The sequence below is a fragment of the Pelecanus crispus genome, chromosome 2 (genome assembly GCF_030463565.1).
Source record: "Pelecanus crispus isolate bPelCri1 chromosome 2, bPelCri1.pri, whole genome shotgun sequence".
Classification (NCBI taxonomy): domain Eukaryota; kingdom Metazoa; phylum Chordata; class Aves; order Pelecaniformes; family Pelecanidae; genus Pelecanus; species Pelecanus crispus.
In genome coordinates this window covers 139,788,734-139,932,912 of record NC_134644.1, presented here as the reverse complement: position 1 = coordinate 139,932,912, position 144,179 = coordinate 139,788,734, and the positions used below count along the sequence as shown (strand labels likewise).

The following is a 144,179-nucleotide window of genomic DNA, read 5'->3' as shown; positions in this document are numbered from 1 at the left end:
AGAAATACAAATGGGTTCTGCCCCTCTATAGTTTGATGGCATTAGCGTGCACTGTGCACCAGTGTCCACTAGAGCCTTATACTCCTGTGGGTCTGACGTTCCAGGCCATCGAATCCACACAGTCCAGTAAACCCGGTTGTCCCTTTCCTCCACCTGGCTGGAGGCAGGGCCCCTCTAACACTGGTCACAGTATTCGCTGTTCACTTCCTGTAAATGTGAATCAAAAGTCCCCTGATCAAGGTCGGAAGTAAAATTAGCCCTCTTACTCTGTCTCGGGAACTGCTCACTGGAAACTGGAGCTGCAATCTTCCTGGGAGAACCGCCTTTCCTAATAGTTTTTCCTTGCAACTCACGCACCCGTGCCTCTAAGGTTGAGGTGGGTTTTCCATCCCACTTTCTCATGTCCTCTCCATAATCACGCAGGTAAAACCACAGGGTGCCCCGTGGTGTGTATCCTCTATATCCTCTCTCTTGAGCATAGGGACGTTGACTCCTAATGGCTGAGACACTGGTCCGTGCAGGTGGGGAGTAGGACAGATCCTCTCTGAGTTGTTGGAACTCTTGGCATATTTTTTCAGACAGTTTTTCCACAGCCGAGACACAGGCCCGTAGGGAGGAAGAGAGCTTTTCTTCGTAGTCCCGGAGTTGTCTAGCCACTTCATCCACCGTTGGTGCCTCGTCGTCTTTCCAGGCTAGTATTGCCAACGAGTTGGAATACGATGCTGGTGCGCTCCGTACCACCTTCCGCCACATGGATTGTGTGCACCTGACTTCATCTGGGTCTTTGGTTAACTGCTCATCATTCAGGTCACTGTAAATCACCTCCAGCACGCCTAATTCCCTCAGGTACTGGATACCCTTCTCTACGGTGGTCCATTTGCTTGGGCGGTATAAAACATCCTCCTTGAAGGGATACCTTTCCTTCACGCTTGACAGAAGTCGCCTCCAGAGGCTGAGCGGTTTTGCCCCTTTTCCAATTGCTTTGTCAATGCCCCCTTCCCTGGAAAGGGATCCCAGCTGCTTGGCTTCCCTACCCTCTAAATCCAGGCTACTGGCCCCGTTATCCCAGCATCGGAGCAGCCAGGTGATGATGTGCTCGCCTGGATGACGACCAAAATCTTTTCGCATATCTCGCAGCTCACTCAGGGATAGGGATCGGGTGGTCACCATCTCATTTATGGGTTCTTCCTCCTCTGGTTCTCGTGATGGCCCTGGTTCATCTTCATCCCTTACTAAACGAACTGATTTCCTTGTGTATTTTTTCTTCTGTATAGGGGCAACTGATACCGGCGCAGGTTGGTTCTCTGGTTTAGCCGCAGTGCCTGCCACTGGGGTTGGAGTGGCTGCAGTACCTGTGGTGGGTGTTGGAGTAGCCGCAGTGCCTGTGGTGGGTGTTGGAGTAGCTGCAGTGCTTGTGGCTGTGGTTGGAGTAGCCACAGTGCTCATGGCTGTGGTTGGAGTAGCCACAGTGCCTGTTGTTTTGTCATCAGATCCAGAGACCCTCTCTTTCCCTTGAGGGTACTGAATAGTGTTGAACAGGGCTCTATAAGCATGAGCCAGTCCCCAGCATGTTGCAATGAGTTGTGTCTCTTTGGAGTTGCCAGGGTGAGAACATACTTCTTCCAAATACTTTACTAGTTCTTCAGGATTCTGCACTTGTTCAGGGGTGAAGTTCCAAAACACTGGAGGTCCCCACTGCCCTAGGTACTTGCGCATACGATCCCACACACCCTGCCACTCATAACTCTCCAGCCTTGGGGCAGATCTCTGGATGATATTCTTAAATTGCTTACTAACCTTTGTCAAAACCAAAACAATATTCCCAAGAAGTATCAATAGAAGTATCTTAACTGCCCAGGGATGTTCAAAATACTGAAAACTTTCTGTAATGAGGGAGGAAGCATTATAGAATAAGGTAATGAAGGTGCCATTCTGTAGTTCCTCCACAACAGACGTCTCCGAGGGAAAGGTATAATTGCTAACTCTCTCCATGAGGTGGTACCCGAAGTACAGTAATGACTTGTGTATAAAACCCAGATACAAAACCATGCTCAAGGTCAGGATTTTGATAAGGAACCTCCCAATCAAAACATCCTTAATCACTACAGAGCATAGCGCAATGCACAGACCAACACCCAGCTTTAACATGCACAGCCAAGAAAAGAACATGGTACAGATCAGATGAACTAATATCATGACCGGCAACTGTTAACAGACTCCTTAATACACTCTAGTTAATCTGTTCTTATCTCAAACCCTTCGTGCCCCACGTTGGGCGCCAAAAAGGACTGTCGTGGTTTAGTCCCAGCCAGCAACTCAGTACCACGCAGCCGCTCGCTCACTCCCCCTACCCCGATGGGATGGGGGAGAGAATCGGAGGAGTAAGAGTGAGAAACACTCCTGGGTTGAGATAAGAATAGTTTAATAATTAAAATAAAATAAAGTAAAATAATAATAACAACAATATAATAATAATAACAGTAATAATAATATACAAAGCAAGTGATGCACAATGCAATTGCTCACCACCCGACAACCGATACCCAGACAGTTCCCGAGCAGCGGTCGCTGCTCCCCGGCCAACCCCCCCCAGTTTATATACTGAGCATGACGTCATATGGTATGGAATAGCCCTTTGGTCAGTTTGGATCAACTATTCTGGCTGTGCCCCCTCCCAGTTTCTTGTGCGCCTGGCAGAGCATGGGAAGCTGAAAAAGTCCTTGACTAGCATAAGCAGTACTCAGCAACAACTAAAAACATCAGCATGTTATCAACATTCTTCTCCTACTAAATCCAAAACACAGCACTATGCCTGCTGCTAGGAAGAAAATTAACTCTATCCCAGCCGAAACCAGGACACAGCTGCTGTCTGAATACCTGATTAATCAGACTGTTAAATGATTCTACAGTCTGAAAAGAGCTCTTGGAAAATCCTGTCTCTGATGAAAGGTTAAGATAAGGTGATGCCTTGACACTAGAGTCAGCTGGCCATACCAATTCAGTTTTACTAGTGGAAATCTGGGCTAACTTCATGGAGTTTTGTAAAGTTACACTTGCATAACCAAGAGCCACTGGCTGCCTGCCTATGAGTTAGGGGGCACATCATAAGAGGCAAAGCACTCTAATTTTATCAGTCACTGGCATCATAAACCATGGGCTTCAACTGATACCAAAGACTAGCTTAAAATTGCACTTTAGTAACAGAAACAAATAGTAAATACTGAGAATTCTCTCTCCTTTGCCAATGTTAATGATGAATTTGGTTTTTATCTACAGGTGATGATATTATGATGGGGGTTCATTAAAGAACTCATATTCAGCTTTCTCCAATCCAAATGCTTCTTAAAGGTTGGTCTCAAAATAGTTCTCAAAGCCTCTGTCTCCTGAGGATCTCTCAGCAGGTATCTTCTTTATGTACCAGGTCTCAGGTCCTTACTGTTCCTGGAATGGAATTTGCAGTTCTGTGATTAGTAGCCCAAATTTACATTATTTTATATATCAATTAAGTTTAATCAGTAGGTCTTGATACAAAAGTGTGTTGTGTTGGTTGACAGTCGGCTGAACATGAGCCAGCAGTGTGCCCAGGTGGCCAAGAAGGCCAACAGCATCCTGGCTTGTATCAGGAATAGCGTGGCCAGCAGGACTACGGAAGTGATTGTCCCCCTGTACTCGGCACTGGTGAGGCCGCACCTGGAATACTGTGTCCAGTTTTGGGCCCCTCACTACAAGAAAGACATTGAGGTGCTGGAGCATGTCCAGAGAAGGGCAACGAAGCTGGTGAAGGGTCTGGAGCACAGGCCTTATGAGGAGCGGCTGAGGGAACTGGGGTTGTTTAGCCTGGAGAAGAGGAGGCTGAGGGGAGACCTTATCGCTCTCTACAACTGCCTGAAAGGAGGTTGTAGTGAGGTGGGTGTTGGTGTCTTCTCCCATGTAGTTAGCGATAGGACAAGAGGAAATGGGCTCAAGCTGCGCCAGGGGAGGTTTAGGTTGGATATTAGGAAAAATTTCTTCATGGAAAGGGTAGTCAAGCATTGGAACAGGCTGCCCAGAGAGGTGGTGGAGTCACCATCCCTGGAAGTGTTCAAAAAACGGGTAGATGTGGCACTTCGGGACATGGTTTAATCTAGTCTACCCTTGATTGGTTTAGAGTGGACTTGGTAGTGTAGGTTAATGGTTGGACCGGATGATCTTAAAGGTCTTTTCCAACCTAAAAGATTCTATGATTCTATGACTCTAAAAAACCTGCAGCTCGGTCTTTTGGCTGTGTGCCTGCATACAGGCATACAGAAGGACAGAAATACTTGTTTGAAGTTTTTTTCAGGATTCGAAGTGGCTGTCAATAGATGTTGAAACATTTTTTCACTGCTTTTTTCCTTACAAGTGTGAAAGGCATTCAAATAAAGCCAGCAAGTGGGAGATTCAAAACAAACAAAAAGACACAGTTTTTACACATAATGTATAAGTTATGAAACTCCCTGACACAGGATAGTGACTGCTGAAAGTACATACAGGTTTAAGAAGACACTGACAAGTACGTTGAAAAGAAACATGGGGAGGGGCAGGTATTAAGCACACAGAAACCATTTCTACCTCAGGAAGTCCCTGTACCACAAACCACTGTCAGCTGGGACTTTTCTCAGAGCAATTGTCATTGTATGTTTCCTCTAACCTTATCTTCTTTCCTAGGCATTTGCTTTAGGCCATTGTTCAAGACAAGAGGGCAACCTAATACAGACTCTCTTCCTCCCCAAGACTTACCAGGTCAGTAGATCATCTGTATCTTAGAGGTACCCTCTAAGCCCCACCTCTTTTCAGTTTCTGGGCTTTTCTTTCCTTAGAAGGAGTGAAGTGGGAGGTCAAGCCCTGGTTCTGCCTTGGTTGTGTGACTCTGTTTAAATGTTTACCAAGATATGGCTTATCTCTGACTATTCTTCTCTTCTTGTTTGCTTTTCTTACAGCCCAGTGTTTAACTAAACAAATAGCCCAACAGACATCCCAACCGTCATGTGAACATAATGTATTCATTAACCATTTATAGCAGCTCCTCATCCATCACTGTGGATATTAGAGCTTGACCTGGACATGGAAACCATTGTCTTTAAGGACAAGCATCTGTTTGGTTTAATGTTCGTTCAACTGAGTTAGCTTGAAGTGATTATGAGCACAGCTGTGTTTATTAAAATGTGGAAGAATATAATCTAAAACACACTCCAAATACGTAGATTCAGGTCTTCATTTTTAACAAGAAGTGCAATTCACTCCTGAAACAGGCTAACAAAGGAAGTAAGGGACTGCCTGTTTCCTGGAAAATTTATGCCAAGGTAGACAGGTATGGTTTACTCAAACATGTTATTCGGGTCGATCCAAGTGTGACTTGGAGAAAAGTGATGAAGGGGGTAAGAAAATTTATACTTTGTGTTATACTACAGGTGATGTTAGAATGACCCTTTCTGGCCTATGAAAGTTGCCCTGATTTCAAAGTTATGTTCTAGTGGTGCATTCATCCCTCTAGTGATCACACATTAAACATGATGACTTGGATCATCCATAAAACTTGACAAGACTTCCACCAGATTACATAAATTGGTAAAACCAAATGTGAAATAAGAGAGAAGATATGATTGTCTTCCTCTAGATTTCCATTTTGCTTTTATTTATCTCCTTCACAGTTCTTTTTATCTCCTGTTAAATAACTGCTATGATAATAGATTAATCATTTATAAAGTAGTGTCTGGTCTACCTCTTATACATGACTCCGAAGATTTTTCTTTTTCAGCTCCCCTAATGATGTTTTAAAATAATTTCCAGTGATTTGACATTTACTTGCCCTTCAGTTCTTGATTCAAACACTTCAGTGTTTATGCATTTTCAAGCACCAGCTGTAACCATACTTGATCTCAGAAATAATACGTCTTATAATAGATATATTTTTTACAACAAAATCCCCCTTCATTACCTGTCAAGTTTAATAAAATAAATGCAATGCTGGACATAATTCCTTGTGTAATGACGGGGGGTTTCCAACTGTTTATATTTTCCCTGCATTGTGGAGTTGTCTGTAATTGCTGTTGCAAATGCAGTTTTGAAACCCTTACAATGAAAAGCCACATTTTCTGATTTTTACCGTAAGTGATTGTGCAGATGCAACACTCTTCAATACTTGCTCTTAAATTTTTGCATGAGGAGGCAGATCATCCTCCCTCGGCAAAGGGAGTGCTCCAGGTATAGCAGAACTAGAACTAACACTACACTGGGTTGGGAGGGCCCAGGGACACAACTCCATAACCCAGGGGCTGGTGTCATCCAGGCACCCAGGACTGAGGGGAAGAGGCAAGTCATGCACCAACTAGCAGAAAAAATTGAAGAGTAAGAGTTAAAAATCACAAGGGGTAAAAAACCTTTCATCTCTAGATTCTACAGGGAAGTACTGAGTCTTTTCTTACCCTCTTTGCTTACCTTTTCTTTCCCATGCATGTTTCAAATCCAGCTTACATTGATAAGGTGCATGGAAGGTCATACAATTGGCAATTCTTTGGCTGGTGGATGAATTAATCTCAAAGGATTGTCTATATAGCAGTTCACAGAATTAATAGTTCAGCTTCAGGAAAACAGGAGTACTGTGGTTTACCATTTAGAATAGGAGGAAGCTTGTTACTGAACAGAGAATAAAATATTTTTCTACTCCTGCTGTAAACTGCTGAGGTCAAGTCAAAGACTTCAGTCCTTGCTGCTGTCATGGCAGAACCTTTTATAAACTCTGAATTCACCTTCAAATACAGGTGACTACTTTTGGTTGGATTTTCTTCACTGGATTTTTTAACGCAAAAACTAAAAAAACAACTACCTCCACGTCTCTCTTTCCTGCCTCATAGTAAAGCATTACGTATAGACTGCAAATATTCTCAGGTAACTTTCATCCTTGTTACAATTTGTATACCCCACTCCAAAATGTATAACTCCCTCAAGAAGAAGTAATAGATCACAATAACTATTTTATATCCACCAGAATTTCAGAAGCCAAATCTTTGCTGGGTATAGTACATAAATAGACAAAAGGTGCTGTAGGCTTCCCTCATGCTCCACCATTACAATAGTTCAGATTTGTCACATAGCTACTGTAGGAGGTCTCTGAACCTACAGGACTGAGACAGAACCCATTTGGCATGTCTCACTTTCAGACTTTTCCTACTGTTTAGCTGTCAGAGAGCAAAACTAGTATGATCCAGAGTTTTCCTGGTCAATGATAAAGAAGTTTTAATATGCTATTCATCCCTTTCAATGGTATTTCCATTCTCAAAACATGAGAGATCATCTAGGGATAACTATAAGCAACAGTTGTATTTGGGTTAAATGGTAGGACAGTTCCATGTCTTCGGAGAAGCCATTTCTCTGTAACTACTCTCTAAGTCAATGGTGTAATTGCAGGAAAGTTTTAGCATGCTACTTTTCACTCTTGCAATACGGTCTGTACCACCAGGATGCTTTTAAACTTATTTTGGAAGGCCCAAAGCAAAACAATTCTCTCAAGCAAAGGAAGATTTGGGTGTTGTCATGGAAGTTTTCACAGCTAGTGCAAATCAGCAGCAACCTATAGGCAGTAATAAATAGTGTATCATGGAAATAAAGGCATAGATTGGTATTTAATAGCAGGTTATGAGATTTAATTATATATCACTAAAAGGAAATATTATCTTTCCTTTTGAAGAGAAGGATTACATGTATGGTTACAGTTCTAGAAACTGAAAAGGAAATAAAATTAAGATATTTATTAAAGCACAGTATCCAAAGGAATCCCAAACCAAGACTATTTTCTTTCTTCCTACTGTTAAATATATCATATATTTTTCTGAAACAGTGAAAATATAAATATTCCACATACTCCATAGCTGAAAATACTTAATTAGAAATGGCTTTAGTGCAATCTGATTCAATGACAGATATTCCAAAACATTCATACATTGAAGAAGATATTTACATTTACTCCGTAATGTTGTACAGCTAATAAATATGGTTTATTTCTATATTTTATTTAATCTTACATATTTTATTTAATAAATTAAACATAAATTAATTCAGAACATTGTGTTTGTTTCGTTATATATCATACATATCTGTTATTATATAATTATCATAAAATATATTCACATTTTATTAAATTTATTATTATCAGTATAATTAAATTCATATTGTTTATGACACAAAAGTAATGGTAAAGCTATGAAGGATAAAACATACAATAGAATAAATTGACACACCACATCTGGAAAGAAATCATGTGAAAACTTATCAAGCACAGTGTATAGTGTGGGTGGGCAAAGGAACCCAGATTTGACAGAGGGAAAGTACATACCCAGGGCCAGATACTCAGCTGGAGTAAACTAGCAGAGCTACATTGAAGGCAGTGGACCCACCACTGACTGCATTGCCTCCCAGGTTGTGCAAGGTGAGCATCGAATTAAATCGGGCTGAGCTAGAGTCCAGCAAATTAAATTACTGCAAAGACTCTTGAAGGATGAGCACTCAAAGAGTAAAGGTGAAGAAAGAAATGGAGGTTGGGGAGGAGGAGGAAGCAAGAAAATCACCTAGGGAGAATGAAGAAAAGTTGAGTACCAAATAACTCAAAAGAAAAAAGGAAAAAAAGTCATGGGAAGCATGAGGACAGACATACAGGAATACAGGGGAGCAACACACAGAGTCATGCTCTGTGAGATTGGGAATGCCACCCTGCATCCACTGAACTCAGCTGAATTTGGAGCCTATTCAGCATCTAGCAGGAATATTTAGCATTTTCAAGAATTATACAACTGTCAAAGAAACGGAAAGGGTAACTCGAGATAAACGTGGAGAGTCTGGATCAAAGAGATTAAATAATAAAGAAGCAAATAAATTATAGTGGGAAAGAAGGGAGAAAGAGACAACAGGTTGAAGAGAGAGGAAGAAAATTATAGCTAGAAAAACGATAACCAGAAAACATTAAGGGGGGGGGGGGGGGGTGTATGCATATATACATATATATACACATAAAATATATAATTTTGTGGTGAAAAATGAAAAAAAAAAAAAAAGGAATGTAGGGAGGCAAGCTACACAAAATAGGAGAGAAAACCAGGGTGAAGCAAAGTGCTGGTGAGGAAAAAAAGGAAATGCATAAAGTTGGGTGGAGGCCTGGAGGAAAGCCAGAGCTGCAAAAGAAGAGAATGAGAATGGAAATTTAAAGAAGAGTTAGCACAATAAAGTAAAATTAGAGACAGAAGCATAGGGTAGATCAGTGAAAACATTCATTTACTTCAGACATGAAGCTGTGCTCTGTAGATTTGTCACTCTGAAAATATTTTTTAGGGAGAAGCATTCTTCCTCTGTACAGCCAAGCGGGGGAAAAGTTTGGCACAGCAAAAGAAGTGGAGTAGCACTGTCTAATTTGCTATTCATCCATACACTTAGCAGTGATAACAGTTTTCTGACCTCCAGCTCCTTGCCAGTCATCTCTCTTCTTGTGAGTCTGACCTATATTTTTTAACCCACTGCAATAAATTCAATCCTGACCACAGCTTGTAGGCATGTATATTGACACATTGTGGTTTGATTTGCTTGCTTGAAAGGCAGCATTTCTCATCCGTTGGCCTAAATCGTGCTCTCCACCGAAGTGAGCAACTCAACATTTTGCGCCATGGCTAGTTCCACTGTCCGTGCACACCACACCAGGCCAGTGGAGACTGGGACACGGTGATCTTCAACTGGGGTGTCACTGGAGCTGCAGTGCCACCGGGTGCAGGGGACATGCACACCAGAGTCACCGGGCACAGCGTCTGCCGGGCTGTGGAAACAGAAAGCCCCCGGCCAGAGAGAAAGGCAGCTATGGCCACCTCCTGTAGAGTTCTGTTGTGCTGATGGCAGTCCCTCAGGGGTGTCCCTGCCCCTGCATGGGTGGCCGACAGCCGCAGCCCCTCAGGCTGTCCCTGCCCTGGTGTGGGTCACCCATAGCCACAGTCCCTCAGAGGTGTACATGTCCCCCTTAGCAACACTCAACCCTGTTTCTTAAATACATCTGCTGAGAGACCCCATGGACTCCTCCAACTGCCCAAAGTTCTGGCGCGCTCTGGGGTGCTCACGCCAGCGCCAGCGCCATTGGGAACAGGCTGTGGCCAGCACAGGGTGGTCCGTGGCCTCCTCCTGCTCCCGTCACCCCTACAGCCTCCTGCTGCCCACACCCAGCTACTCATGGCCAGCGCAGCACCTGTCAAATGGCAAAATGGAAGAGCAAAAGAAAAATCACGCTTTTCTCAAGGGAGGGATCAAGCAAAGGGACACAAGCCGGAGCGGACTCGCGAGCCAGCGCTCCCCGTTCTCCCATGGTCACCCAGCCCCTGCTGTGTTTTCGGAGGGGCTCTCCAAGTCCCCTGAGCAGCTCAGGCTTATTCAGTGATCCCAGCTGACACCCCACAGCCTCAGGAGGGGTTGCTATGAGAACTTGTTAATGTTTTTTGCTAATCTGGAAACCTAGTAATTAATTACATATTATTAGTATTTATTCTTAAACTAGGACAGAAACTGTTTTGTCATGGCTGATGTACAGTACTCTGAAGCTGCCAGTGTCACGTATGTCAACTACTTGGTGAGAGGGAAGTTTTTGAAAGTAGACACTGAAACGACAACTTTTATTTTAATAATTCAACACAGTTTTCTTCATGGTCAAGAATGTCTTTTTTGAATGATCACATTGTTGGGATAATTAAAACAATATAAAATAAGTGGCATGAATAAATGTGTTTTTCTAATGAAAATCAGCATTGGAGAAGGAATATTCTTTTGTGTCTGGGTTTCTGCATACAGCAAGGGTGTTTATAGCAGTACAGATGGCTTGTGATTTGACCTTAATTTAAGTTGCTGGCTGGATTGTACTCTGTATCAACGGGAATTATAATTTTAATACCAGTCCTGTGTTTAATTCCAAAACTGCTGGAGTTGTGTATTTGTTTACATATTTTGCTCTGAGATAAAATCTCAATGACAGTGAATAAACAGTGTCATGAAATCCCTATTTATTTATCAGTACTAACACAGCTCATTTCGACTGAACTGATTTTCCAAAAGGGTTTTCAAGGGTTTTGTGGGTTGGTTATATTTTGTTTTCTGTTGGGGTTTTTTTGCAAGCGTTTTAATTTTATTACCATGTTGCTGAAAATGCTAGCTTTGCACTAAATACTGCTCTCCCTTCTTGTGTCCTTCTGTGTAATAGAGTTTTACTTAGAAAATACACTTTTAAAGTTAGGGATCCAAATACTGATATTTGCTTATAACCTTACCTTTTGGGGAAATATTTATGGGGTAAGGCATCCTGTGGAAATTTTCTTTTTTCCTTCTGTAAAATACACCAGTTTAATAGTTTTACTCTACTATTTTGTTCTGCTATTTTTATAGACTGATTATTGCACATAGACATATTATGGGAGTATATAAAAGGAAGAAAGAAAACCTGCTTAAGCTGTAACTACATTACTGGTACAAGAACAATTGGGTATGACTGAGCTATGAAAGCTGGAAATAAGCTTAGGTTAGAAATTTTAACCATCAGAGAACTGAGGTTCTGCTCTAGCTTTGCAATAGATGACAGGGGGTCAAAAAGCCAAGCTTATTTTAAGACACAACCTGTCAGAGAAGTTTGACAAACAGAAGAGGTGTCTTGAAGGAGGAGGACGCATGATTTTAGGTGATGAATGAAATGGGTATTTTCCATGGTAGTAGTTTACAATTAAAAGCCTGACATGTTGTGAAAAGGGCCAGGACTATTCTGAGTATGAACCAGGAGGCTCTATCTTCCAGCACTTTGATCTTTGATCTCCGCACCCAAATGAGGAGTTGGGGGGGACCTAGAAAAGGACAGTTTAAACACACTGGTTCAAAGACTTGTGAAAAGGAGGGGGAAACAGAAGTTTCGGGGCAGACATGAAATGTAAGTTAAAGAACTGGAAAATCAGCAGAGAGTACCTGATAAAATGGTGCCTTAGTGTTAGTGATAAACTGGCTGTTAACTGTGTCTACTTGCACTTTGTCTTAGGTGAGGAAGGGAAACAGGCTTGGTGTAATTCTTGTAGTAATGGTAAGCAGGGAAACAGTGCTCTGAAACCAAGGATCTCTTTATAGATCTCCAAATCCAGAGGATCAAAAAGACTAGGCTTTTTGCAAATCAGCTGTAGCGCAAAGCTGAAAGAAGACTTCTCAGGTACCCCTTGAAGTAGCATAGCAGAACAAATTTAGGCAAGTTCTTAGGAAGTATTCTTTATTCCAGAAAGTGAAGCAACTAATAGGGTGCTCTCCTACACTTGGTTATAACTAACCATTAAATGGTGAGCATGCATTCCTGCAGAAGAGGAGTTCAAAAGAGCTGACAATTTCTTAAACAGTCTATGCTAAGGGTATCAACTATTGCAATGAGGAAGAAGAAAAAAATGTATCAAGATCTCTCTAGGCAGATTAAAAGCTCTCTAGTATCCTTAAAATACAAGGAAGCATCCAAATAAGGCCAAATTACTACCAGTATTAATTAGTAATTTAGGAATATAGGCCAAATTCAGAGAATAAAAGGTCTCTTGCTCTTGTGAGTTATGTCAAAGGTTATCAGAACGTAGTGTTAGCTGAAATATGAGGCAGAGACTATCATTCATCATTCTCTGCTGGGCTGCTTCTGTCACAGGCCTGGAGAAGGGATTTTCAGAAATCATACCTCCTCATCCTCTTTACACACACCGTATCAGTCAGACTCCAGAGACTAAAGGAAAAATAATTTGTCACATATAAAAACACTCTGTTTTAAACACGGCCATCAAGGTTCACATTCAAACAGAGGTACTACCATTTGGAAAACTATCTAGTGTTTTCTTAAAGCTACTTGAGCAGACAGAGTGGAGTCATTGCCACTTGAGAAAATTATGCAAATGTCTTACCCAAACACTGCTGACCATAAACCATGTACTTGTACTGAGCTCCTTTCGATGAAGCACAGTGGATACACTTCATCAGCAAAAATTCAAGTGTAGGCATGTAAACCCCATAAACATTTGGCATGGCTGGGCTAGAAAGGAAAATTCCACCATTTGCACTCATCTGAAATCTAGCTGTCTCCCATGTAGCACAGGGAAGAATAAGACAGTTGCTAAAACAATACATATAGGTACTTACTGGCCTTTTCTCCAGCTTGAGGAATGAGACAATTCGTGTTCCCAAACAGCTAACTAGGTCTTTTTTTTTTTTTTTAAATCTATCCTGTGTTCAATATTCCTTTGCAAGCACAGAAGTGAAAAGTCTTAATGTACATACTGCAGAAATAAGCCTTTGCACTTCTGTTGAGCTTTCCACCTGGTGACGTTCTGGAACAGTGGCAGCCTGGCTGAAAAACTATTACTAAGTATTTTAAAATATTTCTTCAGAAGTCTCATTGAACCTAATCCAGCCACTTCCATGAGTAAATTCAGTGAATAAGAGATTTACAATTGGTACCCAGTGAATTAGCTGGCAAAGGTTCAATCTAATTTTTAGATTGTCTGAATATGAGTCTCAAAAGATAAAACACAGAAAATGTTAGTGCAACCATAACAGAAAGAAAAGTTTCCACAAGTTTTTTAAAGTGAAACTTCTGCTTTTGGATAAATTGCCAATCCATCAGATTGATCACCATCACACCACCCTCTCTCAGATATGACCATTATATGCAATTGGTTTCAGGAATTTTATACGCGAAAATGACCTGTTCCTCAACCTTACACGTGTATGTTTCTCTCACATGAACCACATTATATGTAAGAATATGCACATCAATTGTGGGCCTGATTCAGAGTTCCTAACTGCCCACAGTCTTACTGAGTTAGGTGGGAGCTATAAGTTCTCAGCATCTTTGAGAATTAGACTGATATATTCTCACAGGCAGTCACGAAAAGACCATTGTGTTACAGATGAAGTATTCACGGTATTAAATGTATCTCCGTCATTTAAGGTCTGGAGAATTGGCATTCTCCTTTGCAGATTACTGCAAGAAACTTTCAGTTATATTTGTAAGTGATGGAATTGGAACACAAAGTGTTGAAGATAGGTAAAGTTAGAAATATGCGTGTATTTTCCTCGTGGAAAGCTAGGAAATACCAAAAGTATCTGTCATATCAATTACAGCTAATGCCAAGCAGCTATTATTACCAAGAACCATGCTTCAGAGCATATAACGCTTGATAAATTCCTTGCTTTCTTAAGCTCAGCAAGCAATTCCTTTAAATTAAACTGTTTTGGCAGGCAGAGTCAGTATGTGCAACTCCAAACGTCCTCGCACAAAGCACTGTAAATACAATTTGTGGCAGCACTGATATAATAGGCAACATTAAAATAGATAATTATTTCATGAAAAAATATAAGACTGCCTAAGGTTTTGCCCCTTATTCTTTTCTTAAAAGGACACCAGCTCCCTCCCAGTTTCTTTATTCCCACAGCTGGGAATCCACCAGCTCTGGTGAAATTGTTAAAATAAGAAATCATTGTGGGTATGTTTTTCTCATTTGTGACACTGGTTATTAACGCAATGCTATTGTAATGTTATAGTATTACTGTGTTAGTGAATATATCTCACTTACTTCTGTTAAGCACCTTCAGGCTGCCAAATACACAGCACTATAGAAGTACAACGTATAATCGTGACATAGTAACATTAGACAATGTCAGCCTCCTGCTCCAAAATCCAATTCTGTGGTTGAATGTCAACGAGATGCAACATTACACAAAGTGCCCACAGCCAGCAGGAGCCTGGGGAACTGCAGGTTATAGGGCAAACAGCCCAGATTAGAACCGGTCCTGTACAAACAAACAGAAGATGAAGGACTGCAGTGTAGCAGAACAAAACCACTTTTGAGGCAAGGTCCTGTGGTGAGATTAATTATAATACATGCAAAAACATAAAATTTGTTAATACCTAATAAATCATTAATGGCAGTAAGCAGGGAAATTACTTACTGCTATCTTGAATTAGTGTTTTAAACTGTGGCTGAAATACAGAGTATCTCATTAAACAGAATCATTATTGAATAAGTCAATGAACCATGTAATAATAATGCTTGTTTCCTTGCATGTTGAACCCCAACAAAGAGGTGCCCCGATAAGCTCTCACATGCAGTAACAAAGTCTCTACTCATTCATCAACAGACTACATCCTGTGATTGCATCTCCCTCACAACAGTATTACACACATTGCAGTGTAGCATTCTTATCAGGTGTGGATTTATTCTTTATTAGGGAAAAAAAAACCCCACAAACACAAAACAAACAAAGCATAAACCTTAGGGTTATCAGCCTGCTAATGTAACTTACCATTTCAAGTCCTCTTTCTGAATCTCCATTACTATCTTCCCCATTCCTTTTCTCTCCCATAAAATAATGATGCTGAAGTATGTCAGTGGGAAGTGTTACGCTAAAGCCTGTATTTCAGAACTAATTCTTGCTAAAGTAAGAGTTCTGCCTCTCTTTTACAGCCCTTCCTCCAGAGAAAGCTCTCTTGGTGCTCTTTTATGCAACATAGTCTTCTGTAAGAACTAGAAGACCTTTTACAGTTTGGAAGACCAAGGAAAGGTTTCCAGTCTTTCTTCAAGGCAGTTAGTCTGAGGAGAAGAGAGATCTTCAGACTTTAAATAATACCTCCCTGTTTACTTAGAGGTACATGAAGGAAACCATGGTTGATCTGACTGGCATCTTGTGTCTATTGCCCCTGCTCCGCCTTTGGGCTGCCATGAGAATTTCTAACATAAACTTACAACATTGGCTCTAAAATCGCGAGCGTCCTTTTTTTTCCTTCTGTCTGTAAGAGCAAGATAGGAATGCGCTTTTCTTCATAAATACATCTTCAAGCCATTCTCTCCACAAATACAAGCACAAGATATAAACTTTGCCCTGATTCCAGATCTCCATATGTAGGCCTTCTCCAAAGCATTATCCCTGGACTGACAACTGATACAGCCACTGGCAATACAGCCTGTGTGAACACCCAAGTATCCTCTCATTCCAAATTAGATAGAGATGTTAGGGACAAGTAAGGCATTTAGCTGTGCAACCAGCTTGAGGGATTTCTGAGTATAAGCATTGCCACTTCTCGTGTTGGGTTCGAAGCTTGGTTTGCTTCTCCTTCCACATGTCACACAAGGCTGGAGGACTGCAATGAACTTCTTTTGTTTGCCGCTGGACTTCTACCTCTGTGTGCTGCTACAGAAGTGGAACCGCAGTCTCAGCTGATGTTGCTGGTGTTGCTGTTCTGCCAGCCATTTTGGGAGTATTTGCATCTTCTCCTTTGCACAAAAGGATCCTGAGAATTTCTTATAATACACAAGATTGTGCAGAACTCTTATCCAGTATGATATTCCTAAGAAAATTAACTAAGCACTGTTATTTTTATTTTTTTAAAAATATATATATACACATAAAAGAGAAATCTGTTATCTTTTTATTTGCTGGAGCTTCCTTGTATCGTGGTCACAGTATTCTGTTAACAACAGAAAAATGAAGTCAGCTATAGCTTTTTGGTTCTCTTTCAAATCCAAAGAATAAAAAATTTATGATGCTGTTCTGGAATCAGTCCTGAACATACATTCTTGGACTTGTTTTAAAAGAATTCTTTATTCCATATTCCAAAATTTTTTATTCAGTATGTGCTGCCCATATTAAAAGCTTAAACAGCTTTTAAAAGCTTAAGCTCTGCATATATCCTTTGTTTCAGAAAGGTATTGCACAGCTTTCGTTGTCTCTGTAACAAATAGGTTGATTAAAACAAAACTTTTCAAGGCAAAGTCTTAAAATGTGATTCATGGCATAATGACTTCAAAATCAAATTCATATCCAATGTAGATGCACCACTAAATTCTTTGTAACAATGACTCATACCAGATCTGAATCTGGCTCTTTTGTTAGAAACTGAAATCTTGATACCTCCATTACTGCAACATCGGCCAATTTTGTTTCCTCTGTAACTTTCAGTGGCTTCTGCCTCTGCATTTTAGAGCTCTCTAAAATTCAGTACAATGGAAGGGTGCACAACTGCTTAAGGCACTAGACTTGGACAAAGAGCATCTGGCCTCATCTGGTACAGACTTCCTGTGAGCTCTTTGTCTTGGGAGCTATTTCTATTAAAAGATCTGAAAATCTAAGCAGTACGCCCTTCTACTTTTACTGCCTCTGGCTCTGGGGTGCAATCCAGACCTCTAGTTTTGTGCCTAGGCTTGTGACAAGGTGTCTGGGGAGAGTTACACAGCTCAAAGCATATACTTTCACAGTACCATTCTGAACAGCGTTCAACTTAAATATCTGTATTAGGAAGCTGGCTTCACCATGCATTCAGCAAAGACAGATACTCCTTCATAGCGTTTCCCTCCACTGATTTCAGTTAAACAGTTGAAGTGATATAGAATAAATACGTCCTGTGAACTGGCAGTCCAAAAGCTTCTCTCCACCTGCGGAAGATCCACGCAGAGCTGGAACAGCAGAAACGATGATGGAGCTTCTCTGGACGCTTTCTTCTCTGGTTGATTTGGGCTCTACAGCCTGGAACTCCCTCTCCTTCACCAAACCTAAGTATATGCACCTAAGTATATTCTTTCCAAGAGGTCAGCAGTTGCTAACTGCTGGCTTTTAAACATAGCTGGCTGAGGAGGCTGTGTGGCAGGCCCTGCTCTCTATACAGTTGCTGAGTGTCTGGCAGTCTTGGCCCTCCACGTGTTCAGGCCACCTTTTGTCAAAGGAAATACCTCTGAATTCTGCAAAGATGGACATGCTTTGAGCTCATAAAGAGGGAGCCTGACTCTGCAACCTACTGCGTAGGGCACGTATCTATGAGGGGCAAGTTTTTCTCTCTACTTCTGAGTTTTATCAACTTCAATACAAAAAGGGGGAGAAGGACTTCACCTTCTGTAAGGTGAATGCCTCGGCCAACAGGTGGCAGAACCAGTGGTCTCCTCACACCTGGTCTGGCCCCATGAATGCTCTATTTTCTGCTGCGTAGGGAAACACAGGCACCACTTGCTTCAACACTTGAAGTTAGGTAACCTTTCTGAAACAAGCCCTAAATGAGCAACTTTCAGGATGGCAATTGTTTCTCAACAGCTAAAGCTTTTTGTCCAGTCTAAATACAGTAGCATTCAGCTGCTGATCTGGATGATCAGCTAACAAGAAGCACCAAATACATTAATGTATATTCTCAAGTCCCTACATTCATGATGTTATCAATGTTATCAAATACTACTATAGTGCTAGCAAAGTAATAAGGACAGAGAGCAGCAGATGATGTTTCATGTAGAAACAGTGAAGGGCAACACATCCCCACACAAAAATACGCTGGTGACAGAAGCAGTCTGACTCATTCCCTCTCCGCGTGCTCCCTAGTTCTGCCTGAGAAGCAATTTCCTTTAGAAAAGCTGTTTCTCTTTGGTTCTTTAGTCATAGCCAAGCATGCAAAGAACCTCTGTCCTTTACTCACTTGCAGGCTGCTGGTGGGGACTATACCTGCCTTCACAGTAGGATTTAGACAATGTCTTCAGGATCTCAAAAACTGCATGTAATAAAGCACTGAGTTTGAGCCATAAAGGATGATTCTCATTGTGTTAATTTTAAATAAATCAACCAAATTTTCATCATTTTAGCTTTAGAGCTGGATTTTATAAAAATAAATAATACAGTAATACACATGATTGTCAATTAGCCATTTTTTAGCAGAAGAAATATGGAAGGGATAAATAGGCATATTATATAGAATATATATAAAGACAATATATATTAATGCATGAAGTAGATTAATATTGATTTATGCTATTATGTATTAGTTTACACAATACACTTTTATACAATTATTTATTAGTATTTTAAACTCTAGTAAAAATTAATGCTGATGTAAAGCTAAGATGGATATAGCTAGGACTTCAGCTCTGCAAATTCCAACAGATTCTTCCCACAACACTAAGCTTATCCACAGCTTAACTATTTTATGGTGCAGTATTTTTAACTTCACATTAAATAAAGTGCCATGATTGTAACTTAGAAAGAAAAAGAGAAATAAAAATGCCACTGAAGTACTGTATGAGTGAGTTAACAGTATTGTAAGAACTCTGGCTTCTGGAACTTCCTGAGTTTTGAGTGCCTGACTTTGTGACTTGGTACCGCACCAAAACTAAAAATTTCTTTTTAAAGGAGGGAAAAAAAGAACATATTTTGTTTGGGATTTTTCTACAGGCTTTTGACTTCCTTAGCACATCTTATAAATTGCCTAAGCACAACTTTACACCTCTTTGTCTAACATCAGCTAAACAGAGAGATAAACTTTATAAAGAGGCCTCAATAAATAACAATCTGTCATATGCCTTATTGCAGAGCACAGTGTGCTCCTGTTAGCTAGATCCACTACTTTTCACCTACCTTGTCTCTACTGCTATCTCTAATCCTCACAAATTAGGACATGCCAATCTGCTCTCCAAACCTTAGTAGCTCCTTGCGGTCATAAAATTAAGACTTAAGTAAAACATACCTTTAAAAATGTGATATACAAAGTGGACATATGGCTATGTGAATTTGGACAAGGTATTTATACTTGCTGTACTTACCTTCCCATTCACTCTTGCTCCTCTTGTCTGTTTAGACATAAGCTTTTCACAGCAAGGGCTCTGTGTATACTTCTGACTAATTCTAACATCAAGGCTACCTCAAACTTGGTCCATAGACCACAGATATCATAACCTCCTGAAACTCAAGCCCTACCAGCTGTCTACCTGATCCTAGCAGCTCTGCTGACTTTTGAAATACTGAGAGAAAATGCATGCAAGCCTCAAATACTGTTGTCTATTCCTCTGCTTAACAAGGAAGGAGGCCCAATGCAGACTGCTACCCTGCAAGATAAAAAAAAAAGCTTATGGCCAGATTAACACTTGTCAGGGCACACTGTTTGGTAACATTAAGGACAATGTCAGTGTGGACACAGCTTACATCTTTATCATGCACTTTACAGAAAGGAGCCCCAGCTTCTGCAGCTCAACAATGCAAGCCAAGAACCAGGGTCACACTCAGAAGGGAAGTGGGTACAGATTAATTGAAAACAGGAAAACTGCTTGCCCTTCCTCTTTAAATGGGCTTTTTACATTATTAAATGGTTTCTGTTGAGCCTCATGCATATACAGCTCAGACAGACAACCAAAGAAAACTATCCTTGTAACTGTTGTTTCCAGATACATGCAAGGCAATCTGCTGAGCACCTTTTAAACTGAAATATCAGAGGTGTCTTTCCTTGAATAGCACCAAACTCCTTACAGCAATGCTGTGTGATCCTCAGAAGTGCTTTGTTTTACTGATACAGAAGACATAAACCAGTCTAGAAAGTAATCTTAGAATGGATGTTTATTGTGCAGGTTCCACATACAAAGATACAATATGGAATGTATCTGATGTGTGATATGAGAGCAAACAGTAAATGAAAACCAGAAGATTGCTTGTGTATCCAATTAAATAGTATACAGAGGTACCGCAGCAAAGAAAATAAGCCAGGCTGAAAAGAAACTTTACAAGCACCACACAAAAGCTATCCTGCACGAAGAGCCATATACAGCATATGTGCTTCTAAATGTCATCCTATTTTGAGGAATTCAATCATGGATAAGCCTTTTGCTGCCACCTGTACAGAAATCAGTGTTGCACAGAGTACTTCGGGGCAGTGAAAATTAAGTAGGCTATCAAATAGTTGAACTAACAGACATGAATTAAACTCCAAGGGGAGTTTCAAAGGGATTCAAACTTTTCCACAGTAAAAATTTTATCCACGTTCATTCCTGAAGATGACAAGTTTAATTGTTGTTCAGTGACATTCATTTTAATATGAAATATTATTTCAATTTTGCCCTCTTATTTATCCAGTGTAGAAACTACACACAAGCATAAATGATAGGCACCAGAGAACCAGCCTGTAGCAGACCAAAGCAGTTGTTTCAAGAGCTCTTGCTAGACTGCTAGTCCAATAAGGATGCTCACATCCATCTTATGCCAAGATCACAAACATTTTGTTTGTGAAAACTAGTGTTCTGCACATCTCAGAGGCATGCCAAAGTGTAGCCCTGGAGGACCACTGACATCTGGTGGTCATTTCAGTCCTTCCCAACAGGACCTGCAGCTCCTGGCAGGCAACGAGTGCTAGCTGAAGCGCAGAGATCACTGAGGTTTGGGGGGAAGTAAAACTGCTTCATCAATAATTAGCCTGTATCACAGCCCGCAGGGCTGCTAGTGTGAACTAAACTGGCACACCTCTGGGAATATAAGCGTTCTTATCTAGAACTAACACATTTAAAAAAAAAAAAAAAGAGGAAGGAAAAAGTAAAATATAAATTAATCCTAAAGAAAGCTAAGTCATATATATTGAATTTTACCTTGACTTGATCAGATTACATTTTACAGATGGCCTGACAGAAATACATGCCAGGGAAGCATTAAGTTACTCTGTGTTTATTAACTTAGTGGAATTTGTTGGTTACAAGTAAATGCAGATGAACTGCAATATACAAACAAACTCAGTTAAAGCTGCCAGCACATTAATAGTATTGTTGGATTAAACTTACTCTAGAGATGATAAATCTTTTCTAAACAGAGTACATTTAATTCAACAAGTTCTCGAGAACAACTGGGTCATGAAATAGAATTATAAAACTGTCTTTTTGACAAATAAAAAAAAAAAGCATTGTTTCCTAGGTAAGATGTTTCTTATTACTGAAAAGGAGCAATGAGATTTAGTTCTTCTTTTGCTAGACAACTAGCACAATATTAAATTATAAACAGGAATATTCAACAATGTTATCCATTTTGATATCTGCTAGATGGTGAGACTGCCCAGACAGAAACTGCCTCAGTTCTCTCCAGCAAACTTGAGAGAGGATGTTCTCGATGCTCAAAAGCAATTGTGCAGAGAGACCACAGCCACCAGCACTGGATCTAAAACGTACTTAGGCCTGTTAGCGCTGGTTGTTGATAGGCAAACATTTAAAGCTACGTTTTGCTTGTTGCAGTTATCTACAACTTGTAAACAAAACTCTGAGGCTTTCAGACATTCATCACGAATACAAAAATCTTACTAAACTGTCATGAGAATTTTCTGCCCTTCGCAATTGCCTTCTTGCTGCACAATGACTCAAAGTCTACTTTCAGGTAAATGTGCATTTCTCATTGAAACAGGAGCTCAGTTCAAACTTAATAAAACCCTCAGCATCTGCTGAGTAGTGGGAAGTAATCGAAGTGTTTTTCTACACCTTTCCTACATGCTGCAAGAGTGCAGCTTTGCAAAAAATCCACAGTACAAATCATCCATCCCCAAACTGACCTGTATTTTTCACTTACCACCAATATGACACCTCTCCATAAGTAAACAGATCGCTAAATTACAGTTTCACCTTCAATCTAGGCTACCTAAGCAGATTGAAAGATAGCGAACTACTTTAAATTACTTTTACAAAATGCATTGCTGTGCACACCTTTTCTAGTTGGCTGTGACACATTGTGAGCAAACATTTCATAGAGGCACATGCAATTGCTAACATAGCCAAGTAGTGTGCAAAGAATAGCCAGTGCTCAGAGTGGAAACAAGAAAGGGTACATGGGACACTAATATGGAGACAACTGCATGAAGCCATCCCAATGAAAGCAGGAAATGTGCACCGAGATAGTTTGGTTTGACTCAGCCAGGGCTTGCAGCTGAGCTGAGTACCTGGCTGGGCCAAAGGCTACCCAAAAGGCTTTCAAAAGACAAGTGTCAGGTTTTTCACTCCCATTTGTATTTCAGCAGAAGTCTAGCATCTGTTGACCGCTGCTGCCTCTGGAGAATTTCGCTCGTGTGGCCCGCAAATCACTGATGTTCATATGTGTTTCTGTACTGCTGTATGAACATACAGTGACAGAATTCATTCCACAAGACTACTTTTTAACACATTCCTAAAGGTCCAACTGCAAATCAATAGACATTAATCAGTACAGAGACACTCTCTCCTGTACACAACAGGCACAGGGCCTATGTTCCACTTAAACCCTACTCCGAGCATTTAAAATACTACCTTTCAGTATTTCAACAATGCTGGTTTTTGCACAGTAATGCATTTCACCCACAGTGAAAAGCTGTCACATTGCTGCATATCTATTAAATAAAAGCATTATAATTAGGTCAGCTACTGGGTAAAGGAGACAATAACCACTTTAATAAAGCACTGTCACAGCGCTTGCAGGTCCTCGTCTGAAAGGAAAGTCTCTTATTTCCTTTGTTGTCCCCCCAACATATATTTTCTACAAATGTCTTGATATTGCCAATCCAATTATACAACAGCAGGAGACAATTACTGTGTGACAATGTTCTAATTCACAGATATAACCTTTCTTCTATGTTTCTGTTTTATTGGGGATATTTTCCTTGCGGGGGTAGAGATGCCCTCCACTCACCACCAGGGACAGATGGGTCTAAAAATAATTCTGCATGGTTCTAATTGATAACATCGTGTTGGCAAACCTCTTCCGAAGACACATGAAAGCAAGATAACCCATTCCCGCCAGCATGCTGACCAGCAGGGTGGTGCCAAGAACCCTGGGTGCCCTTTTCTTGGCCACACGAAACGCCGTTGGCAGAACGGCTGAGATTAATATATTGTTGACGTGTCCTAAAACTTTGTAAAATGCTTTTCTCTTCACGACACGCTCATAATAGGCTTCCAAGTTGGGCCGCTTTCCGTTTCCCCAGTTTCTTCTTGCTAATCCCAGAAACTTCAGGCGATGTAATGTTACAGCAAGTGATACATCTGCCAGACTGAAGAAATCACCACAGAGCCAAGGCTGATTTTCATCTTCTAAGCAGAGATAAAACATAAAGAATTAGGAGCTAATGGAATACAAGCACACATAGAAGCCTCCATGGGCTAACATTTAGTTTAGCACTATTTCAAAATGCTGTCTAATAAACACTGCCACCACTTCAGCTAAGATATGACTTTAATCAATGAACATTTTACTAATCCCTGTCCATTCTTCACACAATATTGTCAAGTCTTAGGCTCAGCAGCCTGGCCTACATTTGTTAAGGAAAAAAGAGCCACATTCCAGGTTCATAAATTATAACCCACAGTAAACACTTATCTTTCTCAACTACATTTCTCAAATCTGGATTAAATTAAACAGGAGTGGAAAGGAGGAAGGCTGTTTAGCTTTCACTGAAAAGCTACCACTTGCCTGAAGAATTTATCATCTTGTCTGTGTCACTCAGCTCTATGGCATTCACTCAAGAACCGTTAATTTGCTGGAGACTTTCAAGTCAAAAAGAAATGGATCAGATGACTGACTTGCACCAAACACACCAGCTCAGTGAGAAGACACAGTTTGTCCACCTGTCCTTCCTTTGTGCCTCCTAGAACCCAAACCATGGGGGTTTTACACTGAGAAGTTTGAGAAGCGATGGATATTCACACTGCCCACCATTAGTCAGGAGCACAGATGGAGACCCCAGGCTCCCTCTCCAAAGGAAAGGGGTGAATCTTGGTTGGCTCAGAGCCTGGGATGGCTCAGAGCAGGCACTGCCAGGCAGCATCACACCTCTAACTTCAGTGATCTGAACCACCACCACCTGAAAGGACTGACCTGTACTGACTACACCAAGAGCTTTTGAAACCCAGGATATGAAATGTGGTAGTTAGCATAGCTGCTAGCGTGAGTACTCTGCTCTAGCCTAGATCTCAAACAGGACTATGCCATTCCCTCCTCATTTGCAACCTTTTGCAGTCTTCCCACACAACAGGCACACAAAACTGCTGCCATGAACATCCAGCAGCACCTCTGTGGAAACACAGAAATTTTGCAATGTCCCTTTCAACTCATTTGCCACCAGAGGAAAGCAACAGTTTGGCACACTGCTGTTACCAGTCCATTTCAACTGGTTATGCAGGTCTGGAAGAAAGGCATCTGCAGAGAACAAGTGTACCCTATGTTGCTGAAAGGATACCTAGGGATTCATCCAGTGCATTAAGTAAGATGATGGAAAGGAAGACCAAAGAAGCTAGCCTTTATGAAAGAAAGATGCCTGCAGTGGCAGCAGCAGTAAGTGAATGAGGGATTTGAGCAGTAGCAAGAGAACCAGAAGCTCAGAGGTTGACCAGAACCTGGAGAAGCATTGTTCACAAACCTCAAAAATGTGAATACCTCAGACAAAATTCCGAGAGGCAAGTAACAGCCATATGTTTTCCTAAATCCTGTGGTCCTAGTGGTTTTCATAAGCTCATCAATATTGTATGAGTTGACTCCTTCAAAAGGCTATTTAGCACAGAAAGCAAAGGGTCTGCTGGAAATGGTGACAGTTTGCTGAACAAAATCCTACCATCCTTTATAAGTTAAAACATTTTCTGTGACTTTTGCTGTTGAGTCAGTAGAAAATTTAACCTAGATTTCCAATCACCGATTCAAATCTACTGTCTTGATAGTAACTGATAATTATTACAACAGCTATTTATAGAGCCAAAAGCAAAGAGTCATTGATTTGAGCAGATGCAGTCGATATTGACTGATGCTTCACGCAGCTCCCAGTGAAGTCAGAAGAAGGATTCCTATTAGCACCACTGGGAATTGGACCAGACTCTGAATAAGCAGAAGACTAATCCCATTTAAACAAAATTCAACATTCATTTGGGTGGACGGCGGGTAAACACCACTGCTTTCAAAGAGGGTGGGGGAGGAGGGCTGCTTAATGATTATCCAGATTGCTAATTCTACATATACCGCAAATATCAGCACAGTGTTTACACCAGATTGTGATAAACCTGTGTTAAACATTAAGGTTGTGATCATTATAGTGAACTGAGGCCTACAATTACAACATTAAGAATAACATTCTGTAGTTAAGGTTTTTCCTATTTTGTTGATAAAATACTGCAAAATTGTGCAGCTAATTATGCTATGCTGAAAATGTGATCAAGCACTCTTGTAAGGCAGTGAGAACTCACTGACAGCCGCAGAAAACTAAACTAGTATTTAAAACAGTATTGATCCCTTCTGTGTTGTTAGATCAGTATATTCTAAAAGTATCAAATCGGATACATTAAAACCAGTTCTATAATGGTGCTGTCAACAAGTTTAGTCAGTTTCCCCAAACATAAGCATCAACAGGATTTAGCGAGAATAATTCCTTACCTGGTGTTTCCTCATTTCGCCGCTGCAATTCAGTCTCAACCTGATCCAAAACTTTTTCCAGTTCATCCAGTATTTTCTTTAGGTATTTTATATTATCATGATCCAGTAGCTTAGACTAAACATATATGAGGGTTAGTGTTTTAATCATTGTACAGAGTTTACACTTTCATCAGAGAAACTTTTACTTAGATACTACAGTGCTTATTCATCAAATACAATTTTTTCCTCCACATAGTCAGCTGGATAGCATTTGGATACTGGTGACAATTCAGATAACAGAAGAACAACATTAGAAAAGCTAGGTACCAAGGTTTGCCTCACCCTGCAGGGTGCTCAAGAGCCCAACACCAGCACTGATGTGTACTGACCTTTGAAGTCAGTGGGACCAGCCCAATACTTCAGCACACACTTGAAGTGTGTAGCTGATCTCGGCGACAGACTGCTTCATGCCTTGTAGGGTTAAACCACTGCATGACATTACTGGTAATGACAGGTGAAACAAATGTTTACATCATGACAGAAATAATCTGACACTAACGAGCTCATAATAAAGGGGGGAGTACAAAGAGTTTTCTTACTTTAAGGCGCTTCTGTTTTGCTATATAGGCATCTTGAAGGTCTGGATTTTCTTCCGCAAGTTTCTTCAACTCTGATTCTGTGTTACTTATTTGGCCTGATACAAAAAACCAAAGGAATGACATTAGATATCCAAATGTACCCATAATGCAATCCACAAGAACTAATCAATAGTTTGTGTACAAATATCACACTGAAGAAATGGGAGGTGGTACTTCAGTGAAGCATCACGACCAAGTTGGGATTCAAAAACATCATGTTTTGGAAAACTTAACGGCTGCATAAATTGACCCCACCACACCTTCTGCTCATAGGTTTGCAATGAACTCTATAAAGTGGTGATCTGCCAGGCAAGATGAGGAATTCTTGTTAACATTTTTCTCTTACTTAGATAAAACCATTTTGCTGTCAAAAACTGTGCTTAATCCATGAAATTCTAATATAAATACCTTAGGTCTCTGATGTTTTTGTACCTCAGTTCCTGGGTTCCTAACATACTTTTCACACTATGAAAATGTAGATAGGCCTATATTGAGATTTTCTGTAGGTCACATGCATAATTCCACAGCAAAAGCCTAAATACCACTGAAATATGGAACTAAGGTGATTTCAGTATGCTAAAATGTGACACCAAAATCTGTGATCCCTTTTGGAAATGCTCATTAGGTCGTATATGGATGTCCTAGAAAAACTTTCATTACATGACTTAAGGAATAATGTGAAAAATTTAAGATAATTATGCTGATTTCTACTACATGTGTATAGCCTTTTCTCTCCATAAAATGGGGCTTTACTTGAAAATGCCATACGTACAGACCCAGAATACCAAAAGATAGTGAATAATAAGTTATCTTCTAAAAATAAATATTTCTAGTAATAAACTGAGAACAAAAGAATAATTATACGGCATGAATCACCTCTCACTTGTACTTGATAATTCACAGTAGTTCCAAGTAAGTCTTATAAATTAAACTGATAAAAAATTCTTGCTAGAGAATAATGAACTCACTGTTTTATATATTCTTTGTTTCAACCTGACATGACTGTGAGAGTCATCTTTCAACACAGCATATGAAGAAACTGAAGGATGTAATCACACAACTAAAATCTTACATATGCATTAATTACTTAATTGGATTTGGTATGCATAAACATAATACATAACTGGCTGGTGGTTTATTATATCTAGCACTCTGAAAAAGATCAGCTTTTCAAAGCTGAAAACTAAACCATCTGGGAGAAGTTTGAACAAGCAAAGGAATTGTTTAGGAACATCCACAAGCTATTCAAAAAAATGCCTCAAATCAAGAAAGCAGGCTATGCTTTAAGTATAAAAAGATAAGAAAACATTGCAATTTAGACAAGTAGTAATTTTAGCTCTACTAATACAAACGTGTGTGTGTAAACTGAAAACAATTTATACCAAATAGAAGCTAGAGGGGAAGAATACATGTGGTCAGCAGAACACAAGACAACATTGTAAAGTGAATCGTAATAAAAGCACTGACTATTACCATGTGAAAACAGAAAAACTATCAATAACGCCTATGAGTAAAGTACAATTGTTCAATAAACAGTCAGCATTCACATTTAGGGGGAAATAAAAACCAGACAGTACACTGATGTAAGAGAATAATTCATGTGACTTGAGTAAAAATGGAATGCTAATTACTTTTGTTGAAATTACCCATTCTAAAACTCTCCAGATACTTTTTATAAATAATTTATTTTTAAATAACCATTGATCATTGGACCAGCAACACTGACTTCTAATTACTTTTCAAGAAGTTTCCAGCAGACAGAAATAAAACTAATTCTGTGCTGCTGTTTTATAAAGGATAACTCATGCAACTATAAGGAAAACTAACTGCCCAACTTCACTTCTGACAACATAATAGCATGGCTAATAAGAGAATTGACTTGCCAAAAATTTTGAGGAGGAGGATAACAGAGTTTGTTGGAAACAGAACTTCTCAAATTAACATAGTATCACCTTTTATGATACTAAGAATTTGCTAATAGTATATTTGTATTACATTTCAAAGTCTCTGCAGTATTTTACTTTGTTCTACGGAGCATTCTAAAATATCATACAAAAAAATCAACATGATATAAAGCACTGACATTGACAAAACAAATCAGAGATCTCAGAACATAATTGTAAACAGAGAATCGTCATCCAGCCATGTTCTCAAGATTTGATCCTTCTCCTAGAACTATTTAGTTCTTCCATAATACTTAGAAGGAAACATAAAAGCATTAATTAAAGTTTTCCATGGTACAAAGACTAGAAAGGACATAAATCAAGAAAAAACTTGGCACTGATACCCCGTGGTCTGGACTGTTTGACAAACTGGGCCTAAGCAACTAATCCATGTTTCAACCCAGTCCAATGTAAAATATAAATTGAAGCAAAAGATACAGGCTGTGTTTCTTGGCAAGAGGGCTGTAAGTTTGCAAGCAGTTCTGAAAAGCTAGACTGAGGTCATGATCCATGACTAGCTGATCAAGGATTCCCAGTGCAGTTCTGTGGCTGACAGTAACGCTGGAGTTCTTGAACATACATACAGTGAAAAAAACCAAGAAAAAAGAATTAAATATTTATCTCCCTATCTGATACCAAAGCGAACAGAATCTCCTATCCAGTTCTGGCATCCAAACCCGGGGGGGAAGCTATGAGAACTGAAAGATTATTTGCTGAGGATTTTTCTGAATATCACTGATCGTTCTTTAAACTATTTCTGCAAACTACTGGATTTGAAACAGGAGTTCATTTCAGGAGGTTCGCTGTTATAAAGGGGACTGGGCAGCACAATCTACAGTTATTTCCTCTGCCCTTAACATATATTTTCATGGGAAACTTGTATGTATATAAAAGTCCATCAGGTAAAATACAAATCCCAAGGAAGTCAAAGGACATTTTACCATTGATTCTACCAGACCACCGGTTCTTCCTTTATCCTGATTCTATATTATTGCATTATTTGCACACAGGATTTTGGTTTAAATTGTGCTTTAACAATTTCCATTGGTCTGATGAACCCAAGCTGCTTACTTCTTCACACTTTTTTTTCCTCCCTACTCCCAGCACCAAGCTGACACCAGTACATTCCCCAGACAAAAAGGGCCTGATAATTCTCTTGTAATAATATTAGATAAACACACTCTGTTTCATTGGGGCTAATACACATTTGCACTACTTTGAGAGGAAAGCAATTGCTTTAAGAGGTAAACTCATTATGAGTTTACAATCACAAAAAAACGGGTTTCTTTCAGTGCAGTGGTTTGATGTGAGCTGTAATATCGAGCTGCTCCCTAGAAATTGCTTTATAAGCATGAACAGCAAGATCAGAAAATAAAATACTCACAGCTGTCACAGCTGCCGTTTTCTGTTACGCACAAGAAGCACATTTTCAATCACTAGGAAAATTAATTCCACAGACACCTCAAAAATGACACTTCCTCTTTCCCATTTTCAAATCACAACAGACTACAAAATCAATAAAAAGTATATGCGCAAATTATCAAGGACTGAAATTGGAAATCTGTGCTCGATATATTCTGCTTAAGGGCACAGAAGACACAAGATGAATGTAATGCAATACCCTAGTAACTGATAGGCATTCAGAGCTATACCAGTACATACTACGAATTCTGCTGGTAGCATAGGCTGGAATCATGGAGTCCACTGTTAACTCGGGGTGCAGGATGCAGCCATGCGTGTAGGCATCCATAGGCAAGGAGTCCAAAAGCTCTCTATAGTGTTGCACCCTTGGATAATACATGCTCCCTTCTTCTGGCATTAATCTTGGTACTTCCTCTGCAATACAAAGTTAAAAATAAAGTTAAGAAAAGAACAACCATGTAACTGATCAAAAGCAGTATTTCCAAAGTTACTTCAGTTATGTCCAACTGGCACAGATGACACAGCCGCAGTTAAGAAAGCTTCACTTGTTCCCCACCGTAACTCAACAGTGTCATCGCAGGTCAGAGAAATGTCTATACACATACTTCATTTTAAAATGTTTGAATAATTCCAATTCCTATGCAGCAGCCCCCATAAATACGTATTTAAGAGGCCTTTGAATCAGAAAAACAGATTCAGCATCTATTAGGAATGGGTGACCATGTCACACAACCCTTTTGCCCTCTCACAGAAGGGCACAACTGAGGTTCTAGCAAGTTGTTATGGCTGAAATATTACTACAGCAGCTGCAATGCTGTAAAAATTACGGTACAGGAATCCTACTCAAAGCATGATTAGAAGTATTCCTGCACACCACTGAGTTTTACCCTGTCCTCGATTTATGTTACCCCCTACCTGGGCCATGACTCCTCATTTGATGAAAATGCCAGCATTAGTACATATTATGTTCACCTAACAATGAAGTTTTCTTCATGCCTTGGAAATCATAGAGCTAAACCCCTGAAACACAAAATGCTGCCCCTTCACACCTAAAAAAATACAACTCTACATTTCCGTCAAAAATTGAGGTAGTCTGTTTTCTGGCAACACAGACACAAAGACTTTCAAAAGCTTGCATACGATCATTGAATTTTTTTCTTCCTATTTTTTTACCTCTTCACTCTATTTTGGCTCCACAAATAATTTACTCATTCTACTTCCTTTTTCCACCCAAGATTATTCTGGAATTAAGCATCTTTCTTTTTTTTCTTGCGGAGAAGCAGAACTTGCCCAACAACAGCAGTTGTGCAGCGCTCTGTTCAAGGCATTACTCTTTGCGGCAGTCGCGCCGCAGGGTTGGCACAGCGCGGTGCTGCCATTACTGACTTCTCCACCCTTCCTGAAGGGGTAAGGAGGCCGGGGGCAGGTTTTTACTTAGAGCTGCTTGTAAAGGTGCTGGAAGGCCTTCAGTTCGTTTTAAAGGAATGAGTTTTCACCCCGTACCACCAAACATTAGGAGAGCCCATTTACTTGTGAGACCAGAAACGTTTTGCGGTCCTGAACGAACCAACACGTAGCGATACGGAGCTGACCCCAACACTGCTGTACGCTACGGGTACGCGGGGAAGGATTTCACACCGAAACGCCTACGGGATTACCATCTACGAACGTTGCTTCAAGATAATCGATAATCTGCGTTGCCTCACAAATGATGTTTTCCCCATGGATCAGGACGGGCACTTCTCCAGAGGAATTCAAGCGCATGAACCACGGTTCGTTGTGCTCGCTCAGCGGCAGGTTCACATCGCGCTCTTCGCACTTCAGGGCTTTTTCGGCTATTGCCAAGCGCACCTGCAACGGCATCACGGGGGTTACCCCAGGGGAAGCGCTCTCCGGACAGCCCAGCCCGGCCCGCGGAGCCAGCTCGGCCCGGCACCCGCTCCCCACCCGGCCCCGCCGCGGGTGCAGGCCCCCCGCCACCCAGGCAGGGGCTGCCGGCACCGCCCCAACCCGCACCCCGGGAGCAGCCATCGCGGAGCCCGCAGCCCCGCCGGCCCCTACCTTCTGCGAGGAGAAGGACTGCGTCCAGTGGTACAGCACCAGCGGCGCCATGCCCGGCACCAGGGATGGGACACGGCACGGCACGGCGATGCTCTGCGCCGGGCGGGGCAGGCGGCCTGCGCGGGCGCGTAGCTGCGGCCGTGCCCGCCCCGCCTCGGCCTGCTCTTTGGAAATGTAAAGAAGGGGATGCTCCGAGGGGTGCGGGGGACACCCCGCTTCTTCCCGCCAGCCTGCCCCCGCGCTGCGCAGAGGACGGCCCTTCCTAAAGGGAAAGCGCCTGCAAAACCGTCTGCAGCATCCCCCAGGGCATGACGGATGCAGAAAGATGGATGCGCCGGTAAAAAGGTCACACGGCAGGATTTTCCCTATTTTTTTATTTTTTTTTTTTTTTTTTTTGCCTTGAACAAGTACTTCCACTATGCATTTCAGGGACATTGGCATCACTTTCTTGGGGGAAAAAAGGATAAATATTAGCAGATATCCTGAATTGCACCCTATGGGTATAAACACTCTATTGCAAAATGCACTTAAGTTACAGCAAGAAGAAATAAAGCTCTAGAATAATATACGCTTCTTTTGCCTCCAGATATGTTCTTTCAATCTCAAGAGACAAGGCTTCTCAATTATTTTCTTTTTCTAGGCAAAATTAGAAAAAAATGAACAATTTTGCAGGGTTTTTTTCCTATGTGAAGTAGGGTCCTGAAAAGCAGCTGATAACAAACACTAGCTTCCATCATCAGAAAATCCTTCCTTTGTATCTCACACTGGAGATAGTTTAGAAGATGCAGTTGCTGATAGTACATGCCTTATTCATTAGACGCTATCATCTGCTGCATCAGGGAGATGAGCAAACTAAAAATCATGGTGAGATTAGAGTCCAGAATGTTGTTCTCTTCATCTTGGACTGCTCGATCTGCAATAAAGGTAACTACTTCAGGTGAACCTGATAACCCAGTCCCACATGCAATTTCTATACACCAGGTGAATCCCACCTTTAACATCCTGAAGACCTGAACCTAGTCTGACAAGAGCTACATCCCAATAACAAGTACATTTGGTTTTAAAGGAAATTTTGACTAATGTTAAGCAAGGTTGATTTAATTCACTGAAAGAGACGAGGTAGCGGACAAACCTTAGAAATCAAAAGGGAAGAAATAAAGAGCCAGCTTCCAGCCCTGCACTGTTCATGTGAGTGGGCACAAGGGCAGCCCCGTGCCTTCCCCAGAGACTACTCCCAGCTCGAGTCACAAACAGAAATAATCTCTTCAGAAGGGCAGGCACGATGAGAGGCTTCTCACAAATCCCAGCTGACAGTAGTCACTGTGTTACTGATGGTAAATCCTGCATTTTGGGGAATTTAATTTAATTGTCATTCTTTGAAAAGTTGGAGAGTGTGCTTAGAATTGATAGTAAGAATGCAGTCAATGGAATGAGATAAATACATTACGACTGGACTTATTTCTCTCCAGGATACATGTCTAAGGTAAGAGTGCTGGGACACCCTCTCACGCACAAGGGCTTTAACCTGTGAGTTGCTGATACACAGGTATTCTCACAGGTCTCTGCCTGGGTTGCTGTACAGTTCCTCACAGCTAGACCTTACAATATCTCAAGGCAAAGAACTGAGCAGTGGATACCTCAGACTTTTTTTTTTTTTTTTTTAATTTACATGCACTAGACACTCTTTCAGGTTTTGGTTTTTTTTTTTCTTAATTTTGCCTTTGAATCAAAATGTTGTCATTTTGTCAGTTACCAGACAGACCACTGCTCCATTTCGATTGTCTTGTTCAAGTAGTTAATTTAATATCAGACACGGGCTTCTGAGTTTGAGTTACATTTTGTTACCCATTCTAGATGCCTAGAGAGGCAATGAAAGGTATCTTACAGAATCATAGAATGGTTTGGGTTGGAAGGGACCTTTAGAGATCATCTAGTCCAACCCCCCTGCAATGAGCAGGGACATCTTCGCCTTGATCACTTGTTCTTGTCCTTCCACCTGAACACCAGGTGCTCCATCCCACGATTTCCATCCCACTCTATCTTTTGAAGGACTGTCAGTATGTAACTTTTTAAATTAAACTAAATAAAACTTTCATTTAATCAGTAGAAACTAATGACCAAAACCCTCTTCCCCTTCAAGGAGTAGAGTTGCTCTGTTCAAAGAGGGCACAAACTGAAAAGCAGGAGGGTCCATCTGAACATCAGGAAGCACTTTTTTACTGGGGGGATGACCAGTCAGTGGCAGAGGTTGCCCATGGAGGTGGTAGAGTCTCCATGCTCTGAGATATCCAAAAGCCACCTGAACATGGTCTTGGGCAACCGGCTTTAAGTGGCCCTGCTTGAACACAGGGGCTTGGACGCGTGAAAACAGCATTTCCTGCTTCAGAACTTTTCAATAACAGAGGAGCCGCAGTCACATGCGGGTGTTTCTTTTTCCTTGAATCCTGTCAGCGGTATTGCTATGAAATGCCACCCGTATGGCCACGTTCGCCCTCCTGGCTCCCCTAACGAGGGAGGGAGCGCAGGCACCCTGCGGCGGGGAGCGCTGGGGCTGCCCCCCCAAGCCCGGCAGGCAGCTGTTCGCAGGACCGGCCACACGAGGCCTCCCTTTTCCAAAACCACGATGCAAAGGACCTTCTCCCTCTAGAGATGCTGAAGACGAAAAGGGGCCGATGCCTTTTTCTTCAGGACGAGCACCTACCCACCCACCTCTGTTTGCTCCCAAGCCCCTCCGCCTTCTCGTACCCGAAGAAAAGCAAGCAAAAGGGCCAGGTTATGAAAAAGCTCACGGCATCCTGGAAAACCTTGTTCCACATGTATTTACACAAAGCTTTATGCAGCTGAAATGAAAGTTAGTCTCCGTAAAGGTACTTTTTAATGTGTAAATGTCATGAATACAAAAGCAGCGCAAAGGCACAAAGCCACGCAACTGCAAATCTGACCGGCATCTTGGCACATTGCTGTTGCAAGCTGACCACTGGCACTGTGGCATTAGGTCACTTTTCTTACCATACTGATATTCTTGCCCTGTTTCTCTACGTGGCCTCTCTTGGGCCTTTTTTAGCATCCTGTACGTGTGTACGAGAAATATATATATGCCCCCCTACAAGTTTCTTATGCACATATTTTTACATCATGGAAAGAAAATAACATTTACAGGTATTACTGATAGACAAGCAGTACCAAAATCAACTTAATAAGCTGATGTACAAATTCAGTCAAAGATCTGGAAATCGGTATTCTGGTTGTTTTCTTACTTACTTCACCACTCTCTCCATGATACTGTCAGGAAACATCTAGGCCAGGTGTGTCATAAAAGTTATTGCTGCCAGTAAAAATGACGATTTCTTTCTTATCAGATCAATTTTTTGTGCATATTGAAAACCAAGTTTGATTAGATTGCAGAGGGGAAAAAATATCTTTTGCTTTTTTCTATGCAGCCAGAGCCATTATAGCTGAAAATTAGCTGGATTCTGTGTATGCATCATTAACAGATGCATTTGTTCAGTTCCAAGTGCAGAGCTGGCCCCTTTGACAGTGGTGCAGGAGTTAATACTGGTTGGGAAAGTAAGACAAGTTCTATTCTGGACCTTCTGTCATCAACAGTTATTGGCTAAATTCCAGCTGCAGACGCTGCACTACTGGCGATGACATTAGTCAAAAAACCCACAGCACTGAATTCAGATACACAGGTGAGATTTAATATTGACACAAGAACTGTCTTTAGTATGACTGATGAATCAGATATGCAGCCCTTCAGAAACAGTGAGAGCAAAGTCACATCTTGACAGTCACAGCTGAGACTATCTATGCCCTAATTTAACTGTGTATAAAACCATGGAGGGATGCCAACCTAAGTAATTCTAGATAGCTGATGCATATTCTCAAGAAATATAATTACTGAGTTACCATTTTGCATCCAACAAAATCCACCTATTAATAGAGCTTATTTAGTCACTTTCAAAGTTACCTAACTTACCATACTAGGTTTTCTTCAGGGATTTCACCACAAAATTCTGCCAAAGTTTTCCCTAAATATCATAGTCCAACCTGTTCCATGCAGAAGGAGTTTCGTATGTCAATACTTCAGAAATATTGCTTAGTAATTAATTTTTCTATATAAAATTATTCTTAGTAGTTTTATAGTAAGCCTATTTCAAAATAGCAGTGATTGCATACATCTCTTGTTCTTGAGGTATAACAAAAATATTAATTGTTCTAATGCTATAAAAACTTCAACGGTTTTGATGATTTGAATAAATTTGCCTGAAATATCAGGCTTTTTAATCAAGCACAGAAATATATTTAATATATTTATGTAAGGTGCAAAAAGGGCAATTTCTTAGCTGTAAACCTTAAAATCTAGGTATTATCATTACAGCTTTATCCAGTCTATCACTCCTCAATCTTTTATACAAACAGCATCTTCAAATTATAAAATCTAACGTATCAGCCAGATTCAAAAGATCTGAAACATGTTTTTGTGTACTTGCCTGTGTTTGTTGTCTCTGTGCATTACATATAATAAGCTGGCTGAGGAACTTGATCATTACTGAACAATTCTGTACCATCACTTCACACGCTCATCTTCCCTCACATTATCTTAGATGTGTAACTCACACGAGTAAAAATTCTATTAAAAAGTTCTCCTGTGCTCTGTACCACTGTGCACAACATCCAGGTGTTGATGTTTATACTGGTTTTAATCTAACAGTGATGACATTTTGTTGAGCAAAGATTGCCATCACGTTACAAGTTTGCACAGCACTGTCTAGCACATTGGGTTTTGGTTGTCCATTAAAATTCACATATTACCACAGCACAAACAATGAATGTAAAAAAATAGTATCTTCCAGCTATTGCTTGTGGCCAAAAACAGAGCATGCAACTTTGAGCTAGTAAAACAGCTTATTTAGATGCTGAAACAAAGTCCACCAAAGTTAGTGGGGTGATTTGTACTGACTTCAATAGGTCATATATCAGGTCTTAGGCCTGTTCAAATTCTACTACAATCACACTGCAAAATATAAAGAGCCAGTAACTGGGATGACAACCAAACACAGAAAGCCTTAAGGAAATCTAAGGGGTTAAATACAATTTTGTAAAATGTCCTTTGAAGTCTCATGTGGTTTTTTCTTTGACTGGAAAATAATTTTAAAAGATCTTTCCTGAAAAATTATAGAAATCAGATTCTTTCCATCCCTGAAACAAGCCCAAAGTTTATCTTCAAAAATTTCTAAAAATCTTAGTTACACTCCTTATTGAAAACATTGTGAAAACTTTTATAAGTTAATTTGTAAATGAGTTGAAACTAAACTTCTGATCTTTTTCAGCCAACTGCTCACAAAAATAGTTTTAAAATACTTTAAAGGGTTATCTTGTACTTCCAAACATTTTCATTGCAAAGTGAAAAAATAGCTGCCACTGAGGAAGTGCCATTACTTTTAACAACATTAATCATTAAGACAACACAAAAACATAGTTCTCATTTAAATAAGGAAATTCTTATTTCTTCAGCCTTAATTCTTGCTGTTTGCTCATTACCCTTGTGCAAGCCTGGACTAAAAAACAAACAGTAACAGGCAAAATAGTTCAATTAGCGTCCTTGAAATCTCACTTCATGAGACAGTCAGACATCCATGTTAAATGAAGTCCGAAAAAGTGCTTTCAAAAGCTTAGGTTGTTGTGCTCGTTGCAGAGCACCCTGCGCCAGCACAGCAACACAAATGAAGGCTGTTCTGTTCCAAGCCAGAGCTGCCCTGTGCCATCCATGGGCTCCACACCACCACAGGAAAATCATCAGGGCTGGCTGGGTAACCCGGCTCATGATTGCTTGTGGAGGAACAGAGGCCATAAGCATGGGTAGAATATGTTCTCTTACTGGGTAACATTCTTTTTCTCCCCAATTTAAATCACATAAATTAGGCACCAGTATTGCAGTGCACCAGTATTTCAGTGTCTTTTCAAATTATAGTACGGCAGAAACAAAAAGGAAACTGCAGTGCTCAATTATGATATATCAATCTACTGTATTTACTGAATTTTGAAAGCTGAAGAAATTTTCATTAAGTTCCACTTCTCACTACATCTGTATTAGCCAAATGGAATTTTTATTCCTGCTCTTTTCCAGTGGAGGGCCCTCCGCGTGCATGACTTCCAGTACCAGCTCTCATTTCTGCGCTTGACGAAGGACGTCTCAGAGTTCCCTTTACACAACTTCCACTCTCCCCAGCCAGACATCAGGATACGCTTTTGTTAGTCCTTCAGACAGATTTAAATTTCTTCTCCTGTTTTTCTTTAATGAAACTGCTACTCCATATTTGATTGATAATTCCTCTTTGAGTTTTTCAGCCCCTTGGCAAGTGTTCATGAAAAAGGACAAAAGAATTGGACTATTAGTTGATACCAATTGGCAAACCTCAAACTCGAGTCCTGATCCAAACTGATTCCACTTTAATTTAAATTATTCTTTTCGTCTGTAGATGAGTCTTATTTCTTAAACGTAGTTTAAGTGTTTAAGAGTTTAGTAATCAATATTTGTGTTTTAGGTGTACTGAACAGCAAGAAATGGTCAACTCTCTTGCTTTGTAGACAAAGGTATTTTGTGGCACCCAGGTATTTCCAGTGAAGTTAACTCCAATGCGAGTAATGATAATTTAAGAAACTGAGATTCGACTTGATTGTTACAAATCACTTAAAACCTTAAATTTTCAATGCTTGAAATAAAAGAACAGCAGAATGTAGAACAGCCAGATAAATTAATTATCAAATAGCACATGGACACAAATATTCACCTAACTCCTCTTGTAAGCAAGACCCTCATTTGTGAAAGTATAAATAGGACAAGATACAGTTTTGGGCAGCAATAGATCTGGGCACTGAATCTCTGTCTATGTTCTTTTGGCACCAACTGAAACATGCTGGCATGATTTTTTCTCAACTGCATAACGTCACTCACAAATAGAGAACAAATACCAGAGCTACTGCTCTGAAAACACACTTCCCTCGTCATATTTAGCTCAATAAGATTTTCTTAAGAAAAACAGAGGTGGTATATTAGTGCCAGCTGAAGGCAGTAATACTTGCTATTTAGCATTTACTGAGTTATCTGACCAAAGGAAAAAAAAAAAGGCTACACAGAGAAAGAGATGAATTTAAATCCTGTGTGTGTAACTGATACAAATGAAAGTATGAAGCTGTCTCCGTGCCCTGTGCAAGCACAGGGGAGAAGTGAGTGCAGCAGGCGATGGTATGTGTCTGAAATAACAAACCCCTTCCACTAACACCCTAGCTAATGCACCAGGTAGGGAGGCAAAGCCAGAGGAGAGAAGCTGCAGAAGCTGAAGCAAGCTTTTCAAATTTTACAGAGACGCATAAACTGGCAGGGGGGTGGAGGAAGACGCAACGCCTCAGTTTGATTCCTGTAGTACCCTGTCAAATCCAGTGGCCAAAACACAAAGGCAGAATTTGACTTGTGTGTTAAGTCCTCACAGCAAAAACCGAACATTAAAAAGACATAGAAGCTATATTAATAGGAGAGTCAATATGAACAGAGCTTAGAACATCCTTTTGGCCCAGAGGGAATAATCCATCTTTTCAGGATGAAGAAATTAACAGGGTTCTTTCTTGACCTTGAATAAGTAAAATTTTCCTTCTAACATGCTAGATAGGCCACTCCCACAGAGCTTCAGGGCTACCTTACTTTATTTCAATGTATTGCACAAAGTGAGAAATAACTGGAAAAAACTTTTTAATCTCAGCTTCTCTCTGACTTCACTTTATAACACATTTTAATTCCCATTTTGACATTGTGTATGACCTAAGACAGATGAACAAAGAGATCTTTTTCAGTCCACCTTTCCTCCTCTACAAAAGCTTTACGCTTTAGTGGTTCTCAGTCACTGGAAAACATAATCAAGCTAACATGAGAAGGGAGTCCAACAAGAACACGGTTCGTATCTTGGAGCAGCATTTTAATACTGTGATTAAATTTGTATTCCCCCTAAATTGCGTTTTGTTTGAACTCCCTGGCTTGTGATCCCATTTCCTCCCATTTTCTTGATGTCAGCTGCTTCACTGCCGGCAGAAGATCCCTCCGAACTGCAGCTGCATCTGTAAATGTTTCATCAAAGGCCCTGAACGTCTGGTAACCAGCAGACCCGGTGGGTGCTACAAATGTGATCTGGGTCTATCTCGGGGAAGAACAGCATGACCGTATTTACTGCCGATGCTATTCTGGGGGCTGTATGACGTGCTTCTCCCCTCTCTGGCTGAGCAATGCTTGCCCGTTCATCTTTCAACACTCACTCCAAGCATGACGGGATGAAATAAAACAAAATTTACTGGTAGCAAGCTGACTTGCATATTGAAGACTTCCATTTTAACAACTTCATCATACACACACACATATGCTTATTTCAATAATCGTGTTAAACATTTTGCAGTCTAGGTAGATTAGACACTTAGGTTACATTTTTAAAAAATCAAACCATAAGAAGATAAAGAGAAGTATTACTATGTAAGATAATTCAAATTAGTATTTGAATTATTAGTAAGCCTATTTGTCCCCATAAATTAAATCTTAACTCAGGTTGGTGGCAACACAGTAGCTCCAGCTCTGCACAACACCTCCAAACGTGGAAAGCAGCTGTGCCTCCAAAAACTGTGAAAACAAGGGAGAAAAAAAATACTGCATTTCTGGAAGCAATCGTGCACATAGATCACCTCTTCCAAATTCAGGCAAGTAGCTTTTAGGTATACAAACTGAAACTCACTCAGTAGCCAGCAGAATGAGCCAGGCACTTCCAGTGATTGATGAAACCCAACCTAGCGCAAGATCTGTACTACACTTTGCAATAGAGGGGAGGGAAAAAAACAACAAAATTTCAGATTAAAGTGAAATGCACACTTTTCACACTTCAAATGTTATCATTTTGCCAATATTAATACACTTACACAAAAAAAAAATACCTAGAAACCTGCCACTGACACCATATGGTACAGAAAAAATCACCGGTTTATTTCACCTCTTGAGCCTATAGAAATAAATTTTAAGCACTAAAACTGGAGAATCACAAAATCGCATAGTGCCCAATTTATTCACTTTCTGGATCCTGAAATTTTGGGTAGGAAAATCCTGATATCATGAATTTTCAAAAATGGCTGACATTTTTTAAATATTTCATTGGGCTCAATTTTCCAAATATGCTGAGTAACCAGCTGTTAAAAATCAAATCTCAGTAAAATTTTCATTAGTTAGATAAAAACTGCAGTCTCAAACTTACACAAAACCAAAACCATATCCCTTTATACATGAAAACAAAACTGCAACCCCCTACTTCTAACTTTAGCATGCTGTATCACAAAACCGCAGTCCTACAGCTCTATTACATTTTTTGTTTTCATGGCAGAACCTCATATAAGCAAAAATACCACATGGTTAAACTTGGGTGAATTAACAAAAATTCTGCAGTGTTGTCATATGAAACAAATGAATTTCAAAATTAATTTTAGTTCTCAAATAGCTGAAATAAACTTTGTACCTAACATACCCAAATATCATGCAGGTTAATGACATTGCTGAATTTTAAAATTAATAAACTAAAACATGAACTAAGGTCATCTCTACCATGGACTTTATAGCACAGCTGGTTTTAGGCATGCCTAAAAGTGAAAGATTTAATGATAAATACATACCTAACTGAATACAGTTGATTATAAGTCAATTACATTCATTATGCATTCAGACATAACAGAACATCATATAATTGTTTTTCACACACACTGTATTAGGAAGATATACATTCCATGATTAGAGCAGATATCATCAGAGAAGGGATATTTTTATATTCTGTATGAAACTTAGGTTAAACTTCACTGTTACATGCTGAATACACAGTATAGTTGGGTTACAAAAACTCAAATAATGGCTAGTTTTTCATAAAGGACCTACAGCAACAGGATCATAAACTTTTACATAAAAGGATTTTGTTTACTATGACAACTCCAGTTACTAAAGGATGATACTTTGATAAAGAACATTAGGAAACCTGATTTAGACTCCACACCTAGCATAAGGTGTTTTCTACTAAAAAAAATATGTTACTTTTAAACAAAACTAAGGCTCAAAACCCTCCCAATCACACAGTTTGTCCTGAGAAGAAATAATAATGCAAATACTAATTTGTCCAATGTCCATCTTGTACTTGCTAGAAGCACAAATATACATGCAGAGCTGAAAACACGAATTCTTGTGACTTCACCAAAAGAGCATAAAAACTGTACTGTACCTGCAGAATACAGAGAATGCCATCCAAAATTCTGTTTTGGTGGTTATGTCTTCCAAAGAGCAGAATCTAATTTTTAAGCTGAAATTTCAGTGGAAAAATAGAAAAGTATTTTGAAACAATGCAATATTACATTAAGCATATTTGCTAGGAAAGCCAGTTTTCAAGATGCAAAAGGGGCTATAATGTAAACCACATGGTGAACAGGTTTCTTCATCATGCAAAAACATCATGACATTATGTTACCAGCATTTAAAAAAGCCAACAGAATAGAAGGAAACCAAGACTAAATGAAATCTTATACCAGCTGGGAGTTTTAATTCATTGATTAGGCTGATTATGATGCACTAACCCTGATATATTTTTTCATGTAAAATTAAAGGTCAAAATACGTTTAGCTGTTTAACTTGCATGTTAGCTGTGGTGACAACAATTGTTTTCCCCTGGGACAAATATTCCTGAATAAGCACAAGAAATTTGTCAATAGGGTGCATTTATCAACTTGGGCATAACAAGCATCTGTTTGTCTTTTACCGTTTTATCAAAAACCAGTTAGAGTAAGCCGTATTATCCTCACCAAAGTTTAAGCAGATTGAGGGAGTGCCTTTCTATTAAAGGTCTTTGCAGCCTACTTAGCCCCGTGGTAGTGTCCTCTAAAGCTCAATTCTTTTACTGAGGACTTTGTTAATAGAAACAAATTTCAAAAGAGACTACACTATGCATTAAAATTCATATATTCATATATAATATATTCATACTATATTCATCATCAAAGAACAAAAAGCTCAGCTTTTGCATGTCTGGTAGCATTTGCCTTGTTTTCTCCATCATCATCTACAAAAAACCAAACAAAACCCACCAAAGTTGTACCTACAACTCCTATTTAGAATGACAATGATTTTCAATCCATTTCACAAACGGATTCACTCAGAAGAAAAAGAACAGATTTTTACATAAAGTTAATCAACTATCCAAGGTATAAGAAGCAGCAATACCAGTTCACTGGTGAAATGCAACAGCTGTTTTGTTCTGCTCCAGCATGCCATAATCAGACTGTGTGTTAATAGCTGTGACCATCAACGTGTCTTTTAAAATTAGAAATATCATATCTAATTGCTATTTTAACATTAACTTACCACTTTTAAAGAAAAAAAAAAGGCATTTCAATTTTTATAATAAGAAAAAACAGAGAAATTCACAAGACAGACCCCATGTTAAGAGAGAAGTAGGTATGAATGCAGACAGGCATACGGCCTCATCCCTATGTCTGATAAAATCAAGGCAGATCATAAGGAACTGCAAGGCCCAGGGAGCAGCTGGAGAACCGCAGCCCCTCCGAAAGTTGGGATGGGTGCCTTCCTGAGGTGCATTCACCTTTGCAGAGGTGGCCCGGCATGACCCGCAGAGCTCTGGTCTCCTCCACCAGAGCCGTGCTGCAAGAGATGGATAAACTGCAGAGCTGGGACTGTCTGTCCAATGAAGAAATTCTCTTTACTGAAACCTCTGTGAAGGTCTGTAATCACTGGTGATGAAATTGCTACTAATGAAGGAGGACTTTCAATGAACAGGGGGCCTAAAGCATGGCAAAAAGCCTAGATCTCTGGGAAGATGTAAGTGGCTCGCAATAGAGGTATTCAGAAAAATGGCAGCATGGTGAGCAGTGAGTAAGGCTGCTGAACTTTTTTTTCCCTACAGTATTAAAGCAACATGTATGAAAACTATTTAACTCATTAACTAACTTCCATGAAAATTACCAGAGGAATTAAGATCTCAAAGGTATGACATCCCTACAATTTAAAACAAAGCAAAGCCACAAAATACACATCCAGGCAGGAGAGAGAGATGCTTTACACATCACTAAGAAAGCATAAAACAATCCCAATTCTTACTTGATGTGAGAGCAAATACGAGCATTCCAAACAACAGGAAAAGCTTCAGTCAGGCCATGGACCTCCTCAGGCACCTGGAAAATCTGTAGGACACAACATCGCAGGACTTGAGTGCTTTGGGTGCTGCTGTTAGTTCTTCAAAGCACAGACCAGCGTGAAGATGGGGACTTCAACAACCGAGGGACCCACTGGGAAGGTGCCAGAGGGCAATTACAGTACTATGTTACAGGGAAAACTTTTTTTATCCAACAGATGAGCGACTACGTCAAATCTGGAATATCTTTTCCTTTTAACCAACGGGGGTAAACTGACTGAGAATGCAAGACTATAGGCAGCTTGGGTGAAAGATTATGGGAAAATATTATTTGTAATTCCTAGGAAAAAGAGAATGGCATTAAAACCAAAAGAGGTGAACTGTAGAGCTGCCAGCTTTTCTGGATGCTTTCAATTGCATTAGGGCAATTGTTTGTAGAGGTGCTCTGCAAACAGAGCAAATGATTCAGCTTTAAGAGCAAAATAAAAATAAATCTTTTTGCGGATTATTTTTAAGCTGGATTGGTTCCCTGATCCAAATCACAGCTCACTGAAGAAACAGTTGTGCTGGCAGCACGGAGGGCTGGGGACATGAGAGTATCTCAAGCCAGTGTCGGCCAAGACTCTTGTAAAACACACGAACTTAGATTTTCTCTCTACTAGGTTTTATTTTATTATAAATTCCAAAAAGAGCAATCTGTTTTCTTAAAGAAATAATGTGAAGGGCATAAACACAAAGTATCCCAACGTGAAGGGAAAATAAGATGAGTATCACGAGACAAGCTTGACTAAATTGAGAGCTCTTCAGTGATCCTGAAACACTAGAAGGAAGAATATGCAAGTAGAAAGTAGGTCAAATTACTAAAGGAAGAATATTAGGGAAGAGTGCAAGTATGCAGGGGCAAAATCAGAAAGGCCAAATTACAGAATGAGACCTGGTTGGGAAAGAACAGAAAAGGAAACAAGACAGCCCCGTATAGGAGGAGGGCGAAGGGGAGGGCTGTGTCAGTGGGGAGGGAATGCTTTCAGATGCCACATGGAGATAAACCAAAATGTTAAATACTTTCTTGCTTCAGCCTTCACTAAAAGAGAGATTATGTATTTTGACTTCAGCAAAGCTGCTGACGTTCCTTAAAGGTTATCTAGGCAAAGCTGTGGTAAAAGACTACACATTGTTTACAGTTACTCAGAAGTGGTTATTAAGTCCCAAACCTGAGGGATGTATCAAATGCTAAATCTTTACCAAAGCCTTTAACATTCAATACGTTCATTAATAACTTTGATCTTGGAAGAGTACAGTTATTGCATGTGCAAATGTGCAAACTCTTAGAAACCAGAGAGGAACTGCAATATGGGATTAAAATTCAAAATGGACTTAACTTGGGGAAGTAATTTTAGGCAGGGGGGGAAGTGTGCAAGTGAATACCTGCTGAGTGAAACTCAACTTCACCAACGCAAAGTGGGAAACAACTAGTTAAACAATTTTCTGTGGGAAAGGATTAGGACAACAGCAAATCACACACACTGAAGATGAGTTGTTACACATCATTGTGTTGTTGGGGGCGGGGGAAGGAATCACCACACGCTGATTCCTGGCACCAGTGTAAAAGAATAGTGTCAGTTGGGAGTCATACAGAATTATGCTACTATAATATGGCACAATATTAGGCAAATCACGTGTTTTGTTTTCGAAACCAGACTTTAACAAATACCTGACATAATTGGAGAAAGTCCAAACGAGCAACAGTGAGAGTCAAGAGGTCTAGGAGGAAATAAGGAAAGACATAGCCTGCTTAGGCTAGAGAAAAGGGCTAAAGCAAGACATGACGAGCCGTCTTCAAACACAAATTTGCTGCAAAGAGGAAAGCAATAAACTGTTCCTATCTTCACTGAGGAAGCAAGACTTGAACTGCAGCAGTTGCAGGATTAAGATCACCATCTAGGAAAAACTTGCTAGAGATAAATCTGATTTTGTAGATCTTTTCCACCTACATAATTTGGGTGGTAATTTAGGGTAATCTTTATGATGTTACACTTTTCTTCAAATCAGGCATTATAAAATTGAACACCTTTTTTTTTTTCTTTAAGTGGATTAAGGTATAGTGATGCACTCATTTTTGTTCTGCTTACATCTAAAAAATCCCCAAACCCACAACAAAAACACTACATGTTGACAAGGCCCAGAAACAGTATTTCATATTTTTTCCATAATTTCATAGGTACTTTTAATCATTACACTATTGCATACCATCATTATAAGATAACCTAATATCTTTACATATTTTTTAAAAAAATCATTCCAGTACACTGTATTTTACTTGTATGGAGAGTTCTGTCACTGTTAAAATCACTTCAGAAACAAAGATCAACATGAACACTGCTTTTTTTTATTAAATTAAACTGCCTTTTTATTTTAAAATCTAATTCAGTTGCTTAAAACAACACTGAAAATAGAAGTCCATGTACAGAACATACTCATCTTGTTTTCCAGTTAGAAAAGGATCTGTATTTTTGTTTTCATAAGCATTATCAGCACTTCTGCAAAGCAAATAATAGCTGTATTCACTGAGTAAAAATAATATCTTTGGAATTAAATATACTATCTTACTGGCCAGGTCCCAGCTTCAAGTGCAAGGTAGAACTGACACTTACTGATGCAGCTAGGAGAGTAGTTTCATAACACAATGTTTCTCAAATATTATAGCAAATTTTTTTTAAAAAATCCTGTAGAATTACTGTTCCAGTATTCACAGTAACTTATGTGAATTTACAGTATAGTAAGAAAAAGTGGTATGTTCCTGTCCTAGAAGTCAGATGACATAATTTGTGTTGAAGTTACACAGAACCGTGCTTATAAATGTTAATTTAGACTCTAGACATAAAAATTGGCATAAATGTTGTGGATATTCATATGGAACCAGGAAAGATCTAGTTGTCTTTGAAATTTCTACACTGTGGCTTTCATACTACCTTTACTTCTGCGTTTCTGCCTCCCACACAACAGTCCTGTGTGTGAACTCATCCAACACAACGTGTGCAGCTCCTGGAGCTCATCAGTTAAGCATCCTGCCTCTGTTCTGCAAAGCACTTGAGAACATTCTTCAGAGCTTTGCTTTATTTGAGCACAGATATCTTGCAGATGTTTAATTTAAAGCTCATGTGTAGTCCCACTGAAGTAAATGGGATTACTAAAGTACTTAAAGTAATTCCCTGCTGAATCAGGCTTTTAAGGGTAAGAATAAATGTGCTTAATTTTTATTCATGCATCAGATACCTATAGACTAATAGTTTAAGCTCAATAGGTTTGTATCTAGTTAATATTAAATCTCTGGAGCATAGTATCTTCACCTGCTGCATCTACCATCCCTGCACCAAGGACCTTTTTAAATATAACCCTGCAGGACAGATTTTGCATACATCAGACACTCACGTTTTGCATAAATACAGTGTCATCAGACCTAGTGCTGTGATAGCTTACACAGCAACACAACTACTCAAGGCAAACTTTCTCTGTTTTACCCATATACAACAAAAATTGCACTCTTTTGTAAATGACAAATAAACTGTACCTGGACCTTGTATTTCTGAATGTTACATATATCAAAAACTTCAAAACTGTTGTAAGGCAGACAAAAAAATAGTGGAAGCAATTGCATTTATTTTGGACACAACAGGTAAACTCATTCATCTACCTGTAACTGCTTACTTCCTGCACATGGTGGAGTTTTGGAACTATTTTCAACTTGATAACATGTGGAAGTGTCCAAGGAAACAAAATCTGTGGATCTAAGGTATTTAACACACACGTGCTACACATTGCATAGGACCATTACCTACACCTTGGCCAGAAGACAACACAACATGGCATGAACTGATGTTGAGACTCATCAATGCAAAATCTGTGAGGGCAAAAAAAAATCCAGAACCTCATCAGCAATGACACACTCGTGACTTCTTACATCATCAAGACCTGGCTGAGTGATGCTAAGAGTTCTCTGCAAAGCATTTCTACCCTCACATCTATCAAAATTTATCCCCTGCTGAAAATATAATAAGGCAAGGCTGGCAGTGATGAATTCATCTTGTCATCAAGCATCAACTTCATTTAAATTGATTACTTCATTTAAATGAATACACCTGGAAATATAAACCACATGCAAAATTACTATTCATTTTAGAATCATTTACAGGTCACTAAAAAAAGACCCACTGACACACTTGTGATAACAGAAGAAAAATTATATGATTCCTTCCTAAAATTTTCATTTTTTACCTCTGGCCCATCCAACCTTGTTGGTTCATCTGATCAAATATTAAACCTGTAAAATTTAAATCAAGGGGGTAAAATAAAGCACTAACAGGCAGATACTTATTTCATTAATGCAATGGTACAACATCTTCTAGCATACAGATGTAAGAACTTAAGGAGGCCCCAATTAGTTATAGGGCTGGGGTACAATAACAGACATCAGACCAACAGCTTTAGGGATAAACAATTTATCTCTAAGTAACAGTGCAGTAACATATATAGATCAGTAGTGCAATTACCCAGGTCATTACAATGGCAAATCCAGTTACTCAGTAGTACAATTATTCAGGTGGAAATGACAGCAAAACCAGTAATTCACCAATACTGAGCCAAATGTAATACCCAGGCATGCAAGGACTTGCCCAACCGTGGTAATCAGGCAGGCCAGCAGGAAGCTGGGCATGGCTGCTTCTTCAGAGGAGCGGCTCGGACCCACGGAGGGGCTGGGGGAGTCCCACACTTGCTCATCGTACGCACCCCTTCCACTGCTGAGTCACAGAAGCCCTGTCTGGACCTGCTAACCAGTCATCCACCACCCCACCGCCACTCCTCTGGTCCTGTCCCTGGTGTGCACAGGGTGCAGAAGTATCGTGCAAGGCAATACCGGCCTTACACCTCCGTTGTGGGCACAGGACCTGGAAACACCGTGTAAGGCAATACGAGCCCCGCAACAGTTAAACCCAAGGGTCAGCAGCTCCAGTTCAACCACGGCAACACATGTGCTACATAAAAATCTGCTTGGAGAATAACACGCAATTATAAATGGGGGACCTCAATTACCAGTTTAATTGTATACCAATATCAGCTATAGGGATGCTGACTTCCAACAGGTAGTTCCCCATACCCGTATAAACCATTTCACTCTTCTGAGATTTTATGCTAAAACGTGACAGGTATCTTGTGTAGAGAAACAAAATAGAAAAGAGATTAATAGAGAGAGCGCAAAAACAGTAAACTCCTCAAAGCACGTGCCATCACCACTATTGTTTCCAATCTTTTTCTTCACTAAGAAATGCAAGATATGGAGGGTGTAAAACCTGATGAACTCAAGAAATGCTCAGAGGATACTGAACCACATCTTCTTCAGCAAGCCCACCTACTGCAACTTTTTCAGACTTCTCCTCCAATCTTGGTAACGGTTTTCTACAAAAGCTTACATAGAAATGAAGATCTCATTCCTTAACTTCAGCACAATATACAGCCTTGTTCAAAGATACATGAAAGACTGCATGACGTCTGTGCTACAGAAACAACATTCTTGCCTGTTTTTCCAAACTCCAGAACTATGGAACAAAATTCCCAGAGCACAAAGGGGCATCAAAAGCTTCCCCATTGTCATGGTTTAAGTCCAGCTGGCGACTAAGCACCACACAACCCACTCACTCACTCCCCCCCGGTGGGATGGGGGAGAGAATTAGAAGGGTAAAAGTAAGAAAACTCATGGGTTGAGATAAAGACAGTTTAATAGGTAAAGCAAAAGCCACGCACAAAAGCAAAACAAAACAAGGAATTCATTCACTACTTCCCATCGGCAGGCAGGTGTTCAGCCATCTCCAGGAAAGCAGGGCTCCATCACGCATAACAGTTCCTTGGGAAGACAAACACCATCACTCACTCTGAACGTCCCCCCCTTCCTTCTTCTTCCCCCAGCTTTATGTGCTGAGCATGATGTCATATGGCATGCAATATCCCTGTGGTCAGTTGGGGTCAGCTCTCCTGGCTGTGTCCCCTCCCAGCTTCTTGTGCACCCCCAGCCTGCTCGCTGGTGGGGTGGGGTGAGAAGCAGAAAAGGCCTTGACGCTGTGTAAGCACTGCTCAGCAGTAATGAAAACACCCCTGAATCATAAACACTGTTTTCAGCACAAATCCAAAACATAGCCCCATATTAGCTACGATGAAGAAAAGTAACTCTATCCCAGTGAAAACCAGCACATTCTCCACCCCTTATTCCATACCATTTATATCATGCTCAGATCTTACACTATCCAATAGAATCTCATTAACCGCCACCTCCATTCCCATCCTTTGATACAATACAGAGATATCATTCCCTTAGTCCATGGACCATCCCTGTGGAATGTCTGTAAAATGTCCATAAATGTCCACAGATGCCCAGAAAATGTCCATTGAATTAATTTAGTCCATGACTTTGGGCTCCATCTGTTATGGTGATCACTCAGGACAGGCGAGGTGGTGTGTTGCATGGAGTTGCTGGGCACCAAAGCCAGCTCAGGTCAGGTCACTGCTGCACTTGCACTGTTTCTTGTAAGGCTTGTGCTCCATTGGTTCAGGTGGTTCCTGCTATAATAATTCCTATAACATGCAACTCAAATCATGGGTTATAACCATTTAAAGGTATTTTCATTACAGTTTCCACCCCTGGTCCCTTTGGACCAGACCATAGGATTTAACATTGCAGTGAACTCTTCCCCTTGCCCCTGCTCTGACTTGGACTTATCCACAGACTGCAGTCCCTTAGGTGTGTACCTGCTCCATGTGGAGCCTTATCTATGAGCCACAGTCTCTCCAGGGTATACCTGCTGTGGCATAGACCCATCCACAGCCACAGCCACATTGAGGTGCACCTGTTCCAGTGTGGGCTTCTCCATGGGCCACAATGCCTTCAGAGATATACCCGCTCCAGCATGGCCTTACCCACAGCCACAGTCCCTTCAGAAGTAAACCTGCTCCAGCATGGCCTTACACATGCCTGCAGTCCCTCCAGGAGCGTACCTGTTCTGTTGTGGGCTTATCCATAACCAAACGCTTTGAGGTGCTCCAGCATGACCTCATGCACAGCCACTGATGCTTCAAGGTGTACCTGCTGCAGCATGGACTTCTCCACAGCCACAGTCGCTTTGAGGCGTACCCTCTCCAGCACAGACTTATCCCTGGGCCACGATCCCTTCAGAGGTGTACCTGCTGCAGCACAGACATAACCATGGCCACAGAGGCTTCGAGATGTACCTGCTCTGGCAGCGGCTTATCCACGGCCACAGATGCTTCAGGGTGTCCTGCTCCTGCGTGGACTCATCCACAGGTCACAGTCCCTTCAGCTCAAGTTCACACTGGAGCTCCAGCCCGTCCAGTACAGCAGCACAGAAACAGCAGTGATGCCCAGGCCATCTGCCAGCCCAGGCGCATCGCCACTGCTGTTATCAAAACATTCCCAGGCACAGCACAGTAAGACGATAAGCAGTACAGCAAGCAGCAAAAGCAAAAAGCAGCCACTAACAAGCACTAGACTCTAACATACAGTAAGGCAAGCAAGCCCCATGGCAAGCACAGAAGCCTGCTGATGAATAGCTAAACAGCAATAACAGCTATAAATCTGATCTAGCACATTCCAATCAAATCTGTCATTATGTCAAACCCTTCAAGCCCCACATTGGGCACCAAAAAGGACTGCCATGGTTTAACCCCAGCTGGCAACTAAGCCCCACACAGCCACTCGCTCACTCCCCCCCGGTGGGATGGGGGAGAGAATTAGAAGGGTAAAAGTAAGAAAACTCATGGGTTGAGATAAAGACAGTTTAATAGGTAAAGCAAAAGCCATGCACACAAGCAAAACAAAACAAGGAATTCATTCACTACTTCCCATCGGCAGGCAGGTGTTCAGCCATCTCCAGGAAAGCAGGGCTCCATCACGCATAACAGTTCCTTGGGAAGACAAACACCATCACTCTGAACATCCCCCCTTCCTTCTTCTTCCCCCAGCTTTATGTGCTGAGCATGATGTCATATGGCATGCAATATCCCTGTGGTCAGTTGGGGTCAGCTCTCCCGGCTGTGTCCCCTCCCAGCTTCTTGTGCACCCCCAGCCTGCTCGCTGGTGGGGTGGGGTGAGAAGCAGAAAAGGCCTTGACGCTGTGTAAGCACTGCTCAGCAGTAATGAAAACACCCCTGTATTATCAACACTGTTTTCAGCACAAATCCAAAACATAGCCCCATATTAGCTACAATGAAGAAAATTAACTCTATCCCAGTGAAAACCAGCGCACCCATCTTCTCATGAATGCAGCACATGTCTTCTATCTTGTCTTTTGGTTTTTGCCTGTGTGTCTCCAAACGTGTGCGCAGAGTCTTTTACTCAAGCATTTTCAGGCAGAACAAGAAATCCCAAAGCCCCTTGTTGGAACAGAAACAAGACTTCATAGGACACACTTCCTCTGATGAGAGAGGAGACAAAAGGGCCGTGTATCGGTTATAGTGCTCAACTCACTCCTGGAAGGAGCAGAGATACTTCAGCATTGAACTCTGCAAGTACGGCATAAAAATGTACACAGAACAGTGTCCTGTGAAGCACAAAGCTTGAAAATGTACCCAAGTTAAATGGGTATGTTTAGTATGTGCAATATTTTAATTTCATTTAGGTTTAAGCCAAAACTGTTCATAACTGGGCTGAATTTGGCATAAATTTCCAAAGCTTAACTCTCTCAATTTCTGATTATTTGTGTCAAATCTTTCATTTGCAATGAAGTTTCTGCTTTTGCTCACTGCTACTAACATAACCATTGCTATTTCCCCACTTTTCCAAACTGTCTGTGTCCAGATAGTACCACACCCCACGATTTGTAAGTATGATTCATGCCTTTAACAAAATCCCCATTGGAGAGGCAAATTTTCTTTCAGGTTTTCTTCCAGTCCCGGTCTATAACTGCAAAAGAACAAAAAGCTAAGACGGCCTGTGACAACCGTTTTTAATCCCTTCTCCACTATTTCCTCTGCTATTTCTACACTTCTGTGTTTCTCCAGTCATTTGCCCTTATATTTTTATCTGATTATCAAATACCTGGCAAAGGAGTACTTGGCAGGATTTAGAGCTATTCAGTCACCCAACCGCCACGGGGCTGAAGGCATAATGATGAGAGATTCCTTACTAAGTTCCCACCAGCGCTGTCCTTGAAAGGCCTCGGTACCACTCGCGCCCCGTGTGCCCCGTGTTCCCAGACCCGCGGCACTGCTGGTTTGCCCCTTCGGGAAGGTGGGCTCCGTGTGTGGTTTGGAAAAAGGGACAAAGCACAACTCGGCTGCGCTCCGCAGCAACAACTTCAGCTTAAAAGGAGTCTGTAAAGCTCAGAGAAAGCAAAAATAAAATTAAAAACCACAGGTACGACGGGAAAACGCTCTCCTTTTGCCTACTTGTTGCAGCCGCTGGCAGGTGCACGCAGGCAGCACCAACCTGTCCGGGAACCCCAGGGCCGGCCAGCGCCGAGGCAGGGCGAGGCGGCGCAGCCGGAGCCCGCAGCCGCCAGCCCCGCCGGGCCGGGCCGTGCCGTGCCGGGCCGTGCCCCGCCGCCCCCGGGCACCGCACGCCGCGGGGGCCCCGGCGCTGCTTGCGCGCACCCCGGCCTTCCCCCGCCCTCCGCCACGCGCGTCCCCGGGCACGGGGGGGGGGGGGGGGGCACCTTTCCGCGGGCGGGGAGGGCGCACGGAGACGCACACCCACCCCCCCGGGGGGCACCCGCCTGCTCCCCGTCGCTGCCGGCGGCCGAGCCCGCCCACGCGCGGCAGCAGCCCCCCGGCAGCCCGCGGGGCGCGCACCTGCCCGGCGGCGGCGGCGGCGGCGGCCGGGGGCGGTCCCGGGCGGGGGGCGGGCAGGGAGGAGTGGGGGGCGGGCGCCGCTTGCCGCCGCGGGGCTGCGGCTGGGCTGGGCGCGGGCGGGCGGCCGGCGGAGCGCTCGCAGTCGCGGGGAGCGCCGGGGCGGGCGGGGAGGGAAGGCAAGGCAAGGCAAGGCAGGGCAGGGCAGGCAGGCAGAGCAGAAGGGAAGGGAAGGGAAGGCGAGGCGAGGCGAGGCGGGCGGGAGGCGGCGGCGGCGCCGCGCTCGCCCCGCTGCCCTGGATGACGGGCGGCCGGTTCGACTTCGACGATGGCGGCACCTACTGCGGCGGCTGGGAGGACGGGAAAGCCCACGGGCACGGCATCTGCACCGGGCCCAAGGGGCAGGGCGAGTACGCCGGCTCCTGGTCCCACGGCTTCGAGGTGGCGGGCGGCTACACCTGGCCCAGCGGCAACACCTACCTGGGCTACTGGGCGCAGGGCAAGCGCCACGGGCTGGGCGTGGAGACGAAGGGCAGGTGGATGTACCGCGGCGAGTGGTCCCACGGCTTCAAGGGGCGCTACGGGGTGCGGCAGAGCCTCAGCACGCCGGCCCGCTACGAGGGCACCTGGAGCAACGGGCTGCAGGACGGATACGGCGTCGAGACCTACGGGGACGGAGGTGGGCGCCGGCGGGGGGCGCCCCGCGCGCGGCGGCGGGGGGCGGCGGGCGGGGGGGGGCGCGCCTGCGTGGGCGCGCGCGCGCCGCGGGGCAGGGCCCCTCCCCCACCCCCGTGCCCAACCGCCGCCCTCACACCGGCCCCCGCGGAGGGGCCTCACCCCCCCCCCCCGCCTTCCCCCTTCCCTTCTCCCCGTCCCCGCCCGCCTCCCCGCGCCGCTCCCGGCGGCCGGCCTGGCCGTGCCCGAGGCCCCGCTGGCGGGCGGGGAGCGCCACAGGTGCCCGGCGGCCGCCCCGCCCCGCCCCGCTCCGCTCCGCGCTTCGCCGTGAGGAGCCTCCCGGCCCCGGCCGAGCGGGCAGGGCCGCGGCGGGACGCGGGCTGAGGCTGCGGAGCGGGCGGTGCTGCCGGGCTCGGCGCTTTCTCCCGGCCAGCTGGTAGAAAGCCGCATGACGGCCGCCCGCAGACAGCTTTCCTTTTTCTGCGCGGAGGCGGCGGCCGGGCTCCCCGCCCCTCATAAGGATAATCGCGGCCGGCAGCGCCCGTCTCGGAGAGAAAGCAGGCAGGGGCTCGCTGCCTTCGCACCCGTGTCCTAAGCGGCAAGAACTTAATGAGCGAGCCCTTGTGCCTGGTTACTTCGCTGGCAGGGCTAGCTTTATACACTCAGCGCCCTCGGCTTGTAAACAGGACGCTAAAGGTAGCGAAGTGGGTACGCGGCGTGTGTAAAATCCATGCAACTTGGGTCTGCCGTCGTTTGATGACTCGTATTTTATTAAAATGTAGTTTTAAGCACACTGCTAAGTACAAGCTGCGTTGTGAAATTACGCAGGCCTGCCTCTCACACCCTTCACCACGAAAAAGCAAATGTTTCTGGGGCTTACTTCCAGGTGAGCGCGTGGAGAGGATCCGGCAGCCTGCCCTCGTGTTTGAGTTAGGAGCGATTAAGAAGTCAAGGTTCAATAAGGTCACTCAGGACTGGAGCTTATTTGAGTGGTCAGTCACACTTATCGTACCTCTGTCGGTTCATGCACTGCGCAAAAAGGACACCTGATATTTCAGAATTCCTCCTTTGCTGCTGTAATGTCAATGGCATGAGTGGAAGTGCCACCTGCAACTTCCGTGGAGTTGCTCTTCAGCTTGGTTTGTTCCATTGTAACAGGAAAAACTGGTCTCGGTTTTAGGACTAGAGAGTTGTTGGGTTTTTTTTACAGAAACGCTGCTCGCTTCAGCTTTGAGCAACATGCTTGAGTAACATGCAGGAAATAGAATTTACTAAAATCAGAGGCAATGTTTGCATGATGCAACTAAAGGACTAGCCCATGTATCAGATCTCTTGATTGATGCTGTTGCTGGTTTCTTCAAGGAATTTTGGTAAGAGATTTGTGGTCAAACTTTCAGGACCATGTCAGAGAATAGGTATTTTTGTATTAAGGAGAAGAGGAGATGTTTACAGTTGGGGTCCTTTTTTTGCTTTCTGAAATACAAAACATAGAGAGTTAGGTAAGATTCATTTCCTTCAGAAAATGAAATGTACTATGCTTTTTGTACCTTGAACTCTTTTAATCCCCTTGTTTATACATATTTGTAGCTGTCTGAAAATTGTTTCCTGGTGTAGAAAGTTCTGATGCTCAAAGTCAGCTGAGATAAGTGTTTGGGGACTTAAAAAAAACCCCAAACCAACAACAACAAAACAAACAAACAAACAAAAAAACCCCAAGGCATGAAAGATCAGAATTTTCGTTTCACTTTCACTACACAAAAGACTTGGCAATTTTTATTGCATTTGTTTTGGCTAGTAAATAAGAAGCTGAAGAATAGGTGACTTTGCAGTGGCCGTTTTTTTTTTCTTTCCGGAAAAGTAAATTGCCATTCCAGTAAATCTTCTAGGAGTGATTTTTCTCAAACTGAAGTTCCTTTTTAGCTTTTCCTTTAGGCTTTTTATGGAATTTTTTAAATATATAATATTGATAATTGGAGGTAAATTATCTAAATGTTTAGACTTAGACCCTACAGGAAATTCTTTGTCCGAAACAGCACATGAAGCGTGCAGCTTACAGTGTAAGATTTTTAGTCCCATTAACTGAAATCTGTTACCATGGCCCCAGTCTTTTACGTGTTGCAGTTCATATGAACAGAGGCTGTGAAGTCCTATTGATTTTAATGAAAGTACTTATGAATGAAGCAAAGCAGTACGTCATAGATGTTTGCAGATGTGTTCTTGTTTTCGTGCTCTGGGAACAATAGCTGTATTCGTACACCAGAAGAATGTCTGAAATGTTTTTACAAGGAAACCAGATTTACATATGTGTCTTTAACATAATGTGAAATATTTGCAGGAAAGCTCGTCCTTTATTATGACCTGAGAATACCAGCATAGGGAAATAACTGTTTAGACTATGCCAATTGCCAGTTTGTTTTCAAACTACTAAAATCCAGGCCTCTTTGCTGCTTCCCCCCCGCTTCTTCCAATGTGTTGTTTTAAAATGCATTGGTAGTATTAGGAGATGTAGTTGAGAGAGGAAAAAGGAACATAAGCATTGACAGTGTTCCTCAGTGTTTCTGTACACAACGCTTTGCATGACATGAGTAATATATGTCATGCTGTGTTTAAATGCTTAAAATTGTCACTCAGTCAAGTCTCTGAGGAAAACACTGTGAATTATGAACTATGATCCTCCATTCATTGCATGTGCTTATGCTGGGCCTTCAAGTGGCCCGTCAGGTTGTTTCCTACAGCAGTCTGGACTTTTGTGCCTCCTTTAAACTCCCTAGATTTTGTTGAATCTGTGTGAATCTGCAAGCCTACCGGGGCATTTTTTACAGAGGGACTAAGGCCTAATTTGAAACTTCAGTGTACATAAATTAGTTAGCAGTTTATGGTCCTGCCAACAATAGCAATAACAGACTGCTTGCTGTAAGGTTGTGCATTGTTGTTCCACAGAAGTCAGTCAGTAGCGAATGAATCCTTAAGCAAAAGTCATGAATAGTATGTATGCTCATTGGTTTCTAAGCGGTCTTCTTTCTAATATCTGCTTGTCTAACATTTGAGTCTGGAAAGCATGCAGAAACCTTGATGTAACAGTGAATTTGTTAAACCACAGAAGACGGAAGTAAAGAAGAGCAAGAGGTCCTTGGCCTCTCAGTTTTTTCACGCAGCGTAGTTTTAAATTTTAGCCGCAAGTAGGCAATGACATTTACAGCTGTAAGATACACCGAGGGTGTTTTGGGACGGATGGCACAATGTAACTCTGAGGAGACAGGTTAGGAAATTATACCTTATGGCAGCTTGCCAACAAAAACGAAAGAAAAAAATACACTTTCTAATAGCTCTCAGGCTCAAAATACGAACACCTTTTCGGGGGAACCAATTAAACACCAAATGGATGGTCAGTAGAAGCCATGGCTGAATGTTTCTTCAGTTACAAAGGATACCAAGCCTAGCTTTTGGAAAATTAATGCTGAACAAAGTTATTGTTTTATGGTCAAACACAGTTTTAAATTAGCCTGGTAATTACATTGTTAATTAAAATTTTAACAGTTGACACTTACTGGAACTGCTTTGAACAGTCAATTATAGTGTAAGGTGAAACAGGAAAAGGTGTGTTTGTTGATATATCATTCACATTTATAACTGTATAGAGAGGTAAACATTGCATATGTTTATATCTTCATATATGGGAAAAGCTTTTTATCATGTCTTATATGCTATAATATTTAATTATATTGCAATATTAACATACCTTGTGCATTTAAAGTTTTCTAAAATTTCTTCTGTTGAAGAAGATGATACAGTTAAAGTCTGATATCGTCAATCAAATTACTGTACAAGTCTCTTGTATCTGCGCTCTGGACATTGTCCTCCATATGCCATTAAAATGTTTTTCCTTTAAAATGTAAGTTGAAAAAATTGAGGAAAATAAGTCAGCTCTCTAGCACTAGTGTCAGAAGCCTTTCCCTTAATGGATTTGTAATGACAGAACAGATAGTTGTAACCTGCAAGACTGCACAAAATTCCAACTAAATATCTTTGGTACTTTCTAAGGACCAATTCAGTATGAATCTTCCATTTTGTCATTGACTCTTTTCTCTTTGGAAGAAGCTGGCACTGATTTTATTTCCCCAGTAGAAAGAAAAATCAGACAAGTAAATTAGCACATCAGTTGTCCTTGTTTTAATGCTGTTATGGGCAACAGCGACTACTTCCACTTCTTTCTACAGAGTAGTGAAAAATACAAGTCCTAAAAGAATTAAGTATTTTTGAGCTTTGCATGTTTATTAATTAGAACAAAATCTTAGTAAGAAAAAAGACTGACCTTTTGTACCTTTACAAAATTCCATACTGAAATAAGTTGATTCTACTTCGAGTCTGACACTCAAATAGCAACATGGAGAGCCATAATTATGAGTTGCTGCTGTAATGTAATATTGTGGTATAATCAAAATCAGAATTAGATTTATTATTTTTTAAATGAAATTAACTGGTGCAGAATGTTAGACAGATTGTTATATGCAGCAGTAAGTATATGTAGCCAGATTTTCAGCTCTAGCATATCATTACGATACTAGGTGGATCGCAGATAGAGTTATGGACAAAATGTAGTCATTTATGCTCATAAAATATTAATATATTTCTGGGAAGTGTCTGTTTAATAAAGAAAAAAATGAAAAAATGTGGCTGTATTTTTGCAGTATTTACAGAATACGTCATACCAATGCTTTGTGCTCATGTTTCTATTTGTTCTTCTCCATATGCTGAGTTTTTTAAAATAATCATGTTTCTAGATTCAGCACCCTTACAACCAGTGCAGCAGTAGGTATCCAGGATACAGAGAATAAGAAACTAAGAAAGTTGTTTGTTTGTGTCAGCAGCCATCTGTTAAAACAAAAACCTTCCACTTGGTAGAATTTTCTACCAACACAAAATTATTATGTTATGGAACCTATCTAGTATTATACAATAAAGAAGGCACACTTGGCAAATTTATTTGCCTATTAACATTGAAATATAACTTAGCAGAAAAGGTAGTACAGTAAAGCAGTAATTAATATATAATTGACATGCACATGACCAAAATAATATGCTTATGTACAAAGGAAATTGAATCTCAAAGCAAGTGAAGCTTTGAGCTACATCTAAAACTGCAGGTATTTCACAAATATTTTCACAAAAATTTAGTCAATCACTGACTTTGACATTTGATATTTAGTTCTCTGAAAAATAGTTTTTAATAGGTGCTCCAATTAAAGCAGATCAAAATCAGAGAAAGATATTTTAAAGATCGCTTATTCATCCTTCTGTAAGAATATTCAGACTCAAAATAGCTTTCTAAAAAAAAAAAAGCAGCAGTGCTAGGTGGGTGAGAGACTTCATTTTGAGGAGCTTAAAGTAATTTAATGGGAGTTAGAGTGAAATGATCTTAGAAAGCAAATTATCTTGGATTTGCCAGTTGTGGGGTTCCTGGCACCCTTCTTTGGAACATCTGGTACAAATAGCTTTCAGAGACCAGACACTGGAGTATGTATCTCATCAAACTGAAAATGCCTTTCGAGAATACAAGAAAAAAAATTGTCTGCAGTAGTAATCTGATAATGCTGGGTTTTGGCTCAGATGCAGCTTTGCATGTACTCCGTTACATGGATATCCATGACTTCTTATATCAAATACCATGTTGCTCTTCCTTATATTGCTGTTTAAAAAAAATGACAAAAATAGTTATGAATGCAACAATGAAATGTGTTTCTGATAGAATGGTGTGCAATATTCTGTTTATTACTGTCTTGTCTTTCTTACATACTGCAGAACAAATGAAAGGCAAAAAAAGTCCTAAAGGATTCATGTTTCTGATCTTTCTGTCACAACATAATGCAGAATGCAGTGCCATGTTTACAGTAGTGCGGGTACACAAAAAGTGTTGATATCAAGAGTTCATAAAGAGTAAGATATACCGAGGTTTTGTTCTTCCATTCAAGTACGTGCAAAAACTTTAAAATATTTAATTTTACAATAGAGGTTTATAACAATGGATCCAAAGGCCCATCTGAAGACAAGACAATTTAGTGGATTGTCTAATATGTCCTGACAAGGAGAGGTCTGTAGTCACCTTAAACCCAGGATAACAGGATGTTTACTACTCCTACTTGCTTTTTCTGTGAGCAGCTGGAGGCAAGAGCCGTGAGTGTCCTGCTCCCTCCCTTCCCTCCATCCCTGTCTCCCTCCCCAGCTGACTGCATATAATACAGCTCTGCTTCTGCTGATGACCTAAAAAAAACATTGAGGGAGCCCTGCTTTAGAAATTTCTCTTGAAAATTTTTCCATGGACAGATCCATTCAAAAAATGCTTGTGATTATAGCTACTGTGTCTTAGTTGCCAAAATAAATTGCTTCAGCTGGGAAACCGAAGGCTTTGTTAAGCAGAATAATAATTTATAAGAAAAGCAACAAAAGTAGTTTATCTACTGTGTCACGTGCTGTGATTTTTCTGCATTTCTCACCAAAACCAGAGCTGACAACATAGTATTGCCTGTAGCGTACTGGATGTAGAGTATTAGGTCTTCTACAGCTTCCTAAATTTAATTTCTCCTGATTACTTTAAAAGGTACATACCAGGGGCAATGGACAGGAGGGATGCGGCATGGATATGGTGTACGTCAGAGTGTACCCTATGGCATGGCAACTGTGATCCGTTCACCCCTCCGAACATCTCTAGCTTCACTTCGAAGTGAGCAGAGCAACGGCACTGTTCTGCACGACGTCACTTCAGACAGTCCGGCTGGAACAAGAGGAGGGTTTGTGCTCAATTTTCACAGTGATCCAGAAGCCATGGGCATTAAGAAAAAAGGAGGCTTATTCAGAAGAGGATCCCTTCTTGGTAGTATAAAACTTAGGAAATCTGAATCTAGGTCATCGATATCTAGCAAACGGAGCTCTGTCAGGAGTGACGCTGCTATGAGCAGAATTAGTTCTAGCGATGCCAACTCTACAATTAGTTTTGGAGACGGTGACTGTGATTATTGCCCTGTGGAAGACCATGTTGATGCCACCACTACAGAAACCTATATGGGTGAATGGAAGAATGACAAGCGCAGTGGTTTTGGTATTAGTGAGCGTTCAAATGGTATGAAATATGAAGGAGAATGGCTAAATAACAGGAGGCATGGATATGGATGTACCATGTTTCCAGATGGCACCAAAGAAGAGGGAAAATATAAAAATAATGTTTTGGTCCGTGGAATAAGAAAGCAACTTATACCAATACGAAACACAAAAACTAGAGAAAAGGTGGATAGAGCAATAGAGGGTGCACAGAGAGCAGCTGCCATGGCAAGAACCAAAGTGGAAATTGCAACTTCAAGGTATGTTATTGCAAAATATATTTGTTCATCATTGAATTTTCAGAAACAAAAATGTGTTACAATATGTGTGCTCTTATTGTTGACAAAATGCTCAAAAGTGCAAGGGTGTAAATGTTGTCTCTAGTACTTGCTTACCTTTCAGTTTCACATGTGTAACTCCATTGACTTTAGTGACATTACACATCTGAAACTTGGCATTTAACTCATTTGAGTAAAGATGTTCGTATATGTTCCATAATATTCTGTGAAAGTAAATTTCCACTGCTCATACATTTCTGCTTTCACTCAAGAGCTGCTGCATTATGCCTTTAAACCTGTTTAGAAAATAAAACTAGTGAGGAAATGTAGAGAATGATTTGGGGTGAGGTGAAGATTGAATATCTTCCTGTAAGCATGCTCCAGTTATGCTTATTGTGTTGATGATTTTTTGGGTAGCATCTGAGCCTCACTGTAGTTGCCTGTTTGACATTGAGCATCTTAAGATGCATGTGTTTGTCTGAGAGACTGGTATGAACAGTGTAAGAACAATGATCGAGGCTCCTGTGCTTAGAGGTTGTTGATTTAGTTGCCAGGACAGTATCTGCCAAAAGAGGTCTGTATGAGGGCTCTCTCATTTTGGAGCATGCTTCTCCTGCAGTCTGAATTTGTCTGGATCTTATGACCACCACTTCAAATAGTGGTGACTGTTTTCTCCCCACCCTCCTGCCAAGTGTTTGAGATGGGAGAAGTGTGTGGGTATTAGTAGTGGGGAAAAAATGTCATTTTCACTTTGAACTCCTAACCAACAACCAAGCAAAGTTGTCTGAGATGGAATTGTTACAAATTAAATCAGTATAGACAATTTTGATAGGTTTTACTATTAAGTCTAAGAGCTCTTTAAAAAGGTATTTAATTTTTAACGCCTTCCAATAAGTTTCTGTGGCAGTTTCTCTGTTGTTGGTTTTAGTTTGTTTCCTCAGGCAGGCTCTTCTTGAAATATGCTGTGGACCAAAAAAAGAGTCCAGAAATGTGCATGAAAGAAAATCTTCGTGCTATTTTAGAAAGAGGATGTCACATTACACTTAGAGCTGAACAACTGATTCCTGATTTAGTGTGGTCAGTAGTGTGTGCTCAGTGACTATCCTTTTTCTGACAGTCGTCAAGAATACAAAGACCGACAACTGTATAGTGGGACAGCTTGAATATGTGGATGGCTCATAGTGAAATCTAGTTGAGACACAAACATGAAGAAGTTAGCGTACTGTTAAAGAACCTTTCTGAGTGCTGGTCACCTAAGTAACTAGCAGGTAGCATATGCTCAATTACTTCTATAAATATATGTAAGGCATTATATGACAGCATATCACATTAGCAAAGCAGAGCAGTAATAGCTAACTTTAAGAAATTACTGGATCGTATTCATGTTCTGTCAGTACATCAGCCCTAGTTCTGAAGAAATTGAGGTGATGGGATATGTGGATAGGGGAAGTCACGCCTTTGAGTCCATATAAAGCTATTAAAAAGCTGTAGTCTGAGACCATTAGGTTACAAGGCACAGTGTATGCACTTCCTCTTTAAGAAGGGATATGTCTCTGAAGTGTTTTGTTTGCTGTTCCTTCCCTTCAATTTTAGGTGAAGAACAGAGTTGGAATTGCTTCTTTTGGAACAGTCTATGAGAACAATGTTTATTTCTTGAAAAGATGTTTTTGAAAGTGGAACAACAGAAGGCATCAGTTGTAGTGCAGCTGTGACCATGGGCTATTCCTTTGTTTTTTCAGCTGAGAATCACTCTCAAACAGTCCTGTGACTACCAGTATGAATAGCAAGACTGCAGATTCAGGTTTCCTCTCTTTTAGTAGCCTTTGCACTAACTGTACTGCTGGCACTGAGTCAAAGGCAAAGAGACCTGACACCTAGTCAGGCAACATCAGGCATAAAGATTACATTAACGTGTTGGACTCACCTAGTAAGGATGGCACGACCCTTCCCATCTCTCAAGTTTTCAGAACTGTCTTTAGTATCAACCAGTGGGAGCAAGGCCATGGCATTATGAGAACTAAGGGACTGTCATACTGGCAGAGTCAGTAGCACTGACTGTCTAAGAGCCAGATCATCTGGAAGAGATTCCAGAAGAGCATTGAAGAAACTTCCACTTTGGACAGTTGCTAAATTCTAAGCTGACGGGAGTGGTATGGTTTCAGGATGAGAGAACTTGCTCCTGTCCCACTGAAACTTGAGGGCCAGTATTGTTTTGTGACTGTTTTTTTACCAGCCTGATACACTGGTAATTTACTAATCCTTCAGACGGTAGCATTCCTGCAATGTCTTAGATGAATTTGAGGATGATGGTCTTGTCTGTTTCCTAATGATCGTGACTACACAAAAAAATCCAGGAGGAGTGCCTTTTTTCATTCCTGTAACGTGTAATACAAAGGTGGTTCTGCCCATGTGACATAACCTCACCGCACGCTGGTCTGTAAAACCTTCTGTGTTTCAGGCCTGGCAGATGTCACCAGCAACGCGTGCTTGCTGTAGGTGTCCATTCCATTAGTGGAAGAACTCTCCAGATAGACCTTTTCTCACCCCAAAAACGATTGAATGTCCAGGTTTCCATTCCAAAGAGCTAGAGACCTTGACTCTCAGTCAGATACCTTCCTTTTCAACATAACTTTGAATTGTATGCTATTCTTCCTGTATTGTTTATTCCCAAAATGTTTGCTCAGCCAAATGAAAGCAGACCACACTCCTCTTCATAGTTCCCTGCTGGACGTGACAGGTTTGGCTGGTAGTTTGACCTGTGACAGATGTCCACACAGTCATCAACAAGACCAACCACTGTTTTGCTTTATATTCCTGATGTCTTTTTATGTCTAAAAGTCCTCCTTAATAATACTCTTCTTTTATCTATCATGGCAGTTTGGTGTACAAAGAAAAACCTGAAAGTTGGGTTAAATGTTTCTTCTCTGAGCCTGAATTTGCATTGGCTCTCCTCACTGAGCCTTTGGGTTTTTGAGCCATTTGTACTGAGGTGGTTTAGATGTAATACCAGCATTTCTCAAAAAAATATCAGATCACAAAATTGTGTGATATATAGAAAGCTGCTGTATCAGGGAAATAGTTACCAGCCTCTGCTACAGAGATCTGTATCCAGAACAGATTATAAATTGGCAATGAATAAAAATGCTTTTAAAATGATAGCGAAGCTTAGCAGTCTTGATTATATATTACAGTTTTACTAGCTATATTTAAGACAAAATAGTAAGGTGTAAATGTAAAAATCCCAGAATTTGAGGAATTTCAGAAGTATGTTCAATATTTTTCCCTTTTAAAATATTAAAAGGGTTTTTTTTTTAATCATTATTATAGGCAGTAATTAGGTCAAATTCATCTTTAACCCGTTTGTGCTAAAAGCAGTCACGTTTACTCTGTATGCCTTTTTTGGGGCTTGGTGTCTAAAAGGAAAAGCTGCCTTCCAGAAATTTTTAATAAATTCTTTTCTATGTTATTTCAAGCACATGTGAAATGCTTCAAATGCTAGAAGATGTAAATTTGGAAGAGCCCTTTGGAAGATGTTAAAAAGCCCCAAATGTCCACTCAACCAAAAGTCAAATAGAAGCTTGTTTTGACAATATCAAATAATTCTCACTGTAGGGATTTTGAACTTCCTCTTCATCACTGTCATGTGTTTTACTCAAAGGAGATATCCCTCTGCAGTTCAATATGAACTGGAATTATATTAGAGCACTTCTTTCCTAGTATGAAAATCACTTAAGTTCTCATTCGAGGAGCTTTTTAGTGTATTACATTAACTTTGCCTTCATCAGTACTTATGATGGTATAAACTGTAACATTTGGGGAATTAATATTCAGAGTTTGAACATAAACTTACCTTCTAATACTCAGTATCACTGGTTGTTTCTAAATGTGTCAGTCCTGTAACTAAATATGTAGCACTGGAAGCAGAAGGAATGATGTTTGTTTACACAAAACCCTTATATACCAGATTCTTTCTAGAAAAGTCAATATTAAGGGTTCAGAATTGAGCTCTCAGAGCTAGGCCTTTTTTTTTTCCTCCCTTTGGATTTTTTCTAGCTAATGCTCCACTAGAAATTCTCCTTTAAGTGTTGACTCTCTGAGGAAAGAAACTTTTCAGGGACGCAGAGGGACAAGGTAAAAGTACAGTAAGAGTGAGAAATATGAATCAGAAGATAGTGTGTGGAGGGAAAGGGAGAAAGATATCAAAAGAAAAAATGTTTCCTTGTTGATATTTTCCATATACTCCATTGATCTGTCAGGTCATAAAACAAGCAGGTTAAAGAATTGTATCTTCTTTTTTATTCTCTTTTCCACAGAAGCTAAATACTTTTAATTACTCCGAAGTTGTGAGTTTTAAGTAAGGTGTACTGTCATAACATGCTGTTAGAACTTCTGACCACCTTAAAAGCAATATTGGAATAGGTTTTCATTACATGATCACCTGAGGTTTGGTGAAGGATAATGGTGCCTTTGTGTTGGGCGCAGCACAAACAAATTACCCTGCCGAGAGACCTTGCAGTCTGGGAAAATGGCAGCGCCCAACAAACGGAAAGAAACTGGCAAAGGACTGTGAAAGGACCCCAGATCAAGATAACAGTAAAATTAATATCTTGCAACTAATACCACGGAGCAGTTCCTCCTTGTTAATTAGCTCTCTGTGCCCAGAGAGCAGTGAGTAGCAAGCCTGTAGTCAGGAAGACCTTTTTAGGGGAGCGCTGAAGGGGGATTAAGTGGTGTCTTTTCTGCAGCGATGTCTTTTTCAGAGTAGCTTTTTTAGACAGCTCAATTTTATTTTTAACATGTTTGTGTCCAGGTCCACAGATGCTATGGCTTAGTTTCAGCCTTTATTTTTTAATAGAAACTGCCAAAACTCTGGTCGTGATTCCGTGCCGTGAGCAGCCTGCTTTGTTCCGTGCGGCTGCGAAGGCGCCTCGAGTTGCTGGAGGGGCCGCAGGAGGGTTGACTTGGTAGCAGAGATCCAGGATAACAATTTTGATTTCGTTCGGGAGCGAGCCCGCTGCCACAGCCTGGACTTTCTTGGGTCCCTGCTCTCCCTCGCTGTCGTAGTGGCCTCCCGGAGCCAGCAGCTGGCTTGTGTAATGTTCCTCGCTGAGGATGGTTCGGAGAGCTCCGATTTACCCCGAGGCCTGGCCTGGCGCTGCCCCAGCCTGGGCCTGGGCGCTCAGCGTTGGCTTCGAGTCACTGGGCAGCACCTGCTTCTGAACGGCGCAGCTCGGTTGTCCGCCCCAGAGCGCTGGTGTTCGCACGACAGCCGTTACGTGAGAAACCAGCGCTTATATTTTTCCTAACCTTAATTCAGAGTAAGCCTCGGTATGCTGTGCTGCGTGTGTGGTGGGTTTATGCGAAGCGTGTGGCACCGTCAGGAAGGAATACTACATGGTTTAGTAGCCAGTTCCTTTGTTGCGCTCCTTGCCTTGTGTGACCAGCGCTCCCGGCTTGACCTGAGCAAACTGTGGTTTCCAGGGAGAGCTGGAATTATATGCATGTGGGAGTATAGTTTGTGTCCGCACTAGATGGCAGCTGCCAATCATTCCAAACGGCACTGAATTATGTGCACCGCACACAGCTTTCCATGATGGATTTAACTGACTCTGCCAATCTCACTTTACTCAAGAAACTAAACTGGACACTTGCAAGACTAGTGCCTCACACATCTTTGAGATGCTTTGCTTATTATAGCTGAAATATGAACATTGTGTTTAGGAATAGGATCCAACAAATACCAAAGGTATTTATATAAGACTGCTTGCCTTAGTACAAAGAGCTGCCTTAAGTTCAAAACAAAATCAGTTTTAATCATTTTACTACATAGTCTGTCTGAAGATAACAAATAAAATGCTGTGGTAAAACTTAAAATAAGTCTTGAGCTACTAGGGATAGTAATTTTAATGTTAATTCTGCATTCTTTAGAGGAAACCATATGTTCCTTGAATCCTGTGGGAGTTATACCACTAACTTCAGTGCAGTACGTTTTCACTCAGATTTCGCAAACAACTCGTTGGTAAAAGAATATAGGCTTGGACTGTTCCTCTGTTATTTGCTGAGGAATGAATAATACATCTGTTTGAAATATACAAATTGTATAAACATCGCTACACAGATTTGATTTCTTTTCTCAGTATTTAATGCAGTAAGATTACATGGCTGAAAATATGCAAAATTACTCCTGTACTATCCCTCAGCTGGAAAGCCTCAAGTATTTAACTTTTTGATCAAATTACCTATATCCAAATACACCTACCTATAGCCATAAGTCTGAGTAAGGATATATTTAAAAAAAAAAAAAGGCAGTTCTGGAGTATAGCCAATCTTACTTTGTGTTTGTATTAGACATAGAATTGTTACCCCAGAGTTGCTTTTCTAACTTATTTAAAATCAGGAGATTGCTAATAAAGATTGGAAATATTGTCTGCTTTCAAAACAGAAATGAACCAACACTGCACCACTGCTTTTAAAATAACCATCTAAGAAAATCTTTTTTTAATATACAAACCTCTTTGAAATGTTTCTTTGTTCAGATGGGTAAGGATTTTTTGCCAAGTTTCCGGAAGACTTAATTTAGGAGCTGAAAGAATCTTTACAGTGGCAGCCCAGCAAATGTATGTGAAAACACTAATGCTTTTTTTTTTTTGTGTGTGTGTTTTAATGATACTGAGGTACACTAGCAAAAGACTAATATTTTTTTTTGCAGCCAAAGAAGATGAGCTGTTATTCAGATTCTTGCCTTAGTTTTTACAAAGCATCTCAGTTTTGATCTGTATTACAACAATTGTTCAAAAGCTAAGCTGCAAACAGCATCTGTCTCTACTGACTTTCAGGAGTGTTTCTGTGATGGAAATAAATCTCCATTTCAAAAACAAAATCTGGATCATTTGTACTGGTTAGTCACATATGAACCATTGTGTAAAGCCATTAGACTTATGTTATTGATTGCTGTAAAAATATTCTCAAAACCAAAAAGATATTTTATATTTCTACTGTATTTAGTACAACGACATACCTATGGCTAGTAGTACTAGTCAGAGTTTGAGTAATTTACTTGATGTTTTGGTCAAAGATGAAGCCAATGAATACAGAACCTTCCCAAGTTCTTTCTTCAAAGAAATAAGAAAACATGCTGTCATTGAACTATAACATTGTTGATCAGTCTTGTACAGAGCAGGATGTTTTCCAGTGAACAACTACAGCAGAAAAATAGTCATTTAAATGATTTAGTTAATGCCCTCTATGTTGATCTGATTGTATATTTCCCAAATAATAATTAATTAATTTTTTGAAAACTGGTGTAGTTCAATGAGTAATGCTGTTTGTTTGAATACTAATTGATCAGTGATAGGTGTTATGACTTCTTTTTTCTGGCAATTAATACATTTTTCTATTTTATATATCTAATAGACATTGGAACATATTTTCATACACTGATTTGCTTTCTTCTGCCTACCTCACTATTATTTTCCTCTTTTATTGCTGCTCTGTTTGTACATTGTTATGTTTTCTGCTTCTTCGTTTTTCGGTAGTTCTCTGCTCTCGTTGGGGGAGGCAGAGGCACAAGTCTTTGTGGCTAGTGTCCAGGAGTAGATATCTCCTCATGAGCTTGTGTCCCCTTGAACCAATGTAAATGTTTAACATCAGCAACAACCTACTGATTATTATTGTTGACCTCTTTAGATGTTTTCCCATTTCTGCTATATAGATGTAGTCTCCCAAGAGCTTCTTCCCGAGGTCACCTCAAAGCCACTTACTTTATGTATGAAGTTAGGGTTGTTCTACCTTGCGTATCATTCTTGCGCTTAAATTGAACTTCATTTGCCATTTGAGAATGATCAGTGAGTTTTGTGCAGCCCTTTCTTGCAGTTGTCCCTCAGACTTTTCTTCTGTAACACTGATGTTCACAAGTTCTGCCACTTAGCTGTTCACACAGTTTCCCCAACATTTATGAACGTCTTGGGTTCTCAGCCCTGAGCCCTGTGGATATCCAGTGGTGACCTTCTCAGTTGGGAAAAACAATCAGTTAATCTATCCCATTATATTCTGTTGCTGAACTAATTTTTTATTCACTTAAACGTTTCTTCTCTTAGTTTCCAAAGAGTTTTTGGTGAGGAATGCTACACTTTGGTCCTACTACATTAAAAGCAGGGATTGATGGGAAAAGATGGTACTACTGTTTTGTACTTGAAAGCCAGAAATTTCCTTATTAGCATCTGGCTAATATGAAATCAGTTAAATGAGAGTTCTCAGCTCTTTTGTTCTAGGAGTTTAAGAAGAATGGCATATATTTCTCTTTTCTCTTACCACTCTGAATCTTGTAGGCTGCTGTTAATTACCTTACAGCTATAATGCAGCACCTCCACTTTGTGCTTGCCTCAGTTTACTGGCATATATAAGATGAGGGAGAGGTCATTTTGCTGCTGCTTTTACAAGATTTTTCTTTCTCTGAATTTTTAGACCAGTTCAGAAATAGACGTGTTGGATTATGTCAGTCTTGCTGCTGTGCAAAATGACTTAAAGTCCAAACGTGGAAACAAGCCAGACACAAAGATTTTCACTGTTGAGGTGAAACTTGACTTCCACAGGGAAAAGAAATAACACCAATAAGTCTTAGTTATGACTAAGTTATGACTAAGCTGAAGCAACTTCATAGGAACTGGCTCTGTGTGTGTATTCAGCCCAAGTTCACTTTTTAAGCTCCATCACTTACAGGAATTTATGATGTCAATTGTATAAGCATCTTAGGAATATCTTGAAGACAAAGAACATATTGCCAAGCAGTAAGATACAAAATGTATTTCAGGAATAATAAGGGAACCAAAAGTTTAAAGTGTGAGTCAATAGATGCCAGCTGTCAGAATGCTTTGTGCAGGTGCAGTGGTAAACCACCTTAAGCATTTAGGTGTCTTTTTCTTATGTCTACTGTCTGGAGTCCTGCTTTTACCCTAACATATCTTGACCAAGGGCTTCATTTCAGTTTTAGTAAAAATCCAGTAATTACGCACATTCTGGAATGTTTGTAAATGTATTACCATTCACAGCATTGTTTTGTGCTTCAGAGAACAGTATGCTTCTGGAAATTACGGATTAGCAACAAAGGTGGGAATGGCTTTTGTCAGTTCTATAAATCTCAACAGACGATATAAGGTGGTGAGTTTTTCTGATATTCAGAGATGTTTGATTTGTACAGGTCTGTTGAAGTAATAGTTGATCGTTTCCAGTGAAGAGGCTTTCCCTTCTCATGGTGGCTAAATTCCTTGTTCAAAAATAATTCATATTGGGAGGTCTAATGTTGCCAGGCATTCGGAGTTTCTTAATGGTGCAGTGTACAAGTAGGAATACTGATTGATTTATATTTTCAATTCGTAATGAATTATCAGAAAAAACTCATACTGGATGTTTTACAATCCCAAGCGATGTTTGTTAGGGTATGCCACATCAGTGAAGAGTCTGGGTTTTTTCTAATGCAGAGAAACAGGTTTTGTTTAAAGACTGAAGTGGGGCAAATAAAAATCTGTGTATATTTTGTATGCTCAAAATTTAGATCACCTGAAAAAAATCTAGGCATATTACTTGTTCATAATTAAATTTTATAAAATTATAATTTGCTATATTACTACTTGTTATGAAGAAAAGACACTGAGCATTTTCATGTCAAAGTCCATATCTGTGATATGCACAGATGTGATGCATTTCTGATGGAAAAACTGCCTAGTGGAGCTCCTGCGATAAACCTTTTTTAGCAGAAGGATTAGAAAAGTGGATAGCATTTAGCTTTTAGCTTCGCTGGGTCTCTGGACAATGAATGCAGAGAGCAATTAATTAAAAGGATGGTTCTGAATAAGTTCACCAAGGAGTTTGTCCTAAATTTGATTTGATGTTTTCTTCAAATTTTAGTTCTTCAGAATATGTTCTCAATGGCTTTTAACAATTCACTCATAAGTTCCAACTTTGAGATGTAATGGATATTTGATTTGAATTCATCTGCACCTTGCCCTTAACGATGATTAAAAAGCTGTAAAAGTGGTCTTGAGCTCTGTATAATAGTTAAGTTGTGAGTTAAGTGCTGACAGATATAGTCCCTGCGTAACATGATGAACAATGGCCATGAACCTTAGTGGTGAGTGGACAGTGTGAAAGAGCTGATGTCTCTTTCAAGAATCTCGGAATACAGTACAGATAGGTAAGCTATCAGAAATCTCTGACACTTTGTTGTACACCTAGATTTTTGCTGTTTCCAGAAAGGATAAAGCCAGACCAGAATCCTTTCGATATAGAACACTACTGAACTTTGGACCAGTATAAAAAAAGTCCTCAGAAACGCTGAGTTGTGCCCTGGTGTTTGAGTAGGGGTCATACAAGCGTTGGTCTGGTGAAACCTGTGAGCTGGCTTCCTCACAGCAAAAGTCCTTCCATTTATTTGCTATTTCGCAATATATTTAATCAGCTGTTTGTAATAATGCCGGTATTTTTGGTTGACAAAATGTTCAAAGAACATCCTGACTGAGTCTTCATAGGCCAGGCTGAGAAAAGTCAGCTTAAACTATCTTCAGAAACCTTGGTTGCTTGTTCATTCAAGGCCCCTGACAGTTTAAGGAATTCTGTTCTGCTTTCCGTACATCTAATCTGATACTTAAAAAGATACTTTTCTCTAAAAAAGAGAATGAATTTGCCAGTACATGAAAATGCATATTGGAGTATAACGTAGCATTGCTTAATCCATTCAAGAAAATAGTTCTGGTTCTCCATAGAAATTCACTTTGCAGAATTAGTGACAATTTCCTCTTGGATTATCTGCTTTTATACACTCACTTAAACTTAAAACCATTTGATATCATCTGTCTGACCCTGAAACCGTTTATTGTGTTTTCCTTAGTAAAACTAACTCTCACGTTCGAGATGTTCTGATCTCTTCCTCTGTTCATTGGCACTGAATTGTCTCACGTTGCAAGTAAAAGTTTCAAGGGAGACGGAAATTGAACTTGCTTAGGTGCAAGTCAGCTGAGGAAACAAGCATTTTGTACACAACTCGGACATTTCCATCTATTAATAAATGAAACTTTGGAGTAGATCAAAGAAAACCTTTTAACAGTTAAGCCCACTGTATTTTGTTTCAGATTACAGTATGGAGTGTTTTAACTCTGGTTATTTTTTTCAAGAATATTTACTGTTTAGAAAAGTTTTTTTGGTGTGCTTTGCCCCTCCTATCCCCGTCCTTTCAGTTTACATGTTTTGTTCCTTCCGAGATGAATATGAAGTAGAATTTAAGGGGAAACGAATAGCACAATTCTGTTAATATCATAGTAAGCATTGTAAACCCACCGTTTCTTAGTTTTCAGAGTCATATTTTTCTGCAAAAGATTTTAAATATTCTATCAAGAATTTATTACTTAATATAATAAGCATTTGACATTAATGCAGCAACAGTGTAGTAAAAAGGAGCTGAGAGAAAAAAATGGAAGTCTTGAATTTTAGAGCTATTAAGAAATTATATTAGTATCTCTTTAGGATTGCTTTACTGTCTTTTCTCCAAAAAGTACTGGGTTTTTTTCAGAAAAAGTAGAAGTTGCTTCAGGATTTCCATGTAGCATAAACTTGATATGCCACTCAGTAATTGCCAACACATGTAATTTTCTATTTGCTTGATTATCTTGAGGTGTCACCATCTTGTGTTGCATTATGAGATTGCTGTTTGAAGTGTTCCTGTGAAAGTTTTCTTTCTTTGTTTTAGCTCTTCTGTTCAGTTATTTATGTATGTCACCCATTCCCAATCACTGATAAGCCTTGCTTAGGAATGGATACCATTAAGAATAATTTCAGATACTTTTTTATTTTCTAGCAAGTGTAAATTCCTTGTCAATATCGCCATGTTTTGACCTGTTATTGCTATCAGCGTAATGCATTTTCTTCTGTTGGAAAGAAATGCATTAGATGGATTAGCAAAGCACTAAAAATATCTTTGCTTAACCACCAAATTATATAACCACCTGATTTCTGTTGGCTGCTGGTTTCATGCTGTGGTGCGTTTTGAAATTTGCATTTTACAGCACATCAAGTGAAAAAAGTTTTTGGTTTACATCAGATCTTCTTTCAGAGTTTCAAATGTTTTTTTTTTTTTAATATTATTTATAATTCGACAGGTTAAAAGTAGGATTTACTTAAAGCTTCTGATAACTATTATCACTTCAAAATTTGAAAATGCTGCTGCTTTTATATGATACATTCCTTTTTTTTGTTCACTCTGGGGTGGTATGTCTGTTGCTTTCTTTGGGTTTGTGGTTTGTTTTGGCAGGGGGGTATTTTTTAATGAATAGTAATTCAGATCAGATCCACTGCTGAGGGCCATGGTACTCTGAAATAAGATGAGTCATTTTTCTAGAAAGCTCTTTATGTATGCAAGAGAAGATTTGATCACAATGACCATCTGTAGAGCTAAGTGTCATCTTTTTTCTTCACCTTCTGTATTGTTTGAAATAAAGGATTTTCTAGAGTTAATCTATTCCAGAGACCTCTGTAAGGAGAGAACAAGAGGAAAATTGTTAATCTTCCCTTAGATTAATTAAATCTTTGTAACTTCAAGATTTTTCTCGAAACTTATCTTAAAGATCTAAACTGATTTATCTCTCAGTACGCTATTCCAGTACTTGACTGTATAAATAGGACCAGTAGCAAGACGATGCTATCATTCAAATTCTCTTTGCATTCGTGAATGAAGAAAGAAGAGACTCAATTTAAACATGTAGATAATTAATTGACTGAAATGCTCACCAAAAATGTTTGTGATGAGATAACTTCGTAGACTACTGGCTTTTTTCTTAATTATTATTTCTTTATGGCAAAAAGTTCACGTTGAATTTCAATGAAACTGTTGCCTGTGGTTGGGTTCCGTGTGATAGGGCTGCAAGATTTTGTTCTTTGTGAATGTGACAAGACAAGTCCGCTTGTATCCCAGGGTCAACCAAGTGTCACCTTAGTCTGCAGTTACATCCTTTCCTGCTGTTTGTTTTTCTATTGTGTAGCTGTAATAAAAAGAAAAAAACTGAATGCATGAAAAAAAGGAAATGATGCCATCAGAGCAATCCCTTTGCATGTAAGGGAAGACTCTACATATAATCAGCTGGCAAAAGGGCATGAGAACATCCTGAAAGGTAATTGGGCACCTTTTGTTGAAGTACTCTGATATATCCCATTAACTTGTTCAGTGTTGCTGAGAAACAATGTCTATAGGCAGAGGCACAATACTAGGCCTTTTTCCCTTTATTCAGTGCCAAAAAAATGCGCTTATCATAGTATACAGCATCATCTTAAAGCTAGTATTTTTTATGTACTGCTTCTGGGGGAACATGTACACAACGGGTTCAAACTTCCCTCAGCAAGCTTTTCTGTGCTTTCACCCATGATGTTCTTTACAAGTGAGTGGGAGAAGCCTGTGCCTTTTTCAGACCCTTCTCAGAGTTCATCTCTGCAGTCATGTGTCTTGTAGAGTACTAGTAGAGAGCTGAAGTTGCTACTATTTGTTTCTGGTTGAACAGCTTACTATTGCTTTTCTATTTGTTCTCACTCCATTCTGTCTGGAATATTTGTCTCTGCATGTTCCATCTCATCTTTTAAGTTGTACAGACTCTGGGGCCTGTTCACCATATATATTCTAAGTAACTGAAATGGTGGAACCTAGCCTACTTATCACGGTGCAAGCGTTAGCAAAATATATGCACTAATAGTAACAGGAGCACTGAGAAGATGATTTCCTGTGGGGGTTTTTTAGAACTCTGCTGTTTTGTTTTAATCCAAGAATATCGTCTTCAAAAGCACTGTGATGGTAAGAATAAACAAGATTTTTTTTCTCTCTCTCTCTTTTCCCTGTGGCTTACCGTGAAAGAAATCACAGACTTCTCATCTTCAAGTCTCTAGTTTCTTCTCAAAAGGAAATAACGAGTCTCTGCCTGTGGATGTTGGGGTGTATGCAATTGCTGCTAAGCACTAGAGAGAATGGTGTCAAGGCATTATGGCTGTCTCTTCTGCCTTTCTGCTGCTGAAATATGGTTTAATATTTATGCCAAAGAAAATAGTCACAGATTTTTATAATTTAAAAAAACCCTTAAATTAGAGGATTATGTTGAACCTAGTGAATAAAGCAGTGAGTTCAAGCATGAGCATTTTAAAGTGGAAGACCTATGTTCTTCAATAGCAAGAACAAGGAAGACTGGCATGATTCAGATCGTGATATTTCGAAGTGAAAGCAGGGGAGTTTCAATAGGGGGGATCCTTGTCATACATAGGAGTTTCTTAATATTATTAATAGGAGAAAATTCTTTTCTTATTAAATTGATCTAAAATTTAGGATCAGAATGGAGATAATTTTGTGGAATTTTAATATGAAAAGACTCAAATGCTTCCATACTGTTATTTGAAATAAGCTGCCCTTTCATGACCCTGAAGAACACCTTGAAGTGTACTTTATGAATCCTAGAGATCAATTATGCAAAAATACTACCGTAGTTTCATTATAAATGTAAGGTGTTCATTTTGCTGCTTTTTATTGTACCTTTCATTCTGAAGGAGTGAGCTGACTTTACAAGCTCTGATAACCAATTCATCATTGCTGTTACTTGGCTGATTCCGAGGTGAAGAGAAGCTGGAAAGGAACATACAGCTTGCTGCTCATCTGATGAAGGGGAAAAAATTGGTCAAGAGTTTTTAAAAATTTCACTTCTACTATTAAAGTAGTTCCTGTGATGTTATTCTCTTCAGAAAGCGATGTTTTATCTGCTTCTAAAGTTTTAATCAAAGAGCAGATAAATGGCTTATAGTCCATTTACCCTGTAGCTTTGGAGGATAAAAGTGTGAGCTGAACCTGGTAGCTTTTTAATTTATTCTTCACATAATCCATTCGTGAAATATTAAATGCTGACAATGCTGACATCAACAGCAAAAATCCCACTGGTTCCAGTGATAGCAGGATACCACTGATACAACAGTGTTCTCTGTGAGTTGCATGTTTTGTGGGTGTCACAGGCAGTTAAAAGGCGAAAGTCAAGATACTGGAAGTTCCCAGCTGGATCATAAGGGATAATCAAGTGTAGAGACAGTCCAGTTACCACTGAAGGAGACCTTTAGGATCTCAGTATGCTGTCTTAGGTGTCCACTCTTCATAATTCCCATCAAAACTAAATTCTGGGCTTATTTTCTGAATTGTAAAGGAACTAATGGAAGTTTCTGAGATTTAGTCCTTTCCCCTTGCAAACAATGAAGCTTCTGTAATGAATCTGTGCGTCACATTCTGTCTGCTGTTACTCATGCTGAATGCTATGCCATTCTCCACGCTGTCCCAAAATACTCTGAGATTTGAGTATGGTACAGCTCAATATGAGTAAGCGTGACAGACAGAATTTATTCTAGAAAGATAGGTCAGCTCAGTTTCTGAAGATATCCATATTTCTAGAAATCGGGGTGGGGGGGTTGCTGCGAAAAGCTTAACTGAGGATACAGTTTTGTGTTTTATTGCTCTACTACAGAATCTGGTTTCTGGATTTACATGTATGTGAGAAAAATTATTAACAGCTTACATGGGTTTGCAATGGAAATAGCTGATTATACAGGCTGCTGCTGCTTCTTTTTGCAGTGCAGCTGCTTTTGTATTGCAAAGGTCCTCGGTGTGCTAGTGAACCAGATAAAAGTGTCTTATCAAGCATGATTTGTTTTCCTCTGCTTTGCTTTTTAGGTGCATGTTTCTGGAAGGTCATCCAGATCGTAATGCCAAACTTTCCTGGTTACGTGCATGTACCACTTACCTAGTGGCAGGGAATGCTAGGTGGGTTATTGCACGTGCAATACGACAGAGGCTTCCAGGGAAAAGAGGGTGCTGGAGCCATTCAGACAGCTGGTTCCCGGCTGTGCTTTTTCCCAAAAGGATCTTTAGGAGCAGGCCTGGCATGTGCTGTGAAATTCTGGTAGTGGCAGCCAGACAGCCTTGTGATAGAGGCAGCAGCTCTGGGAAAGACGATGATCAGGAGTGGGCTGCTATTACTTCCAGAATAATTCGGTCAGCAACCTGCCTGTGTGCTGCTCTTCCCTGGCTATTCATCCAGCCAAGAGCCAGCCCTGCGTTTGGTGAATTGGCCTAGTGAGCTGCATACACTTCCAGGCCACAGGCTGGACATTAGTCCAATGGATCTGGTGCACAGCAGAACTTGGTTATGTCAGTTTACTTTCCAAGCATGCCACAAACTTCAGTGTGACCTTTCAGCAAATTAGTTATGGTGAGGCAGCATGTTAGAGATATGTGACCTGCCTACAAGTACTCTGTTAGGTTTGTATGATAGAGAGCAGGGGTATGCGGTAACCATACAAGCTCAGGTTCTGTCCAAGGCTGTGACCCTGTCACGCTTTCACTGTATTCTGGAAAACCAGCCTTACTTTTCTCGTGGCTCTTGCCAGCCAAGCTAACTACCTCAGGCCCAGGACTGTGCTCATACAACTACACAGCTTCCAGCTCTGGAGCAGACCTGTTCAGTGTTTCATTGTACGTTTTATATATTCTTCGGTAAAGCTTGTGCACAGACTCTCCACATGTACAAAGTAAAGTACTGCCTAATCTAGCTGTCTGCTCTAAGGATAAAATCTGATGAATACTGGTGTACACCTGCAGCAGTGAAGGCCATATAGCCCCTACTAAAAAAAGTAGCATATGAACTGAGTGCTTTAGCTAGCATGATTAATGGCACTGTGCAATACAGAGCGAGTTTTAGTAGAATATATTACCGTAGTTCCAAAGGAAGCTAAATTTGTGACATTCAGTGGATCTCCTGTATTCAAGAGCTGACCTTTTGGCAGTAGCTGTGAAACAATATACAGCAGAATCTTGTTAATTGATGCTAATGACTTAAGAGACCCATCACGGATTACTTGATTTTACAACTTAGCGAGTAAGTGAAACATGATGACAAAAATTCAGATGCACGCTTTAGCAGTATGTTCTCAGCTAATTTATCTTGATAGTAGCAGTTTAGTAGTAAATATATTTGCAATACAAGAGTTAATGGACAGTAGTATCATTAATGAAAGCAACAATGATTTCCTGAAATGACACTTCAGTACAGTAGCCTATTATTAAATATCTTCAAAGAAACAGGATGAATCTACTAGTTATGAGAGTGTGAGACCAGTGAAGTGGTTCTGATGTTGCATTTTAGCATTGGCAAAAATGTTCTCTTCTCATATATGTCATATGAGAAGCTATGAAATAAATGTAGCTAAAGGCAGTTGGGAAAAGTGTTATCCTGACTAGCATAGTAGTAATATGCAGGTATATACGTAGGTAAAAAGTGCATGAAAAGTTTTATCTTCAGGTTGAATTACTTCTAGAGAGCCAAACTGCTAACTTATGCTAATTCTTAAAATAGTAACAATATATAGATAATATTATAAAAATAAACTACAGGCTCATTGAACTTCTTTTCATATGTTCCAGTAAATTCCTTAGTCTTCAAAACAGAGAGTAAATATCTCCATTATGAAAAAGTTTGCAATTTTTTTATGACCTTTTTTTTTTGGTCTACATTGTTTCCGCATTAAGTACTATTTAGAATGCAGTTTCATTACTGGCAGTGTGTTCTTAAATGAGCAAGTTAGACTTTCAGTGTGCCTTAGAAAATGACACTGAGCCATTTAATATTTGTTGTGCTTTTAGTGAAAGAAGGAGCTGAAGCATCTCTGTTGGAAACATCATAGGCACTTGTTACTGTGGATTGGTGTGTCAGCAGAGAAGTCTGACTAAATAAGGCAATGCATGAGTAGAGCTTATCGGCGTTTGACAGGAATATAGTCCACTAACAGCTGATACAGTAGCCCATCTTTTCTTGCTATCATTGGCTCTCTACACTGCACAGAGATGTGTGTTTATTGGCTGCTTGGTTGCTGACTGTGCTCAAAACTTAGTCCTCCACCTTTTCAGTTAGTTTATGCCAGAAGTCATACAAGTGAGCTGAAACCCTTAGAAAGCCGAATGTATTTATATTTGTATTTCTGTGAAAATGGATGTGGAGTTGTCAACTTTCAAAGTTTAGGGAAGAAGTACTGTCCCTTCTGTTTCTTCTCCCACCAAATAGACTGAGTGAATATTGTTTGCTAATATAAATATAGAATAGGAAACTTCATGCACACGGGTGCCCTTATGGTACTGCTGTGAACTAAAAAATGCTTATAAAAAGTATCCATAACATTATGAAAGCAAGTCCTGACTGATTTTGCCTTCCTCGCTCTGAGGGACTAATAACCGCTCAAATGAGTGGCTAAGCTCCCAGTGACCTTTCTGGGAATAGCATTACACCTTGCATGTTTGTAGGTGCTTTTAAAAAATCCAGAGTAAAATACCCTTAACATTGTTTCAGTATCAGTTTTCCTGTTAAGCTGAGTCTGGTTGACAGATTTTGTTGCTGTGTTGTGCTAGAGTTTGGGATTTGAAGATTTTATGATATTAGGTCAATAAATAATCTTTAAGATCTGATGGCACCTGGTCTGCTACAGAATGTCCCAAAACAGTCAAACTGGTGACCTGCAAATATTTTTTGATATTGGGAATGAATGTAAATGTCTGCGCATGTATGGTTTTTTTAAGGGATTTCTGAAAAATATCAGACGTTAAATTCTTCTCATTCCTTCTTGGGAAGACAAATCAATGATTTGGGGATCCCTCCTTTTCTTGCAAGTTCAAGTCATTAAACTGCAAGGCCAAGGGTGTTGAAATATTGGCAAAAGTTTCTGTTACCCGAAATGATAAATACCTTTTACACTGAGTGGCAATTTAAGACAATAGCAAAAAATGCCCTTCACTTCTCTGTAGCACACTTTTCATTTCTTATTCCTCCTGACTGTCTTTCTCTACTATCTTCTCAAGTCAGGGAGGGAGGAAGAAAGGGATGGCCAGACAGATGGATGGATGGATGGATGGATGATGTACCTTTTTTCTTTTTTTAATTGTTGCACTGACTTTAGTCTTTTCATATTAATCCTTTTACATCTGTCTTGAGCTCAGATGTGTACCCTGAATTGTTTTTTGCACATGCAGCTAAAAGTAGTCTTGATAAATTTACAGTCATTCTGATTTTACTGTAAATGGAAAGCAGACATTATAAACTTATCCATATAAAATCAGATCCAGTGTACTTCTGCCTTTTCACCATACATTGTATGTGTTTTCTGCCACCCAATACTCTAGTTTGGCAAGTCAGTATCTTGCTTATTTATTTTTCCATGTCGCATCATTACTGTCTTCCTGTTCTCACAACAGCATCGTCAGTGTGTTCACCCCCTGCTTGTCCTCCTCTGTACAGGAAGCTAGCTGACGAATGGAGAGTGCTTGGCATCCTTCTGAGAGCATTCAGAAAGTTCAAAGATTGTTACATGGGAACCTCACATTTTGTAAAAGTTGTTCATTATACTGTATGCAAAATGATGCAGAGAAAGACTAAAACTCCTGTAGCAGTTTAGGGGAGAGTCTTCTGATTACTTTGGATCAGTCGTAGACCTAGGAAAGCAGAACAGATAAATCTGAAAAAAAAACCACAGTGAAGTTGTTTGTTTTGGTTTGTTTTTTCCTTTTTCTTCCTGTTATCTCTTCCCTAAGCTTGGAATGAAGAGTCAGGTTTCTTTCCCTCAAAAATTACTTTCCTGTCAGGAGAAAGAAGGGACTTGCATCTCTGTCATGGGAAGAATGCTTACCTGTGTACGCCCTAACTGGGTATTTGCTGGAGGTGTTAGTTTCTTGTGCACCACTTAGTGTCACAACAGAATAAAATACACCAGTTCCTGATCAGGAATCCTATGGGCCCTGCAAGCGTTATTTGCTTTTCGCAAAGTGCCTTTTCATCATACCCAATGCAGTGCTTAAAAAAACAGACCCTGCAATTTTAGTTAAGAGATCTATCTTCTTCAGTTCAGTAGCCTGGCTTAAATGTTCTAATGTGAATTCACAATTCAGTAGCATTGTTGTATGCAATATATTTAACAGAGATGTCTTTCCGTCCTCTGAATCCATCTCCGATAATGGTACTGGAAGAATAAGCAGCTGTTAGGGATGCTTGTCATTTGAGCACGTGTGCAGGGTTCGCAGTAGATGCACAGCATAATGGACTGTTTGCCATGTGTGTAATAGCTCTTGCACATGCCTTTGTAGCTAACTGCCCTGCAAAGTAAGAGCACTTTCACAGAGCAAATAAGCACACTTTCAAGCTGCCTTTTTGACACTTTTCTACTGTGCCCAAAATACTCTGCTGGTTTTCTAGAATGTGTCTGCAAACCCTCAGTGTTGAGCTGGATGCAATAACATACACCTGCGTGATCTGCAGGGAAAGCAATATGATGTGTCCATAGAGATACAGAAGCTATACAGCCCTTAATTGAAGTGCATTGACTATGCAGGAAAGCGTGGGCAAGCCATTAAAATTCTTTAGTCATTCAGGAATGCTTTACTTCGAGGAATTTTGTTAATGAATTTTATCTTTTTAATTTCTGAAAATACTTTTTGAAAATATTTTAATTGTTGTAACCATATTAATTATGCAGACTTATAATTTCACATTTTCTGGTTATTTTAAAGATATTGTCTTTATAAATATTTTATCATGTTGTTTTCATACTGCACAAATTTACTGGCTATGGAATGAAGGCTGTCTCACTTTAGGAAAAAAAAAAAAGAAGAAAATACTTGAAGCGGTTCAGGGCTATGCAAAACATGCCTTGTAGCACCTGAATATCTGTTCATATATAATAGCAAGAGTTTGGCAAGCTATGTTATTATATATTATTAATTATATATTATTATGGAAACTAAACCTTAATCAATAGTACTTGACCCTTAAAGAATAACCTATTCAGTAGCTGTCTTTTTAATTGCTGAATGAGACAACATGATTGGCTTTTGTAGAAGTTTGGTTAATCACATCTACACTGAAGTTTAAGAAAAGCATTATCTTGGGGTAGGGGCTGTATTTCGTTACAAATTGTTATCCTGTGTCAACTTTCAATGTGTTTCGTGGCAGGTGTGTTTGGCATACCTCAAGGACTGATAAAGAGCTTAACTTCAGTGTGGTTTACAGATGTATTCACTCTAGTTTTGCATTGAAGAGCAACTAAAAAATAAATGTTTCGAAGAAGGAAGTTTAGTCGTCTGAGATGATCTACCTGACCCCATCCATGCCTTCATATTTTCTTTTTAATAATCACTTCCAAATTAAATATAAATGTTTTGACTAAAAAGCCAAACAAGTATATTTGAAAATATCCAAGAATGATTTAATCTTTGGGGGAAAAAAAAAAAAAACACCACCCAACTTTCAGTCCCTCTGCTGGGAAGATTAGAATTTGAAAGTTATTTTATTAGCAGAGTATGATGCCCATAATAATAATAAAAAATGACAGTTGTTAATTGTGGGAAGACATTTTTATGCTGGGATGAAACACCTAACTTTGCTAGGATGAGGCTATATTTTCAGCATCTCATTAAAGTTTATTGTATACTTTTATAGAGTTCATGCTTCTAATGACTTCTAAATTCAAACTTTTCGTAGGTGATTTTAACATTACTATGCATTAACTATGATTTATCTTTTGGATCATATTATACATTAATGAAATGAAGTCCCGCATGAGTGGTAGTTCATCCATTCAGAATTTGCTTCATCAGGTTCCAATGTTTACTGCTTATCCTGCAGCTCTGGAAGAAGAGAGTCTATGATATGCAGATGAACCATTTTGAAAGCTTTCATACGGAAATCTTTTTTAAAAATAGATTTTTTTACTTCCGAAACTGTAGTCACATTCCTTTATCTTTTTGTGTAGAACAAATAAAGAAATTTGACGGAAACAAATCTCTTTCAACACATTTTACCACCCGCTCAGGTATATTATTGTCTCTGATGAAACTTTTAAGCTTTTGGTGGATGCAGTTTTCAGGTTGTAAACACAAATTCTGCTTTGAGGCACCAAAGCATTTCTCGTAGGTGCACAAGTGCTACTTTGTGTAACTAGGCCTGAGACCTGGAAGTGGAATATGCTGCTGCTTATGTTGCAAACTAAGTCTCATAGTAGATGAGAGGGACAGGTCCTGAGTGCATAGGCTGTGTAATAAAAAGGCCATACTCTGTTTTCTCTGTGTAAATCTGTACTTTCCTGAAGATGAAACTACTCCAGATTTATGGTGACTTGTCCTCATTTTCTCATACAAACTAGCTTAATTTGAAAAATTTCCTCTCTTTCTGGTAATGCTGAATTTACCAGAAGAAATCCTATTGCTTTTGTGATAAAAAACATAAACTTGCATAAATAATTGGCTTCCTTGCAGTAGTTTATGTTGTGAGGTGAACCTCCTGGTGTTTTCTGTAAGGGCTGTGAGGGAAGATTGTTAAGAAACTTGGGTAGTTCTTTTAAATGTATATGGGAGAGGTATTCTCTATGAAGAACCTATTCCTCTTAAGAGAAAGACCAATATTCTTCTCTCCTGTGCTATGAAAAGTATGTGAGGTTTGTCAGGGTTGTCTATAATGTGCTAATACGGTGGGATACTTTTTCTCTCCTATGCTCAAGTTACAATATACTAAGCAAATATTTATTAACAGACCTTTCAGAGGCAGTGCAATGTCAGCAACTGCACTCAACACATCCTGGGTAACTAGGAAGCTTATCAGCTTCCTGCCCCTCTCACAAATACCACCTTAGTTGCCTCATTGTATACGAACACAGTACGTTCCTTCTTTGCTTCCATCCCCAACGAGTAAGCCACAATTAAAAATACTGATGTTTCTGCTGAGTAGGAGCATTAGATTCATAACCTGCTCCTCGGCTCTGATTCTTTCCCTGTGTCTCTGAGCAATTTTTTTAGCACTTAAAAGCAAACAGCTGCGGCACCATCTAGTAATTGTGCTTGTGGCTGTGTTAGTTGCTGCTGGGCTTTGCTAAGTGTATGACAAATTATTGCAGGGTGTTTTGCTCCTCTGTCCTGGCACTTCACACAAATGCAACAGTTTCTAGTTATTTCTTCTCCATGTTTAATCCAGTGCTTTTTCTGTAAGATAACATTCCTGAGGGTGACATTTCCTTTATGGAGTCTTACTTCCTCATCTGTCTATTGTAGTCCCTTCCAGCCTTGGTGGGTGGTGGCTGACTATTTTGCAAGTTTTCTCCATTGAAGAGGTTTTAAATAACCAAGGGAATTGGGGAGACGCTTCCTTATGCTGTCCTAAATTTGTTCATTTTGAAAGATTGGTTGCATTGTCATTCTATGTTTCTGTCACTATTTCTGTTAGCTTATTTGTAGACCCTAGTAAGTTTGGTACTGCGCTATGCACCTGTTCCTCTAAATCTTTCTCCTCTTTTGCATCTTGTCCTTTCATGAAAATGCAGGGTGAGAAGGGGTGAGGGAAAGAAGATCTGTCACAGGAATTTCTCTTTCGGGGTTGTATTTCACTTTCAAATTTTTACCTTTGTCGCTGTAAGATCATGTGCCGAAGTCTTGGCGATGCAAAAGCTAGAAGTTGTTAAGAATATACTCGGGAGTGGGGGTGACCATTCAGCCCGTCTGCAGCTGGCTCCTCAGTGTCCTTGAACAAGAGGGCTTGCGAGTAGGCTGGATGGATTGTCTTGCTGACAGCAGCCCACTCCTGACTCCCAAGGGTTCTCAAACACAGCTGAGAGTGGGTAGGGATTTACTGGATGGAAATAATGCAGACGGGAAACATCAGGCTGGAGGAGCATGTGCATTGCGCACCGACTTCCTCTGCGTATCCAGCAGTGTCGAGGAGTGAGGGGCCACCATGGCCAAGTGCCGTGGTGGCCCAGTCCCTGCCCTGCCACAGCGGGTCATTTAGGCACTCTGCGGCAGAGACTGTCACTTAGCAGCAGTAGGAGAGCAGGAAAAGCATTTTTCTCCACCTTCCCATTCTCCATATTCCCGAGTACCGAGTGATGGGCGGCGTGTCGTTGCCAGGCAGGAAGGAACGGTGTCTGCATACGTAGATGAGGCCCTGCCGTGTTCTTCAGCCAGGTGCAGAGCTGTGCCCCTCCTGTGCCTGCGCTCATCTGCTGAAAAGAAAAACGGGCTTCAAGCAGAGCTACTGTGGCTGTGTTTATTCTGAAGATCTCAACTGTTACGTTGCAGCCATATCTATATCTATAGTGTTCTGGATATTTGAGTGCAGTGACAGATAATGACTTATTTGCATGCCGTTTTTGTGTGACAGCATGAACACCGTTGATCCCTCTCTCCCTGGGGCGCTTTCATGCAGCCATGCTACTGACACTCATGAGTGCTTTATGTTTTCTCTTCTGTAGTGTTTTTTGTAGTGCTTTGTTTAGCTTTTGAAGGTGATTAAACCCTTTGTACATGAAAATCCTCTCTCTATGTCTGTCATAGTACTGCTAGCTAGCTTGCTTTTTTTTCCTTCTTAAGGCGCTTTGATCAGCAGGGCTAGTCTGGCACCTTCTTTTTGTAGAAAGATTGCTTTAAGAACTCCTTTACCATTTTTGCTGTACTTGGGTGCATCGTTCCTGACTCTTTTGAGCTGTCTCCAGAGTAATTAACCAGCTCTGCACAGATTTGCATTCTCTTGTAACTGAATTTCAAGTTGTAGTCCCTGTGTATCATAGGTAATATTAAAAGACTTGTTTGGCTGGTTTTGGATCATATTTAGGTGTAACTATCATGGATAACCTTCTGTCCAAAGCTCTACTGTTCTACACACTCCCTCACACTGGCCATTTCCCTAAACCCATTCATTCTATTGCAGCACCATATTTTAAGCAGAGTGTTGGGAATGTTTCTTTCACGTCTCTTAGTTTAGTCACATGTCCTAGATACAGTATGTGGTGCAGTAAAAATTTGCTGGGGGGGAAAAAAAAAAGCTTAAGTGATCTCATATAGTTGTTAGTGCCCTGCAATGTTGCTTTGTGTAATCCTGCATATTTCTGTTGCAGTGTTAAGGTTGGGGTTTTTTTTTCCACTTGTTTTCTTTGTTTTTCCCCCAAATTATTTACACTAATATAAACTCAAGTCACATTAGTCTCTTTCGTTGTTTCTTTTTGGACAAACTATTTTTGTAATCCTGGCAGCAGAGTGGCCCACCTTCAACCAAAAAGGCAGTATCTGATCTCCACAAAAGAGCTCTTCAGTTTGGCAGCTTAAGTCGTTCCCCTGGTATGTAGGTAGTACAGATTCAAACCGGGAGCAGGCACCTGCAATTCAGGTTTCACATTTCCAGATTCAGTGTCCTAATTACCAACAGACACACAAAGGATGTGTGGCATTGCAAATTCTGCATTTGGCAGTGTTTTCTGAATACTGACCATAAGTCACTCATCCGTATTTAAATGCATGAATTTAGAGCTTAAATTCTTGAAAATTTTTATGGCCTGAAACTCATTATCACAGAGTCACTGAAGTCCAGATGAGAGAATGTATTTTGACTATGTCTCTGAGTATCTCCTTTAGGCAAGTTTAAGCTTCCTGGTGTTTAACGTGCTGCCCAGTACTTAATCTGTACATCAGATTTTCTCCCATTCACTATGAGAGGTTCTAAGCATTATTTCTAAGTATTAGGATTTTACTCCTCATATCTAAACACAGCATTGCTGAGCTTCATAATGCTTTGCTCCTGATCCCTGTGCACTGTAATATGTGAGCAGTTTAAATTTCAGTATTTTACGAAGGCACCTTGAGAATAAAGTGTACATGCTGCAGAGATGGGGTAAAAGTACCCAGGTAAAATAATGAGTGGGTGGATGAACTTCGTGCCTGCCTCAAAGGCCGAGTACTCAAAACAGCTAGTTAAGACTAGAGTGTCGTTCCATTTACTTCAGCGGCTGCTGAACAGTTAGTTCCTCGCTGTGCTCTTTTCATCTTAACGTTTCTGAACAGGATGGACAATGCTGCAAATGATTGAAGTAAACTTCAAGGTGATGCAAGTTACAGATGTTGAAGTTTTCTTGTGTGCACGGGGAGGAAGGGGGGAGCAGACACAGGCAAAACAGTTAAAGTGTGTTTTAATTATACACATCCTTTCTATGACACATGACAAATAACTACAGAGAAGATTAGGAAAGCATACTTAAATCATATTTTCCAATTAGCCAGAGCAGTAATAGGTAATGTTGTGTTGGTACATAGGTAATCCTTATTTCTTTTAACCAAAAGATTTATTTTAAAGTAAGTTGGTAATATCATTTAGGTTTTCTTTTAATACGTGTATTACGTTGCTGAAAACAAGCAATTTATATTTTTGATTCATTACCACTTCAATGGGATATTTTATTCCTCAGCAAGACAAGCTTTTTCCATGATACTTTATGCTACTAAGGAGGATTTTTAATTAAAATCATCGTTATTTTCTTTTACTGTTCTGAATTTCTTGTCATTGCCAATAGGACTAACATATGACGCTGAATGTAATGCTGTAGTACTACTAATGCAATTTTTTCGCTGCATAGCTTGCTGAAAGAACAAAATAGGTAGCTGAACTTGAGAATTTTGAACTAATACTGTTTACATGTGCAAGTAGGAATAGATGATGCACCCTTCCCCCTTCATTGTTAAGTGGTAAATTGTTGCTATGGTGATCGTTCTTTCCATCTCATCAGCTATAACCTGGTTTTCCACATCAACTGAATAGCTGCAAGCAAAGCATGATCTTTATTAATTTTTGTTATATCAGTTAATACTGTTTTGCTACATAGTTATTGTCTTGGGATTTAACGTCAGTGTCAAGATGCAGTGAATGTAAGCAAGATAGTTCTAATTTTGTAGTACGTAAGTCTGTGCACTCATTAAAACAATCTTCATGTAGCTGCCAAGAACTTTAAGGGGATTTCTTAAAGGAAGCTTATTTTTGGTGTGTACAGTTGATTTCCCCCCCCCCCAATTATTTGAAAGACTATAGCGTCTTGTAGTAAATATGTGGAAAAACTTGGTAAATCTCTGAATAAGGTCTCAGTTAAGCAATTTATTGTTTGTTAGCTAGGGTGATGAAAACAGGATAGTTGTAGTAAAATTTCACAGGACAGCTTTATTTTCTTGCAGTGTAAATTGGTACACATGGTTCAAATGCAGAGAGATATCCGCACTGGTACAAGTAAGCCAGGTAACCCGTTGTAGAGTCACCAAAAGGCAAAACAGATTAATGTGGTCTGGATGCGATCCTATGCATATACACAACAGATTTGTGTCAAGAAAAAGGGCAGAATGAATGTGCGGGCCATCAAAATACTGCCCTGAAGCCAGAGATAGCCTCTCTCAGCACCACCACAAGGTTTTTCAGGAAATGGGCCAGATGTTATGGCAAGCATATGAGCCATAGGTGGAACACTGTGATATAGCATGATAAACATGAATTTTTAAATAATCTCTTTGAACTTAAATTGATGCTTTTAAAAAACAGTATTTGTCTGAACTCACTTATGTATTGTTCATTACAATCAGTCTTTCCTTTTCATGTAAGATTTGAAGCATTTAAAAATGTAACCATATTGTGTCCTGCATTGCTAGACAGCATATGAGCAACCCTGTTTTTCTCATTTTACTCATGTTCCAGTATATTTAATTCTTTTTTTCGGTGGGGAACTTTTTCCCCTACATTTCATCTGCATTACTCATGTCTGTTTTAAATTGTGTGTCATGATCAATAAAGGAGCAAGATCATATCTGTCTCAACTTAAGTTTTCTATTTATTACCTGTTTTATGGTCCACAGCACCTGCACAATAGAGAAGTGTTCTCAAAGACTGTACTTGAGTCTGTCATTTCATGCAAAAGCATCCTAATTATCATATAAGAAAATGTAAATAAGAATCTTGGTTTCTTTCTTAGTAGTCTTTTTGGGTTCTGTATATGAAACAATATTTTTCATGTCTCAAAATACTGTGCTGCCATAGCAGACTTCCCATTAGATGTTCCTGACCTATATTTGCAATGAGGGATGTTTTCCTAAATAATGTCAAAGATCATCTCTCAGTAGAGCAGTCACGTAAAGGATATGGTGAGAGTTAAAGTACAAACATAAGTGTGTTACCTATGGAGGCAAACTAGGAATTGGATTGATATTTCAAGTAAGAAGGTGTCGTGGTTTAGCCCCAGCCAGGATATCATTGCACAATTTAAATCTAGAGGAAGGTATCCTGAATTATTGAATTGCTTAGGTCTTTTGGAAGTACTTAATCATGACTACCACAGGATTAATCCTTTTGACCAAAACACAGTTCACTAAGCCTGACAGAAGCTACTCCATGAAAATGAGGAATGTTGTATTTTCTTCTAGCTGCAGATGATGAGAAGTTACTGAGAAACCATATTATCAAGTTACCTGAGCCAAAACAGCCATTACAGTGGTGTTGTAGTATCTGTTTGCTTTGCTTAACTTTGTCAGGTATGGTATTTTAATTTGTGAATCTGATCATCTTAGTTTCATGAGCTGTCTCATTGCTTAATTTCCTATCACCAAATCTGTACGATAGCACAAACTGAGCACCTGCAAAAGGATATACCAAACCATATGATGCATTTAGTCCTTGCACGTATTTCACTATCACACGAACTGACCACAGAAGGGCTTTGTTGTTATGGTCCTTTTTTGTTGGGGCAGGGATACAAAGAATTCCAGCATTTGGAGCAAAAGTTGTTTGTGAAAGAGAAGCAGCTGCTCCATGTTTTGTTGTTGCATTTTCCTGAGTCTAGCATTTCCTACATAACCAGAAATAATTCCTCACTGAACAGGAGCAGAGTGACTCTAGGCTCGGTAGCCCCCAGTGCCAAAAAAATAGTTGAATAGCCTTTATACCAAGCTCTCTACTTACTCAACCGTCTCACTTCCTTACTTCTCTCCAGAAGCCTGTAGTTTCAAGTATGTTTTAGCCTGCAGTACCAGTGAACCAGTACCAGGGATCAGCTGTGAACATGAGACAAGGACTGATCTGAGTGCAGGAATGACTGGCTGAGAGTTGGGGAAGAGAAGATGGTTCCTCTCAGCTGTGCTCTTCCTCAGATTTAAACATATATGAAACTGTAGCCTTACTTTGCCTGGATTTGTTGTCCTACACAGTCCCTTGAAGGGATCTAGTGTGTTCCTTTGTTGTATGAGTATAATCGGGAATTTGATGACCTGGAAAAAATGTATTCAGGCAAAATGCCAGCCAGAGAAGAGAATCCTCTGAACAGTAGGACCATGCACATGGGTTCTAGTATTTCTTTCTGTATTATTTCCTGTTATAATAATTGGCTTTTTTTTTAATGCTTCAATTGCTATTTTTTCTGAAGCCATGAACATATTTGTATAGTACAAAAATCGTTCAATAAAAGAAAAAGATAAAATCAAAACAAAACCACATTTGCCACATAAAAGGCCATAACTGTTCTTCGTTCCACTTGAATGTGTGAAAGTGTGCACAAGTTGCCCTGTTTAATCTTGCTAAATTCTACTTGTTTTCTGTAGCCAGTATTCTGTTTATTTTACCAGCCATTAATTCAAATAGCTAGTTCTAAATTCTCCTGCATGCAGTGGTAAATAGACTTTGTGGCTATGATATGTAAAAAATAATAATTCTAACCTATTTCTTAGTAGGATTGAAACAGAGTAGAAAATACAGCTACAATGATAAACAAGTTCCATATTTGAATTTATTATTTGTGAAAAATAGTGCAAATAAAAAAAAACCAGTTTTTATTATCATAAGTATGAATGTGCTGGCAAGGAGAGTGTTCTCTCATTGCCACTTATATAAGGAAAGACAGACAAAGAAGCTGTTGGTGCCTGCCAGAGAATATCTGTTGCTATAGGTTGAAACATATAGCGTCAAAACCAGTTTAAGCTAGAAATTACAAATAGTGCTTTAAAAAAAAAAAACACAACTAAAAAAAAACCCAAGCAAAAATACCCCCAAAACCTCTTTCCCTCTGGATTCCTCTGGACCTGGTCAAGAATTTCAATTCTGTCTTTGACCCTAAGTGTCAAGGATGCAGCATTTTGTCTGAGTGAATGTAGTTCTACCCCTGAATTCAGGGACTATCCTTAATGCTTTTCTTGCCTTCATAATTCACACGGAAAAGACAAAAATGGCCCACATCAAAGATCATATGGGTACCAAGGAATTTTCTAAGGTGTATTATTTATTTTTTAGACTTATTGCTAAAATTTATCTGAAGATACATTTTTCCTATTTGTAATTTTTATTTTCTTCACCTTCACTCAGTTCTCTACAGCTACTTTCAAATACTTTCATTTCTTTTGTCTTTCCACTGTGTAGCACCTAGCTGCTTTCACAGCTTAATTGCTGCTGAGCATATTTTATTTCCTTACTAACCTGTTTGGCTTCTTGCCTTTTAAAAATTCTGTTCTCTGACATAAGCCTGCTGCTGTTAAGAGGCAATACCATTGTTCAGGGAACTTGCTTAAACAACATGTGCTTTGTTCCTCTTAAGCACTCTGAAAAAATGTCATCTGAAGGATAACAGAGAGAAAAACTGTCAGACCTTTCATAAATATTTTCATCTGAGATTAGTGACACTGCTTCCGCGTCCCACAGCCTTTCATCCCAGCAAATTATGAGAGAAATATTGCTCAATCCAAAAAGCTTTATAGTAAGGGAAAGAAAAATAAGTGTTTTCATCAAAAAAAAAATCTGATCTGTAGTAAGTAAATCAACAGACAACACCAATGTAGAGATTGTTCTCCTTAGCTAAATTACATTTTAGCTGTGTAAAATTTTCTATATATAAAATATTCTGGATTAACTATTCAAAATTCTGTCATGCACTTTCAGGGTAACAGTGCCTTTTCCTAGTGTGGTTTGAAAGTGGATTGAATTTTGCAAAATTGGGAAAGGTACTTGATGCAGAAGGCAGCTGACTTAATGGATTTACTCCAAACTAACTGTTATATTTTACTTGTAAACCGAATCTTATTCTGGAATCATTTTCACGTGTAGCAAAAGAGACCACTGAAGAGAAGAGGTGGAAAGCATTAGTACTGTAGTTACCATGAAGAGCACTGGACTGTAGAAGGTTTAGAGATAATATGTTGATTTACTTGAAAGGACACGGAGAGAAAGGTAGGTATAACCTATTCTTTTGAGTAATTTTAGTTGTGACATTGCCAGTAGTAAGAGAAAAGTAGTGAAGTTTGCATTGATTATTAGACGTTATGCCATATTAATTGACCCAAATAACAGACCTTTTTTTCTTTAGTTTACTTCAAGGTCAGATGGATACCAAACATCTGTCTTAAAAAAAAAAAAAAAAATTAAAAAAAAATTAAGGGTATTTAAGATTCTGAATTCCAAACTTCATACCGTCAAAGTTTTTAAAGCTTGTGTTAGATGTAATTCATACGCTTTGATGCAGAGATATTGTAGGAGGAAAAGTAATTACCTGGAGGTGGACTCTTCTTTGCTTAATTATCCCATCTCCAGCAGGGCTAAATTCAGCTCTGACATACACTGGCAAAAATCTCATTCACAAGGAAGCAACATTCAGTTGCAGTACTGCAGTACATCACACTCCAGTCTCACCAGATGGCATTTCTTCTTCAGGTGTGTGTCACTCTAGGTGTGTATATGCTTCAGGCAGGTTAAACTAGGGGCCTGTTTTGTTTGGTTTTGATAGCAGCATACTTTCTGGACCTACACCTAGCTTAGCCTTTTCACGCTTCCATGTAGTGTCATAAGGATAGCATAGAAGGAGCTTCATTATTTCCCTCTCACTGTCAGTGAGAGAATGTGGTGGGTATTGAAAATACTTGTTCGCAGCTCAAGCATTTCCAAAACCTTCCAGAATATACAGAATTCTGTCTCTGTCCTGATCTAGTATTCACTAGTTCAGATGCCCCTGCCTAGAGATTGCTGAACTGAGCAGGTAAGAATCTACATGCTTTAAATTCAGTCCACCTTGCAACTAACATACTCTTCCCTGCACAAGATTAAAAAGTCAATGACCCTTTTGCTAGGGAAACTGCGAGTTCAGATATTTCATATGCCTGCCCTTATCTGCTGGAATGCACAATATGTGTGAGATTCATGACTGAAACTCTTACCTTCTGCAGCAGCTCATGGCCTCATCAAACCTTGAAGTAAGCTTCAGCATTTCTATTGTATGCAATTAGTGTCCATTAAGTACATCACTGAGCAGACTAATGCCCAACTGCCGTAGCAAAATGTCACAGAATAATAAAGAGTTAGCAACATACTGATGCTCTTACACTCCGCTGAGATAAAAATTTCAGAATGACAGCACCACTGATGCTCCCAGCGTGGACATCAGTAGCCACAGTTACTCCAGTATGGGTCTTAGTATTGATCCCAGTTACAGATAATGAGATAGAGCCACTTAATCTGGTCCATCACTGGTTTTGAGATAGCAGTTAGCCCAAATACAAATTGTAGTGCTAAGCGCACTTTATATCTATACAACCTTCCTGGAAGAGGTTTTGTTCTCTGGTCTCTGGCTTCCTCACTGAACTGGGGCTGTTCCCCTGTGCTCAGCGTTCTACCCAACACCAGCCTATTTGGCATCTAATGGGAGTGTCTTGTGAGTGATACTCAGGATTGGCTGAGAGCTGGCAATTCAACTGTCCTCCAGTCAAGCGCTATCACACATTTTTCAGGCACTCTTTTAGATATTGGTCTGCACCAACAAGAGACAGTAGTCGTCTTCCTGTCATGATCTGAGGCTTTACCATTGAGGAGTGTGTATGTGGAGAATTGCGTAGCATGGCACATTGTTAATGTGTCTGGAGACTCAAAAGACTGAGGCACATGTGAATGGTTAACATCTGGGAAGTCATGTCATTCAGCTTATTTATTCAGGGTCATCTTCCACATTAATGAGTGACTGCTAAATTCAATGAAGACACTGTAGTGGACACCAGCCAATGAAAGCTGTGAGTCATTTATAGAGAGAGGCAAGAAAAAGAGCTTGATTATTTTTACAGTGATTCCAATTTGAGCCTCCTAAGTGGTATTAGTTGTACAGAGGGATTCTGTCAAGCAAAAGCACACCTAAGGACAGAGACTCCAAACAACCTGAGCTTACTGTGAGGAAACTATACCTCAGTTTTGCTACAGGTGTTTGGCTGACTGCCAGGTCTTGCTGGCAAGGAATCTTCTTTTCATATAGGGTGGAGTGACACCTTGTTCTCTTGACAACAAAGAGCTCAATTTTAGTGAAACAAAAGGGTACACTGTTAGCCAAGTAGCCTTGCAGGAAGAAGTGGACACATTGGATATCCTGACCATTTATGTCCTGGAGTGGGTAGCTTTGTAGCTTCAGGTGCTCTGGAGGAATTGGGAACCTTTGAGAGCTCATGGTTCTTCAGCATGTAGATTTTGTGCCGTACCTCTTACCCTGGGCAGTGGGGGACTGACACATCTGCTCTCTAGCACAGACTGTACAATTGCCAAAAGAATTGTCCCAGCATCGCGGACAGAGTCTTAAGCCAAATGCTTCTGAGATGCTGTCATGAGAGTAAGCCTTCCTTTTTCTTTGACAATATTCTTGCTTCTGAGACAACCCAGTAGATTTAACAAGAAAGAAGAGATCTCTTTTTAACCCGTGCTAGAAAATGTGACCCTTCAGACTCTATCTTGCCCTGTTCCCTCAAGACTGATTGTTAAGACCTCAGATGGCTGGGTCCTTAATATAATTTTTCCTGACCAGCCCATTCAGTTTCAATCTTTCATGCCAGAGACAACTTTTATTTCCTTTCCTTTCCTTCTGCAAAGATTTTTTTTTTTTTCTAAGTGGAGCCTTTTTCAAACAAAATTGACCTTCTTGCTTTATGTAAGATCTATAGATGAGGTTTCTGCTTTCTTGGCTCTGGAAACTCTTGTGTATTTTCTCAAGGTAGATTAGAAAGGCTGTTTCTTTCCTGTCCTAGAAAAATTTGAAGTTGTCCCTATCCTATCTCACTTGTGGACTGGTAATGCTTCATTTATCATATCATGTTTAAAGTATAAGACTGATTCATTGTTTCTGGCATTTCTATGGAGATAATACATGATGTACGTGAAATTATCAATAAAAGGTGCTGCATTATGAACTTTTCCATGATGCTATCACTCTTTATAAAATGTATGATGTGTTTAAGATAAGGAACTCTGTTTCTGTTTTCAACTAGACAGTTAGGTGATGAGAGAGAACTATAGCGCAGTGATTCATGTTGTGACCTGTATGCTTTCTGTCCAGTTTTTCCAATTATGGAATTGAACAGCCCTACAGTTTCAATTGCTATTCAAACCCATTAAACATGAGAAGAGGGTATCATTCTTCTCCCCAGTGATGGCTCTTTTAACAAACTTACAGAGAAGTTGAATTTCTGCACATATGAACTCTGATTAAAGTACGTGAAAATCCTAGACCTAAGAAATCCTAAAAGCTTTCTTTGTATTTCTGCCCACTCTGTGGAATTCCACCTTGATTGTCTGGTAGAAAGTGAGTTTCTGTGCTGATCCTTAAAAAAAGACATCATTTTGTATCTTGTTTTCTCACCAATAATTTGAATACTCAAAACAGTACTTTGGTACTAGACAGGTTAGCCATTCAAGAAAAAGAGTAAATTGCAAGACTCTATAGCTGGACTCACTTGCACAAGAGTTAGAAAAAGAAACTGCCAAAAGCACATTTCAAGTTTTGTTGGAGGAGTTCCACACAACTCCTTGCAAACTAACCCATTACAGCACTTTAGCAAGTCTTCTTTTCAGCACTGTACTTTGTAGTAAAAGTTTTGTTTATCTCAGCAGGCCTTTCACTGCACATCTGTCTCACAGAGAGTGAAAACGTTATTTATTTAATAGTATTGCAGAGTAAGTCTCCACTTGTTACCAAGTGACTTCTCCTTTCAAATGAGAAATCATATTCCATATACATCCACTTGCTTCTAGAGCATGCTTGTGCTGGAGCAGCAAGGCCCTCGCATTTTATTAAATATTGTCAGCTAAGCATAATTAGAGGTCAGATTCCATGTTCAGCAGACATACATTTCATCGATAGATATAGCTGAAATTCTGATTATTGTTTGTTGGGGGAGAGATTTTGTTATTATTGTGCTAATCATGTAAAATGGGATAATCTTTGAATTACTTTGCACTGGTCATCTTGAATTATCAAATCTTCAGGGAAGCATGTGTTTACTTTCCCTGCTCTTCCAGTGGCTCTTCAAGAAGTCCTCTATTCCTCCTTTAAGCCCCCAGCAATGTAGGCTTCAGCAGGAGAACTGAGGCAAGGCTGAGGCCTTCCCTGTTGCTGACCTCCATGTTTCCCCATGGGATTCATAAAATGAGGTACATACTCAGGTGAAGGTGGATCTGTACAGACTCTAAGAAGGATTGTCTTATCTTGGTACACAACCTGACAAGATAAGTTGTAGTCAGGGTTGTTTAGCCAAGAGAAGAGAAGGCTCTGGGGAGACCTTATAGCGGCCTTCCAGTACTTAAAGGGCGCCTACTGGAAAGATGGGGAGGGACTCTTTATCAGGGATTGTAGTGATAGGACAAGGGGTAACGGTTTTAAACTGAAAGAGGGTAGATTTAGATTAGATATTAGAAGAAATTCTTTACTGTGAGGGTGCTGAGGCACTGGAACAGGTTGCCCAGAGAAGTTCTGAATGCCCCCTCCCTGGAAATGTTCAAGACCAGGTTGAATGGGGCTTCGAGCAACCTGGTCTAATGGAAGGTGTCCCTGCCCATGGCAGAGGGGTTGGAACTAGATGATCTTTAAGGTCCCTTCCAACCCAAACCATTCTATGATTCTATGATAATTTATCCAGCCCACAGGCTTATTCCAGGACACTGCCTTTCCCAGAATTTATCAGCCCTTTCGCTGCGATGATGCATTCTCTTGACATGATGAGGCTCCTTTAATGTTCTCAAGAAATTCAGCAGGCGAAAATATTTTCTTTTCACTTGCTGGTGTTCAGACCCATGAAGTTAACCACTGGGTGCCAGCTACCTGAATTGCTGTAGTAGCAGCAGTTACTCCTGTAGTGTTATTTATTGAAGACATGAAGAGTGTAGAACTTACTCAGGTATGTACAAGCCTTTGACACTGTTTCCCACAGCATTCTCCTGGAGAAACTGGCTCCTCATGGCTTAGATGGCTGTACTTTTTGCTGGGTGAAAAACTGGCTGGAGGGCTGGGCCCAAAGAGTTGTGGTGAATGGAGTTAACTCCAGTTGGCAGCCGATGACAAGTGGTGTTCCCCAGGGCTCAGTATAGGGACCAGTTCTGTTTAATATCCTTATCAATGATCTGGACAAGGGGATTGAGTGCACCCTCAGTAAGTTTGCAGATGACACCAAGTTGGGCAGGAGTATTGATCTGCCTGAGGGTAGGAAGGTTCTACAGAGGGATCTGGACAGGCTGGACTGATGGGCCGAGGCCAATTCTATGAAGTTCAACAAGGCCAAGTGCCGGGTCCTGCACTTTGGTCACAACAACCCCATGCAATGCTACAGGCTTGGGGAAGAGTGGCTGGAAAGCTGCCTGGCTGAGAAGGACCTGGGGGTGCTGGTTGACAGACGGCTGAACATGAGCCAGCATGTGTGCCCAGGTGGCCAAGAAGGCCAACAGCATCCTGGCTTGTATCAGGAATAGTGTGGCCAGCAGGAGCAGGGAGGTGATTGTCCCCCTGTACTCGGCGCTGGTGAGGCTGCACCTGGAATACTGTGTCCAGTTTTGGGCCTCTCAATACAAGAAAGACATTGAGGTGCTGGAGCGTGTCCAGAGAAGGGCAACGAAGCTGGTGAAGGGTCTGGAGCACAGGCCTTATGAGGAGCGGCTGAGGGAACTGGGGTTGTTTAGCCTGGAGAAGAGGAGGCTGAGGGGAGACCTTATCACTCTCTACAACTGCCTGAAAGGAGGTTACAGTGAGGTGGGTGTTGGGCTCTTCTCCCAAGTAACAACCGATAGGACAAGAGGAAACAGCCTGAGGTTGCACCAGGGGAGGTTCAGATTGGATATTAGGAAAAATTTCTTTACGGAAAGGGTTGTCAACCATTGGAACAGGCTGCCCAGGGAAGTGGTTGAGTCCCCATCCCTGGAGGTATTTAAAAGACATGTAGATGTGGCACTTAGGGACGTGGCTTAGTGGTGGACTTGGCAGTGTTAGGTTTACCGTTAGAGTCGATGATCTTAAAGGTCTTTTCCAACCTAAACGATTCTATGTATGTGGTAATGCCCAGCACTTCTGGAAAGCACTTCGGTGTGAGTGCAGCACCATCATTCAGTGCAGGCAGAGCAGACGTAGTGCTTCTGACAAGCTATGGTAGTGCTGCTATGCAAATGGGAGAGAATTCAGCATGTGACCCTTCTCTGATACTTGTAAAAGCTCAGAGATCTGCAGTTTAGGAAGGTAACTTATTTAAGATACTTCACTGGGAGAGTGATTTTTGAGGCTCAGGAATTGCCTATGAGGGCACCAGGTCTCAAGATTGGGCCTTAGTAGGAACAGCCTTTTGGTGGGAGGGGGAGGACACAGTATTGCCTAATAGGAGATTCTTGTCTTACCCAGCTGCTCCAGTGTCAGTCACGAGGGTCAGTGAAACCCATCAACCTTTAGATAGATCTGGAAAGTCTGATAAATCTGTTTGTGTGAAGAGAGGACAACAAGACATTAGGATTGATTATTTTGGGACTTGCTTCCTCCTTTGTGGCACGCAGTATTATTTACACTAAAATTCTGCTGTTAGCAAGTCAGAAAAGAGAACACTTACTTTATGGACGAGGCTGGGGGACAATGTCAGGGCTCCATACAAGGACTGTAGTAAGGAAAAAAAGGAGCAAACAGACAATGACTAGTTCTGTTCAGAGGGTCTCAAAACAGTAGACTTCCTGAATCTGCAATAAGTTGTTACTTTCAGGAGTGGTTACTGCTAAATATGTAAGAATACAACAATGAATCCTCAGCCTTACCGTGCAGATCTGCATGACTTCAGCTGAACAAAGCAGTCAAGGACGGCTCTGAGCAGGAATAAATAGGCTGCAGTGAACTCTTTCTCAGCAGTCGCTGGACTCCACAAAAGCCTTTTGGGCATCTAGGCAAGATCATTAGCCCTATGGGAACCAGCAACGTTCCTGGTTTTTCAGATTTTCTTGTAGCTGACAGGACATGCTGGTTGTTTATTTAAATTGTGTGTTATTGGCAGTGTTGTAGGTAGCTACAGAGGGTAAATATATGTTTATTTTGGGGGGGTTATATATATGAGAGAAGATTATTTTAAAGCTGTTAACTGCATTTGTCATAAACCCAGGTTTTGCATTTCCTTCATGCTGGAGACAGCAAAACCCGTGAAATAGCTGTCCCCTGCTCTGCGTCTGAAATGATCTGACGTTATTGTCAATCTGCAGTGCTCTTCAGTTAAGAGGAATTGCATGTTTACAGATGGAAGGATCATCAAAGTCTTTCCTTTGCTTGTTTATGCTGTTCAGTCTCTTGATGTTTAATGTGTAATACAAGCAGCTTGATTCGTATCTGCCAGCCTGGAGAAAAGTCAAATCACATACAACCATCCCTACACTTGAGCACTTGTCTTTCCTGGAGAGCTTAGGCCTTTTGCTAATTAAGCTGTTCAGATATAACATATCAGTGTTTTCTGTTATTCAAGTATTTCTGTGAATTTTTTTAACAGTTATCTTTAAACATGTCAGAGAATTTGTAACAACTGAAAATGGAAGAACTAATCCCAGAATGGTTTGCTAGACATTTTTCTATCAATACTGTTTTTCAAGACATCTGGCACCTGTTCGGGGAACAGAAATGAACCATGCAAAGAAAAATAAACCCAATTCAGTTTTGGCTGCCAGACTGCTAAGGACACAAAGATTAAATTTAAATGCATAGAGTAAATGCCTTTAGAAGGATGAAAATACTGCAGTTTTGTTTCCCCACTAGATTTTAATGCCTAAAGATATTAAAAGGACTGTTCAAAAAGACTAACGTTGTCATAGATTATTTGTATTCATGTCAATATGTTTGTTATTTCAAGAGCTAAATTACCACATTCTTTTTTTAGTTATAAATATACACATGCATAAATTGCACTATTGTGTCTCATAAAGAATTATTTTGTTTGCCATTATGTTATAGATATTTTTTCAAGCCTCCCCAAAACTATTTTAGATTAAAACTATATTCCATGGCCAATGTATCCTTTCTGTTCTCATTTGTTATGAAGATTTCAATTCCATACTATTATTATTTTTATTATGAAAAAATGGCAGAAATAAATGTATATGCTACAGCTTTTGGAAGAGAGAAAGGTGAATAAGCACCAGGCCACTAAACCTCTAGTTGTGACTTTTTTTTTAGTGTATTTTCCTCCATCAAGCACAGTAATGAAGTCTTTGAATTCGGATACTAGGACTATAATCTGCCAAAGTTGCTTAGGAAAAGCATGAAGCATACTCCTAGAAGTATTTATGATTGTGGAGTTTATCTTATATTTTTGAAGCCAGCAAAACCCACAGAATTTTAAATAAATTTTCCCATTTTTCCTGTAACTTCCTGTAATGTAATTTTCTTGCACCTAGTGTGTTGCAAGTTATCTATATTATGATGTGAAGAGAGAACAAATACTGGTTTTATATTATGTATGTTGCTCTACAAATATTTTGGTATTCTTTGCTAAAGTATCTGTAGCACTGTGGACTTTTTTTTCCCTAACTTTTTTTAAAAAATCTTATCCTTAAAAAAGCAGACCAACTCTGTATAGAGGAGAGATTAAGAAATACATTGCCAAGGAGAATGTTTGACACAGTTTTCATTAATAAGTTTACTGATTAATAGAGCTTCTAAAAGTTTTCTAACTGGAACTATTCTAACAAAAAATAATTTTAAATATATTGTTTTCTAAAATTTTACATTTGATGTCCTATTTTCTGATTTTTTTTCTTATTCTTACATAGTGATTGAAAGAGGTAAAAATCAGTAGAAGGATGAAAAATATTAAGATAAAGTTTTTAAATTGAAAAAACCAGTCCATTTTGATACAAAAATAACTCCTAGTCTCTTCCTGTAAGCTGTTCTTATTTTTCATCTAGCTGTATCTCTGAAATGATGATGTGTTGTTGCTTTCTTACAAGCAGAGTCTAGAAGAGCTGCCAGATACTGGTGCTGATGATAGCAGTTGTCATACCTACTATTTTATTTCAATTGTCCCAGGCAGAGAACAGTTTGGGAAAAAAAAAAAGCATGGCAGGGGAAAAACGCAATGCACTAAACGTACCTTGGAAATTCTCTCAGCAAATGATCACAACAGTCCATGTGTTCCCATTTCCTTGAGCAGGCTTGCTTTCTCTGTGCCAAATCTTTATTACATGGGGTTCTTTTTCCTTGAAGCTCGTATTTTATGATGAAGGGAAGAAAAACATATTTATCTCCTTTTTTTTCTGTACTTAACTATGTCATCAAGAGCAGCTGAAGCTCAGATGTGTATCTATTTTTTTTATGCTTCCAGCTAGATTCAGAAGCTGTCTTCAGTCAACCTATATAATTGGCTTTGGTGATTGGAAACAACAAATTGTTTGCAGATATTCTGTTACCTCTTCCCCAAAACCTCCTGTCTGCAGGAATTAACATTATGGGGCCAGGGAACTGGAAGAAAATATTGCTCACTAAGGAGACTTGGTAATAAAATAGTGTAGGATGTAATCTGTCCTATAAAGTAGGGTAGAGAAATGCACATCAAGATTTATACTTTTCTCTAGATGTACTTAACACTTAGTGACATGAGAAGGTACTGGCAGTGAATTGCCATTGGCAAAGCTGGGGAAAAAACCCTATGAGCATAGTATACAGAATTGTATTTTGCCAAAAGTGTAAGTTGCCCCACAGGAAAACTTGCTTTCTGCTTGAAATGATGCTGCTCATCTTGCTGAAATTGAAGACTGTGCCATCTTCAAGATTTCTGTGCGAGTGGTAGGGTGAAGTACAAAAAATATGAAAGCAAAACTTCATTCGTTCAAGCTCCTGAGAGAATGATGGATAAAACTGAATACATCATATGAAGACCCAGCTCCATTACCCGGGACAGATTATCTGGCATACGCATAAATAATGCCAGGCTAGTGGGACACCTCAGGTTAGCGAGAGTACCATGTAAATACAACTTCTCTAGTGATGTTTAACAGCAATCTAAAACCACTTTTTAAATTCCGACATCACATGTGAGTCTTTTTCCGAACAGGTGAGCAAGAGTGAGGGCCTGAAAGACAGCTTAGGGAAATTGAACTAGGTTATCTCAGTTGTTAAAAGTGACTTTTCAGCATTACCTTCTTTTTGGGATGTTATCCTTCATTCACTAAAATTTTTCTGAACTGCTGAGCACATACATGACTAGTGTAAGTTACAGAAATGTGTACCTTGTCACCCCTGAGTTACTGAGTGGTTCTGGTTTTATTGGTGTGGACCGTAGAAGTCTAAAGGAGAATGCAAACAGGTTCTCCATCTTGCCATAAGGCAGCGGCCGATTCCTCAACAAACACATAGATTGGTGTTTGCCGTAAGACTGTTCATATATTCCTACGAATATATTCCTACGAATATAGGCACAGCAGAGCATGTTCATGCTGACCACTGCAGGAGTCTAACATCCACATAGTTCAGAGGCCCAAACTCTGAATAGTTCAAGTTTCTTATTCTTAATGGAGTGAGGGGAGTGCCTCCAATGAGATGATCAGAGCAGCTATGTCAGATGTCTGAAATACCTAATGTAAACAGCCCCTAAATCATCTAATCTCACTTCCTGTAAACAAAAGGCCATGTCATTTTATTCTCAGAAAAGGGATTAAAGAGGACTTTTAGTAAACTGCATAATATCTTTTTAAAGATTTAGAAGGATCCATCTTTTTCGCTGTAAAATATACCCAAAACTTTTCAAAGTTGACTATGCCCAAATTCAGCTTCTAATTGTTGGACCAGTTATGTCTTTATCTGAAACACTGGTCTTCCCCATTTTGTCTTCACCATTTTCCACTGTCAGATATCCATGTGTACACCATGATAAGTGGATTCTCAGTGTTTCTTCGATAATGAGTAGATATCAGACTCAAGAAGTTTAAGTTAAAAAGTTTTCTTTTTACAACCTCAATTACTCTGTGGTCCTGACGTTTCTTTTCCCTTCTTGAGACGCAGATGAGCTGGGCATTGTTCCGTTAGTGGTTTTATGGATTCTGGATTATGTAGTACAGCAAGAACAAATTCCTATTTATACTTGATTTTCATCTCTACATGTATAAAGACCACATTAACCCTTCCTTTGCCTTACTGTTTTGTGCTAGTGTTGGGCTAGCCAGCATGATCTCATACTCCTTCTGTACTACTTTCCATGACAGTCTCCCATACTGGCTAGATTTTTTGTTTCCCAGTGCTCTGTTTCAGTACAGTTAAAGGCAATGGGTTTTGAAGTTGTTATCATTCAACTTTAGGTTAGAGCAAAGTGTCCTTTTGGGGTTTTTTGGAATCCAGAAGTTGTGTAATCTGCCAACTCCACCATAGTATGTTTTAGCTTGTATTGAGACATTATAAAAGTAAAATACTAAACACCTCTGGAGCAAAAATGAATTCCTAAAGTAAAATGCACGTATCAACCCTTTTCTTTGATGTCTTCTGCATTAAGCTTCGAGATGTGTCAGAGAGTTAGCTTTTAATCCATTTTGATGTGCCTTATTAATTCCATGTAATTTATGCTGTTGTTTAATTATGTTGCCATAGGGTACAAAATCAGAAACCTTGAAAACAATCCAAGTATGTTAAATCAAGGCAATCTAGATAAGGTATAGGACCCATAATCTTTACATGTGTATGAAGTGTTTGGCAAAATCTACTCTTTGTTAAAGGATGATGTCTGGCACTATATACTATTAGCCTGTAAATCTTTATAGATATAGACCCGGTTTATTTATGGTGTTATTTATGCCCAGGACTGACATCTGGCTAACCAGTCATCACCCCCAGGTTATTTTTTCAAGTACTGAAATCAGGTTGGCCGTTTGCCAATTGTAAGGAATTTCCTCAGTTTTTCAGGAATTGTTAACTAAAGGTAAGTATTTTTTCAGTTCTTCTAATATGAGTTAGGACCAAAAAAACCTGAGAAATGGATTTAGTCTGGGAAGGAGTAGTTTTCAGAAGCAAAATCCATTAGGTAAGATGGTACAGATCAATGTGCCAGCAGTATGTACACAATAGATCTGCTTATGCTTCGCTACATGAGACTGTAATTACTGGTAGTACCAAGGTAGTCCAGTTCCAGTTCATGAAGAAGGAGTGGGTGGTTGAAACTAAAATCTAGCAAAGCACAAAGGACATTGATCAAGTAAAGCACTTTGAAGAATTTTTAAGTTCAGACTTCTTGATTGGGGACATGTATCTCATTTGGTCAATTCAATGTGTAGTTTAGGAGCACTTTAAGTTTCTCACTGACATGAAGTTCTCGTATTGTAGTATCTGTAAGTCAGGCTTTTTCCTCTCTCTGTTTGTCTCTGAGACTCCCATTGTTTGCTGGTATTCAGTGGCATACCCTCACTTCCAAGGTATATTACAGCAATGAGTTGCTGAGAGTGATGAAGCCAGGAGTTCTTAGGTAGCTCTACACAGTTGTGCACGTATGTATTTTTAATCCTGCCATAGCAGAACATTGTTTTTCACCCAGTATTATCACTGAAAGAAGCTGGGGAGGATGAATAGCACACTTTGTAAGTGCCAGTCTCTCACTTGCAGTGTTAAAAAACGCATAGATGCTAGATAATTATCTAATATTCATTACTGATACATAATATCAGAAAAATATGGAAATAAAATGGGGACAAAGAGAAAATTAAACTACCAAAGAATCGTTCCTTGAAGTTTTCCTCTCCAGCTCCTCTTTTCCTGGAAATGCTATTGATCTCTGTAGGAATTTTATCAGAGCTTGGTTTTGCAGAATTGAGCCTCCAACAGGTAGAAAGAAATGTAAAAATGTTGGAAAGTTTCATACCTGGAGAAAAACAACAAAATATTCTTTGCTTTCTAGAAAAATCACTGAATTTTAGAATTTAGGAAGATGGGATTGTTTTTTAGAGAATTCCAGTGTCAAAAAGGATGATATGGGTAGTAACCCACAATATGTAATGTTACCAAGACAAACCTGATAGCTGTCATTAATGAAATATCTCTCTGAAAACTTCATGTAGGTTTAGCCTTTACTGATTTTTTTTGGATAATATGGAAATCTGTTAATAAGTAACATTGTTAAGATTATTAATTTAGGATAATTTGATAGGAACATAATTGTGTTTCATATGTTTGGCAAACAGAAAACAGAGAAGATTACTCCTATCATTTTAAGAAATAGGAAGCAAGCTCCTGGAAAGCTTTATGCTGGAATCACTGTGTTTAATATAAGCTGAAAAATGAAACAAAGTAAGCATATGTTGCTTACATTTTTAGTTGACTCTGAATGAGGTAGCATTACAAGTGCATTGAAGGATACCGTGGAAGTACAAAATAATCTGGAGGGTAATGGACAGTTCTAAATGGGGTTTAAATTTAGATAAACATTACATAATGCATTCCAGACACATGGCATTATATATAAGCATTGTTGCTGCAGAATGCTAGATAATGTCGTTTAAGCTCTTCAGCCCTCAATACTCCTCCTTCCAGTCACTTTTCAGACATAAGTAGATAGAAATCTGATTGTAGTATCGCCGGAAGGGGAGATTGCTTGTAAGAATCCCCTGACTGTGCTTATAATCTCTTGAGTGTTGCTAAGATGATGTTTATGTTTACCTACCCAACCACACAAAAAAGAAAGGTATCGGTAATCATATCAATTGTCCCACAGTCTAGAAAGCTTAGGCTTCTTTCAAAATCAGACCCTGATATGAGTCCAAATAAAATTTCTAACAATAGCAAAGTTATTCAGTTAACCATTGGTCTTCCAGCCCTCGCTTACTGACAGCAGACTGGTAAATACAGGGACTCCACGTGCAGTCACCTGGTACCAACACTGCATGAGCTATAGCTCTGGGTTCCTTCTTAATGTAACTACAGTTTGATTCCTGCCACAGATACAACTTAATGTTGTCCCTGTCTTGACTGCATTTACCACCACTGTGGACTCATTAGTTCAGTGGTAGATTATCCCTCTAAATATGAATTGGTTTTGTTTTAAATACTTCAATTTTATATTGGTTTGAAAGCTTTCAAGAAGATTTGAGAAATCACGGAATATTAATGGTAGGATGATACTTTCAAGCAGATATGCATGTAAAAACACCTGGCTGTTCAGAAGTTAGTAATTTGTATTATGTGTTACAGTCACTGAGAATGAATTTTTGTTCATCTAAAAGAGAAATCATTAAAGGTCCTTTGCTATGGGTTAGAACCTGAACACAGCATTGCACAGCAGGTCACTCATTATTTTCCCATACTGTTTGCAGTCTGTGGATTGCTGCCTACTTCCCTGCATAGTTTCTATTTTGCTGCTGAAACTTCAGATTGACCCTTCCTGGAGAATGTGTGGAACAGCATGCAAAGCCTACTGCAGCCTTTTTCTTGGCTGGGGGAGAGGAAAGGAGACATATTTTTGAGTTTTCTCTTTCAAAAGTTCTCATAAAGATTTCTTGCTGCGGCAAAAGATGTAGAGCTCTGTGGGGAAAAAAGGCAATTCTCAAGTAGATGGTGGTCATTCAAATGTGGGTCATTTTGACATGTAAATTTCCATGAATATTTACTGATAATAAACAAAACTTCAAGACTTCACAGTGACGAAATTACTCTAGGAATAAAAGGTAAAGAAGGCTTTCCCAAACAGTGTAAAGCATAAACGGAGCAAATGGATTCTATTTCAGTGGGGCTACCCTGCTCCGATAGCTCTCCCTTATAAACATTTTCATTCAAAACTAACATATTTCTCCATGGTCTCTGATAATAACACTCTGATAGTGTTGGGGTCAGTGCAAGGCAGAATAAAACAAGTACAAACAAAATGTAGTGCCAAGCACCAGTAACTGTAAGCAGGTAATTTGGAAAAAATACAGTCAAATGAAGTGTGGAAGTCAGAATAAAAAAAAAAAAGGAAATTAAATAGCAACAAAAAAATTATGTGTCTGACACTTATAAGTAAGTGTGCAGGAAGTGAAAGAAATGTCTGAATATACAGTTGCAAATTGAGATAATAAAGTACACACTGATGAAGTTAGCCAGTAAAGCATCCAAATGCCAAGGTGGTAAACAGCAAATAATGCAAATAATGAAGAGCCTGTGTTCACAGGCGAAGCACAGTGCTTCTGTTCTATGCAGAAGCAGCGGCTCCGCCGGTTTCTCCTGTCCTTTTCACGTTTGCCATATGTCGTGGATGATGCTTGCTGAAGAGGCCGTCAGGGAATCGTCTCAGCCCAGCCACGTGCGCACACTTCTGTTTGGCTGGTCGAAGGCCTGCTCAGGAGCATAAACACTGTTCTTGCGCCTTACCCTCCGGTGCCATTTAGTTCCTCTCGCTGCATCATCTCTCAGCAACAGTACAGCACTGAGGCTCTGCTCAAGTGTGTCGCTGAGACATGCCTTGGCAGCGTTCACGTCTGAACAGTCGCTCCTGTTCTGGTCTGCTGGGACTTCTGACTGTGAGTACAAAAGGGGCAGAATAGCAGGAAGTGCAAGTTGGGAAAAAAAAAAAAGGTGTGAGATAAGGCAGCCAAGGAAAGCAGTGCTCATTTACCTTCTGTTCCGTTGGCTTCTTCCTGCTGTGACTTGCTTCTGCCCAGCATCATGTGATAAAGTTTCACTAGCTTATTACTCATGTCACCATTTAATTCCTTAACTAATTGATACTGCATGTTTGGATAGGATGTGTGATTTGCTTCTTGAATATAATAATATAGAAAATTCACAAGCATCAGTAAATAACTGTACTATCCAGGCAGTATGTTTTCCTGATGCTGATAATTTAGTATATTAACTTTTAAAATGTCTATTGCAGCGGTGGCAATAATATTAGACTATTTTTTAATGGGAATAGTCTGGTTGTTCTATCATCGCGAAAGGATGATCAGTGTCTAGTTTCTGTATGTGCAGACTACATTATTGTCTCACAAAACAACGTCCCAGTGCTAGGATGGCTTCATTAAGTTTATGCTATGTAGACATAATTATGCAGCAGCTAAGAATAGCTCATCTAATTGAAAATAATGATTATAGAGAAGGAACGGGTTTGATTACTGTTACTAAGCAAGCACATATGATACAACCATTCATGAACTGCACAGAACACATACGGGATTATACGGTGTATTTGTTTTGATTAACAGTTTCTTTCCTCCATCGTGAGTACAAATCAAAGGTGTTACTGCTTATTTGCTCATTATCTTTTTTCTCAGAAACCTAGAGGGACCTGCGAGAAGGCAGCATGAGCTGATATTTATCCAGTAAATTATGACAAGCTAAGCTTTGAAATAACATTCAACATTTATCCCCACACACATTTTAGGGAGGGCATAACTTAAATAAATCTTCTCCAGGCACCACAGATGAAACTGTCTATGTGGGGTTTTTCATGTCTGTGTTTATACTCGTACCCTACGGGATTAAACGTCCTTTTAGAAATGCAAAGTCTGCCATACTCTTAATCTCTTGGTGCTCATTCTGGTTAATGCTAACATTTAATTCTTGCTTCATCTAAAACACATAGAACTCTTCTTTATTCCTTGAAAATAAAACTCAATTTTTACTGCGAAGTCGTTGAAAGTTTTCATATATTTGATTGCTGTTGATTAGTATCACCAGGCACATGGGATAAAAGTTGCTGCTGCTGTTGTCCTCTTAAGTAATTTTTTTCTTACTTAAGGGTCAGTTTTCTACTAGAATGTTATGAGAAAATTCCTGAGATCATGTAATTTAATATATCTGGTTTAGAAACGTTATTAATATTTCTAAAGGCTCAAAAAACTCTGCCGGTTTGCCATGATTAGCTACCCCTCTGTTCTAATGAACCATTTCGTAGCTCTAGGCTATGTGCTAGTGCTGTAGAGACACAGAGAGATCACTGCCATCAGGAATTTTTAAAGAGATGACTGTTTAAAAAATGAAATGGGGAGGGAAGATGGGACAAATAGTGATGCAATCCTGCAGTAACGCAACTATCAGTTTGCACAGTCTGGAATCAGAGGCACTTGCACAAGCTGTTCTTGAGGCTTTTTAAGAAATAGCGGAAGGAAAAAAGTGGAAGCAGCAGAGGGCAGATTACTTTACGAAAGGATTCCAAACTGTTGTCTTGACTTCAGAAAAGTTGCCTTTTCAGATAGTTTTGGATTTGAAATTCAGTGAGTTACCAGAATTTAAAACTGTTAAGTCCCCATTTATACAAATGCCCATTGAAGCATCAGACACATTTTCCATCCCATTCCTTTCCAACATGGTCTGATTGTGGAAGACATTTCTCATTTTTTTGGGCCAACATACCTCAGTTTTGCCCTTCAAAAAATTTTATGTGGCACCCAGCATTGGACATTAACTTTGAAATGTTTTAAAGGTAAGAGCATTCCACAATCCCCTTGACCACCATGTATCATGGTCTTACAGACCACTCTTTAGGAGTCAGCGTGGTGGCCCAGTCTGACCTTCTGTACACATTCTGGTAACATGTATTAAAATCATAATCCCAGGTTTAGTCAGATACTATTTTTTTCCAGTTAGAAATTTTAATTATCAGCTTGGGCTGTAAATTGTGTACCTACAAGTAAATGTGATACAACGGTAAGCAGGACTGAAGAACTGAGAGGAATAGTGCATTGATTCTGAAATACTTGGGCTGATTTGCAGTTACAGCAAGTGGGCATAAGAGTGCACTATACAGTATAGTGTATGGTAGCTGAGGACAGTAGTCCTTTGCTCTCACATTATTGATGCAACTCATAAAAGACTCCTCTGCATATAAACTGTTTTCTACTCTGTACAGAACTGCACATGCAAGAGCTAAAGCTGATGCTGCGGATCAGGCTGCTCAGGCTGCTCGCCAGGAATGTGATATTGCAAGAGCAGTTGCCAGAGAACTTTCACCAAATTTCTACCAACCAGGTAATTATAGACTGGGGGATTTGTGGCTAGGTTTTTTCCTTGCAGTGAAAGGATTCTGTGTTAAGTTAAAAAGTTTATTTCATTTTTAATGTTGTCATTTATACAGAAACAATAGTCGTGTAAGTAATGAAGAGCGTACATTGCTCAAGGAGATTTTGGTTTCATTTTTTTAATCATTTGGTGATTATTGTTTTATATAAAAACAGTTGAGTGTTGAAAAGTCAGTATCAGGCGTACAACTTTGCCTTAAATTAATAGCTTTCTCAGGATGGTGTCAAAGACAGACTTCAGAGAACATAAATCAACAGAAGTTTGGGTTATTTCTAGAGTGTGTTTATCAGGGGAAAGATCCTTAGTTTTTTTACTGTCCAAGGGAATTCTTGACAGTCTTGGTTAGCCAAGGCCTGGGTTCTGGAGAATGCTTTTACCATTACACATACATAACCTGTGAGGGAATCTTCCTCTGTTATGCCTGTGGTGCTCTATGGAACATTCGGCCCATACTCAAGATATCACAGAATTAAGTCTGTGTCACCTATATCAACATTGCAACCCATTTTTACTTGTCACGTGCTTTGGAAAATTGCTATAAAGAGAAGCAAAGTGTTTTTCTGGTGTCTTTCCATGAGGTTAATATTTTTGTGTACTGCTCTTCAGTTTAAGATTGAATAGATAAAATGGAACTCCACTTGCCAGTTTGATGTATTTTCATAAGTCTGTCCTTTCTTTCACCTGTCAAATGGGTTGAGTCATATCTTGTTGTTACTTTTCAAGGACTTGCCTGCACTTCTATGCTAATATAGTTTATAGCTCTGAGATTCACTTTCACTTACCTTCATCTTCTGCACATCCTTGTTTCAGACACAAACCCCTTTATCCTTAAACGTACCCATATGATGGATGCAGGCTAATATCATGACCCACAAAATGAAAGAACAAGAACATTCTTCAACATTATCTAACAATCCACCTATTTCCTTTAATTTTTAGTGTAAATGACTACTATATATAACATGTACTAAATCGTTACTGTCATTTAGCTTAAAGAATACTTGTTTTCTTCTTTATTCCTAAGTATTTAGTTGTGGAGAGCAATCTGTGTGTTTTGGGGTTGAGAGGGTTGGGGCACTCTTTTTTATTTGTTTAGTGCATAAGTCAACAGCTGGTCACCTCATGCAGGTTAGAATCTCCTTTACCCTTCTAAGTCTTGCAACCTTTCTTTGTACCCATCCTGATATAAATTCATCTTTCTTGAACATGGCTGTCCAGAACTGTAGGTAAAGTTCAACAGAACTCTTTCCAGTAGTAAGACTTTACTAGCTTTAAAATGGTATCATAATGTACCTTTCACTGTTGGAAATTACCTCAGTACAACCTCTCCTGTGGACTTACATTAGTGGCCCATACTTACTCCTATGATACCCAAGTCTTTTCCTTTTTTCATTATTTCATTCTTCCATCAACTGATGAACTCCCAATTTATAGCAGCAGTTCATCTTATCAGTCATAAGTCAAGAAGTCATAAGCTTAGCCATGCAAAGAAGTAATAACAGGCACACTGTCAAAGGAAAGCTTGATAGAGAATAGAAGTAAGAGGGAATTAAAGCATTTGGAATGAAAGTATTTCAAAGCTGCCAAGCCCTTGAAATAAAGAAGTGGCTAGAGTACTCGAGAGAAAATGGAAACATCTGATGGTGTGAAATTTGACACCAAGAAATCCCCCAGATCAAGAATTTGTTAGGTGTCTTCTTTTACTTCCTGCCACAGGGTATGAACTAGCATTGCTGACAAATTGGTTGAGATATTGGGGAGAGAAGGTGCGGGATTCTTATTTCCCTCTCATTTAAAACTTTTGTTCCAATGACAGAAGGGAAGAGTTTGTATCCCTTCCCCAAATGCAGCTGTATATGTGTACAGTGATGTAACAAAACATTTCTCAAAGTCTGCTTACTCTGTTCTTTGTGTGGAAATGTCTATCAGCTAGCTACCTATCAAAAAATAAATACCTCTCTTGGAGTCTAAATTTTAAATTTCCTCATTATTTTCAAGATGGCCAAATACAGCATATTTGTAGACATTTGAAAAAAAAATTGCTATTCCCATTGCTTAAGTAACTTTAAGATGCCAAGATGTTAACTAAATTTCTATTATCTCAAATAAGCTGCAGCAAAACACCAGATTCATACATCATTGTGATCCTTTCAAATACCATCATGTCAGAGATACTTTCCATCCTCAGAGTTCGCAATGCCTTTTTCGGATACATTCTTTCTGAGTGGTACCAGTTCACCCTGAGACTCACCTGTACACATACTTGCTTATTTAAGTATTTCCCAAGTGTCATGCTATGAGTTATGGGACAATGTTATCATTAGCTTTTGTCATGTATGGTAATAAAATAGATAAATATTTTTAAGTATTTACATTCATTCACAGAAACAGCAGTAAATATCTGCTTTTCAAATAGCATTTTTTATGTGTTTGAATGAAAACAAGGTAACCATTATTGTTTCCTAATAGCAGCTTCTCAGTTTTCTTCTGTTGCTTGAGCTTTTTGTATTTACAGTACCTTTATAAGTTTCTGTTAGTGCTACTAAAAGGTAATGATAAGTATTGTATCTCAGTCTCTGAAACTATAGTTAAGAGAAAGCTTTCCATTGTGCTAAATTGTCTTGAAAATAAGTTATTGGGGGAAAGTGTAATTTTTCTCTCATTGCTTGAACTGCTTAGTACAGTAGGCAAGTATGCTGTCAGCAACGAATAAATGTATGTAGTATATTAACAAGTCTCTTGAAGGAAAGAGAGGGAAAAAAAGTGAAATACAAATACCTCTCTGTAAACAACAGTTAAGCATTTTTTTTCCTGCCTTAATGAGTAATCTCTGCATTACCTGCAGCCTAACTCCATTTGAGCATTTGAAAACCTTTTGATAAAGCTCTTAAATTTCAGATTCTTAAAAAGCAACCTTCTGGGCCATATAGCCTAGTATTACACACAATTTATAATTACAGTGCATATTCATCACTCCTTGTACCATGACAGTCCTTACTCCACAATTACTTTCTCTCCTGTTTCAATTTGGTGTTCATTAAGACATTCATCAGAAGCTGCCAAGAGGTTCTAGCTTTGTAATGTAGTTTAAAAGGAGATTGAAAGGAGAACAAAGCAGTAGGAAGCAAAGCAGCATTCAGCGGGTGAGAATAATAATGTCAGTCTGAGTCATGAATATTGAGGTACCGTAGAAATCTTGAGATTTAGCTTTCCCAGTAATTGATTACCTTAATATTTGCATGTAAGGAAAGCAAGTATGATTGAAAAGGTCAGTGCCATGGTGTAAGGTCTTACAAGGTTACAGGGAGCCGTTTTCCCTAAGCTTGTTCATGCTACTCTCAGGCAAGACCCTGCTGCTACTTTTGCTGTAGGAGAGATTTGGCTAGTGATTAATAGCTATGAGGATGGTATATCTTTGCAGAGCCCTGCCCACAATGCTATATGTTTTGTAGATTTAACAAATGTTGCAGTCTTTAGAGAGGCCATGCTTTACAGGCCTTTTTATCACCAAATAAAACAAGTTTTAAGAAATCCCAGCTCTGACCTGTTTGCTTCCTCCAGGCATCACTAAACTTGCAGATGTGTCAGAAGAGAGCATACCAGGACAGGAAACAAATGAAACCTGAGTCATATCCTCATTCAAGGGAGTCGTCCAGGGACAGTTTGAGATTGTCTTTGCTTAGAGAAAAACAAAAATGCCATTTTGTGTCTCTTGTTAAAACCTAGAGAAGGGCAAATGACTAATGGGAGTGCTGTATCAAAGGTGTAACAGAAAAGAAAGGCTTTTGACACCCAGTAAAAAGGAGGAATATTGTTCTATGCTTGTACGAGGTTAATGGATGCTTTGACTTACCCATTCATTCTAAATTCTACAGGCCATCTCTAGGATATAGACTTGTAAACTATCAGGAGGTAAGCTCAAGTATAAACTTGCACAGACTGGACATAAGCCATAATTGTATGCATATATATCCTGCAGCAAATGGATACTGCTCTTTCATTCAGTTTGAATGAATAACATTTGATTAAATGAAAGAGGGGTAAAACTATGCTGCAGGGTAAGAGCAGTCTGGGCACTTTACCATGGAGCAATTAAGGTCTGGAAATTCAGATCTGAATTGTTTTATGGCAGGTTATTTGTCAGGCCAACCAGCTGCCAGGCGAACATACATGGCTCACCAAAACAATTCATCCAGCCTTTGACCTCCTAAACAAGGCAAGAGAGAAATCAAAGAGCTGTTTATCAATTAACACTCTCTAAAGAGATGGACAGAATTTCTTTGGGTGAAATACATGAGTAGTGAACAAAGATTTTCTAATGAAAAGAATAAGAATTTGTCGTTTTTTAACAGCATTTTTCCCTGTAATGTTAGGTTACTGTTACAGCATCAGTATTAACATGCTGAACATCACTTGTTTCAGAAATAAGCATTTTAAGCTTATGATAAGGCAATTTCTAATGGCCTCTAATGTGTTTTCCATTCTCTCTTGACCAGTAGTGGGTGTCTATAGCCTCAGAAGAAAACACATCCTTCCCATCTTCCTCCTCTCTGCCATCTCCACCTCCTCCAGTTCACAAAATGCAAACTCCATATGGACAGGAAGGAGAGATTTCTGCCTGATGCTAATTAACTGGAATGTACTGGCTAAATGCATGTGGACCAGGCCAGATATTTTTATTTAAAAAGCCAATTACAATGAACATTTTGCCTGATTAGAGTTACAAGCCATGCCATCAGTTGGTGCCTTAAAGCATGTGGAAGCTCACTAGTTATTCTTAGTCATACAAGAACCTGTTCATTTTCTGAAATTATTCAACATACAGCTTCATCATCCTCATACAACTGTTGTTGGCATTCTTGCTATGGCATCTTTTCTCTACAATTGATTGCTTCCTTCCTCTTTCAACACAACTCTGGAGAAGCCAGAGCCTATAGGAGTATCCTAAGGCACTTCTGTTTTATCTAGCAATCAAAGGAAGAAGGTTAATTAAAAGTAAAGGTATCAGTTTCAAGCTTTATTCTTGTTCTCCCCTTTCTTTTTATAACTCTTGTCATACCAGTCTTCGCAACTTGACTTCCAAATTTATCGCCAGTCTCACCAAGCCCTAGGTACAGATGCCCCCACAATTCCACATCTTTCCTTTTGCCCAGCGTGAGGCCCATCCAGCTTGCTGGCAGTCTGCACCCATCCTGCCGCACTGCCGTACACGCATGCTGGCTCAACCCACTCCCCAGTGTTCCTGAATGCATCTGGGACGAGGGAGTGTGCTTGGGAGAAGGCAAAAGGAATGAGTGGTTGCAAAGGAGTAGCTTTAATTCTTCAAGATGCTTTCTCAATCTCTCCAAGATACTTTTGAGTCACATAAACAAACCATTTGCTTAGGAAAAAATGCACATAATTAGTTTTGAGCAAATTAACTTTTAAAACTAATAACAGAGAAACAGTTTCCTGTAGAGGGATAAAGCTGTTACAATCACTGTAATTTTCACAGGCTTCCATTAAGTACTGAGCTAGTTAATTTGCATCTAGATACAACTTGTGGTTGCCTAGTAAAGGCTACGGGAAGCTAGCTAGATAGTCAGGCAACTAGCCTGGACTGGATTCAGTGCTGTCTCGGCTGTGTTGCTATCTTGAAGTGGCTTCTTGAATTCTAGCCCAGGTATACCTATCTGAGCTACCACCATGGGAGTGTTAATTACGGGTATAATCTGAGAGAAAGAGGTCAGTGCTACCGTAGAGTTTTAATTGCCTCCTTTCTCCTGTTCAGAATTGTTCATTTGCTCCCAAAAAGAACCATTCCTTCCAGAACACAGAACCTGCCCACTGCTGGCCTGCTCCAGTATATTTATATATTGGTCTGTTGCACTGTCCATCAGCCGAGGACAAGATGAAGTAGGGTCTATCACATAGGAGTATTATCACAGTGTCAACATTTCCATTATAAATCCTATTTATAACTGCATCATAAATATTTGTTCCATGTTGAAACTCAGCTAACAAGGTCTGTACTGTGAGAACTTTCCTTGCAGTGCTAATTTTCACCAGAGTATAGTGATTTATTTTGCAAGGATTTTATTATACTAGTGAAGGCTTAAATTATGTTGAAAAAGGTTAGGTTTCTCATGTTATTTTTTTAACGTGTGGTATGGGTTACATTAGCACATCTCTACAGCTGTACTGGTTACAGTGCCTTGTACTACTTGACCATAAGCAGTTAACGCTTGCTGTGGGCTTTTTTGCTGATGTTTTTATAGGAAATGGTGAACGAGAGATGTATTCTAGAGGAAAAGGTAGAACGTTAGAGAAAAATAATCTTCACAGCTGCATTCTACGTTTGTCAAGGCCAGAGAAATAGATGGCTAATATACATGGCATTTTATTCCAAGAAAGTCTGCAAGACTTAAGACTTACGTAGAAGTAGAGAGAGTGTAGAGAGGGATCTGAAAAGAAAGATGTTATTCAGATTATAGACCTGAGTAATGTAACATAGTATTGTTCAGTATGATGTAAAAGATCATGCCAAGAATTTGGAGGAGATGAAGATTTCTGCCTATTAGTCTTGTAAGTTACTCACTCAGATCATAATCTGAACAGGAGTCAAACCTGGAACTGAAACACAGCCAGCATGGAACTGGTAGTTGAATTTTTTTGTGTGATGAGATTAAACAGGATGAAGATTGTAAAAAGAGAAGGTAGAGGGACCAAGAATAGAGTAATCTGAGATTATCTTCCCTGAAAGTATAGTTAAAAAGTGAAAGAAAAATGAGGGGAAAATAAAAGGATGCATCACGGAAGTTAACAGAGGCGAATTGTTCCAGAAGAGGATAATGGCCAGCTGTGTCAAAGGAGGATGAGAGTGGAGTACTGATACTGAGATATGAGTAAGAAATCAGCAGAGGCTCCTCAAAAAGTATCGTATGAAGAGCAGGAGGTATTTGGTCAGGGGCAATTGCCAAACTGTGAAGAGTATGGGATAGATTTGGCGAAGAGGAGCAGTAAATGGATACTGCAAACTTAGAATTTAGAAGTGAAAACTTAGAGCACAGAGGTGAAGGGGGAGAAATGACACCGTGTGAGGTCAGAATAGTAAATGACATGATGAGAGATTTTTGTTAAAATACAAAAGATCAAGAATATTTTGGGAAAGAAGCCAGAATAGGTTGGAAGACTAAGCAGATCACATGTCCTAGTTTTACCAGAATTAAATTGATTGTACTTCTATAGTTCTGGCATTTGCAGTGCAGCAGACAGTTCTGTTAGCCCACTTCAGATTCTTAAGCTTCTTAATTGATTCCATTGCTAGATATAAGAAATTAATTTTGCTAGAAGTGCAATGCAGCTTAATGAATACTGTTTCTGAATATTGAAAAATACTGGATTAACCCTCTACCCACCAAGAAAATTCATAAACCCATATATTTTAAAAGCAGTAAACTTGGGGTCTGTTTATTTTACTCCTGCTTTTGCATCTTTCAAGTTCATAATTTCAAGTGTTTTTTCTATAAACACAAGGAGATAAAGGAAACTTCTGAGAAAGATGAAGTCTAACATCATATAATGATGAATCCTTTCGAAATATCTGGTGTAAGTAAAGGCAGTAATGCATACCTAAATCTGTGACTAGAATCATGGAGTCTAAAACTGGTTATTTCCATGTTACTTTGCCCATCTAAATCGTTCAAATGTAATTTTGGTTGTTTGGTGACATCCATATATTTCACGTCTTCCCAGTATTGAGCCTTATTAGCACATATTCCACAGGTATAAGAAGTGCTGATATCTAGAACCCAAGCCCTGGGTGCATGTCCTAGGGTCTACTTTTTTTTGTTTTAGTGGAAGAGTGGAAAGGTGTTCAGAGAAAAACAGTGCAGGCACTGTTTCTTTGGCAAATAAGGATTTTAAAAGAGCCAAAAGTTAGAGGGCTTTGGCAAAAATTTCACTTGGTTATTAAATTTACTAAAGAGCAATACCATTGTATTGAAAAGCATCTGACAGCTATGAATGATATTTTTCTCCTCCTCCTAAAATCTCTAAATCGTGTAATTTTGTGGTTGTTTCGAGTTGCTTGTGGAAGTGGTTGCAGTTTTATTCTGAAGCTGTTTGATCCATATCAACAGAGCAACTACTGTAATTTCAGTAATTTCTAATATCTACATAAACCTGCATATGTGGACAGATGGACCATGAGCTTGAGGGTTGTTTTTTGTGAGAAATTTTGTTTAAAATTGTTCTCAGTATATAATATCAAATTCTGCAAAGACAATTAAATGCAAGGAAGAAAAAGCTGCTGCTTTCTCCATACTTGTACATGGCCCAAGAGGGAATGTGTCTGATACAACTTTGACATTCTATTACCAGTCTCCCGCTGGCAACTTAGTTGCTTATTTTAAAAGTTTTGATGTGGAATAGAAAGGCAAACCCATGACTGCTATGCAAGAGGAGAGAATGTACTAAGAGAACAATGAACAGTAAATACTATGAGCCACAAGTATTCTGTTTTTAATGCAAAGCATGACTGCCAAACTAGTTTCAGTTTTGATCCTGAACTGCATCAAATATGGCTTATTTTCCTGTTTAGCTAAAAGACAAGACATGACACTTAGTAGTCTATAATGTTTTCAAAAGGAGAATCAAATGTGTTTAGGTAGTTTTCCTGTCTGATTCCAATAGGAATAGTGGAGTTTGTTGATGAGAAGAAAAAAAAAACAAATGGAAGTGAAAAATGGCAGGGAGAGAGAAACCTAATAAAATGACAAGGAATTTGGTAGTCATCTCATCTGAGTCTTCGCTAACAACTAGCCAATTCCCATGGGTGATAGGTTGCGAATTTGTATAATACGGTGAACAGCATATTGTTTAAATCAGCAGGTAATAGTCAAGTGGTATATTGCAAACACCAGCCGGAACAGAGGAAAACAAAGTTCTTAGTAACATTCCACATATAACTGAAAGTGAGTGCTACCATTTACAGCAGTGATCACTCACCAAATGCAAGCTAGGTCACAGAATTATTAGTCCTAGTATTTAAACTGAAGACAGACTTGCTCCTCAGAAGCGCTACAAAGAGTCCTTAAGGGCTGGCAGACTTAGCCAGTTGGAGATGAGATGTGAACCTGCTCCTGGTGAGGTCAGTTGCCAAACTCCCATGGAGCAGGATGGTATCCATGCGCTTGAGATGTGATATGGCAGGAGAAGCAGCTCATACTCTTCCAGGCTGTATATACAGAAGCAGCACATCATGAAGAAGAAGGTTAATGGTCTCTTCTCTGCATGATCCCAGTGACAGAGAATCTGAAATACTGTGTATATACGTCATCATATCAGAAAGCTATGGACATGCTGGGAGAAATGTAAAGAAGTGTGGATTCTACTGGGTAAAGGCAGCTATTACGCCACATTAACACTCTCTTTATATATATACAATTCATCTTTTCAGAGAATAGGCAGTTGTGATGAGAATGGAATTACAGCCTTTCACTTCTGCCTATCCTGTACGATAGATATAAAGGAGCTTAAAGAACACTACTGCTGCAGTTAACATTTGCTAAATTTTCCAGTGGGTTTTTTCCTAGTTTTCAGAAAAATGTTCCCATGATCAGAGGTTCATGTACCGTTCTTAATAATAGCAGTAAAACATCCACTGACGCTAGGCTTCAGTCTCCCTCATGCCCTAGTGCAGCTCGGCTGAAGTAAAGTAGGCTTTAGATTTTCTGTGAAAAAGCTAAAAGCTTACCTTCTCAGTTATCTCTTATTAAGCAGCCTGCAGGCTCAGAAGCATTCAAGTAGATTATAGTACGTGTGTTATTTAGCTGGGAGCATTCACATTAAATACAATGCGTGTATATTACCTAGCCTGGAAAAATAAAGCCTGTCCTATATACAGAAGCCATATGCAACACCATATAATCTTGCAAATATTTTTTGAAGTTCTATCAGTATTCATCAACAGAGAGTTAGGGTAAGTAAAGCAAGCCATAATTAAGATCGCTGGTCATAAGCAATTTCTGTGTCCGTAAGCTGATGTCCCAGTGAGGTGTTAGAGAGAGCTGCACAGCGCTCATAGTGCTGCCTGTCAGGTAGGGTAAACCTGTTACATTTTTCTGATGGTAATGAATTCAAAAGTATAAGGGCGTACACACTGTAATCTACGATGCAGATACAATTATGAATTTTGTACCCTGTTTCACAAATGTGATGGCTACTTCAGTTGCCTACTAAAGCAGTCACAGAAGTGGAGCAGAGATTGGATTTACAGTCAGAATAAATACATTCTTCTTACTCAGTGCTGACTGCAGGCAGTTTTTGAGGTTCATTAGTCTATTCTTTCCTGCCTTCACATCTTTCCTTGTGTATATGTCTACTTTATAACGATGCATTTAGAAACCTCTTGAGGAAGAAAATCTTACTTTTAGGGATTTCTTTATCCTTAATTATTTTTTAATTATTTATTGGAGAGTACAAAGAATGAAAAATACAAAAATGCTCTTTATATATTATATTCAGGTATGTTAATGGTAGGACAACTCAAATTAATTTCAGATTTGGAGGAACTAATAGGAAGGGAGAGAAGAGGCAGTCTGGTTTTTGTACAGAGAAGAATTGCGCTAACATCCCTGTTTTGTCATCCTGCTGCTAGACTCACAAGTTTGTGATGTTGCATATGATTTGGATCGTTTGGTGGAGGTCCGTTTCCTTTTTTGCTGTCGTTGCTAGCATCTCAAGTTTGTGTGCTTGAGTAGATGTTTTAATATTTTCAAGAAGTTTCTTGCAGCGCTGTGAGATAACATAATGCCACATACTTTTCAACAAATACCTGTGTGAAATGCAGCGAGACTAGCAGTAAAGCAGTCAGTTCACAGGCCACACCAATAGCTCTCTTGTGCTCTGTAAGCATCAGAGAAGAGTAAACACAGAGGCGTAAGAACTAGCCTTGGCTTTGACCAAAGTGTATGCGTGTCCCTGTATGTGTGGCTAGTAAATAAGTAACTCAGCACTCTTGATCTTTGTGTAGTCCATTACAGGAAATGTTTGATATGGGTTTTGAGAAGGCCCCATCATTTTCGTTGATGTCAAAACCGGGAAAATAAAGTACTGGCAGATACTTTAAAGATGGTAGATAGGTATTCTAGCAAAACTTCCTGGAAGCTGTTTATGATACTGCACAAAATGGCTTCCTGAGCAGAGATAAAGAAAGTAGTTGAGAGGGCAACCTTGATACCCAAGAATTTGTATGTTTGGGGTTCTTCTGCACAAGACACTTAATAAGCAATTTCTACCAGTGATTACCTGTTGTAGGTGCTTATCTTTACTCAGCAAGAAGGGAAGGTTGCATTTAAGGCTGCATTAAAACCTGCCTGTATTCAGTGATGCTACCTTTTAAAGTTAGTCCTAGGTGGAAGATTTGTGTATTCTAACTTTTACATCGCTGAATGATGATGTGGCTTCGTCAGGTTGTGGCAACAGTATAATATGACATTATGTGCTATCTTTGTGTTACATTTTAGGTCATGTTGGTAGTACATGGTTTGAAGGAGAGCAGGCTGCCAGATCAAATCACAACAGTTCCATAAAATAAATACATGTAGGCATCATTCTCCATGGCGTTCATGGATGTAGTGAGTAACTGTTGGCACATGACAGTTTCACTGTTGCCTCCAGTGCAGTAGGAGAAGAAAAGCTACCAGCAGTAGTGCTTAAGGAAGCAGCAATGCTAACAACAGATTGAGAATCCCTAGAAGTCTAAGCTGGAGAAAATTTCAGCAAAGGGAAGGTATTTTCAAGGGGAATGAGGAGGAAATGAGGAGTTAGGAGTAACAGTGAATTAAGAAAGATTACAAAGCATCGCCAAGGGTAAACATTATATTTTAGACTATTTCTGGATTATGCAAAACATGCAGTCTTCACCCTCTGGTTTACCTTGTAGGTTGCTTTCCTAGGCAGCCGCAGTACTTCCATGCTAATGGCAGTAAGTCCAGAAAAATAAAGAAAGTATTGTAAGGCAGCGAAATGGAATTTAAAAATTAATCCAGGCAAGACTTTTGATTTGCCCCTTGCTAGGGAAGCTGTTTACTAGCATTTAAATTGTTGATCGTACCTCACCAAAATGCAGTTGCCATTGACTCACCAGATAGGGTCAACAATCCCTTCCATTTCAATTCTTCTTTCCCTTTTGTGACATGCTTTATTTTTAAGCTTTAGCAAATGTGATTTTTTTTCTGTAAAGCATTCTCAAGTAAGGAAAGCCATTATTCCAGCTGGCATAACCAACTTTAGATGCAGCCAAAACAGGGCAACAGGACCTACATATGTCATTTTGAATTAAGGAATTATTAAATATACGCATCGCTAGGAGCAGGGCATTTCTTTCTAGGGAAATCCCACCTCCAACTTGGCAATCAAATCAGGTGCCCACTTACTGTCTGGAGGCCAGAAATGTTACATACCTTGCTGCACATTGGCCCAGCCATGAAGCAGCTGCACTATTCCATGCCCTATTGCTGGGGCACTATATCCGTCAGAAGGATACTGCAGATGTCTGGGGCAATAACCTCTTAAACTACCGTATCTAGAGTCAGGCAGAAATGATCTCTCAGAGCCCTATGCCTCTTTAAGCACCTTACATTATATCCATCAATTTCTCTATGGCTGTAATCCTCACCCCTTAAGTTCCAGCCCCATTCAGTCCCTGTTCAGTCTGCCAAAATGGCAGACAGGGCTGCCAAACACTACTAAAACCATAACCATCTCTCTGCTGCGCCGAGTTCATCAACACATTTTACACATGACATTGCACAGCCCTCCATTCATTTAGGCTGAATTCAAGCCAGCAGCCTAGCAGTTAAAAGCTTCCCCCCCCCCCCCCCCATTATCAGTATAACCTTCAGAAAAATAAGAATAAAACAGAGGAAGTACTAATGACATTAATTATAGTTCTTCCCCCCTACACATCTCCACAATGAAGCAATAATAAAAAACCCTGTCGTTCTAAAATTTACTGAATATAGTTATTTGCCGTTTCATAATGACTCATTGAATCACTTCTTTTAGCAGACTAATAAATGATGATTTTTATTTCCTTCACCTACAGTTACTATCCTGAATGCTGAGGAATTATTACAAAATAGATGTCCTATTCTGAAAGATCCTAACATAAGAGCATTTTGGATGCTTGCCGGAAAAAAGATTCTATGTTAATTGATCCTCTAATGGGTCACCAGGCTTTCCAAGTTTTATTAATGGTCCTCAGAGTAGCAAATAAATCTTCTTATGAGAGCATAGATATTGTTGCCAACAATGATACTTTAGAAAACCATTGATCACATCAGAAGATAACAAACCAGATGGTTTTCACCAGCTTATTTCTTGAACAGTACATACCAACCTGTAGTACCAACACCAAACTGTATCTTTTTCTTTCTTAGTACAGTGCATTTAAACACAAAAGACTTCAGCTTTTGCTTCAACAATATTATGCCCTGGATTTGTACTAGGATATAATGAGCAGTAAGAAACTTACTCATTGTTTACTATTTCCTTCTCCCAATCTTTGAATTCTGATTCAGTAGGCAGTTCTCAGCTTCTCCAGGAAGATGACATTTATGAAGATATGTGACAAATTTGCGGCCAAAGTGCTGTATTGGCTTTTGATTACTCAGAAGACTTGCACTCCATTCCTAACTTTGACAAAGGCTTCCTGTGCAACTTTAGGCTATCACTTTACCAAAGATTTAGCAAAGCTTTGAGCATGACAGTGCTTTATTGACAACTGACCACTGAATTCAGAGAGATTATTCAGATGAAGCCTGCACTTTGGGCCATGATTTCCCTTTGTTTTAGCTCCCCCATCTGTAAAAGGGCTATTGGTATAAGCTTTTTGCTATCTTTTGTATTGTACTTATAGATTGTGAACTTTTCAGAGCAGGAATTCTCTCTTTTTTATAGAAGTGTTCAGTAGTTTAGTAAAAAGGAGCCTCTAATCTTGGAAGGTTTGCATATAGACTGCAGTGTTCTGATTGAGCAAATGGCTTTGGTTGTGTCACCATTACCCCACAGACAATCGATAAACCTTGCAGTGAAGGTTGAGAGTCTTTCTGCTAACAATGCATAAGTGTAAACAAAATTAGGGAGTGAAGTATCTGCTTCATGGGTGGAATTTATCCATGAGTGCAACATAAATTTTCTTGTAATCATGAAATTATAATGTCATTTGTTACCTGGGGTTCTCTTTGTATAGCACTATATATTTGTTAACTCTTTATGTAGCACTAAAGATAGTTAGGTTACATCACATGATGTGTACTCTAGTTTAAAAAGCAGAAGTAAGCGCATGCTTACCTAATAATTACTTCTAATATACCTTGAAATTGAATCATATCATTTCAGCATCAACAGGACTTTAAATATTATATTCTGTAAATATTACATGCTAGAACCTGCACTAGTGGCATTGCAATCTTTTTTTGCTTTTGAAAGACTAATAAAATTGTAATATGAAATGCTTGTTTTTCCCGAATTGTAAGAATGTTAAGGCTGTGGGGACAAAGGAGTGGAAGAACTATCATGAAGAAATTATGTTTATCAAATTATTGATAAAGTTGGGGGTTTTTTCGTTAAGGAGAAGCTGTCCCTTTTTTTTTTTCTTTCTTTTTTCTTTTTTACTGTAAAATTGCACAGAGTAAGAGCCTAAATGCTATTTCCATATATTAAGAAGGTGGGTTTGCCATGTTTTTCATTTTTCTCTGAAAAACAAATAGAGAAGACGTGTCTGAAGAAGAAAATCAATCTCTACAGTAAAGAACACATCAACCTCTAGGTTTTAAATATAGTTTTGCAAGTTATGATGACCTAATTAAGCATAGTCTCATTGGCAATGCCAGGTAATTCCCAAATTAGCATTTTTGCACAGGGTATATAATTATAGCACGTACCGTCCAAATCACTTTTAACTGATTTAAAGGTTGTGGCTGAGCCTTCACAAATTGGAGGGGGAGAAGGGGAAGGAGGATCCTCAATTCTTGTGCAGCAGCCAACCAGTTTACAACTGGGAGTACCAATCCACCATGGGGACTGAAGACACCCAGGTGACAAGGCTGCTAGAGTCCTATAGCCTATGTTTACCTATAAGGTCTTACAGGAACCTATTTCTGTCACGTAAGAGTTACAGAAATCTAAGATGTTAGAACGTGTCCAAAGTCTTACAGGAGTACCTGGAAAGCTGCAAAAGGGTAGGATGCAGTGGGTTAACTCTTAAAGAAAATAGTGCTATACACAACTAAAATGTACTAGAATATAGTATATTTTAGTTTACATAGTCCTATTTTTAATTCAATATTCTAGTATATTTTAGTTCTGTAAATTACTAACTACTCTGTTACTTTATAGTATTAGAAAACTACAGAACTGTTCTTGTATTACTTGAAAATGTATTGTCCTGCAGTCCTGCCAGAAAACATCAGAATTTTTTATTTGGTTGATGTGTTATTACAGAAGTCCTTTTTGCCAGTTAAAAGAAATACTAACTTAATAATTTTGAGAATATAGAAATCATTATACTGAAATGAGACAAAAGTTCATTAAATTATGGAAATGAGATTTATGGCAGGTTACTCAGTTACGCGTATTGACTATGGAATTCAGAATTGCTCCTTGAAGGATCACCAGCCCTACTGTAAGGAACCCTAGTGTCTTCGGCACTTTCTGAGCTCATCCTCATTCAGTCCCACCCTCTTCCTGTATCCTCATCTTTTCTCTTTCACAAAGAGGCCAAAATGCATGAAACTGGCTGGATTGAATAGGCAGGAATGTGACCTGAAGCTCGTATATATAAATATATATCTACACTTTTTTCCTCACTATCCTACGTGCATTCTGCAATCCTTCTCAAGCTTCAGATTTCATCCTGAGCTGATAAGGCACAATGTCTCTTCTTAGTCTTCTTGGGAAACACAGGCTGCATTTACAGTGTCCTGCAAGATGACATTTTCAGGCACTGCTTGAGCCACAATCCTGAAACAGCCCCATGCTGCCAATATGTATACCTCACTAGGCCATGGGGGAAAGCATGCGGCTGTCACCTCTCTAAAAATGCTGTGGCAGAACCAGGACACCCTTCTCTTCTCATTTACAGGGCTGGCCGTGCTGTCACATCACTTACTGGAGCCCTTCCAGGAGGAAGGACATGTTACACAAGAACTCCACAAGAAATTCTAGGTTTAGAACAACTATGAGTGTGTCTGCAACCAAACGAAAGCTTCCCTCACCCCACAGCCATTAATGAAATGCTGTTCAAGCAGACCAGCACAGTATGAGACTCTACATGCATACATCACACACATCCACACAGTCCTTTGGCTTTCAGAGGCTATTCCCCCAAATACTGGTTAACTCACTCTTTAATGGTGCCACCCACCTGCTGGCATCACAAGAGCTGTGCAAGCCAAAATCGCCCCATGGCTGACCTTCAGCCAGCAAATGTGCACCAATTTTGAACTGACAGTAGCAGGGCCAGCATGTCACCATAAGAAAGCAGACAGGTTCATCCACAAAGAAGGCTTATCTTTACTTGGTTGGAAAACATTTATTGGTTCTGCTTTTCAGACCACGTTCTCCTTAGACATTTGGACATATCATGTCTAGGATCATATCTATTGGTTGCTTGAACTGCAAACTGAAGAACAGAACTCCGTGTTTATTTCCTAGACAGATAATCCCACCTTACCTTCTTCCCACCCTCAATTCCTCTTCTCTTCCTCATTAAGATCAGGCAGCTGAGAAATCTTGTAGGATGAGATGTTAGTGACTCCCTTACCAAAATTCCCTTGGCCCTGGTTCCTTTAAACTCATGCTGTAGAGTGCTCCTATGCTGAAGAAAAAGGACTCTGCTGCCCACGTCTGTAGTGTTAGATAATGCCTTTAATGAAGGGGACAAGGTAAATCCTGACAAGTATTCTTAGTCCTCAGAAGGGAGTGGGAACTGTGTTCTTGCTGCTTGGAGTCAGTGGTTCAGATAGGTGCATAATCTGTACTGAATACAGTGAACAGATGTAAAAAAAGTCCTTGGACAATCTCCAAAGCTAACTTCAGCGTAGAGCCAAGAATTTGAATGTTGGAAAGACCTGCCTGGCAAGACTGGAGGCAAGGGATGTATCTCTAATAGCCATATGTGATGTACTGGGGGGTGGGAGGCAGGGCTGCTGTGTTATGTTAAGGCAATTGCTGAATGCCTGGTCAGACACCCTCAGGCGTTACTTAGATGCAGATGGCTACAGCTTTCTCTGGTGGGGCTCAGTGTCACTTAGCATAAAATGTTGCCAAATAGCCATTAAAAATATGGCATTGTTAGCCTGTTGACACTTAACTTCTTTGGGAAGCTCCAGTTAAAGATGATACTGTTGTTTTGGTTTAAGTTTTTTTTTTTTCACTCTACCAGTATCTTGTGGCAACATGGGCAGCCAAGACCTGGCTCCTTTCTTGTTTCAGAAATTCCAACAGTCTGGAGGTCTCGGGAGGAGAGGGAGTCCCTCTGGCCAGCCTTGGGAGGCTTTTAGTTGATTGTAGGAAACAGTGGAGAGGGGTGACATTTCTGAGGCCCAAATACATTCCTTATGGAAGTGCCTTCAGTCTGTCAAGTGCCATTAGATATTAGTAAAAGTCGTATCTTTACACATATTGGGCACTGGAGAGCTGTCACAGGATGTGAATTTTCTAGATAGGTGACAACAGATCAGGTGCCATTTGAGCAGCATTGTAAGGCTGAAGAGATGGTATTCCAACTGGGATGCTTTCACCACGGCAGTCATAAGGAGCAAGCTAATGTGGATGTGTCCATAATAAATAATCATTGTAATTTGACAGCTCCGTGGCTTGGGCTTAAAGGTTAGGCAGAGCTGTTTTAGCTATCCGTTTCTCTTTACACCCGTAATTACATCCCATGTGGAAAGAGAAGAAAACAAAAGTTGATGCATGTCAAAACCCTCAGCATTACCTTATGCATCTGAGCAAAGACGGAGGGAAATCCCCGACATGACAGAGAATTTTGTGCATGGTGATTGTAACTATAACTTTATATATGGCAACTTTTAATTTGTGTTCTACTGCCTTTCCCTTTTAACAGGAAGATTATAAAAAGCCATAAGAACAAAGCCTCTAGTCCTCTCCCTCTGTGCAGGCTTAACTCCTCAAAGCTTCCTCCTCAGATGTCATTTGAGAACAAATCATCGCTTGTCTACATCCAGCCTTCTTTCTCAACAACTCCCTATTTCCACCCCTGGTTTTCAGAGATGCCAAAAACGTTGTGATTTTCCTGCTCAAAAGATACTGCATGCCAAGTAATTCTTCTTCTCAGCAATGCTTACTTACCAGATGACTCAGTAACTTCCAAAAACTTCATGCTGCTCTTCCTTCCTCTCATCTTAGCACTGTGTGGTGATGCATATGCTTCTGGCATCTGTAAAAACACTGTATCTGCCTAACACAGCTAGAGCCTCCTTCAAACTCAAAAGCAGAAAAATGTGTGCAGACATTCTTCTCTGGGCACAGAATTTCTCTATGACAGAAAACACAGATAAGCCGCACTTACAGAAGATAAAAAAGTCAAAGGAAAGTAGTGGTGCCAGCAAAGGTAGAAGTGGAGAAACGGTTGCAATGCACTAATGTCACAAGCCGTTATTGAACATACAGAAAGATCGTTGCAGTTCTTTGTTCACAGAGCTCCCCAGCTTCTGACTTCTTACGGGACCTGATCCTGGAATCTGGGGCATGGCCTCTAGGAAGGAAAATAGAAAATGCTGCCCACAATACAGACAGATTCACAGCAATCTTGTTTCTTCAACAGAGTGTTTGCTCAAGTCTTGGCACTGAACTGTTAAATCAGACAACCCAAACGGAGAGCAAAGCATCTCAGCCAGCTTGTCTTTGTGTAAACAGCTGCATAGAAATGCACCTTGATAAGTGAGTCGTAGTGGTGAATGTGCTCATGGGTGTTTAGCTAGGATTTGAGGGGAGGATATTCTTCATACTGGCTGCTCTGTATTTCTCTAGTGAATGTGGAAGAATATGTCTTCCTAGCTTCTACACAGAATTGTGTTACCAACTAGAGTGGTTAACCTGAGTCTTCATATGGTAAGTGATTGAATTAGGAAGACAAAGCCAGTGTGTGAGAGTTCAAGGCACATATATATATGTACGTAAGACAAGCTAACATGCACACAAAGGGAAAAAAAGTGATTCAAGCCCTATTTCCTGTAGGTTATAAGGGCAGAAGAGACATTTCATTCTGATGGTTAACTACTTTCATGTCAAACAGATACTACAATCATGAGGGTAGAAGTGAAATAGATAAGGGTAATTAAACAAAACATACCTCAAAACATGCCTCTCAGAAAAAGAAAGAATGATAGATATGTAAGGTAAGTTAGTCTTCACTCCCCCAGACTTCATTCAGAGACAACTTTTGTCCTAGGACCCTTTGCAAAGCTGAAGACAAAAGTGATTTAACCAAATTAGTAAGTAGTCCCAACAATTACCAAAAAGTACAGTAACTTCAACTACTGAGCAATTTAGAGTAAATGGATGTCAGTGAATTTTTGGTAACATCTGCCACTGCCAGCATTTTAGCAAGGCAGTCCAGTCTGAGATCCCAATGCAATAGTTCTACTGTGAAGTCTTACTTTTGTTTTAATCGTAATATTTCTATTACACTATCTTTCAGGCCCTGATTATATCAAACAAAAATTTCAAGAAGGTACAGAGGTGAAAGAAAAATCTGAAGAAAAAGTTCAGGAAAAGCCACCTACCCCAAAAGAGTCACCTCACTTTTATCGAAAAGGTACTACACCCCCTCGAACCCCAGAAGCAAGTCCAAGGCATAGTCCTCCTCTTTCTTCTGAGCCTTCTCCTTCAAAACAACTGAAAAGGCAAAGCTCCACTTCTGGGGCAAGACTCAGTCAAGAAAAAAAGCTTTTAGCTACTGAGAATATAACACCCACAATTAACAAGCCTTTATATTCAAAAGCACCAATGAAGGAGGAAGTAGCTGTGAAACACCAGCCAAAGTTTTCAGCCCATCACAATCCCATCAGCGCAGAGAATGGGGAGCTGCATAGTCACTACCATGGCTATTATGTAAAAATGAATCCAACAGTGCTTCCACAGGAGCTCAGGGAAGAAGATGAGTATGTCAACCCATCGCCGTCAACACTTGCACGGATACCACCCTCACAGAAGCCAAGTCCTGCTAGATCTGGGGGTAAGCCAGATGCCAAAGAAAACAAACCTGACACAAAAATTAAGAAACCAGAATTTGCTGTACCAAAGAACCCAGCTAATAATGAGTCACATTCAGCAGTGGAAAAAGAAGTAGAAAACAGCTCGGTGAGTACTACAATAAACCTTTTCACTTTCACTGCCCTTTTGCCTCCTAGTGCTGAGTTTTACAACCTAAAGACAGGCAAAGCTCACTTCGGTCAAATCTTGATCTGGATACAGTCTGCTAGCTAGAACCCACTACACCAGACTAGAGTGAGGAACAAGTATTCCAGTACTTTATATTATCCTTTTTGAAAACTGGGAAGGGATAGTTGATAGCCCCATACTGACAGACTTTTGAAACATGAATCCCTATTGCATCCATAAACACAAAAGTGTGTTAGTGTGTGTGTTAGTGTGTGTATTAGTGTGTGTATGCATATATATATCTATATGTGCATTTTTTGTGTGTGTAAATTCATATTTGCAGATATACATATATATATTCCCCCCCAAAAAAAACAATGTTCATTGTACTTTAGTGGATAGTTGGGCAGTACTGGGAGTTACACTTATGCTTTTCCCCAAAGGTCTACTTTTCACTACTGTTGGAGACAGGATGCTGGCCTGTGGTCTGGCCCAGTCTAGACAATCTCCCGTTTTCATTTTCTTCTCTGTGTTGATTGCAGGCTCTAAAAACAAGCAAATAGCATCAAAATATAAACTTTTTAAAAATGCATACTTCTAACAATGCTTGCATTTTACAGTGACATGAAAAATTTTACTTTCTCATCAGGAAATGGAGAAGGAGTTTTAAAACTATACATTCAGATCAGCATGAATCTGAATCTCATTATTATTTAGAAATAACAGAACTATCAATAGTTGTGCAGAAAAGGAGAGATGACTAATAGGATTTCTATTCCATGTTAGAAGAAAAAGCCAGGTTATCGAATTCAGAATCTCTGATGATGGTAAAATTATTTCTGGGCCAAGAGAAACTCAGGAAAATGTAAATTGTAGATCTTAAAGTTAACGTTTAGCAAATGAAGAAGCCTAGATAATTGTCATGTTTCTTTTTTACAAGCATTGTTTCTTTGAGTCATTTTTGTACTCCAGTAGAAAACAAAACATTGTGTCATTATTGATGGGATAAACAGAATGAGCGATTTAGTAAGATCTGGATAGCCTAGCACAGATCTCAGGCAAAACAGTTGAATAATTGACACCAGACTTCATTAATAAAGAATGTAAAAATAAAGAGGTGTAAGAATTTCCAACCAACATGCATTGTAAAAGGTCTTGTCAAACAAGTTTGACATCTTCAGGTGCAACAGAGGAATCATATCCTCAGTCAAAAAGGTCACTTAATTTGCTTTTACACAGTTATTTATTCTGACAAGGAAGCCAGGGTAATGCAAAGGCTAAATGTCACATCAAAATAATTTTTTAAAAACTGACTGATGGTTCTCAAAAAGTAATTAGAAAAACATCAGCAATTTGGTATTATTCTGGTGAGGTCATTCTTTGATTAATTCTGCTGCTCTATTTTATTAACGCTCTTATTAATTGCATGGAAGAGGACATAAAAGTATTACCCATGAAGTTTACAGAAGACACAGAGATCAGGAAACTGATAAATAATGAAGACAACAGATCACCAATATAATCTGATCCAAATCACCTGCTAAGAAGGATGCAAGTATAATTATCCATGTGCAGCAGAGCAAAATGTAAGATTGTATATTGAAAGACAGTTAATAGAGCCTGGCCATGCAGGATTGGAACCGGAAAAGGTTGGTGGATCAGGAGCAAGAAAGGCAGCTGAGCACGAGCTCCCAGTCTGCTGCTGTTGTTCAGAGATGTTCATATAATCCTTAGATTTATCAACAGGAAAGATTAAGCAAGAGTACATGGGAGTCTGTTTTATCTGGTTTTGGCACTGGTGCAACCACTTCTGGAATAAAATACAGTGTCCATAAATCAGGGATTTAAAATGAAAAAAACTTTAAGGGAAAGTGCGACAAAGAGCTGCAAGAATGATTAAAACATATCTTACAATGAAAGATTCAAGGCAAAAAAATCCGACACATTAAATCACTTTCTGTGAGTACACTTTATAAAATAGTTTCCCAAGCTAACACGCAAATGTGTAAGGAGATCCAACAGCTGAACAGATTTAGATAAAAGTCTTGGTTTAAGTTGCTTTTAATGATATTAATTAAATGTAACATCAGTTTTCAGATGCTGAGTTTTTGGAGCCATCACTGAATAGTTCGATAATGAGCATTTTGCCAAGATGATATCCTCTAGTTCAGCAGAAAGCTTATATTCTGTTTTGTGCGGATCAAAGTAGATGTTCACAGTGGTTTTGTAATCTGCAAATCTGTATTACAGCTGATATCAGCCCTTTAACCTTTCAAATCTCACAGATATGACTCCTATGTAGGGTAACACAAAGCTGTCAGGCTTGTAAATATTGAGTGAGCATGCACAGAATTTTAGCCTGGATTGGAATTTTTTATTCAGCTCTGGTGAAAATAAGTGGCTAGACATAGTCCTTATTTTTCCTACATTCCATCCAAACCAAATAATGGTTTGGAGCTGAGGGAGTCTTCACCTTAAGAAACCAAGTAGGGCACCTAAACAGCAGTTTATTGACCTTATAGGATAATCAGGATAAGGACCGTGAAATCAGGAAAGTGGAAAAGTGATAGGATATTGTACATCAGCTACTGTTTGTTACTGATACTACAGGTCATCTGGGAACTGTCCCTCTGCTTCATTTGGAGCACCCTAATTGCATTATTCTTATTATCAGCATTTTAATAAGGAAGGAAGGTAGAGTTTAGGAACTCATTTTTAATATAATGGCATTTTAAAGATATATGTAGATGTATGTGTTTTTTTCAAAGATGTCTTTCATATGTGTCTATAAACATGCCCTTACCGAATAGATTTCCTACATGCTTATTTCTTTAAAATGCTGAAATGAGTAAAAATCCTAAAACAATTAAAGCAGAAGGGAGTAGCCTGCTGGGCTACTAGACTGAGGGAGAGACTTAGTACAGAATGACTGTTAACATTGCCTGGAGACTTTTCTTTTTAATTTTTAGTATCACCTTTCAACTTCAGCAAAACAGTAGCCTGTTCTGCAGTGCTCCTGGACTGAGCTTAATAGTGTGCTGCAGTTACGCAGTGGCTAACCTAGGAGTTACTGAGGAGAAGCCAGATTCGTGTACTTCTCTTGATCCCAAACACTTCTGAATGTTGAGAGACTTCAGAATTCTAGGCCTGCATTGGGGAAATAATTTGTTTTAGTTGGTAATTGCAATTGCTTTATAGTCATCCAAAAGTTTAAAAATGTAATTATTAAGGAATATAAAGATAAAAGAACTCTCACTCTCATGAAAAGAGAATGAGAAACCATGGTTTTGGAATGCAAAAATAAATCTATAACATTTATTGAGCACTTCCATTTAGATTATCCAAAAGTGCTGTATAAAATCATGCTGTGCTTTTTCCAAGCTTCCAGTGATAATGCGTTAAGAACATAGATACAGAATGTAAGATTTTCAGTTCCTCCTTCCATGTATCTAAATCAAAGCCATTTCTTACACCTGAATGAAACACAAACTTTAATTTGGATTAAGAACATTCAACAACTTTATTTACAGAAAAGTCTGCAGCAGCTGTTTTAGTAATCAAATTCATATTTTCTGTGAATCTGTTACATCCTTAAGAATGTCATCAAATATCATCTGTGCAATAAGTTATTTATAGGAACAGTATTGATTCTCTAGGTATCCCCATTTCTGGCATTATACTTGAAAAATATCAGCACATACTTCTTATGCCACACATAAAAATGTGTTTCTCTATGTACTTGTTTTCTAATGTTCAAAAACCAAAGTTTAAAATCTTTTCAGAGCTCAAGAGTCATAGTTTTATCAAGGTGAAAACATGCATAAAGCATGATGACAAAGTGACCATTGGTCAGCTGCTCCAAAATAGCTGTCTATTTGCAGGCGTTTACCCTAATAAATGAGAGGTAAATCATCCTTTTTTTACTGAGAATTAGGCACCTTCAAATTACCTTGTATTTACCATAGTGTGAAGTGTGCACAGAGACACTTGACCACAAACCAGTACTAACTGTTGTTTCTAACTGCTCGTTAGCAGCCTCTAGCCCCAGTATCAGCTTGCATGCTGCTATCCCACCTTGAATATGAGCTAATTTGAGATTGTCTTGGATTGGGGTAAAAAGTGGGATTGAATTACAAAAAATACCATTGTAGTGTACATTCATGAATACACATTTTATTTGCCTGATATGTGTGTTGGGTGTTGCCCTAGGTTAGGTACAAGCCCAGGCACAAGTGTTCTACTATAATGCTGGTTTTTTGTTTTGTAGGTAAAGATTTTTAAGCCACACAGAGTGTTTAGCCTGGTTTTTACCTGTATCTAAAATCATTACGTTTTGCTGAATGTTACCCAGTGTGCTTGTACTCTCATCTCTTTGTTCACTTAACATCCAGTTAGTAAGGGATATTAACTACCATGATGTTAGAAAAATAGATCAGTATTTGCCTGATCCTAAAAAAACCTCTGAGCAAGAACTTTATGCTACATTTAATGGACATTCCTAATGCAGTGGGATTACAAGACTCGTCTTAATACTTCCTGGCACTACATTTTAGGAAAATAACTTTCTTCTCTCCGCAAATGAAAACTAATCTTGTGGTTATATTTTTAACTACGTAAGTGTCTGAGTTACTAGAAGCTGAAAGGGCAGTTTTTAAGCAGGACTGGAGTTTTTCTACTACAGCTTCTTTAGTGCACCTGTTCTAGTCACTCTTGGACTGTTGAGACTAATTTTGGCTTTTGCTATTTTAAGCCCTTGCAGGACACTAAAGTCTTATTTATGGTATTTGTCTTACAGCATTAAATGCTCATTTCATAGGTGTCTACAAAACAGATAGTAGTTTGTTGCATAATAACCATGTGCTCCCCAAATACTGTTTGATCATTTTTTTAGTGTATCAGGAAATTCTGCTTTGGGCTGGAAGTTGTAGTTACCAGAAGAGGAAACAAAATGCACATAGCAGGCCAAAGGAGATGAGATTTACTTCTTTGTATAAAGCATAGACTCATTATCATAAACAGATAACACATTTTTCTTTGATCTTCATATAAAAACAACAACTCGGTTCTTAAGCTGTCACTTTCTTCTGTCTATGTAGATGAGATTTCTTGATTCAGACAATAGCCCCTAGGTTTTTTAGCCTAATTTATCTAATGTTATTGTGGTGAGATTGTTATACCTAACCTGACTGACGAATGCATCAATAGAGAAGTCCCCTCCCCCTCCACCAAGCTTAATTCTGTAAGACTCTGCACTAATGATACCGAGTTGCTGTTTGAGCTGCAGTCCCACCTTGCCATTCAGCCAAAAGCTGGCTTGCAGCTATCAGGATGCTGTTTCAGGATACGTTTCAGGTAATGAATGGGTTCCTGGCTCCTGTGAAGTCCCCATACATCCAAAATTTTCAGTAGTAGCAAATCAACTTGATATTTGGATGTTATTTTCAAGTATGCAAAGCATTAGATGGCCAAATCCCAATGAATTTTAAATGGTATTAGGCAATGATGTCCTTCACAGTTCCTTGCAATTCCTGGTGCAGTATAACTGTAAAATCTTTAGGTGGGATCCCAAACTATAAAGGAACTATTGACCTGATTTTGATCACACAGACAGTCCCTATTAGAATCATAGAATCATAGTATGGTTTGTGTTGGAAGGGACATTTAAAAATCATCTAGTCCATCCCCCCTGCCATGGGTAGGGACATCTTTCACTAGATCAGGTTGCTCAGAGCCCTGTCCAACCTGGCCTTGAACACTTCCAATGATGGGACATCCACAACTTCTCTGGGCAACCTGTTCCAGTATCTCAGCACTAGAGAGAAAGATGCTGAATCCAAATCTTAGTGGAAATTAATAGTGTAATCACACTTCCTGTACAGACGTATGTAACATTAGCATGTATGTACTATTCTTGTTTGTCATGAGATTCAGGGATGGTTTTTTGCAAAAGAAGAAGTCATTAAATGGAAGATTCGCTCTAAGGGTGTTGACACTGACGTTCCAAGGCAGCAAACCAGAGATTCTCAAAGTAGCTGTTGTTTCAAGTAAAACATGTTTTATTGCACAAAGTCTTCCAATATGGCTTTCATGCATAAATCTCACAATTGCCAAATGCATTTGGTGGGAATCCTGATGGGAACTTGGATTTACTTCACAGTAGAAAAGCATAGAGGTACCCAAGCTAGCACAATTGTGACTGTGCCAGAAAGAGAAAGAAGAAACTAACCTTGAGTTACACACTACTACAGCAAGGCTGCTTACAGTGCTGTGGTCGGAAACGTAACCATATCTGGAGTCATGCTTTCCTCTTATGCCTGTTCTCTGTCACCAAGTGTCTCATATTCTTTGGCATGTCGTGGCTCACTTCCAGTAAGAAAGAAGGAACATGGTTCCACTTCTGTTCTGTGACCTGATGGTTAAAACATACCACTGGTAAGTGGGAACTTGTTATTCAAAATCTCTTTGACTAAGGTGACCTTAAACCTAGTCTTCAATTTCCTAGTAAATGTTACAGACATTCTGCCATTAAGCAAAATGTGAATGTTGCTGCCAATACCATTACCCCTATGGTAACTTTTAACTAGCATCCTGATACTCTCAATCATTTTTTGGACTTGAACACCTAGTTCCTCAGCATGTGAACACATACCTCTGAATAGGTGCAAAGGGAACTTTATGGCCTTTATGGATAGAAGTGCTGACTGGGTTTAGACTCCCCAGAGATTTAAGGAGTACTTGACGTAACATGTTTTGTGACTTACTCAAGAACTTAGCAGTCCACATCTGGCCTACCATCTTAACCACATTGTAAAGGGATGTTCTGGTAGAAAGTGTTTAATGAGACGGTTTTAGGATGAGCATGTGATGCAATAATGACACAAGTACTATTCAATAGCTTCCCAGTTACACTGCTGCAGCAAATTAATAATAGCAAGTTATTACACCTTAGCATTCCAGAAATTATATAGCTAATGTTAGCATTGTCATGAAGCATAATGAACTTCTGCAAGGCATGCCTCATGTGGAAAATGAAAAAAATTACTTTGTTTCTAATGAAATCTATATCTTCTTATGCAAGCCAGTGATACTTATGTAGCTCAGAATGTAGTTTTCTGCAGAGATTTTTTGGTGGGCTTTTTTGTCATTTAGGAAACTATTGTCTGAGTGAAGAGTTCTTCTGTTTCTACTTACAGTAAATGTGCAACCTTAAAATACAGTTGTATGGAAATCTTTGTGAAAATATGTTGTAGTAAACCAAATACGTTACCAGGAGAACAGAAAAATTGAGAATTTCCATCTGTTCAGGACATTATTTCAAGTTGCTAATTATAAAGCATCCATTTTTAAAAATAAATATCAAAAATTGCTGAAAAGAATTAAAAACTTTGTTCTCTGGCTTCACAGAAAGACTAAAATTATATATTGATTAACTTTTCTAACCAAGTTTAGCTCTAGCTAGGAAAGGAAGGAGTATTTTGACTTTTCATTTATTCAGTACATAGGTCTGTAAGATAAGTACTTGTCAGAGTAAATCAAAACAAGTTTAATTTTGCAGGTGTAAAAATGTTTTTTAATCTGTAATGGAAACATTGCTAGGTATGTTAGTGCAATGGTAAGTAACTTTTTGGTTTTTCCCCTCTGGTTAACAAAAAAAGGGTATTCTTTTCATAAAACACATTGTCATGTCTGTTTTGAAACAGGTTGGAATTAGCGAAGGAACCTACTGTAAGGATGAAGAGCAGCACTCCAGCTTTCCTAAAGTAGTTCAAGTTCTTTGTTTTGCTTTATTTTAAGCTGATATCTTTTTTGTGTTGATGGATTTGTTTTCATTTATTTATGCAGTCATATTTGTCAGATGGTTTAATCTCAGTGTAATTAAAAACAGTGTAATAATATACTCTCATCTGTATTTATCCAGCTCATTTTCACACAGATGATATTTAGCTCACCTGAATACAACAGGTAATGGCTATATTTCCAGAGCAGAGTCTGTATCTTTAATATTTAGGTAATCTTTCAGAGCAAGATCAAACACGTAGAAATGGTAAAGTCAAGTCATGTTCATTGCTGTGCACTGTGTGGAAGGTTGCATTCATTCTGATATCTTTATTTTATTTTCAGGGCCCTAACTCAGTCATGATCGCCCTGGTAATGCTGTTGAATATTGGTTTAGCCATTCTTTTTGTCCATTTTCTAACTTGATTGGAATTAGGAAAGGTAAGAAAGGTCTTGTTTTCGTTTAAAATCACCATATCCACCCCACCTCAAAGGATAAAGATTTAATTTCTTTGCACACTTTTAATGTTCCCTACTTTAATTTTAGCTATGCCTGAATGTGATTCAACATAGTTATTTAATAATGTAACTGTTTTGACCCTTCAGTGAAGTCATGACAACTAGTGGTGTTAGCCCACAGTTCTCTGCAGTTGTGTCATCAGCCTTTTAAATGGCACCTGTCATACTCAGACACAGGGAAGGAGGCTTGGAATTAGGATGGGACGCAAGAGAGATGAAACTTGGAAAATTCAGCCAGGGGCCCAGATCAGTTTCTCTGCTGATGGCTCGTGGCTTTGGGGTCTTCTGAAAGCTGAAGCAAGCAGCCATGTTGGAAAACAAACAAAATAATCTGCTGAAGCAGCCCCGCCAGTGAAGTGCGTTGGCTTCTCCATCTGTTCCAGCAGAGTGTGACTAAACTGGAAATGTACGGAGCTGCACTTTTTGTTGATGGAAGCTAACAGCTGCCTTACTATTTTACCGTCTGATGTTTTTAGTGGGGAGATGGGAAAACGACTGCCAGAGGAATGTGGTCAGAGGATTCTGTTGCTGTGGAAGTGATTCCAGCGTTCACTCCTATCTCATTAGAAGAAATAGTTAGCAGCATCAGTCACCAGTCTTATTCCATTACCTGCTGCTTTTAACATCTCCTGCAGTGTTCTGGGAGATCGAATTTCATTTGCCTGTGCATGATTCTGTTGGTTCGTTGTTTATGAAATCTGATGTATAGCCATAACATAGTGTCTTGTCCAACCTGGAGAAAGCTATCAGTTCTGCCTAGCAGCAGAAGCAGAAAACAAAATATCTTTTTCTAATCTGAAGATAAAGTTCTTAAATTCATTTTCCTAAACCTGAAGAGCCATTTTGCTTTTAGGTTTAGTAAGTAATATACCATGACTGCAAAATTTTAAGATGTTGATATCTTCCTGAAAGTGCTCAAATGCTTATGCCAATAGCAAGCAAAACTTTTCATAATAAAAGAATAAGAATCTTAAGTTGATATCAGCAATTCTAAACAGGAGGTGGAATATCAGAATAAGCCAAGAAAGATGAGATACAGGGTTTGCATGTTGACTTTTTTTTTTCCTTTTTTTTTTTTTTTTTTTTTTTTTTTAATTCTGGTGCTGTGGTAATTGGTGATTTGAATTATTATGTTTCAACACTGAGGTATTTTGCCAGCGGTTAAAATAAAGTCTTGTCTGAGTGCACTTTAATGCCAATGACAGTTAAGCTAGCTAATGCTCATAATAAATTATCGTAATTTTAAAATACTAGATTTGTGTTGAATACATTCAGGTAGAGCATTTAGAAATGTTAAGTGATTGTTTATCGATTTGATGCCTTCAGTGTCTTCAAAGTCCATTTATAATTTTACCTCAGCATTAAAAAAGCCTCAACATTTTTCATTTGGAAAGTTTGTCTTAAGTAGTTCCACAGCCCTTTGTTCAAATGATGTGATCATGTTTCTTTTTATGTGCCATTATACTGTAATTATGGTACCCTATATTAATCAAAAGCATGCTTATTTACTGAAAATATGTGGTGTGATCATTTGGCAAGTAAATACTTTAATTTAAAGCTACAAAAAGCAAAGGGCTTGTATTATGGTTTATTTTATCTCTATTAGAAAATGTTTCATACAGTATAGTTTTTGAACCTGTTTGTAAACTTTCTAAGTGTTTGCATGGTTTAATGGACAACATTCTTACAAAGTACATTAGCTATCTTTTGATGCAGCATATTAAAGTAACGTAGGTGTGGACTGAATATTGTGCAGCAAAGCAGCTCTGAGCAGGGCAGTAACACCATGGTGTTTTTTACAGAAGTATGTTGAGAATCCTGTGTTTTGACCAGTGTGGATAAAGAAGAAAGCAGAAAGAGAGCAAATGAAAATAAAACTTGTATATTTATTTTTTAAAAAAGTTTAAATTGTGTTTTAAATTTAGGAAAGTAATTTTTAAATAAGAACAAAATTTTAAAAGTTACTGTGTAAGCCTTGTCATAATGGACAAAATGTTCCATCCAACAGTGAAATCACCCCCTGTCTCCTTACATGGAGAGGTAATTTTGTAACTGACGTATTTAATTCCTATTAAATGTTTATTTAAAATACTTTATGCTCTGGAAATAATGGGTAACAAAGCTTATGAAAATGTTTATAAATTTAAGTAAGCATGTTAGTACCATTTATAAATATGTATGATTTATAAGCTTTTTTAAAACGAAGCTCAAACAAATTGTTGGTATTTTTCTAAAATGTGCACAGCTGTATTTTACATGAAAGGCTATTTATAATTGGTTGTTATACTGTACACTACATTTTGGACAGCACAATGAAGCCTGCCAATGTACTTAATAATGTCATTTTGTCTATTTAAAGTTTCTTGCTGTCAAAGAATGAACTCTTTATCTATGAGATTCTCTATTTATAATTCTTGACCCAAAATGTACAATGTACAGTTTTCACAACTGTATTTGCTCTAATAAAAATAAGTTGGTTATTAATAGAGCTTCAGACTAGTTTTTCATGTTTATGAATTACTTTGTTCACTCTCTGGAAACAATTTTTTCTAACAAATTCAATAAATGAGGAGCGAAGCAGGAAAATGGGTGAAGTCCTTGCCCCTTTGAAATCATTGTGAGTTACTGTTTTCAACCAAACGATTCTGGGAAACAATTTAAAGTAAAAAAAAAAAAAAAAGGCAAGTTCCCTCATGTGTATTCTTTTATCTTCTGAGACAGGATTTTTGAATCTTTATAAATTTAGTATCTTAAATTATACTCCCACTACAGGAATGGTTTAATCAATCTTGTTTTAATCAGTGAGTGACTGGTCCGCTGGTCCATTAACAGCTGTTCCTGTAAGTGAATCAACAACTTTTTTAGACTTCCCTCCTTCTCAAGGTCTTCATAGATTCAAAATTAACATGAAGTTTGTGAGCCAATATTCTACACAGAGGAAATTCACCATTACAGCTGTCTTAAAGCTACCACATTTGCTGAACAAGTAAATCAGCTCAGAATTTTATTTTCTGTCATTCCAGTTCAGATTACTAGCCACCTGTACTGAAATCCTAATGTTTAGTTGAAAAGGAGAGTAAGTGTTCTTAGTAGTTCCTATTTAATGGAAACATATTTTTAGGAAGTAACTGTTACTGTCTTATTCTTTAAAATAATTCTACCAGCATGAAGCCTAACTTTAAGAATTTCTATTTTCTATGCAATAACCCACTCTTGAAAGAAATTTTTTGGCTCTTCAAGTAGAGAAGAATGCATTCACAAGAAGAATAAACAGAAATAACTATGATGCCAGAAAAAAAAGTCAAGCTCACTGAGACAGCTCTTCTCTGACATTTTGTGATCCACGTTGTGTAACATGTTCAATAATGAAAGTAAATTTGACATGAAATATTTCTTAAGTTCTATGAATGCGATAATATACTGAGACATATATAAATCTTAACAGCAACAAGGAAAGGATTTGCCCAGAAATAGAAGAAAAAAAAGTTTTCATAGTCAGCTGAGAAATATGACAGCTTTCCCTGCCCATCAGTGTTCATAGTTCTCAAAAATTAACGTGTATGTAGAAATACAACAATTTTTCTATGGTGTCTGAAGGCAGATGGACATTTCTGCTCTGAGATGTTTTTACCAGTAGTTTATATCAGTTGTAAACTTACAAATGGGTTTATGTGGGAATGCATCTGCTATGCCTAAGGGAAAAAAAAAAAAAACCATGGACATACAATGCAACTTAATGCTCCAAGATTTGCTCTAGCATGGAATAATTTAACCCCACTTCAGTGCAAGGAAATTTTTCCCCCGGCAAAGTAGTTTCTCCTGGCACAGTTGTGTGTTTGCCCACAGATGCCAGTAGGCAGTGAGCTCTCGCCTTTGAATTTGAGGTTTGGTTTCTTGAGCAACTCCATTTATCTGATTAAACAATATATATAGTATACACGGAAAGACAGCAAATGAATGATGTTGAGGTGCCAAACACTGAAGAAAAAAATCATTTGTTATCATTGCTTTTTAGTGTATCTAGTC

General features: G+C 39.5%; 2 protein-coding genes across 4 annotated transcripts; one reads left to right on the top strand and one right to left on the bottom strand.

Annotated features, from left to right (window-relative positions):
• Window positions 1–23,481: 23,481 nt before the first annotated feature.
• Window positions 23,482–32,284, bottom strand: GDAP1 (ganglioside induced differentiation associated protein 1). Of its 2 annotated transcripts, XM_075705674.1 has the most exons (6): window positions 32,234–32,284; window positions 31,831–32,023; window positions 30,413–30,586; window positions 26,769–26,863; window positions 26,191–26,305; window positions 23,482–23,864 (listed from the first exon to the last, which is right to left on the bottom strand). In XM_075705674.1, exons 1-6 carry the CDS (start codon window positions 32,282–32,284, stop codon window positions 23,482–23,484), a joined length of 1,011 nt encoding a protein of 336 aa, XP_075561789.1. The 2 variants fall into 2 exon arrangements, with proteins under 2 accessions (XP_075561789.1, XP_075561790.1); XM_075705675.1 differs by lacking the exon at window positions 30,413–30,586 and having other exon boundaries at window positions 32,234–32,269.
• Window positions 32,285–54,591: 22,307 nt separating this feature from the next.
• Window positions 54,592–140,060, top strand: JPH1 (junctophilin 1). 2 transcript variants are annotated; one of them, XM_075705711.1, is made up of 6 exons: window positions 54,592–54,970; window positions 61,562–62,318; window positions 111,295–111,413; window positions 131,176–131,822; window positions 134,885–134,893; window positions 139,980–140,060. In XM_075705711.1, the coding sequence occupies exons 1-6, from the start codon at window positions 54,592–54,594 to the stop codon at window positions 140,058–140,060; spliced, it is 1,992 nt and encodes a 663-aa protein (XP_075561826.1). The 2 variants fall into 2 exon arrangements, with proteins under 2 accessions (XP_075561826.1, XP_075561825.1); XM_075705710.1 differs by lacking the exon at window positions 134,885–134,893 and having other exon boundaries at window positions 131,176–131,837.
• Window positions 140,061–144,179: the final 4,119 nt, after the last annotated feature.

Coding starts and splice junctions, on each gene's coding strand:
- GDAP1 (XM_075705674.1), bottom strand. CDS start 32,284: ATGGCGCCGCTGGTGCTGTACCACTGGACGCAGTCCTTCTCCTCGCAG. Junction 32,024..32,233: donor AGTCCTTCTCCTCGCAGAAG/GTAGGGGCCGGC, acceptor ATGCCGTTGCAG/GTGCGCTTGGCAATAGCCGA. Junction 26,864..30,412: donor TGCTACCAGCAGAATTCGTA/GTATGTACTGGT, acceptor TTTTTGTATCAG/GCCAAATAAGTAACACAGAA.
- JPH1 (XM_075705710.1), top strand. CDS start 54,592: ATGACGGGCGGCCGGTTCGACTTCGACGATGGCGGCACCTACTGCGGC. Junction 62,319..111,294: donor GTGGAAATTGCAACTTCAAG/GTATGTTATTGC, acceptor TACTCTGTACAG/AACTGCACATGCAAGAGCTA. Junction 131,838..139,979: donor AAGAAGTAGAAAACAGCTCG/GTGAGTACTACA, acceptor TTTTATTTTCAG/GGCCCTAACTCAGTCATGAT.